The following is a 144,179-nucleotide window of genomic DNA, read 5'->3' on the forward strand; positions in this document are numbered from 1 at the left end:
GTAAAGAATCTAGAATCTCATACCACTTCACAGTCTAGAAGGGGATTTAGGAATCAGCTACATTTTATAAATGCAGACCCTCAGAGAAGTTACTTGATACCTAAAGTTATATGGTTAATCAATAGCAAATCCACAGCTTAAACCCAGGTCTTTAGACCAACTCCTTTACACTCTCCCCATGATCTCCCCAGGGAATACATCTCTTTGCTGCTATTTCCAGCATGTTTCAAGGTCCCAAAATGTATCACATTTTTTCCCTTGTGTCTGATAATTAACTGTCTCTGTGTAATTATGGCAATGTTAAGGAACCAATGGGTGGAGTCCCCAGCATCCTCCAGTCACATATTCTCTTATCTCATTAGCACTATATGTCAACTATACCCATCACCATGCAAGTTTCTTTCATTAGCTCCTTGCAAAAATATATCTATCACTAATGCTATTAGCATATTCTCTGTTCCATTATTCTATCTCTGCTCTTGCTAGCCTCTTCTGATGACACTGACATTTTCCCCAGGGATCCTCATGCATTTCCTTATTAATACTCTAATGTCTCTCAGAACACTGAAGGATAAATAAAGGTTGTTGGGCTTGCTTTTTTTTCCCTCAGAGTCAGCAATACTATCTAAAGTGATTTGACGGTATATAATTTTCTTCTTGTGAGTGCTAAAAGTATGTAATGTAGTGGATAGAGTACTAAGCCTGGAATCATGTACCCTAAATTCAAATCTGTCTTCGGACACTTAGTAATTGGGATAAATCTTTAACTATTGCCTCTGTAAAAAATGGAGATAATAGTAAATAGTAATAGTAAATAGTAAATAGTAAAACCTACCTCCAAAGGCTATTTCATATTTATATATATACACATGTGTGTATATATTTTAAGTCATTATATATTTATATCAAATGATATAATTTATATAAAATACTCTGTAAATGCTAATTGCTTATTATTATTCTAATTTCTCACCTTCTAATAATTATCTAGTATGTGGCCTAGGAAAGGCAAAGCGTGGCTGGGGTCATGGATTATAGAATCACAATCTTGGAGATGAAAGGGAACTTTGAGATTATTCTATCCAAAATCCTCTCTTTTCTTTCATTTAACAGATGAATGATTGAAGTCCAGAGAATATTGGATCCTATGAGGCATTAGAAAAACAGTCGGAATGAGACTCTACATGAGTGGAAGGCCAGGACAAGTCAGATGGATATCTTAAGCAACTCAATTTAACAGGCATTTGTTAAGTGCCTATAATATGCCAGGTTGGGCAGTTAGGTAGTGCAGTGGGTAGAGTGCTGGGCCTGAAGTCAGAACCATTGCTCTTTCTGAATTCAAACCCTGTCTCAGACACTGCTTAGAGCTGTGAGATTCTGGGCTAGTCACTTAGCCTGGGTTTCCTCACCTGTAAAATTAGTTGGAGAAAGAAATGGCAAACTACTCCTATATCTTTGCCAAGGAAATCTCCAAATGGGATCACGAGGAGTTAGAAATGACTGAAAATGACTGAACAACATCAGGCCTTGTGCTAGGTGCTGGGGACATGAAAAACAAAAATAAGGTCCTCAAAGATCTTATATTCAACTTGGGGAATAGGATTTAAATTATCAATTAAGTGTTGTGATCAATAGGAAATTCATATAAAATATACAAACCAATTTTAAGATGGAGAGAAGTCTGATATTTGGGGGGATTGTAAACTGAACACTGTGTCCCAACTCTATTACTGTACATTGGAGTCCCTGAATTCCAGCTCTGCTAATTACTGAGTGACTTTGGATCCCGCTCTGTAAAATGAGAGGGTTGGACTGAAAACCTCCAAGGTCTACTCCAGTTCTAAATCTGAGATCCCACAGCAGTTATCTTCTTTAAGGGGGATGCAGATTCTGTCCCCATCCTATGGAGAGAAGTTGCTGATTTCCTATTTCCTGTTTGTGTGGTACAGTAATGAAAGCAGTGAGTCTCTTCCTCAGTAGAATATCAATGATATCTGTGTCTCTCTGCCTAGTGAATACTCTAGACCACTGCTTCATGAAAGTGTTTGATTTCTCTTTTTGAAAACTGAATTTCTCTATTCCGCCACCCACTCTCCACAACTCCCCTATCTCACCCATGTGGTTCTGATATGCCAGACCTCTCTCTGATTCTTCTGGGGCCAGATCTCTGCCCATTCTCAGACAGGACCTTCAGCATTTTCCCCTTCTCTTCTCTGACATTTTTTCATAGATGAGAACAAAGGTAATGACATCATATCTCTGGGCACAGTTGAGGCTATTATTGTTCAGAGTTTTCTGTTTTCTGAATCTTCTTCCTCAGAGGAGTTTCATTATTGGGAACCTACCAAGCCACAGTGATCTGACCATCTGAACATTTAATATACATTCCCCTTTTTGAATCAACAATTTTATGTTAAATAAACATAAAAATAATAGATTTGTAAGGTCATTTTGTGTCCTTGCTGACCCTTGGCCATAAAGGAAGAGTACAATGGAACAAATTATCTTCAAAAAGAACAAAAACCTAAAAAATCAGAAGACATGTATTATCTTTTTGTGCCAGGAGAAAGGCTCAGCTAGTCACATAGCAACAGAAGCAATTAATAAAGACTGGCACCTAGTCTCCTCTGAGGATAGAGATGGGGATATGGGACACAGCCACAGAAGCAACTTGGACACAGCTCATGCATTTCTAGGTAAGTTTAATCAAAAGCAATTATTCTGTCTCTGTCTCTCTTGTCTATCTCTTTTTTTTTTTCTGTCTTTGTTTCTTGGTTTTATAGAAGTCATTTCTTTCACTGAGGTTGTATAAAAGGAAATAGATATATTCCAGGTAAAAATCTAAAATGGCCACCATCAAAATTAGCTAATGATTTTTATGTTAGCCAGGGAGGCCTTATAAGTTAAAGTAAATTGGAATCTGCGGTACTCATCCCTAAATTACTACCATTAAGAATCAATGACTTTTTATGCTTCATGTATAAAGTATATTTCTATATCCAGAGCCTAATGGTGGAGGAGGGAGCACCAGAAGGGAGGAAAGAGAGAGAGAGAGAGAGAGAGAGAGAGAGAGAGAGAGAGAGAGAGAGAGAGAGAGAGAGAGAGAGAGAGAGAGAGAGAGAGAGAGACAATGAGTGTTCTCTAAACATAGGGTTAGGAAGAACAGATTGTATACAACTAGCATCTAGGAGTCCAAGAAATCAAGAGAGAGAAGTGCAGGTGCAAAGATACTGATTAATTTTCTCTTAACAATTCTGATCAGGGCTGGCTCTGCTCCTACTAATTTGACTTTCCAACCTAAGTCTTTGCACACACACCACTCCCCGCTCCACATTTCTTTGTTTAAAAAGTTCCTAGCACAGTGTCATGAATTCATGAGGTGTTCAACAAATATTTGCTGAGTTGGAATAAGAGAGAAGGATGTCCTCTTTATCTCTTTTGTTCAGACTTAACCCCTTATACTCAAACACTAAAAAACTAAGGCAATGTCTCCTTTAGGTGAATAGTGCTGGCAGGCCTCTACACTTGTATAAAGCTGCCCAAGGTCAGTATTATTGAACCTCCCCCTCCTTCCATCATTAGCTACTCTTGAATTCTACATAGGTGACTCTCAAACCTAATGACCGCAGCCTGTCTCCTGAGCTCCAAGTGTGCCCATCCATCTGTCTGCCATGAAATCACAGAATCACAGGGTCTCAAAATGAGAAGGAATCTCCAAATCTCCTCTAAATCAAGCCAAACCAGTAGGAACCTAGTTATTATGTGAAAATATCAAATGCAGGAAGGCCCCACATCTCCCTTTCCTCTAGGATTACCTCCTCTTTATGCTATACGTACACCGACATTTGCATGTGGTCTCCCTCATTAGACTATGAGCTCCTTGTAAAGGCAGGAGATAGTTTTGCCTTTCTCAATTAGGTAGCACAGAGGATAGGCTGACAAGCTTGGAATTCATCTTCCTGAGTTCAAATCCAGCTTTGCGACCTTGAGCAAGTCACTTAATCCTGTTTGCCTCAGTTTCCTCATCTGTAAAATGAAACAAAGAAGTAAATAGTGAACCACTCCAGTATCTTTCCCAAGAAAACCCCAAATGGGCTCACAAAGAGTCAGACAGAGCTGAACAACAATATAATATCAGCACTTAGCATAGACCCTAGTACAAAGTAGAAACTTAATAAATGTGGACTGTTAAGTTGGATTTGTTAGGAAGTTTTTCTTTAATTCATGCTAGAAAATGCTTTTCTTGTAGCTTCCCAGTCTCCTACTTCTGCCCTCAGAGATTAAATAGAACAAATCTAATCCATTTTCTACTGGATAGCTTGTAAAATATTTGAAGACAGCTATTGGGTCCTCCTTAAGTCTTCTTTTCTCCAGGCTAAATATCCTCCATTCATTTGGTAGATCCATGGATGGCATGATCCCAAACCCCTTTATCAATATGATTACCCACCCCTCCAGTTTATCAGTGTCATGTGGCATCCAGATTGGCACTCAATATTTGATAACTAGTCTGAGCAGGGAAGAGAATAACAGAACAATCATTTCTCCATTTTGGGATATTGTGTCATTTTTAAAATTGAGCCTAAGACTATTTTGGGGGCTTTTTTTGGCTCGCTGCCAGGCTCAAATCCCTACCTATTGACTACTCTAGCTATGTCACGATGTTGCTGTGAGGATTGTGCTGGTGAGGTTTGCTGGGAGCTCTTATTAGGGAGAGACTGGGCCTTTGAATTCATTGATCCATTGGTTCTTCCAGTAATTTCATAAGTAATAGTCACATGAGGAAGCTTCTGCTACTAATTCAGGTTGGCACCTAGTCTGCCACTCTTAGAAAGTTGTCCAGAGTGCAGAGAGGTTAAAAGCTTGATGAGTCACATTGAACCCAGGTCATTCTGGGTTTGAGGTTGGTTCTGTATTTATTAAATCATTCTGAAGCTTAATTTTTTGTTGTGACTTTAAAAAGATATAAATTCCTTATTCTGCTATTCAAAGTCCTCCACAATCTGACTCTAACCTACATTTTCAACTTGAGCTCACTGTATTAATCTATTTATCTTCTATGTTCTAGTCAAAATGAATAACTTTCTAAGCCCTAATTTAGTCATGGCCTCTCCAGAAGAATTTGGCCCTCACTCATACCATTCTTCCTAGGGAAAACTCTATACTTCCAACAAGCAACATCTTTCAAATCCTTCCTTTTTTAAAAGCCCAATTCAGGTGCTCTGGGTGCCCTTTCTTGTCTTCCCACCCGTTAAGGATTTCTATAGATTCTGTAGAATTTTCTTAGGACTTCTCTTTTGTATTTCTCATATTCTGCTTTATAATAGATATTTTTCATGCATATACAATGTTGCCAATCTTCTAAGGTACTGAAAATGAACATTCCCAATGGAAAGTTGCATTATATTGAGGCAATGGTGTTCATTGGAAAGAATCAGATTTGGAGTCATGGGACTTGGGTGTGAATCCTGAATCTTCCACTTACTATCTGAAATAACTTATCTTCCAGAGAACTATGGAGATTGAATGTGGATCAAAGCACAATATTTTCACTTTTTATTATTTGTTAGCTTGGGTTTTTTTTCTTGTAGTTTTTTCCCTTTTGATCTGATTTTTCTTGCACAGAATGACAAATAGGGGAATGTGTTTAAAAGAATTGCACATTTTTAACCTATTTTAGATTGCTTGCTGACTTGGGGAGGAAGGAAGTAAAGGAGGGAGGGAGAAAAATCTGGAATGCAAAGTTTTACAAAAATGAATTTCAAAAACTATTTTTGCATATATTGGGGAAAATAAAATGCTATTAAAAATAACATCCTCTCTCAACTTTAGTTTCTTCATCTATAAATAAAGTGAGAGGATTAAATTAAATGACTCCCCCCCCCCCTCCTGATTTAAAAGTGGTGACTTTTTACAAAAGAAAAGCAAACAACAGAAGTCCTCAAAGAAAAAAATGAGTGAAAAAAAGAAAATGTACAGGTCATACAGAGAAAGCAAGAAATAACTAGTGGAGAGCTGATGTGTGAGAAAGGCTGTCGTGTTTTTGGATAATTGATAGAGGGACAAGGACAAGAATAGCAGCACAGGATAAGCAGGAATGGAGGATTGAGTTCTGCATTGTTAGAGGGAAGTTCTGAATTAGTGCAATCAGAGATCTCTAATCCATTATTAGAATGTAAGCTTTTCAAAGCCAGGTACTGTGTCTCATTTCATCTCAGTGACTCACCCCAAGTAGATGCAAATATTTATTTTAATTTTTTAAGACTAAATTTTCTTGTCTCACCTAGGCTAGAAATGCAGTAGCCACTCATGGGCCTAATCTCATTCTGATCATTTCTGATTTATGCCTTACCCATGCAGATTCCTGTTTAGCTTAGCCCACTGAACTTCAGAATTTCTTGAATTCACGACAACTTCCAGGCTCATTCTCCCTGAAACTGGTATTGCAAATGTGTACTCAACAAATATTTATTGTTGAATTGAATTGCATTTGAGAGCAGTTGAGCTGGCCTATGCTATAGTCAGTTCTATGACAAAGCCATCCCACTGCTGATACAACAGTCCTCAAAAGCCATTTCCAGATTCCTCCTCCCTGAGGTGAACAAATGGAATCCTTTAAAGAAAATTCATTCTCCAAAGAAATAAACTAGACCAATAGATCCTTTCAAAGTTTAGAATAAATAGCTTTACCAGTACAGTGAGGAGCCATGCAATAGAGTGTAATGTGAAAGAATGCAGAGCCTATAAGATGACAGGAAAAAATAATGATAAATGTTGAAAGGGATGTGGAAAAACTAGGACACTAATGTATTGTTGGTGGAATTATAAAATGATCCAACTATACCCAAAGGGCTATGGAACTGGGCATACCCTTTGACCTAGCAGTATCTCCGTTGGGTCTATATCCCAAACATATCATAAAAAAGAAGAAAGGACCCACATGTGCAAAAATGTTCATAGCAACTCTTTTTGGGCAAGGAATTGAAAACTAAGTAGAAGCCCATCAGCTGGGGAATGGCTGAATAAGTTATGGTATATGAATGTAATGAAATGTTATTATTCCATAAAAAATGATAAACAGACTGATTTCAGAAAAGCCTAGAAAAACTTACATGAACTGATAGTGATGTGAGCAGAAAAAGAAAGTGTTGTATAAAATAACAACAAGATTATGTGATAATCAACTGTGATGGACTTGGCTCTTCTCAGCAATGCAACGATCCAAGACAACTCCAAAAGATTTGGGATAAAAATGCCATCTACATTCAGAGCGAATTATGGAGACTGAATGTGGATCAAAACATAGTATTTTTACCTTCTTTTTTTTGTTGTTGTTGTTTGTTTGCTTTTTTTCTCCCGTGTTTTTTCCCCTTTTGGTCTGATTTTTCTTGTACAACATGACTAATATAGAAATATATTTTAAGAGATTACACATATTTAACCTATGTCAAATTGCTTGCTGTCTTAGGGAGGCAAGAGGTAATAAGAGGAAGGGAGAAAATTTGGAACAGAAGGTGTTACAAAAAAGAATGTTGAAAACTTATCTTTATATGCATTTAGAAAAAGAAAATACAGGGCAGCTAGCTGGTGTAGTGGATAGAGCATCAGTCCTGAAGTCAGGAGGACCTATGTTCAAATCTGGCTTTCAATCACTTAATACTTCCTGGCTGTGTGACCCTGGGCAAGTCACTTAATCCTAATTGCCTCAGGGGAAAAAAAAAGAAAAAATACTATTGGGGGGGAAAGAGTACATGGCCTAGAACATTGTAGGCACTCAATAAACACTTACTGGAGTGATTTTGGAGTTAGAAGGAACTGGATTTGAATCTCCCATTTATTATTTGCTCTCTGTGGGAATGCTCCTCTCCTAGGTCTCCGTTTCCTCAACCAACAAATAAGTGCTTTGTATGACATTACAGAATCAGATAAATAAAACTGGGAGGGACCTCAGAGACCATTTAGTCCGATTCTCTAACTTTACAGGTGAGAAAATTGATTCCACAAGAGGCCGTCATGCAGGTAGTAAGTGGTGGAATCAGGATTTGAATTCAGCTCGTCTAACTGTACCTCCACCTTCCTTTCCCATGAGCTGCACTGCCCCTTCCAGTTCTAAATCCTGTGATTCTAAGAGCTCTAAGAATAGTAAAAAAGCCGACTATCAGCAAAGAGGAACCAGTCTTTGCCTGGACTACAATTCTTTTGAATTCCTACTCATCCCGGACTAGAAACAACACTAATAACTAGTGCTGCTAAAACCTTCCCAGCACCTAGGAGATTAACCAGTGCAAAAGACCCTGTGCATCCCTGGAAGGCAAAGCGGCAGATGTGGCTAATTGGCACAGCTGACATCCTGAGGTCTATGGGTCTTTATAGTTCATGATCACCTTCATCTTCCCACACCTGAGCCTCAGCTCTCCAGCCACAGACTGCTCTCTCTGCTGTCACAAGGGATTAAAGGAAAGAATCCAAATTCAGAGCCACGAAGAACCTAAAAATAGGGGGAAATGTCAAATAGAAATACCCTCATGACCAATTAGCAAGTTGGGAATGGAAAGAGCAGCATCTAGCCAAAAGCTACTCTGGTCCTGACTAATAAATAATGAAATAAGGTTTTTTTAGAGACCTTTCCCCAAGTGCTACTGAGAAAACATGAATCTGCTTGGAAATCCAAGGCAACAGCGACTAAATACAATTAGGAGCTGATGGCTGAGTTTCACAGGGCCATCGCTCCATTGCCTGCGGCCCCCAGCCCTTCTATGTCAGTTGTGGGGGAGGGGGGAAATGGTTCTGTTTCCCGATTACTGCTCTGACACTGGTTTGTTGCGTGATGAGACTCTATTGTCAAGAAGACAGCTAGACTGAGAATTTTTAGCTTCTACTGAATAAGTGGAATGAATTGACTTTACTGACAGGTTTCAATTCAAATGAATCCTCTGCCTGAGGACTGAACTCCTTCTGAAAACACCACACTTGCAGGCAACTCAATCTATGCAGGTAAAGCACAATCTTTAAATATCACATTTAAACCGTTGTGGATATGAGACATCATGGTGCTTTAAAGTATACGGAAAAGTCAAATAGTCTCCACTGTCATTACCCCAAATTCCCTCATTTTCAGATGAGGAAGGGCAGGTGGATGGTACAGTGGATAGAATTCCAGGCTTGGAATTAGGAAGATCCATCTGTCTCTGCTTCCAGCTTCCTTCCTACGCTGCCCCTTCCAGTTCTAAGTTCTATGAGTTAGAAACTCCTTCTCTAAACTGTAAATGACAGAAGAATAGCTGGTCCATCTCTGTGGAAAGAATTTCCATGTCAATATTTCCCCACACCAATCAAATCCCATAACCAAATGAAAAAGAAAATAATTTTGCTGTTCCGTGTTTCCCGATTGGTAGTAATGACTCACATTTAATAGTGCTTTGAGGTTTATAGAGGTCTTTCTCACAACAATTCTGCAATGAGAATGCCAGTGTTATTATCCCAATTTCACTCTGAGGCTCTGAGAGTCTGGGACTTGCCCAGAGTCACACAGTAAATGGTCAAATGAAGACGCAAACTCATCCCTCCAGATACCAAGTCCAGCACGTCACAAAGTAAGACTCAGTAGTCGAATAATCTCCTGTATTTGCATAATGACTCATATTTCTCAGAAACTTTGATTGGTCTTGGTCCCATCCTCTGGTCCTACACTAAACCAATCCAATTCCTCTTCCATCTGATAAGCCGCAGCTATCTGAAGGCATCTATACTCTCCTTATAATCTCAGGTAAGTTTAAATATCTCCAGTTACTTGTGTTTCCGGACTTCTGAAGATCTTGGTCGCCTCCTTTTAAAAATCTCCTAGCTTATTCACATCCTTCCAAAATGTTCCAAAGTTAAACACAAGCATTCGTCCCATTCTTTCCATTCTCACGGATCCAGGACTGATCCCCTTTTTCCCTCAAGCCCCCATCTCTTCCTAATTTCCTTATTGTTGAACGTAGCACCGTCTTCCCAGTCACCGAACGTCACCACCTAAGTACCACCCCTGACCCCTCACTCTCTCTCACAAGCCGTCCTATCTAATCAATCCACAAATCCTGGAGTTTCTCCCTCCTGGGCCGCTGAAATCTCCTCTAGAGTAGGCCGTACACCTCACAGCTGCACCGCTGGGGCAGCCTCTGACTCTCCAGTCCAGTCCGTCCTTTATTCAGTCGGCAGTATCTTCCTATAGCGCAGCTCTGGATGTGTCAGCGGTGGCTCCCTATCCTTCCGGGAACAACTGTAAAAATCTGTTTGCTTTGTGAAGTCCTTCGTCGTTCGGCCTCCTTCTCTAACGTTCTTGTCTCGTTTGACTCTTCGTTACCCATTGGGGTTTTCTTGGCAGAGATCCTGGAGTGGTTTGCCACTTCCTTCTTCAGGCCACTTTACAGATGAGGAAACTGAGGCAGACAGCATTAAGGACGTGCTCAGGGTCACAGCTTCCTAAGTGTCTGAGGTTAGTCCGGGGCGCCATCTTCCTAAAGTAAGGACCCAAATAATAATAAGAAATAATAACCCAAGGGTTGTTATTAGTGTCCTTACTGGTCTAGTTTACTAGGGGGAAAATAAAAACCAAGGCTCCTCAGATTCTCAACAACAACAAAGACTCGTTTACTTGTCATGACGTCCCTGAGAAATTTCTATTAACTTAAACAAGTTTAACAAAATTCACATGCCAGGAGCCTCCAGGTCCAACACTCTCAATCCGCACAGAAATATTAATTATGCTCTATTTTGTTTTCGTGTTAACAATATTTATTGTATTTGTCAAAGACGGCGTTCTCACTCTGACTGAGGCCGGACAATCCCCACCCCCACCCCGCCCGACGAGGATTCCGACCGTGCGCTTTCTCCGATTCACCAGTCGCCGCAGAACGGAGGCCGAAGTGATGCAGTCTCAATCTATGCAGCGGGAGAGCGTGCCCGCGAAGGCCCGGGCACTCTGAGGAACTTTCCCTGGCAGAAACAACCCAGGCCTCCTGAGGCGGCGCTCTCTGGCAGGGCTGGGGGGAGCGATGTCTAGTCCTGCGTGTCGGAGGAGGGAAGGGGGGTTGCGGTCTGCGGGCGGAGAACGGCCCGCGGGACTGCCGCTTTCTAAGGTGAAGAAGGGGGTACGCGCGAATGGTCACAAGAAAGCTGAGGGTGTAGGGGGTATACGGGACTTTATAGATCCGTCCTTGATGTCCCCTCGCGACGTCGCGCTCTTGGAAGGTAGCGGGAGCACAGTGACACCTGACCCGCCATCACTTTCCTTTTGTACAGTGTAATTACAGGAATGTTTCAGACAGAGGGAGGAGGTTACTCCGGCAGAACAGCTCGCAGCTAGCGCCCACACTGCGCCTGCCGGTACTTCCAATTCTGGGCAGGTGGGTCCGCGGAGGTTATGTCCGAACCTCTCACTAAAAAAGGAAAATGAGAAGAAAAGGGGAAAAACTCAAACGTGAACTGAAACAGAGGCGTTAAGGGTGAGACTGTAACAACTGAGGAGGGAAACTTTAACTATGAGAGAGAGAGAGTCTCGAGACCTTCAGGAGGAAGTTAGCGAGCCAGTCTGAGGCCATGGATGACAAGCCCGCGGGGCTAAAAATAGGCTTAGGCCCGAAGAGCGATACTAACGAGATAGGGGAACAAGTGAAGGAGGCAAGACCACTAGCCGCCTAGAGCTCCCTGAGACAAAGACGTCTGGTGAGTTTTTAGGAAGGGACAGGGAGACATCTAGTGGCCGACATTCAGCAGAGCAGAGGAAAGGGAGACATCTGGTGGTCGGCTCAGAAAGGAGCAGAATGAATTCGTAGGAGGCAGGAAGCGCCACCTAGTGGGAAAACTCAGCAGAGCAGTTGCGGTTGCGCTTGCGCTTGCGCTTGCCCTTAACCTTACCCAATAATGGCCCTCATGCTCAAAGATGCTGTGATCGATTATGTGGGACTGGAGATCACTCCGGGGATGCTCGACAATTAAGTTTTGCTATAAAAACTTACGGAAGGCTAGCTTCTGAGGGGGCTTATGATAAACTTACAGCAAAAGGACAAGGAAGACAAACATTGACTTCTGTGAAACAAAAGAATGACAAGCCTTTCCTAGATTTTTGTGCTAGGAGACAGTAACTAGGATTATGGGGAATGTGGAAGGTGATAAAAAACATCCTCAGAACTAGTTGTAATACAGATTGTAGGAGGCTGTGGCAGGGTTGGAAACGGAGGCAGAGCTGTGCAGAGGCGGGGAAAGCAGCAGCCCATGGGAAGGCTGGGGGCAATAGGGATGCTACGGACAAAGGTGCGTTAGTTGTGGGAAATTAGGTCACTTAAAAGGGACTGGAGAGTGAAGGGTTCGCCTACAAAGGCAGAACAAGTAGGGAGTCGCCAGAGAGCGGTGTTAGGCCGGACGCGATGTCCCAAATGTAAGACTCTGGGCCTCGGAGTGTCAGTCAGAAACCGTAAACAAGATGGCGGGCGGCCCTCCAGCCCTGGGAGAAAGAGCGGGATGGAATTTCCCCAGACATCCCCCAAAGTTGGGAGGCTCATCGCAGAGAAGCAGCAGCGAGTCTGAGGCGGCAGTACCAGAACTCTCAGCTCTCAGACCCGCTTCAGAACTGTAGAGCTGCGGAGTGCAGCGTGTTTTTGTGTTTCAGTTTTGACCACTACTGTGGGGCCTTTAGGATATAAACTTCATGTACCTGATGGCAGCACAGGGTTAGTGGTTACCGCTCCTGAGAATGAACACTCAGATCTGATTCCCTTTACACGTTTATTTCCTTCTAAACAAGAAGTTTTGTTCATACCCGTGGGTAATACACTAGTGGGGATATTCATATAGAAAAAGGCCAAAAGGGGGCCGTTATGCTCATATTGAGGCAGAAAGGGATTAATTTAGGTAAAGAAGGAGAGGTCCAACATGTATATTGGTCTCAATAAGTTAGGGGGAGCCGTTTGCATCTTACAGTCATGATGGAAGGGAAGCCACACACAGGACTAGTGGATACCTACAGTGTTTCCATGAGCCTTTGGGCAAGATTCTTGGCCTTTGGGTGAGCCTGTACATGTTTATGGAACACAGTGGGAGCAACTGAATCTATAAGGCCGCTGAGGTATCTTTTGAAGGAAATACTGGTGAGATGAGGCCTCATGTGGTGAGGGATTTACCTATAATCTCATGGGGGAGGGGCACAGATCTTTTGTCACAACTTAACATGACACTCACCAAGGCCGCAAATTTGTAGTGGGGCCGCCTGATGAGGGCGTTACAGACACTCCACAAATACAGTGGGTCTCCTCAAATCCCATGCAGATTGACCAATGGGCCCTTACACAAGAAAAATTGACCGCTTTACATGACATAGTGCAGGAACAACTACTGTTGGGACATACTGAAGAATCATTTCATCCTTGGAATAAAGAAAACATCAGAAAAATGGGAATGCTTACAGATTTAAGAGCAGTAAATGCATCTATGGCCACTATAGGTGCTCTTCAACCAGGCCTTCTCTCACTTAATATGATACCAAAAGATTGTAAATTATGGGTACTGACTTCAAATTCCCATTAATGTAAAAGCTAGACGTAGATTTGCATTTTCTGTGCCCTCCATCAATTTGATGGAACCTTCACACAGATATCAGTGGAAAATATTACTACTTCAAGGGATGAAAAATAGTCCCACCGTATGTCAGTGGTGTGTAGATAAAGTTATTCAACCAGTCGGGTACAGATGTCCAGAAGCAAACCTCATACATTACATGGATGGCATATTAGCTGCACATTTGAGTCCTGATATATTGGAAAATATGTTGGAAGTAACAGTTATAGAGCTTAGGAAAAGTGGATTAGTTATTGCAGAGGACAAGATACAAAGGAATATTTGGGTTATCAGATATATGGCACATGAATAAATGTGAAAGCACCAAAATTTGATTTGAAAAAAAGTGACTAAATGATTTTCAAAAATCAATAGGGGAAATTCAATGGATCAGGTCGAGATTGGCTATTACCACCAATCAGATTGCACCTCTTTATGATATTCTGAGAAGTTCATTTGAATTGCATTCCCTAGGGCAGGGGTTCTCAAACTACGGCCTGGGGGCCAGATACCGCTGCTGAGGACATTTATGCTCTGCTGGCTTATGGCAAATGGGCTGAGGGGCGGAGACAGAGTGTGAGCTTTTGTTTTTACTACAGTCCGGCCCTCCCACAGTCTGAGGGACAGTGAACTGGCCCCTATTTAAAAAGTATGAGGACCACTAATCTAGGGAATGGACTCCAGATGCAGTGTAATGTATTCAATTAGTTGAAAGTTTATTACAAAATCAAATGACAGAAAGGATTCAGGAACGGAATGATATTGAGGTCTCTACACTTTTTACTATAGGATAACCAACAGGTGTTATAGATCAAAAGGAAGTTATGTTAGAGTGGGTGCATTTACCACAAGTTTAAGAATAGAGCTTATCAAGCTTATACGGTATTGGCAGCCAATACTATTTATAAGGCTATTGGTAGGGTTTGTGCTTTAATAGGAAGAGATCCTGATACCATTTATATACAATATACCTCACAACAAGTAGAACAATGTATGCATACTTAGTTGAACGGCAATCTATTATAAATCAAAATTTCAAACATGGCACTACGCTTCCATTCTCAATTCTATATAACACGTGTCCATAGGCATGGGCAGAAAAAGCCTCTGCTACCCCTTTATTGGGAATTAACATTTTTACGATGCCACTAAGGATAGGAAAGCTGCTTTATACATCCCTGTATAATGCAACAATTAGATAAATATCAAACAGGGTTTACATCCACTCAGCAAAATGAGATTTTTGCAGTGATCAAAGTCTTATGTTTTGATCAGCCTTGTAATATTATTACTGATAGTTCATACACAGCAGGATTGATCTCATGATTAGAAACATCATATGTCCCCAACAGAGGGGATGCCATAACTCAATTGACCCTTGAAGCACAATTAGTCATTAGGAATAGAAGGTCTCAATTTCACATTATGCATGAGATTGCACAGCAATTTACCTGGTCCCCTTACTGAAGGCAATGATGTTGTTGATAAATCTCTTATAATTCTTTTTTGATACTTCGCCTCGAAATGCTCGTGATAAATTCCATTTATCCACTAGGTCTTTAAGACACATTTATGGTATTGATAGACAGGAAGCTGGGAGTATAGTGAAAAGATGTTGCCAATGTATACCTTTTATGCCTTTTCTGTCATATAAGGCAAAGAATCCAAAAGGTGACAGTCCTAATGATATCTGGCAAGTGGATGTCACCCATTTTCCTACTTTTGGGAGTCATAAGTATGTTCATGTATGTATTGATACTTTTCCAGGATTTATTATTGGAACAGCTAGTCATGGAGAGGCTTTAAAGGATGTTAGAGCACATTTGTTATATTGCTTCGCTAACCATGGTGTTCCCAGGATTTTGAAAACAGATAACAGCCCTTCCTGTACTTCAAAAGGGTTTCAAGAATTTTGTTTTGAATTTGATATCAATCATATTATAGGAATTCCACACAACCCTATGGGTCAAGCTATTATGGAAAGAACTAATTGGTCTTTGAAAACTTACTTGAAAAAACAAAAAGAGGAGTTTCATATATGGCTTCTCCTGGTAATAAATTACAAAGAGCAATTTATACTCTGAATTTATTTGAAATTTGATGATAAAGGGCTGTCTTCAGCCATGAAATTTAAAGAGAAACAAAAGACCAAAAATATAAGATCATGAAACAAGTTATTTATTAATCATGATGATAAATTAGAAACTATAATGACCCTCAAAAGGTCATGTGGCAGAACAAAAATAAAGAATGGCATGGTCCAGACACTGTACTAACCTGGGAAAAGGGTTATGTGTGTGTATCCACAGATATGGAGGAGCGTTGGATTCCAATAAGGAAAATCAGGATCGTGGATACTGGTGAAGTTTCACAGGGCCCTCAACAGAGAAGATCATTCCTCAAAAAAGCTGCAGCTCTTCAATTAAACCATGGCAACAAAGATAGTTTTCAATGTGCATAGACAAGAGGTTTTTTTCATTTTTGGACTAGGAGACTTGACAGGATAAATGTCCCTCTTAACTATACTGGCTGAATGTGACACAGTTCATTATGTTTGATAGGTATAAAACACAATCTAATTGTTTATCATAAGTATCCAGGGTTTTTTTTTTTGTTTTTTTTTTTTTTTTTTTTGACGTTTCAGGATTGTGAATCAATGTCATCAAAGTGCTTAAAGATAAGGATTACACTAAAACAGTTGTATCATGTCATCATACCATGCTTTATCCACCTGATTTTCATATAAGTGCTTTTTCACGACAATTATGTCACCAATAAGGGTGTAGTAATAAAGGATTTGGATAAATTAATTTTAGCTGTAGGGGGACAGACAGTGCAGCTGATTCCTATGAATGTAAAAAATGGTGATTATATAATAGCATCTCTCTTACAGCACAGATATGTTCAGGAAAAGATCATGTGTTTTTAGTGGATCACATTGGGAACCAATCACAATTGTGTATAAAAGACTGGAATATTTAATTTTACTTGTTAAATTGTAAAGTTTGGCAATGTAAAGGGTGTGAGATTACTGGAAAGCTTTTATATTAACAAGGCCAAAATATTACTATGACTGTGGTAAAAGTGAGGGGATGGTTTCAGACTCCTGGGAATGAGATATTGGGTAGATTGGAAGAACATGGATCAGTTAGCGGTTAGAATAAAAAGATGTATATCATGTGTGATATTGGGAATTACATTGCTCATTGAAGCAATTCTGTCATCCACAGCATTAACTGTGGCTGTGTCTAACACATAAAACTCAGGCAAGCGCATGAAGTACATGACCTTGTGAAAAATGTGTCTGAAAGGCTCAGAATACAGTAGAAAGTGGATAGGGAGATTTATGGTTCTATTCATACTTTACAGAAGGCCACACAATTGTTGGATGAAGATGTGGCATATTTGGAATTACTACAAAAATTATAATGTGACTATCGTTATAATACCTTTTGTCTTACGCCAAGGAAATATAATGAAACTCAAATAGAATGGGAACTGATAAGAGCTCAGTTACATGGGCTCATAACTAGATAATGTTACTTTGGAATTATCTAGATTGGTGCAATTGATGTCTGATATTAATTTAGAGGCTGATGCTCAAATGCGGCCTAATGTGATAGCCGACAAGATCTTGGATTTCTTTCAGAGAGCTGACCCTTGGGGTACTGTGAAAAGTTTACTCACTCCAATAGGAACTAGTCTTGTTGGATGTTTAGTTATTATGACTGATTTTATATTAACTCTGAAATGTACTCTGAATACTCTTAGTGATTCTGTCACATTTGCCACATTGAAGCTCAAAGACATAGCCTTCAAAAACAAAAAGGGGGATTTGTAAAGGGTTGCCAACCCTCAGTATCTTTGGACAACCATACGGAACACGATTCAGGGCATTGCTGTAGGGGTTGAACAAGATGGGGCTGAGAGGAAGGAGCCCTACCCCTGTGGACAAGTTGGAGTTGAGTGGAAGGAGCCTCTCCCCTGTTGACTACATGGCATGTCTGAGATGGGCGTGAGGTGGGCATGACAGTCCCTGGTAGTTTTAGTATGATTGGCTTAGAGAGCTCTTGCTATGCTGATGTAATTAAGGCTTTAAGACTGCTGGTAGAAGCTACAATAAATGGAGTTTGCACCATCTCTGCTCCCTATCTCTTCATTATTCACGTTCTCTGCATTATCAGGCCTAGAGTTTCTGCTGGTCAGAATAGGGCTTATCAGTAATCAAGGGGCCCTAGCAGGCCCTAACATGCTGATTGTCTACTAAGCAAGGCACCATACTGAGTGATGGAGATACAAAAATAAGACAATAATATATTCCCTGACGTCAGGGAGTCAGGTGAAGCCAAATGGGTTCCCCAGTAAGAGTCAGATACTACTGAAAAAATTTGGGATTTTCTTAGCGAAGACACTGAAGTGATTTGCCATTTCCTTCCTCAACTCATTTTACAGATTAAGTATAAATTAAGTGATTTTCTCAAAATCACACCACTTGTACGTTTCTGAGATCAGAATTAAACTCAGGAAGAGACCTGGAACTCAATCCAGTGGTCACCTAGCTGCCTTCCATGCATATTTATGGCAAATAAATAAATACAGTAAATATGCAAAGCAGTATGGAGAGGGTGCTAACAAGGGGATGTGGGGAGAGGTTCAGAAAAAGCCTCAGGGAGGAGGGGGCCTTTTAGATGTACCGTCAAGGAAGAAATTCTCATCTCCAGGTAGAAATGAGGGAGTAGGGTCACAACCTATGTGAGAGGTGGAAGAGAGGACAACTGTGCACAGGTAAAGTAATGGGATAAGCTCGACTGCAACAGAAAGTGTTGGCAGAAAAGTAGTTGAAAGAAGTTTTGAAAGTTAGCAGAGATAGTCTGCAGACAGCTTGAAGACAGGATGAAGAGTGTGTATTTTATATTGGAAGTAATAGGGACCCACTGAAGATTCTGAATAAAGAGATAGTCAGGTGACACATCTTAACAATATGAGGTTGGCTGCTGTGCAGAGACTAGACTGGAGGAAAGAGAGAATAATGGAGGCTGGGAAACCAATTAGGAAGTTATTTCAAGTACGATACTTATATGATTTCTTCTAAATGCTGGCTAACAAATTCCCTTTTCTACAAAGCAACACAAAATAAGTGTGCTATAAATGAAGAAAATACTAATTAGGCCATGAAGGGAAATTTAGAAAAGGTTACTTTTTATTTTTGTTTTGAATAAAACATTCACAGGAGCAGAGCTGAGAGAGAACATCTGCTCATTTGCTCTTTCCAGCTTTGTCTCCCTGTTCCTCGTTTTAAATAACCATGTGCAGAAAAAACTGGATACCAAAAAAAATGGAGGCCATTCAACAGCTTTGAGTCTAACTGTTGATTTTTCTGGGTTGAATATTATTTGACTTGCATAGCTATTTGGCAGCTGCTGAAGCTCCAGTAAGAGCTCTGACACAGACCTAAGTCCTGGTGTTCCCCCCTTGTGGGGTAAAATTTTAAGTCAACCTCCTGTGCATTCAGAGGCTCACAGATTATAAGCAGGAAGGAACTCATTATTGTATATTTACGAATTTCAAGACATCTACTGACATTGCACTACCTGAATGTAAGATTTAGGGACAAAAAGGACATTAAAGGACATTAGATCTTTGGAAATGTTTTACATATGCATAACCTGTATGTAATTGCTTACTGTCTCAGGGAAGAAGAATGGCAGGAAAATAAGGAAGGACAGAATTTGGAAGTCAAAACTTAAACAAAAACAAAAACAAACAAAAAAACCCAAGAGTTTATAAATTGTTTTAACACATAATTGGGGAGGAAAGTATTATTTATTAGAAAATAATAACTAGATAGATAACAGAAAAAATCTGGGGGAAAAAGGTCATTAGGCCAAAGGTTTTTAATCTTTATATCATGGAATGTAGTGCAGTCTGATGAAACCTTGGATGCCTTCTTAGAATAATATTTGTTTTTGCTTTTTTTGCTGAGGCAATTGGGGTTAATTCACTTACCCAGAACAGCTAGGAAGTGTTAAGTGTCTGAGACTAGATTTGAACTCATGTCCTCCTGACTGGTGCTCTATCCAGCTGTGCTACCTAGCTGCCCCTCAATAATATTTTTAATAATAACAATAACTAACATTTATTTAGTGCTTACTACATGCCAGGCACTGTGCTAAATGCTTTACAATTATTACTTCATTTGATTATCACAACCATTCAGGGAGGTGTAGGTATTATTATTATTCCCATTTTACAGATAAGGAAACTGAGGGAAACAGAAGTAAAATAATTTGCCCAGAGTCACCCAGCTGGTCAGTGTCTAAGGCCAAATTTGAATTCAGGTCTTTCTGACTCTACATCCAGTACTCTATTCCCTGTGCCATTCAACTGAACAAAATTAAATTAAATACATATAATTACAAAGGAAATCAATTATAATGAAATAGTTACCAAAATATTTAAAAAAAACCCACAAAACTTTATGGACTCCAGGTTAAGTCCAACATCCTCATTTCATGCTTGAGGAAATTCAAAGCCAAATAGAGAAAAGGAGACTTGTCAAAGACCACCCAGGTTGCAATTAGTAGAGCTAAGATCTACACCTAGATCCCCCATGAATCCAAATTTACTGCACAACATGGGTCTTAAATGACGACGACCTCAATCATTCTTATACTTCCAAAGCAGTAACACAAGTTTACTTTTCAGTTTGCTTTTGAATTTGATAATCACAAACATGCCCTTTTACAACTTGTCCCTCCTCCCCCCAGCACTCCGTACTACCCTGTCCAGATCAATAAGATAAATGTAATCTTCCTTTCATGTGATAAGTTTTTCAAATACTTGAAGATGGCTATCAAGTCACTCTAATCTTTTCTCAAATTTAAATATTACCAATTTCTTTAATTCATTTTTATATATCATGAACTTAATACCCTATGCATATATTCTGGTAGCCCTCCTATGGAAGTCCTTAATCCTTAATCCTTCTTAAAATGTAGTGCCCAGAATTAGACACAACAGTCCAGGTATGTTCTGATTAGGAAAGTATATGGCAGGACTGTCCCATCCCCAGTCTCTCTTAATTCAGGCTAATGCTCGCTTTCATGTGTCTTGTATCCCATATCTCATTCTACACACTAAACTTGCACTCTGCCATAACCACCCCCCCTTGCCCAGTTCTCTTTCTACTCTCTGACTACAGGTCCCTCATAGTGAAGCTGTATTTTGAACTCAAATGTAAGATCCATACAGAGAGGTTTGCAGAGACGTGCATCAACTGATGCTGAATGAAACGAGCAGAACTAGGAGATCATTATACACTTCAACAATGATACTGTATGAGGATGTATTCTGATGGAAGTGGATATCTTCAACATAGAGAAGAGCTAATCCAATTCCAACTGATCAATGATGGACAGAAACAACTACACCCAGAGAAGGAACACTGGGAATTGAATGTAAAATATTAGCACTACTGTCTTTCTACCCAGGTTATTTATACCTTCGGAATCTAATACTTAATGTGCAACAAGAAAATGGTATTTACACACATATATTGTATCTAGGTTATATTGTAACACATGTAAAATGTATGGGATTGCCTGTTATGTAGGGGAGGGAGTAGAGGGAGGGAGGGGAAAATTTGGAAAAATGAATACAAGGGATAATATTATTTTAAAAAATACTCATGCATATATACTGTCAAAAATTATAAATAAATAAAATTTTAAAAAAAGAAATTCATCTGAGCCAAGTGACTGTCATTGGAAAGGTTCTAATGAACTCATGAATAAGAGCTCTATAGAGCATTTCCAAATTCACAAAGTAGTTTCACATACATTGTGACTTCATAATAATCTAAGAGATAAAAAGTGCTGGTGCTATTATTCCCTTTTTATTGATGAAATGGACCTGGGAAGGCCACAAACAGAAGAAAAATGGAAAAGATTTGTAAAATGTTTTATAACAGATGCTTTTCATGCTTGAGGACATCCACCCTATTTAGACTCAGCACCAGAGACTCAGACATGCTGTCTGAGGAAGCAGAAAACTGAAAATGGGAAAAGTAGTCAGGCTAGATCAAACATACACAGAAAAGATCCAACTTGGAATCACCATAATTTTGAAGGCATTGAAGGATCAATTTTGTTACTGTTGTTGGTTTTTTGTTTTGCTGTTTTGATAGGGGAGGCAATCTGGATTAAGTGACTTGCCCAGACTCACAGTGTCTGAGACCAGATTTTCACCCAGCTCATCTGACTCCAGAGCCAATGCTTTATCCATCACACCATTTAGCTGCTTTACATCAATTTTATTTTATTTCATTTTTAAACTTCAATAGTATTTTATATTTCCAATTACATGTAAAGATAGTTTTCAACATTCATTCTAGTAAGATTTTGAGTTCTAATTTTTTTTTTCCTCTCTTCCTTATCTCTCCCTTCCTTAAGACAGTAAACGATCTGATATAGGTTATAAATATATGATCATTTTAAACATTTCCACATTAGTCATGTTGTGAAAGAAAAATCAGAACAAAAGGAAAAAACCAAGAGAAAAAAATAGACAAAGATGCAAATAAAATATTTCAATCCACATTCAGTTTCCATAGTTCTGTCTCTGGATGTAGATAGCATTTTCTAACCCAAGACTATTAGAATTGCCCTGGCTCACTGTACTATTGAGAAGAGCTAAATCTATCAATAGCTGATCATCACATAGTCTTGCTGTTACTGTGAACAATGTTCTACTTCTCACTTCATTCACCATCAGTTCATGTAAATCTTTGAAGGATCAATTTGAAATTAAAGGTTTCCATACCAAACATGGAAGTGAACAAGAAACTATTAGTTATCTGTTGATACATATGCTTACTTTTTATGAGAATAATATCCATATGCATTGAGGGCATCCTCAATGAATATGGGTGAAGTTAATAAGTTTCCACAAATGAAATTTTACAATAGAACACATTTAATGTCATTCAGCTAACTGAACTGGAATATAAAATATTGCTGTATTTATTGTTCATTGACTATTTTTAAAGTATATTTAATTTAGTAGAACAAAATAGGTAACAGCCTCTGATCGTTAAAAAAGCAAGGCATAAAATAGGAAAACATATGCTCTTGAAAGTTGTTTGCCACTGTTATAAAAGAATTATAGTACAGCTTCTTTTTAAATGGAAGAGAGAATCCCTCGAGATCAGATTTTAACCTCTAGTCCAAGAGAATCCCTAAAGGATCCTTGAACTTGTATGGGAAAAAATTACATCTATAGTTTTATTAACTCCTAAACTAAATTTAGCATTTTCTTTAATTGTTTAAAAAATTATTCCAAGACTATGCTTAAAAAATTATCAAACTGTGCATACCCTTTGACCCAGCAGTGTTGCTACTGGGTTTGTTTCCCAAAGAAATACTAAAGAAGGGAAAGGGACCTGTTTGTGCAAGAATGTTTGTGGCAGCCTTCTTTGTGGTGGCCAGAAACTGGAAGTTGAATGGATGCCCCTCAATTGGAGAATGGCTGAATAAATTGTGGTATATGAATGTTATGGAATATTATTGTTCTGTAAGAAATGACCAACAGGATGATTTCAGAAAGGCCTGGAGAGACTTACATCAACTGATGTTGAGTGAAATGAGCAAAACCAGGAGATCATTGTATACTTCAACATCAATTCTGATGGATGTGGCCATCTCCAACAATGAGATGAACCAAATCAATTCCAATAGAGCAGTAATGAACTGAACTAGCTACACCCAGCGAAAGAACTCTGGGAGATGACTATGAACCACTACATAGAATTTCCAATCTCTCTAATTTTGTCTGCTGGCATTTTGGATTTCCTTCACAGGCTAAATGTACACTGTTTCAAAGTCCGATTCTTTTTGTTCAGCAAAACAACTGTTTGGTCGTGTATACATATATTGTATTTAATTTATACTCTAACATATTTAACATGTATTGCTCGACCTGCCATCTGGGGGGGGGGGAAGGAGGGGAAAAATTGGAAAAAAAAGTTTTGGCAATTGTCAACATTGTAAAATTAAAAAAGAAAAAAGAAATGTATTATAATTAAACAAAATTCCATGTAAAGGGTTAAAAAAAATTATTCCAAGAAAAGATCCATAAACTTCACCAGACTGCCAAGGGTGTCCAGGACAGACAAAAAAAGATGCACAATTCCTACTATATGATTCAAGGCAATTATAATAGACTTCTGACAGAAAGTGCCATCTGCATTAAGAGAATTACAGTGACTGAATGTGGATTGGAGGATAGTATTTTTACCTTTTTGTTTGTTTGGTTTGACAATGACAAATATGAAATATGCTTAAAAGAATTGCACATATTTAACATATCAGATTGCTTAATGTCTTTTTTTTCCCTGAAGTAATTGGGGTCAAGTGACTTGCCCAGGGTCATGAAGCTAGGAAATGTTACTTGTCTGAGGTCATATTTGAACTCAGGTCCTCCTGACTTCAGGGCTGGTGCTCTATCCATTGCATCACCCAACTGCCCCTTGTTTAATGTCTTAGAAAGAGGGAGGTGAGAGAGGGAGAAAAATTTGGAATAGAAAATCTTTCAAAAATTAATGTTGATAAATATCTTTACATGAATTTGGAAAAATAAAATATTATTGAAATTTTAAAAATTAAATTTTAAAATGTTAAAAAATCCTACTAAAAATAATGGCATTTTCCCATATTTCTGTTTGTGGATGAAATTATGATAATTGTATTAATCTGGAATGCTATTTAGCATCTCAAACGAAATCTACAGTCACTCAAAAGAATTCAACCTAACTCCACCAAAAAAAAAAATCCAAAATGGCTAAAGCCTATTTTGCACATGCTACAATATTCAGTTCAATGAACAAATCCGTAGACAAAGACTAACCATTATAGTAATATCATATATTTAGGAGAATAAGATTGGGGCAAATCAAATTAATAATGAGTCGAGTTCAGGAATTTAAAAGGCAGGTTTATAGATGAGGAAACTGATGCTGAAAAATATTGAGTCGTCCATTGTTGTGAGACAATTCACACAGCTAGAATTCAGTTCTTGACCCTAGCACTCTATGAATACCTTGGTCCTCCTGAGGTAACATGGCAAGATCTCTAGAACTAGGAGTTTTTCAGAATCAAACAAATCAAATCATATAATAGGCAGTCACTCGTGCTACCTCAATATTAAGCTGGCCCTGAGTATTATTAATAAATTCTACAGACTAGGGAATAAGATAGAATTGTTATTTCAATTATAGCAATTTACTAATAATTACATTACTTGATAACAATGTGATTAATATCTTATACAACATAAGAGTAATGACTTAATTGCATATGGTTCTCTATAGTTAAAAAAGGCTTTCTCATTCATTATGTCACCTGATCCCCATGAAATTCCTGAGGTAGAAACTGCAAGTAGTTGCCCCATTTGACATATAGGAAAACCAATAAGTTAAATGACTTGCCCAGAGCAACAAGACTAGTTAGTGGGAGTTCCTGGACTCAGACTTGGGTCTTTTGACTTTAATTTTATTGCTTTCATTAATTTGAAGTCTATAAGTTTATAATGGGACAGAGTGTTTATAATGGGATCTGGGAATCAGGTCCGAGTTAAAATTCTGCCTCTGACAGGCTGGCCATGTGACCATAGGCAAGTATTTTAATCTTTCAATTCTCCAGGTTTTCAAAGACTCTAAGTTGCAGATGAGTCACCAATCTGCATAGGTAGAGGGAGTTTCCACATCAAGAATTGCCTGTCTTGGGGGAAAAAAAAAAATCACTGGTTCATACCAGTTCTCCTTGCACCTCAACAAAACCCCAAACTGTCATCAAATTATTAACTTCTTAAAAGCAAGGTCTATTTTGTGTCCCTGGTGCCCAATCTAGCCCTCTGCACACAGCAGGAACATAGGAACGTTCACTAAATTGAATTACCTCCTTGAGGCTGATCATCCAACTCCCATGATGAGATCATTTAATAAACATATGATAAGTAACTTTATAGATGGACCTAAAGGCAGTCATTTAAAAATAGGTTCTTTTATTTGTCCATGTTAATATTTTGTGTGTTGAAAATACACTGATTTTTTTTTTTTTTGCTTTTGCTCAATATAAAATAAGTTTAATTGCCTGTTTTCCTCTGTGACTACCTGGGTAGATCTGTATCGCCTTATCAAAAATCAGACCCTGCTTCAGTGCTAGTAAGGACATGATTTTAAAGTATTGATCTGGATGGACTTATAATAGTTGATATATACAGAGTGCTTTAACATCTGCAAAGTGCTTTATTTACATGATCTCATTTGAGTCTCAAGTCCTGAGGCCGATGGTATTCCTCCCTTTTTGGATGAGGAAATAGTCTCTAAATATTTATGTCCCAGGGCATAGCTGCAGCAAGATTCAGACTCAGGACTTTGTGATTCCAATACTGGCACTCCATCTATCCTGGCACATTTTATATAAATGTGTTTTTTACATACAAAATTGCACAAAATCAACACCATCAGCTGAATACATTTTGATCTGGCCATGCAGATAGAAAGCCAAGAATGAACTGCTTAAACCCATGGTTCAAAAAAAGTTACCTCTTTCTTTCTTCTTTGTGAGAGAGAAGATTTTGACAGTTTTATAGGCAATGAGAGGGAAGAAACTTGGCAAACAGGGAGTCAAGAATAAAACACTTAAAATATGGGAATGATATAGTTAACTACTAACCTCTTTCCCTATAATGTAAGTTATTTAAAATAAAGGAATATCTCATTTTTGTATTTCTATTCCCAGGACCTAGATGATGCCTGTATGTAGTAGGCGCTTAATATATTTGTAGTGTAAATGAATGAATGAGACAACAAACCAACCCACAAAGCCATTTAATTAAGCTTGGAAAATTTGAGTAAGTGAATCAACTGAAGAGAAGCAAAATGAATTGGAAGAAAAGAGAAAAGAAGTGAAGGAAGCCTAGGTAAATATCTGGAATTGAAGGAAAGAATCTTGGTTCTGAACTGGAAAGAAAAACTGTGCTATATGATTATGATGAAATACTACTGTGCTATAAGAAATTATGAGTTCAATGATTTTAGAAAAACATGGAAAGACTTGCACAAAATAATGAAGAGAGAAATGAGCAGAAACAAGAGAATACTGTATATAATAATATTGCTTTAAGGACAACTTTGAGCAAATCAGTTATTTTGACTATTATAAATACCCGAATTAACTATAAAGAGCATATGAAAAAAATGCTATCTGATTCAGAGAAAGAAGTGATAAACGGAAGTATGTATAGAACAATTTTACACACACATACACACACATATCCTGGGGGGTGGGGGAAAGAGGGAGATTGAGAAAAAAAGAAAAGAAAGAAATTTACATGATAATTTTGTTCTGTGTTTGACAGGAATAATAAGTTGTGCATAGTAGATGTGCAAGCAAGCATCTTTTTTATTGTATTATGTTACAGATGTTTGTTTTATTCAATAAGTTTTTTAAAAATGAAAAAAAAATGAAAGATTGTAAGGAATAAATGATAGTCTCAGGACAGAGGAAGAAGCAAAGTCTTAGCTAATTGGTTTTTTGGGGGAGAGGTATTGTATGGGAAGTTTCTGGTCAACCAAAATTAAAAAAAAATAAGAAAGAATAAATGCTTGCAATATCTTTTATTTTCTAGAAATTATTTTAACCAAAACTGAGAAAAAGAGAGTATGAAAAAGAACCCCTCTTTAAATGTTGAACAGGAACTAACGCCCATAGATTTTGCCCATAAACTTCCGTAAACACAGACTCAAAGCCCCACCCCCATGCTGAAATGTTAAAACATTGTGCAGCATCCATGACAGGTAATGGGAAGCATGAACTACTCTTTACCACAATGAAGTTTTTAAACATTAATTTTAAAAAAAAAGACACTTTCTATGGCAGCTTTCTGCACTAGAATTCTCTTCAGAAATTAAACAGAACTTGTCTTATCACTTTGATGGAATGGGGTGATGAGATCCACACAAAGAATCACAACAGAAACTGTTCTTCCAGTGGGGCTATGTAGTTTTTTTCATCACAGGTAGAAAAGAGAGTCAGCTAACTCCATCCTGGGTTCTCTGTGGATACTTTGTCCTACCAAAAAGGTCAGTTTATGAGCATACTGACATGGTGCTGGGATCTTAATTAAGCCCTGGAAAGAGAAGGAAAAAAACAAACAAAAAAGCATTCACAGAAATTAATGAAGTATCATTTTATGAGCTGCACTCTATCTAAAAAATTCCTAACAACTAATTGCACATATAATTCAATTTTCTTGTGGCATTTTTCCTTGCAATAATTAGCATGACCTGCCTGATTTAAACAATAACTAAACTCAGCCAAGAGAGACCTGTGTATCATACTGAAAAACAAGGTAACGTATAGAATGCATCATAAATGGAGATGGACTTTGTGCTGGGCTAGACTTGCTTGACAATCACCTAAGTGAGCAAAGCTGAGCAAACATAAGATGTAAAGAGACCTAGGAAGGGAGTACAGGGCATCTCTTGCACGCACATGCACATATACGAGCACACACACACTTAGCTCTTCTGTTCCCACAACCTCCTACTCCACATCGTCATCACCACTAGCAGTTTCATGCCTATTATGTGCCAATGTTTTATGGGCTTATTACCTCTCCCAACAACCTAGCAAGGTAGGTACTTTTATTATACCCATTTACAGCTGAGAAAACTGAGGCAGACCGAGGCCAAGTGGCTTGTCAGGGACACATAACTAGAGGTGCCTGAAACAAGATGAGAAGGTCGGTCTTCTGGACCCAAGGTCCAGCCCTGCACAACCTGGCTGCCTTATACAGGACCTCGTCTCGCTGCTCCTGCCATTCCACTGTTCCCTTATTTGTCCCACAACACTCTGGCATGTTCTCCTGAGGTAAGCAGCCGCCTTGGAGACCTCATGGGCAGAGACAGGCAATTTTCACATTCTCCAGCCCTGGCTTTACTCCTCCAAGGAGTCACAGAATGAGAAAACATCCTGGTGCAAGGGGATGGCAAATACCAACAAATCCAACCACAGCTGAACAAAATATCCCCACTATCACAAATCTCTAATAAGTAATCTATCATGTCTTAAAAAACGCCAAGTGAAAAACAGCCAACTCATTCCACTTCTGGATAGCTGGTTAAGAAGTTGGGGGTTATTTGGGGGGAAGGAAAGGATTAGCTTTGTTAACGAAGCAAAAATCTGCCTATTTACAACTTCTATGCACTGCTCCTAATTCTTTCCCTCAGTCACCTCGTGCCCAGGCTACTACAATGTATGCTGGTTGGTTTGACTTGGCTGTCCCCACCCAAAGCCACTCCTTTTGTTTTCAATGTTTGCCAATATCAGGGTCTCTTCCAATGAGTATTATCTTGTCATCATACGGCCAAAGTTTTTAAGCTTCAGCTTCAGTATTGGCCTTCCAGTGAGAAGCCTGAATTAATTTCTCTAAATACTGACTGAATCAATCTCCTTGGTGTCCAAGGACCCTCAAGTCTTCTCCAGCACAAAAGTGCCAATTCTGTGGCACTCAGCTTTCCTTACCACCCAACTCTCACAGCCATACACGACTATGGGGGGAAACCACAGGTTTGACTACGCAGACCTTTGCTGGCAAGCTCTGCTTTTTTTTTTTTTTTTTTTAAAGTATGGTGTCCATATTTGCCATGGCTTTTCTTCAAAGGAGTAAGTGTCTTTTTTTTTTTTTTTTTTTTTTTGAGGCTGGGGTTAAGTGACTTGCCCAGGGTCACACAGCTAGGAAGTGTTAAGTGTCTGAGGCCACATTTGAACTCAGGTCCTCCTGAATTCAAGGCTGGTGCTCTATCCACTGCGCCACCTAGCTGCCCCTTGGGAGTAAGTGTCTTAATTTCATGGCTGCAACTGCCATGTGCAATGATCTTTGAGCCTAAGAATATAAAACCTGACACTTCTTTCATTTCTTCTCCATTTGCCAGGAAGTGATGAAATCATTTGCCAAGATCTTAGTTTTTGTTATTAAGTTCAAGTCAGCTTTTTCCCTCTCCTTTTCACCCTCATCAAGGGGCTTCTTAGTTTTTCTTCATTTTCAATTGAAATTGTCAATATTTCTCCAAGCAACCTTAATTCCAGCTCTTAATTTGTCCATCCAGGCATTTAGCATGATGTACTTTACATATAAATTAAAGAATGTAATAACATAGCTTTGTCATACTCCTTTTCCGATCTTAAATCAACCAGCAGTCCCCTGTTCAGTTCTTGGCCAATATACAAGTTCCTTAGGAGATGATATTCCCATCTCTTTGAGGACTCTCCCCATTTGTATGTGATTCATACAAATAAAAGATTTTAGTATAGTTGATGATACAAAAATAGATGTTTTTTCAGAAATTCTCTTGCTTTCTTCATAATCCAACATATGTTGGCAATTTGGTCTCTAATTCCTTTGCCTTTTTGGAAACCAGCCTGTTCTCCTGATAATTCTTGTAGTGTTCTCTCTAAAAGGTAATGTTTTCTGTTGAGGTTTTCTTGGGGTCTCTGGAGGCAGCCTTCATTTTAGTTCAGTAATCACCACACGGGTACAGCCAGAGGTCAAAGTCCAAATCCTTTATTATTTCTTTCAGAATCTTATCTCCTTCACTTGGGCCTCAGCTAGTTTTCTGGGGGACCTTCTGGAGTTTTAGTTTCAGTGGTAAGCAAGGAGGAGAGCCTGCCACCAAGATGGTGTGAGATGGGATGAATCTGTCTGAGTCCAAGGGCTTGTGCTCCAGCCTTCTGTCCACTTGTCTCTGAATCTCTCTGGCTGAGGCTTCTAGCTTATAAGCTCCACACTGAGTACAAACCAATCATTATATCACTAGGAAACTATTATTTGTTGAAGGATTAAATCAATGCTAAACTAGATTTAATCACTGTCTCCTCAATTCCACTTAGTACCTTGCTTCAAGTTCTGGCCCATAACATCTCCTTGTAAGATTAAATCAATCATACTGAACCATGATAAATTAGATAACTATTGTCTCTCTCAGTTCTACTGACTTAGTATCTTGTAAGAATCCTTTGTTTCAAGTTCAGAGTTCTGGCCCATAATATCTCTGACTTTCTTTTGTTTTTAGAACATAGGTGAGCATGACCTCTGACTTCTCAAAGAGGTGAGAACCCCAAAAAAGCATGTAATCACACCTTCCCTGACTACTCAAAAAAGGGGTAAAAACACCATAAAAGGAGGTGATCATGCCCTCCCTGACTGCTCAGGAAGGGAGATGAAACCACCAAAGGAAATGGGAAATCACATCAGATTAGTGGGTTTCTGAAGGGGCTCACTTGAAACAGGTGTACATAAATCCATCAAAATGGGAGGTATTACACATAATTACATAAGCACATAGTAACATAACAGGCTAATAGTGAAGTAACAAATAACATGAATCAAAATGAGGAATTTATACATGTCCATAAGTCCTAGAAATAGTCCAAAAGGAATCTGTTGTCCATTACTTCATGTGCCAGGAATCCAATGATTCCTGCAAGTTTTGAAGTCCTGCAATAGTCTTATCAACAATTTTTCATCTCAGAGAATCCAATGATTCCTGCAGGTTTTAAAGTTCTTTAACAGCCTCATTATCAGGCATACTCTTTCAATGTCTGATGTTTTTTAGGTCTTTTCCTTTGTTTTGAGGTTTTTCTCTTTTTTCTGTCTCTCTCCAATGGACAAGGTGAATATGGCTCATTGGCACCCATCTGATTTCTTCTCCATCTGTAGAAATGCAAGCAAACCTTCTCCCCCAAGCAGTTAACTTATCTGGTCTCTTCCATTCACCACTTTTGGGATTTCTCCTCATCACCCAGCAATTATATTGAAGCTGCTTGCACTGGACACTGCCCTTCTGTTGGGTTAAAAAAGCCTATATTCTCTCCTGCTGTAATCCCTTTCTGCCATCTGATTGCTTTTTGGCTAATAGATCATATAATCCCTTTTTTCCATCTGATTGCTTTTTTGATGATTGATCACATCAGAGTTCTGAAGTTCTAAAGTTGTAACCTCGGCTGCCATCAAATTCTCATTTTACATATTGCTGAAGCCCGACTTGCAGAAGCTTTGCTGATGTGAAGAATGAAAATAAGTATTTGATAATAAATGTTGTAGCTTTACCTTGCTTTATGATTGAGACACAAGCAGATCTTCTTCAATCCACTGAGCACGGCTGAGCTTTCTGAATTAGCTGGCAGAATGAATGCAGCAGCATCTTTTAGGGCTTTAATAGCTCAGCTGGAATTCCGCCATCTCCACTAGCCTCACATTTCTAAGGCCCACGTGACTTCACGAGCCAGGATAACTGGCTCTAGATCAGTAATCACACCATCGTGGTTCTCTGTGTATATGGTTCTTCTATGTATTCTTGCCAGCTCTCAATTCTTTCTTACTTGTTAGGCCCCTACCATTTTTTGTCTTTTAGCATGCCCTTTTGCATGAAATGGTCCCTTAATATCTCTAATTTTCTTGAAGAAATTTATCTTTTTACCTTATCATTTTATTGCTTTCTTCTATTTTTTTGCATTGATCATTTGGGAATACCTTCTTATCTTTCCTTGCTATTCTCTGGAACTCTGTCTTCAGCTGGGCAGATCTATCCCTTTCTCTTTTCCCTCTTTCCTTAGCTACCCCCAAAGCCTCATCAGACAGCCATTTTGACATATATATATATTCCCCACAGAATGAGGGCTTGGGCAGGTCTTAAACGGGAAAGCTGAGGACTAGTGCTCAAATCCTAACAAAGCTTATCCACTTACAGGCCAGTTGTAATAGAGGTGACATAACTTGTAGGTCAGGCGCTGCATATGGTCTGGTTTTAATCCATTATCATCATAGATCACATTATAATATGTTGGAGTAACAGTTCCCTGATGAGTACTCTGGCTGATCAAATAAAAGTCATACCTGCAGGAAAGAAAAGAATGAAGGGCAGATGAAGAGAGCAAATGATGGGGAGGAGAGAGAACATTAATAAATGGCAATAAAGAGTTGCTATTCATAATATTTATGGAAATATGTTAGAAATATAGATGCACATGTTTAACATATTGGATTACTTGCCATCTAGGGGAGGGGTTGGAGGAAGGGAGGGAAAAAACTTGAAACACAAGGTTTTACAAGAGTGAATGTTGAAAATTATACAAGCATATATTTTGAAAATAAAAAGCTTTAATTAAAAAGAAAAAATTTGCTATTGTAAAGCATTTTAAGATTTGCAAAACACTTTGTTTTGTTTAATGTGAAACCTTTCAGATGATTTTAACGCCTGAATGATATAATTTATATCAATGACCCATGGAATGGAAAGGTATAGATAAACAACCAGAATTAATATGGAAGAAAGGAAAAGGGAAATAAGTATTTGTGGGATAAAATAGTACTGCTAATAAAAACAATAAACTAGCATTTATATAAATATAGTGGTGCAATAGACAGAGCTGGGCCTGAAGTCAGGAGGCACAAGTTCAAATTTGCCCTCAGACAACTCTTGGTTTGTAATCCTGGACAAATCTCTTAACTTCTATCTGCCTCAGTTATGTCATCTGTAAAATGAGGATAATACAACTACCTCCTAGGATTTTTGTGAAAACCAAATGAGATAATAATTGTCAGTTGCTTAGCATGGTTCTGGTACACAGTAAGTGCTATATGAGTGTTAGTTATTGTTATGATGATGATGATGATACCTCATTTGATTCCAATATCTGAATGATTCCAAGACTGACTAATAAGTAGCTGTATGAGCAGACATGAATAGGCTGCAATCTGTTATCACTGCAACAGAATATCTGTATCAAGGAACTCAAAGATGTATTGAACAAGACACTATTTTCAAAAGCATAATATCTGAAAAGTTTGTCTGATATATACTTGCCATTCAGGACGTGTAGCCTCTGAATCGATTACAGTGCCCAGTGGTGGGTTTTGCAGGGTTCTGTTCATTTCAGTGAAGAATCTGGGGATGCATGTCTTCCTCACCACAATCACTGACACTTTGGGACTTGGAATGATGGGAAAAAATGAGAAGAATGAGATTTTTAAAATGGCTCCATGTTTCACATTCTGTGGTTAAAAGTGACAATGCTTTTTGGAATAGAGACTGGACCAATGATTTTTTTTTTTCTCCACAGGAAACTTTCTCTGCAACATATGCTCTTAAAAAGTTACCTACCTCTTTTCAACAATGAGATGATCCAAGACAATTCCAATAAATTTGTGATGGAAAGTAACATCCACATCTAGAGAGAGAACTATGGAGACTAAATGTGCTATAAAGCAAAGTATCTTCACCTTTTTGTTGTTTGTTTTCTTCTTGTTTTTTTCCTTTTGTTCTGATTTTTCTTGTGCAGCATGATGAATGTGGAAATATATTTAGAAAAATTGCACATGTTTAACCTATACTGAATTGCTTGCTGTCTTGGAGAAAGGGAGGAAGGGAGAGAGAGGGAGAAAAACTTGGAACATAAGGTTTTGCAAAGGTGAATATTGAAAACTATCTTTGCATGTTTTTGGAAAAATAAAATGTTATTTGAAAAAAATGTTGCTTAGAATACTTAAAGCGCTTACCCAGGGTCATATAGCCCTGTATACATCAAAGGTAACACATGAATTCAAGTCTTTCTGGTTCCCCCACTATCTACTATGCCATGGCTCCTTCTGTAGTTTTAAAATAGTGAAACATTCTATATAAAGCAAAAGTGATATTATTGGACATTTGCCCAATTCAAGGGTTCTCTGCGGGAGTTGGATAGATAACAATCTTTCTAAAGTGCTTTAAATTATCTGACAGAAAAACACTGTATACCTATTTTGTGAATGAAATAAGTTCCTTTCCCACAGACAAGAGCCAGCATAAAAGTAAGCTCTCTCTTTCACCTTTATGACTAAAAGCTGTGGGTATTTTTTTTAACTTTAATATGTGTTTTTAAAAAATATTTCCCCTAATTATGAAAAAATATGATTTTAACATTTTTTGAAGTTTTGAGTTCCAATTCTATCTTCTCCCTCCCCTTCTCCTTTGCTGAGACATAAACAATGTTAAATTACACATGTGCAATCATGTAAAATATTTCCATGTTAGTCATTTTGTGAAAGAAAACTCAAAAAAAAAAAAAAAGAAAGTGAAAAGTAGTGTTTCAGTCTGAATCCAGAGGCTATCAGTTCTTTTTCTGGAGAGGGTACAGCATTTTTCATTATGAGTCCTTTACAATTATCTTGGATCATTGAATTGCTGAGAAAAACTAAGTCATTCTCACTTATACAACATTGCTGTTTCTGCGTACAATGTTCTCCTGGTATTGGTCACTTCACTTTGCATCAGTTTATGTCTTTCCAGATTTTTCTTGAAATCTACTTGCTTCATCATTTCTTACAGTACAATATATATTGTACAACACATTATATATCATAACTTGTTCAGCCATTTTGCTACTGAGAGACATCCCCTCAACTTCTAATTCTTAACTACAATAAAAAAAGAGCTGCCATAAATATTTTATATAAGTAAGTTCTTTTCCCTTTTTAACTCTTTGGGATCTAGATCTAGTAGTAGTATTACTAGATCAAAGGATATGCGCAGTTTTATAGCCCTTGGGCCATAGTTCCAAATTGTTCTCCAGAATAGTTGGACTGGTTCACTGTGGGCATTTTTAAACAGCAAAGAAAGAGATTTATGATTACCCTGTATGTATGTATATGTACATACACATATATCTTTAATTCCACATACCTGAATCTACCAAAGAACCAAAACAAAGCAATGGAATCTAATCAAAATATGACCTGCCATGGAATGGGCACAATGACACAGTTTCCATATGTAGTTTTTTTCATACCAAACATCAAAAAATGTTACCCTTTAATGTGACACTAAATTTCTAAAGTTCTGGGTGAGGTAAAGGAGAGAAGACAGTTAATTACCTGTAATTAGAATTGGGATCTCTAAGACTGCTCAGCAGCTGCGGAACCTCATAATCCACAATTGTCTGGAGCATACCATCCCCAACACCATCACGATACACAATGATGCGTGTTGGAAAGCAATGATTATATCTGTACCACTTGTTAAGTGCTCCTGTGAAAAACAAGATCAATCCAAGAAGTATATAAGTTACCAAATTTTCATTCTTATAAGGTGATGAAGAAAATACTCCCATTTTTTCCTAATTTTTCAGGTAAATAGTAATAATGACAGCTAACATTTATAAGCACTCCACAATTATCCAATTTGATGCTCATAACAATACTAAAAGGAAGGTGCCATTATTATCACCTACCTTTACAGAATATCATATAAAACAATGCATCTGACTATTGAAATATCTCCTACCAGAATAAAAAAATGGGAAAACTCTTACAAAATTACTTTGAGGAACATTCTTTACTTTTTTTGGTACTTAATGTTTACTTATTGACTTTTACATTAATTTGTTTTTTCCTTTTTTTCTTCAAATTTATGTATTAGTTTTTGACATTTACTTTTATAAGGTTTTGATGTCCATTTTTCTCTTTTCTTAAGATGTCAATTTATCTGTAACTTTTACTTGCAATAATTTATGGGTTTTGTGGTTTATTTTTTACAACACTTCTATTTGTCATCACTGTTAAATAAAAATTCTTAGTAAGATAAATGCAATATATGCAAGAAATCTAGGTTTGCCTAATAACTCAATTTCTTTGAATTCTTAAACCTACCTAACAGATGTAGCCTAAATCTTTTGTTGCAATACTTTGCTCTTCAAAGAAATGATGTGAGTGTTCCTCTATTTGGCCCCTGTTTTCACTGGTAAAAGATATTCTGGAAATATTGCCACCCACTATTATCTAAGTTATTCCAATAAAAAAGTAACAAAGAGCCAACAGAAAAAATTGATAGAAACTCTTAAAATACAAGCTGGAAGAGTGCTGTGCCATGCAATGCTCCCTAATAGATATTTCATTATTTTGATGGATCCATCATATTTAAATCGACCCAGGATCACATCCATGAGAGTTCCCCTTGCTTTTGTACACATTTCAACCAAACATATTTCTTTATTTTGTATCGGTTTTGCCTGTGTTTGGAAGTATTTTTAATACTCCCATGAATCTTCAATAGATCTGTTCACCATGCTGGAGTCCTGTCTCTGGATCTTTTAGTATTTCATGGATAGGAAAACAACTATTCATCTGTTATCCTTATTTGTAACATATTTGTCAATTCCACTTGCTTTTCTGTCCCTAAACATTCCTCATAATATTTTAGTGATTACTGTAAGATATGCTTATAAATTATGCCAATTACAAATCCAACTATTAAGTTTAAAAAACAAGGAAACTCTATATTAGTCCAGATACTGACTATCCCCTATATGTGGACTAAAATCCTATAATGAGATTTCTTGGAAAGGAAAAAATATACAGATACAAACTGAAAAGTAACACTGATTATAGGACACTTTCAGGTTTTATAGAAAACAGCTGGGAGAAAATGCTTAGCTCATATTGGACTAGTATAGTAGCTTCACGCATAAACAAAAATATTCTCTCTTGCTAATCAATTTTACAGGGACACCATTTAGGTTTTCTTGTCCTTTGAAAATAGAAAAAGAGCACCTGCAGGACATATGTACTGCTCTTGGTAGACACAAATATATACAGGTGTGGCACTAACTTCTACTTGCTCTTAGTTTTATTTCCAGTAATGATAAAGAATCTTATTAATAAGTTCATCTCCCTCCCCTAATCAACCTGGGATCGATAGCATCCTTCTCTGAGCCAGCTTTCAGGATTCAGGTGTAGCTGTAGAACAGGATTTCTTGATACAAAACTGACCATACATTAGGAATCCCCAATATTGCCACCATTCTCACTGTTGTCTAAGTAAATGTGCTCAGCAGCCCTGGAAGGTGGGAGATCATGAGGCAGACAGGCAGGCTAGTAACTTTATTAAGAATAACTACATTTACCTAGCATTCATCTGCTCCTGCTCACCCACAGTCTTTACTCAGAAGGGAGAAACTCCAAGGTTAACCGTGCATGCAGCCATTTACTTATAGGTGATCTTTTCCATTAGAATGTAAGCTCCTTGAAGTTAGGGATGGTGCTCTGACTCTTTTCCTACCATTTGGGCTTAGCACATAACAATTTATAAATGCTTGTTGGTTGTTGATATAATGTGCCACGAGACCCTTTGTTTTAAACTTCTGCAATCCTCTATATTATCAATGAGCTTTCTCTCCTAGCCACCTAACAACTCCTAAATGCACTGCCCATCTGACCGCCCTATTCCTTTTGGGTGGATCCATGCTTTTCTGTACTGTTCCTCCAAATTCCACTTTATGCCAAATTTTCACCTTTACCCCAGAAATCCCCAAACCCTCATAACTACTAGTCCTGATTCCCAAAGTCTGTCTAGTTTCATGCCAGTAAAGTGCTAGTCTTGAACAATTCTGGAGCATCCCTCCAAGTTAGCTACTTTGGAGGGCTGGTAGTGGCTGCTCCTCAGCTTTCATCAGATTTACCTATTGTCACTAAAAGTTATTACCTCTCTCACATGATGGGACAAATGAAGAGATCAGCTTGAGTGACCTGACCATGGTAACCTGGATACCTGCTTCCTTGCTATCTCTCATACAGACAATGAGTGATTCAAAGTTCTCAACTTTAAAATGGGGATACCTACCTCACAAGGGTGTTTATGAGAATCAAAAAGATAATATTTGTAAACTGTTTAACACAGTACCTGACACATAGTAAGTGCTATATAAATGCTTATTCTCTTTCTCCTCCCCACACTTAAGAGAAGCTTAATAAATGTTTACTGACAACTATTTGCTTTCTTCTTCTAGAAACATATTTAAATTATCTATTTTCATTTCTATTAATGTATATATTTAATATTTCAGTAGCTATTTATGCATTTCTTATAAAAGTTCAAACTGACTAGTAATGAAGCTATGTGTGTCAGTCTAGATTATTCGCTTTATGTCTTTTACATTCATTTTCTCATTCCTAACATTGGCCATTCAAGTTTCCTATTCCTTTTAAAAATTAAATTTCCCAATTATTTATCAAATGATTAGTTTTCCTTTTTAAAAATCAACTTTTGGCTTTATTGAGTGCTTAAAAAGTCATCTTGTTTTCTATTCATCTAATTTCTATACTCTGATAATTTGCATCCTCATACTTTCTTCAGTTTTTTTGTCCTGTCTCTTAAGTTTTATAAATGCAGATGGCTACTGAATGTCTCTGTGCAAACCACAGTACCTTTCATGCAAACTTTCAAGCAATCTGCAATATCTGTCTTTGTGTTCTGAAGAATACAACGGGAAAACCATCTTTAAAAAAAAGAGAGAGAGAAAAAACAAAGTTCAAAAAATCAATCTACAACATTTAACATTTTCTCAAAACTGGTAATTGCTTCTACTTTAAAATTCATGCTTCCCTTTTAAAAGTTTTATCCAGATTTAGCCTAAAATCATGAAATAATCACTGATCACTAATAGCAAAGGCTAACTTTGGTTCTAAAAGAGAGCTGGAACATGTATTTCCTTTCCTTCTTTGCAGAAGGAGAAATTGAATGTGAAACTCTGCATATACTTCCAGCCTCAGTTTATGTTAGTTTTTCTGAACTTTTCTTCTTCTTTCTTTTTCAGAAAATTTTTTAGTCTTGGGTCAGAACACCTTAAACATACTGGTTGAGAGAATGTAGGCAAATCACTTAACCTCTTAGTGCTCTAAAGTAGATCTTCAATTCTTTTCATTCATCACCTCTTTTCACCTGAAAACTTTTTGACTCTGTACATATAAAACAGATATACAAATGAAACATTTACTAACAATAAATTATAATTTGATATAGATATCAAAATGTTCCTTATAGCGGGTTTTGTAACATGTTTTGTAACAAGAGAAAAAAAAATCACTGTAACCTACTGAAACTACAGAAATAGTCTTAAGGTCAGAATACCTGAATTTCAGAAGAAAAAATGGCTTTCCAGGTAAAGAGGGAGAAACACATTGAGAAATAAGGATGCTATAAGAGCAAGTGTTATCAATAACATTTTTAAAAATCAAATAGCATATTGGAATGGTTGCCCCTCAGCTGGGAAGCGGCTGAATAAGTTATAGTAGATGAATGTTATGTAATATTATTGTTCTATAAGAAATGACCAACAGGATGATTTCAGAGAGGCCGGGAGAGACCTATATGAACTGATGCTGAGTGAAATGAGCAGAACAAAGAGAACCTTGCACAGCCTTCCTTCGTATAAATCCAATTCGCTTGCATCATCCCTGAAGTCATGGTCCCCTTCAAAAATGAAGGACATACAACAAAGTATGACCTGGTATAAATTCCTTAAGAGCAGTGACTCCCAGAGTAGAACAGCATGGGGGTACAGTGAATACTGTTAGGTTCTTTTTTTTTTAGTTTTTTTATTAATTTTTATAATTATAACATTTTCTTTGACAGTACATATTCATAGGTAATTTTTTTTTTAACAACATTATCGGTTGTACTCCCTTCTGTTCCAAATTTTTCCCCTCCTTCCCTCTACCCCCTCCCCTAGGTGGCACGCATTCCCATACATATTAAATATCTTATAGTATATCCTAGGTACAATATATATGTGCAGAACTGAATTTTGTTGTTGTTGTTGTTGAAAAGGAAGAATTGTATTCGGAAGCTAAAAATAATCTGGGAAGAAAAACAAAACAAAACAAAACAAAACAAAATAAAACAGTGCTCACAGTTTATACTCATTTCCCAGTGTTCCTTTTCTGGGTGTAGCTGATTCTGTCCATCATTGATCAATTGGAATTGGATTAGCTCTTCTCTATGTTGAAGATATCCACTTCCATCAGAAAACATCCTCATACAGTATCATTGTTGAAGTGTATAATGGTCTCCTAGTTCTGCTCGTTTCACTTAGCATCAGTTGATGTAAGTCTCTCCAAGCCTCTCTGTATTCCTCCTGTTGGTCATTTCTTACAGAACAATATATCCATAACATTCATATACCATAATTTACCCAACCATTCTCCAACTGATGGACATCCATTCATTTTCCAGTTTATGACCACTACAAAAAGGGCTGCCACAAACATTTTGGCACATACAGGTCCCTTTCCCTTCTTTAGTATTTCTTTGGGATATAAGCCCAGTAGTAGCATGGCTAGATCAAAGGGTATGCACAGTTTGATAACTTTGGGGGCATAATTCCAGATTGCTCTCCAGAATGGCTGGATTCTTTCACAACTCCACCAACAATGTATTAGTGTCCCAGTTTTCCCACATCCCCTTCAACATTCATCATTATTTGTTCCTGTCATCTTAGCCAATCTGACAGGTGTGTGGTGGTATCTCAGAGTTGTCTTAATATGCATTTCTCTGATCAATAGTGATTTGGAACACTCTTTCATGTGAGTGGAAATAGTTTTAATTTCATCATCTGAAAATTGTCTGTTCATATCCTTTGACCATTTATCAATTGGAGAATGGCTTGATTTCTTATAAATTAAAGTCAATTCTCTGTATATTTTGGAAATGAGGCCTTTATCAGAACCTTTAACTATAAAATTTTTTTCCCAATTTGTTACTTCCCTTCTGTTAGGATTACTAGGTGAGAACTCAGGTTGTCTGGACAGTGACAAAGTGAGAATTCAGGTTGTCTGGACAATTACAAGGTGAGAACTCAGGTTGACTTGATAGAAGGAGCAAGCTCATTGGCTGAAGTGGTTCTTCCCAGAAGCCCTTGCATTATCCCACGCCCATTCTCTGGGAGGATAAAAGAGAGGACACCCAGAGATAGAAGAAGACTCTGCATTGCATCAGGCTTGACGGGGCTCTCTGCAGGAAGGGAAGTCACTTCTCTGGACAAGAGTTAACAGCAACTGCCTGGAGACAACGGTTCGCTACAGGAAGAAGAATCTGTCGGAGAGATTTTGAGTAGAAGACACAGCAGATCTCTTCCCAGAGAGTGATCCGGCAGCTTCTAGAGACGACAGCGCGCTACATTTGGCGCCCAACGTGGGGCAAGGACTTTTGCTTATCCTGACAAGAGGAGCTAGACCAGACCTTCGCAATTTGGTGCCTGAACTGGGACAGACACGGTCCTGATTCCAGTGGAAAAGCCTCCCATCCAGATCTCAGTCTCTCTGACCCAGAACCGTGAGTAACGAGGAAACTTTGTTAAAGATTAAGCGAGCGTGCTAATAGATAAATAAGGAACTTAACTTGTTAAGGGCTAAACCAGGAATCTCTTATAGCTGAAATGGGGCAGATGTTAGCTATATTTAATCCCTGGACCTCAGCCGACTCAACCCCAGCCCCAGAAGCAACCTCAGCTCCACCCCCATTCAGGAGTGGTACTATAGAGAGTATAATCAAGATAATTGAGGAGCAGAGTTTACTTGTAACCTGGGTACAGATTGCCAAATTCTTGGCTGCATTAAGACGCACATCCCCTTGGTTCTTAGAGGAAGAAAAGATAGATGTAGATAAATGGAAGCTAGTGGGATATGAAATGAAAGAATTTCATGCAAAAAATGGGCCTTGTTCAATTTCTGCAGAAGTATTTTATATCTACAACATAGTTCAATTAGCCTTAAACTATCAAGCAAGTTGTAGGAGAAGGAAAAGTTCTAAAAATGAACAGAGGAGGAAGTGTAAGGAAAAAAGGAAAGATCAAGATCTTTCCCTAGAGCAAGAGGATTTAAATGAGGAATTATGGTATGATTCTCTTGAAGAAGCTTCAACCCTGCCTAGAGAACAGATTATTGACAGGCCACATCAACCCCACCTTCAGAGATGGAGGAAGAAAGAGGGGAAGAGGCAGAAACACAAACAGAATTGCTTGTGAAGAAGCCTAAGCCTATGACAAGATTAGAAAAAGCATTGGTTAAAGCTAAGAGAGAAGGACAGGATATAAGTGATTTTATACATGCATATCCTGTGATTGAAGAGATTGACTCTGTAGGTAAAAAAAGGAGAAGATATGCACCTTTAGATTTGAATAAAATTAAGGATTCGAAAAAAGGTTGTACCCTTTATGGGGCTACATCAGCTTATGTCAAAATGTTACTAGATGGTTTGTCTTATGAAGTCCTAACCCCGAATGATTGGAAATCCATAGCAAGGACATGTCTGGAACCTGGAGAAAATTTATTATGGCTTTCGGAATTTCATGAATTATGTAAAATTCAAGTCAGATGCAATTTGGAAATAGGAGTTAACACACAATTCACTTTTGAGCACTTAGCTGGTGAAGGTCAGTATGGAGAGAATTCAGAACAGATTAATTATACCATGACAATATATGAACAAATTGCTAAGGCTGCAATAAAAGCTTGGGGTGTCCTTCCTGGACAGAAAGATCGTGGAGAGGCTTTCACTAAAATACAGCAAGGTCCCAATGAACCTTTTGCAGATTTTGTGGGACGTTTGCAAACTGCTGTCAAAAGAACTATTGGAGAAAATTCAGCTACAGAAATAATGACCAGACATCTGGCTAAGGAAAATGCCAATGAGATTTGCAAAAGAATTATATGGGGATTAGACAAAGATGCTCCTTTAGAGGAGATCATAAGACGCTGTGCTACAGTGGGAACAAATGCTTTTTACACCCGGACTATGATGAACGTGGAGAGACAGGGACCCTCCTGTCAAGGGACTTCTAGAGAAACTCGGCAATATTTTCAATGTGGAAAAATTGGGCATCTAAGAGCTCAGTGTAAGTATGGAGACACAGTGAGAAGACAGGGTGAAAGAAGACCTAAAACCCCATGTCCAAAATGCAACAGAGGACTCCATTGGGCATCAGAGTGTAGAATAATTCAGGGAAATGGGATGAGGGGCCCAGGTCCAGGGCCCCAGGCACAAAAGACTTGGGGCATGATGGCAGCTGATGTTACACCCAAAGAGCCTTTAGAAGGTCAGGACTCTGATTTGATCAACCAGCAGAAAAGCAATCACATGGCAGAAAGGGATTACCTGATAAGTCAACCAAAAGGCAATCAGATTGCAAAAATGGATTACACTTGGGGAGAATACAGGCCTTTTAAACCAACAGGGCTGTGTCCAGTGCAAACAATTCCAATGTAATTGCCAGATGATGAGAAGAGATTTAGAAAGTGGTAAATAGAAGGTAATTAGATAGGTTAACTGCCTGGGGGAGAGGGTTTGCTTGTATTTCTTCAGATGGAGAAGGAATCAGATGGGTGCCAACAAGTCGTATTCGCCTTGTCCATCAGAGAGAGACAGAAAAAGAGAAAGACCTCAAAATAAAGGAGAAGATCTAAGAAACATCTTACACCGAAAGAGCATGGCTAATAAAAAGACTGTTAAAGAACTTTAAAACCAGCAGGAATCATTGGACTTCCTCACACAAGATGAGACTAATGGACAATGGACTTATGAACATTTATAAATTTTTAATTTATGATTATTTGATTATGTTATTTGTTATATACTTCTAGCATGTGTTATGTTACTATGTTACTATGTGCTTATGTAATTTATGTAATTATGTGTAATACTTCCCATATTGATGGATTTATGTTTCAAGGTCATGACTGTCCTATGTTCTAAATCAAAAGAAAGGGGGAGATGTTAGGATTACTAGGTGAGAACTCAGGTTGTCTGGACAGTGACAAGGTGAGAATTCAGGTTGTCTGGACAATTACAAGGTGAGAACTCAGGTTGACTTGATAGAAGGAGCAAGCTCATTGGCTGAAGTGGTTCTTCCCAGAAGCCCTTGCATTATCCCACGCCCATTCTCTGGGAGGATAAAAGAGAGGACACCCAGAGATAGAAGAAGACTCTGCATTGCATCAGGCTTGACGGGGCTCTCTGCAGGAAGGGAAGTCACTTCTCTGGACAAGAGTTAACAGCAACTGCCTGGAGACAACGGTTCGCTACAGGAAGAAGAATCTGTCGGAGAGATTTGAGTAGAAGACACAGCAGATCTCTTCCCAGAGAGTGATCCGGCAGCTTCTAGAGACGACAGCTCGCTACACCCTTCTAATCTTGTTTGCATTAGTTTTGTTTGTGCAGAAACTTTTTAATTTGGTGTAATCAAAATGTTCTATTTTGTGATCAATAATGGTCTCTAGTTCTCCCTTGGACACAAATTCCTTCCTCCTCCACAAGTCTGAGAGGTAAACCATCCCATGTTCCTCCAATTTATTTATGATTTCGTTCTTTATGCCTAAATCTTGGACCCATTTTGATCTTATCTTAGTATGTGGTGTTAAATGTGGGTCCATGCCTAGTTTCTGCCATACTAATTTCCAGTTTTCCCAACAATTTTTGTCAGATAATGAATTCTTATCCCAAAATTTGGGATCTTTGGGTTTGTCAAACACTAGATTGCTATTTTTATTCACTATCTTGCCCTGTGAACCTAACCTATGCCACTGATCAACTAGTCTATTTCTTAGCCAATACCAAATGGTTTTGGTGACTGTTGCTTTATAATATAGTTCTAGATCAGGTACAGCTAGAACACCTTCACTTATTTTTTTTTTCATTACTTCCCTTGAAATTCTCTACCTTTTGTTGTTCCATATGAATTCTGTTGTTATTTTTTCTAGGTCATTAAAATAGTTTCTTGGGAGTCTGATTGGTATAGCACGAAATAAATAGATTAGTTTAGGGAGTACTGTCATCTTAATTATATTCTCTCGGCCTATCCAAGAGCACTTGATGTCTTTCCAATTATTTAAATCTGACTTTATTTTTGTGGTAGTTTTTGTAGTTTTGCTCATATAATTTCTGACTCTCCTTTGGTAGATATATTCCCAAATATTTTATACTATCGACCGTTATTTTGAATGGAATTTCTCTTTGTATCTCTTGCTGTTGGATTGTGTTGGTAATGTATAAAAATGCTGAGGATTTATGTGGATTTATTTTGTATTCTGCAACTTTGCTAAAATTCTGAATTATTTCTAATAGCTTTTTAGCAGAGTCTGTGGGGTTCTCTAAGTATGCCATCATGTCATCTGCAAAGAGTGATAGTTTGATTTCCTCATTTCCTAGTCTAATTCCTTGAATCTCTTTCTTGGCTCTTATTGCCGAAGCTAGCATTTCTTGTACTATATTGAATAGTAATGGTGATAGCGGGCAAACTGTTAGGTTCTTACTAAGTGCTAATGAGATAATGAGATATTAGGTTCTTACTAAGTGCTAAGTCAGTATCTGACAATTCTCTAGTTCCGGCCTTTACTGAGAGTTTTATATCTGTGAACTCCTGGGGAGGAGCTTGCATGCTTAGGAGGAGCAAGCTCTTTGGTTGAAGTAATTCTTCCCAGAAGCCCTTGCATTATCCCATGCCCATTCTCTGGGAGGATAAAGAGGGCACCACTCCAGAGATAGTCAGTCTCTGCTTTAGACCAGACTTGAGGCAGCTCTCTGCAGGAAGGGAAGTCACTTCTCTGGACGAGAGTTAATGGCAACTGTCTGGAGACAAGGGTTCTCTACAGGAAGAAGAATCTATCCAAGAGATCTGAGTTGACACAGCAGATCTCCTCCCAGAGAGCAATCAGCAGTCTCTGGAGACAACAGCACTTTACAATTGGCGTCCACACATGGGGCCAGGACTTTTCCTTATCCTGACAAGGACTTATTCTGAGCCCTTCAGAGGAGCTAGACTGGACCTTAGCAATTTGGCGCCGGAACAGGGACAGACACAATCCTGATTCCAGTGGAAAAGCCTCCGATCCAGATCTCAGTCTCTCTGACCCAGAACCGTGAGTAACAAGGAAACTTTGTTAAAGATTAAGTGAGTGTGCTAATAGATAAATAAGGAACTTAATTTGTTAAGGGCTAAACCAGCAATCTCTTATAGCTGAAATGGGGCAGATGTTAGCTAAAGGCAATCCCTCGAGCTCAGCCGACTCAGCCCCAGCCCCAGCTCCAGCCTCAGCTCCACCCCCATTCAGGAGTGGTACTATAGAGAGTATAATCAAGATAATTGAGGAGCATAGTTTACTTGTAACCTGGGTACAGATTGCTAAACTCTTGGCTGCATTAAGACGCACATCCCCTTGGTTCTTAGAGGAAGAAAAGACAGATGTAGATAAATGGAAGCTAGTGGGATTTGAAATAAAAGAATTTCACACAAAAAAATGGGCCTCGTTCAATTTCTGCAGAGGTATTTTATATCTACAACATAGTTCAATTAGCCTTAAACTATCAAGCAAGTTGTAGGAGAAGGAAAAGTTTTAAAAATGAACAGAGGAGGAAGTGTGAGGAAAAAAGGAAAGATAAAGATCTTGCCCTAGAGCAAAGGGATTTAAATGAGGAATTAGGGTGTGATGACTCTGATTCTTTTGAAGAAGCTTCAACCCCACCTAGAGAGCAGATTATTGACAGGCCACATCAACTCCACATTCAGGGGTGGAGAAAGAAGGAGGAGGGGAAGAGGCAGAAACACAAACAGAATTGCCTGTGAAGCAGCCTAAGCCTATGACAAGATTAGAAAAAGCATTGGTTAAAGCTAAGAGAGAAGGACAGGATATAAGTGATTTTATACATGCATATCCTGTGATTGAAGAGATTGACTCTGTAGGTCATAAAAGGAGAAGATATGCACCTTTAGATTTGAATAAAATTGAAGATTTGAAAAAAGGTTGTACCCTTTATGGGGCTACATCAGCTTATGTCAAAATGTTACTAGATGGTTTGTCTTATGAAGTCCTAACCCCAAATGATTGGAAATCCATAGCAAGGACATGTCTAGAACCTGGAGAAAATTTATTATGGCTTTCGGAATTTCATGAATTATGTAAAATTCAAGTCAGATGCAATTTGGAAATAGGAGTTAACACACAATTCACTTTTGAGCACTTGGCTGGTGAAGATCGGTATGGAGAGAATTCAGAACAGATTAATTATACCATGACAATATATGAGCAAATTGCTAAGGCTGCAATAAAAGCTTGGGGTGTCTTCCCTGGACAGAAAGATCGTGGAGAGGTTTTCACTAAAATAGAGCAAGGTCCCAATGAACCTTTTGCAGATTTTGTGGGACGTTTGCAAACTGCTGTCAAAAGAACTATTGGAGAAAAAGCAGCTACAGAAAAAATGACCAGACATCTGGTAAGGAAAATGCCAATGAGATTTGCAAAAGAATTATATGGGGATTAGACAAAGATGCTCCTTTAGAGGAGATCATAAGACGCTGTGCTACAGTGGGAACAAATGCTTTTTATACCCGGACAATGATGAATGTGGAACGGCAGGGTCCCTCCTGGCAAGGGACTTCTAGAGAAACTCGGCGATGTTTTCAATGTGAAAAAATTGGGCATCTAAGAGCTCAGTGTAGGTATGGAGACACAGTGAGAAGACAGGGTGAGAGAAGACCTAAAACCCCATGTCCAAAATGTCACAAGGGTCTCCACTGGGCCTCTGAATGTAGATTGACCCAGGGAAATGAGAGGTGGGGCCCAGCTTCAGCCCCTAAAGTGGGGCATGATGGCAGCCGAGGTTACATCCAGAGAATTTTAAGACATTATCAATCAGCCAAAAGGTAATCAGATGGAAGAAAGGGATTGAAATTAGGAAAAATAGAGTTGTGTGCAATAGAGACCACTGAGATACTCCCTGGAGAAGTGAAATCTGTTCCTGTTGAGCCTATGGATCCTTTGCCTCCAGGCACAGTAGGCTTGACCATTTCGCCTTCTGAGAGTGCCTACAAAACAGTGTCCATCCATACACTGATGTGGGAGACTGGAGAACGTGTATCTAATATCCCAGTCACTAACACAGGCAGACAACGTGTGATTTATCAACCAGGAGAAGTAGTAGCATCAGGCTTATTGTTACGGACCCCTAATAAGCAACCTGGTGATAGTCGCCTAGATTCTGACTCCAAGGAACAAAATCCAGGAATATATTGGACAGCAGCTGTGACAGCTGACCGACCTATGCTTACTATTTATATAAATGGAATACCATTTGAAGCATTGGTAGACATGGGTGCAGATCCTATAGTTATTAGAGGTGCCAATTGGCCCAGTCACTGGCCAAAGATTGAGGCAGACACCTACATGTCTGGGGTGGGAAGATCAATAGCAGCAGAAGTTAGTGCTAGGCCTTTGAGATGGACATTTGAAGGTGAAACAGGATTCTTTACTCCTTTTGTGGTTGAAAAAATCCCCATCAATCTGTGGGGAAGAGACATTTTACAGCAGATAGGATTACAAATAAGCACTTCGGCTTTTTAGGCAGGGCTGCTGTTGAAGGCCTACCTGCACTTTCACCAGTTCCTATTCAGTGGAAGACTGATTCACCAGTGTGGGTAGAACAGCGGCCCTTAAGAAGTGATAAAATCCAGGCCTTATTAGACATAGTGCAAGAACAACTTGACCAAGGACACTTGCGGCCTTCTCTAAGTCCTTGGAATTCCCCAGTATTTGTGGTGAAAAAGAAATCTGGAAAATGGAGGATGTAAACTGATCTAAGAAGAATAAGTGAACAGATGGAAACTATGGGAACTCTTCAGCCTGGACTTCCATCTCCTACTCAGTTGCCAAGAGAATGGCCTCTATGGGTTATAGACATTAAGGATTGTTTCTATTCTATCCCTCTAGATAAGGAGGATATGAAAAGATTTGCTTTTTCAGTGCCTAGTGTTAATTTGGCTAAGCCTTATAAAAGATATGAATGGACAGTTTTGCCACAGGGAATGAAAAATAGCCCTATTATGTGCCAAATATATGTTGCTGCTGCTCTTGCTCCAGTAAGAAAAGCATTTCCAAAAGTAATACTGTTACATTATATGGATGATATTTTGGGATGTGCACCTGAGGAACAAATGTTAGAAGCATGTCTACAAAAGACCATGGAAACACTAAAGTACTACAAACTGCATATAGCTACAGAAAAAATTCAAAGACATGCTCCTTTTCAATATTTAGGTTATGAAGTATATCCTAAGACACTCACAGTACAAAAGCATTCTTTAAGAACAGAGAAGTTGAACACCTTAAATGATTTCCAGAAATTAATAGGAGATATCCAATGGATGCGTCCAGTGTTAGGCTTAACTATCAATCAACTACAACCTCTATATGACATTTTAAGGGGAGACAGTGCTTTAAATTCACCACACCAGCTTACAAAAGAAGCACAAGAGGCTTTGAGGGAAGTTGAACTGGCTTTATCCAATGTGGTTGAAAGAGTCACTCAAAAACCCTTGGAAATATCAGTTTTTGCTACAAAAGAGGCACCCACAACAGTCCTTCATCAAGGAGACAGTGTGATTGAGTGGGTGAACCTCCCAGCACAACCAGAACAAAGCCTTACTCCTTACCCAGTGCTTGTGGCTAGGATTTTATTAAAGGCTATTAAGAGGGTAATACAATTATCTGGGATAAGTCCTGAAAAAATATACACATTCTATACTAACTCACACATTAATGTATGCTGTGAGACCATCCCAGAATGGCAAATTTTATCAGCCACAGCTCCAAATTTTGCACATGGATCTCCATTAAAGATTACCCGGCTACTACATAATTGGCGATGGATTTTTGAAGAAAAGGTTTCTAAGGTTCCTCTTAAAGGACCAACAATCTTTACAGACGCCTCCAAAGAAAATATTTGTGCTGTATACTCTCATGATTTAACCATAAAGAGAGTAGTCAGGACTCCTTTTCAGTCCACTCAACAGAATGAATTATTTGCTATCATGCTAGCTCTTACTTATTACCCAGGAGATGTAAATATAATTACTGATTCAGCCTATTCAGTAGGTGTAGTACAAAGAATTCCTACAACCCAAATAAAATTTGCAGCTTCTAATATTTATCAGCTCTTTAAGGAACTTCAAGAGCAAGTGAGAAAACATCCAGGCAAGCTTTATATCTTGCATGTCCACTTCCAGGTCCTATTTTTGATGGAAATTCAAAGGCAGATAGCCTTCTAACCATGTTAGCCAGTAGTCCTTTATTTCAAGAAGCACAAGAATCTCATTCTAAATATCATCAGGCTGCTTGAGCTTTACGTTTACAATTTGGAATCACAAGAGAGGAAGCTAGGAGCATAGTAAAAAGCTGTACAGCTTCTCTTCCTTTCCACAATCCTACACTCCCTCCAGGGAAGAATCCTCGTGGTTTGAGACCCAATGAAATCTGGCAAATGGATGTGACCCACTATAAATCTTTTGGTCGTCTGTCTTTTATCCATGTGGTATTAGATACCTTTTTAGGATTCACTTTTGCAGTGCCAACAGCAAAAGAGACAGCCCAAGTGGTCACTAAATTCCTGATCCAAGCATTTGCAATTATGGGTTTGCCACAAGAAATAAAAACAGATAATGGACCTGCATATAGTTCTAAACATTTTGCGCACTTCTGTGCACAGCATAAGATATTACACATTACTGGAATACCTTTTAATCCGCAAGGTCAGGCAATAGTAGAGAGAAGAAACAGAGACATTAAGACACTCCTCCAAAAACAAAAGAAAGGGGGAGCCACAGGTAGCTCTAGGGAACTTCTAAATTTAGTTCTCTATACCATTAATTTTCTAATTTTTGACAAAGATGCACTGGCTCCGGCAGACAGGTTTTATAACCCACCATAAGGGCAGTGTCCGGTGCGAGCAGCTCCACTGTCCTTAGATAATCGCCAGGTGATGTAGAGAGACCCAGAAAGTGGTGAATGGAAGGGACCAGATAGGTTAACTGCCTGGGGGAGAGGGTTTGCTTGTATTTCTTCAGATGGAGAAGGAATCAGATGGGTGCCAACGAGTCGTATTCGCCTTCTCCATCAGAGAGAGACAGAAAAAGAGAAAGACCTCAAAACAAAGGAGAAAATCTAAGAAATATCTGACACTGAAAGAGCATGGCTAATAAGAAGACTGTTAAAGAACTTTAAAAACCAGCAGGAATCAATGGATTTCCTAACACAAGATGAGACTAATGGACAATGGACTTCTGGACATGTATAAATTCTCAATTTATGATTATTTGATCATGTTATTTGTTACATACTTCTAGCATGTGTTATGTTACTATGTTACTATGTTACTATGTTTTTATGTAATCTATGTAATTATGGGTAATGCCTTCCCTATTGATGGATTTATGTTTCAAGGTCATGACCACCCCATGTTCTAAATCAAAAGAAAGGGGGAGATGTTAGGTTCTTACTAAGTGCTAATGAGATAATGAGATATTAGGTTTTTACTAAGTGCTAAGTTGGTACTTGACAATTCTCTAGTTCTGGCCTTTCCTGGGGAAGAGTTTGCATGCTTAGGAGGAGCAAGCTCATTGGTTGAAGTAATTCTTCCCAGAAGCCCTTGCATTATCCCACGCCCATTCTCTGGGAGGATAAAGAGGGCAGCACTCCAGAGATAGTCAGTTTCTGCTCTAGGCCAGGCTTGACATGGCTCTATGCAGGAAGGGAAGTCACTTCTCTGGACGAGAGTTAACGGCAACTGTCTGGAGACAACTGTTCTTAACAGGAAGAAGAATCTGTCCGAGAGATTTTAATTGAGTTGACACAGCAGATCTCCTCCCAGAGAGCGATTGGCAGCGTCTGGAGACAACAGCACGTTACAAATACAGTGCCAGACCTGAAGTCAGGAAGAGTCATCTTCCTAAGTTCAAATCTGGCCTCAAATACCTATTATCTGTATAACGCTGGGCAAGAACTTAACCTTTTTTTGCCAAAGTTTTTAAATCTGTAAAATGTGAAGACAATAGCAAACCACTCCAATATCTTTGGCAATAAAACTCCCAAAGAGACCACAGAGTTGGACACTACTGAAACAACTGTACAAGTGCTTAATAAATGCTTGTTGATTGACTAGCTGATTGATTGACTGAAGGAAGGGAACTAATATATGGGCAAACTTAAATCCTGATCCCAAAATTGTTCAAAGTACAAACTGATGCTTCCATGGATCAGTATGGAGGAAATATTTTCTTTATACTATGTATTCTTTTTGTGTTCCTTACTGTGAATCTGATAAATTCACTCAGATTTCAGAGACAAGCTCACTTTCTACTATAATCGATAAGCTGATACCTAGGAAAGCATTTTGAATATGAACATTATGATGGATTACTAAATCAAAACAAACACTATCATTATGTTTGGACAACTACTTACAACAAAGAGAGTCATCAATTGTCAAAAAGCATCTCAGAAGCTTGAGACATAAGATTTATTAACAATGAAGGAGGTAAATTATTCAGAGGAGTCTTCAAGAAGGCCTTTCAAGAGTTTCATGTCTGGAGAAGTGATTTATTTAATTGAGCAACATAGCCCAGAGTTCTTACTGACAGAAGAACTTTCTCCAGAGCTGGTTCAGGACCACACTTATAAACCATCCCTCTTCTATAGGACATGTATTGAGTACCTATAGTGTGGCAGGCACTATGCTAGACACAGGAAATCCAGTGGGATGACTGGCTCCATGCTCAAGAGAATTAAAGGGGGAAAAGATGAGTACAAAAATAGCAGGTTAAAATTAACATTGAATTTTTATTCAGTTACAAGTTGAGTCAAATAGTCTCCTAAGGTTCCTTCCAACTCCAACTTAGTAACTTTCAGAACAAACATGAAGGAAGAAGAATAGAGGATGCAGGATGAAGTAGTGGGTTGTATAAGCAATGAAAAAAAGCATCAATGAAGGAACAGAGAAGAACATAATCATTTTCATCTGTTTTATGAGTCACTACAGACAGAGTTCATCACTTAGCGTCTAAACTGCCAGTGATAAGCCTCTGGGTACTGAGCTCAGCTGATCCTTGCAGTTCTACTACTACAAAGCTACTAGTAGTGTTTGGAGCAAAAAAGATGCATCAGAGAGGAGATGTTATGAAGGAATAATAAAAGGGATTTATATCAATCTAATGTTTTACACTCACAAATTATACTTCTCACAAAAACTATGAGGACAAAGACAAGTATTATTAATTCCATTTTCCAGATAAGAAAAGTGAAACTGAGAGAGCTTGAGTGACTTAGCCCATGAGTGACTAGTAACAGGGCTAGTGAATGACAAAAGGTAAGCCTTCAGCCAAGTTCTTCTGACTCTAAATGCAATCTTCTCTCCTGTCAAGAAGTACCATGCTGCAAAATTAGGAAGCTGAGCCAGCCTCTTTTTGTTTTTTATGTTCCTTTTAAAATATTTTTGTTTCCTTGATTATGCTAATCTTTCATTTATAAAATATTTCAAACTAATACAAGGGACCTAGCCTGGCTCTACCATGTTGAGGAGCTATAGGAGGGTTTTAGTGGAGAGAGACATGTTCCTTTTTAATCATGGTTATGAATGGTAGACACTGTGTACTTGTTCATTAGCACTTTGAAAAGAAAGTGTACAAAAAAGAAAGCCAATAGAAAACTGGCTTTCTAATCATAAAAGACTAGATTGATGATATGATATGAATATGATGTGATATGAATTATGATCAATGATACGAATTAAAAATTGTGCTTCAAATACAGCATCAAGGCTAGAAGATATCTTAGTGATCATTAAATCCAAAAGCTCCATAGTAAAGCAGTGAGGCACAGTCAATCAGTAAACATTTATTTACTACCTAGTATGTGCCTAGGCAGCTAGGTGACAAAGCAGATAAAAGTGCCAGGCCTTGAGTAAAGATTCATTTTCCTATGATCAAATCCAACTTAAAACACTTAAATAGTTCTGTGAACCTGAGAAAGTCACTTGACTCTATTTGCCTCAGTTTACTCATCTGAAAAATGAGGTGTAGAGGGAAATGCAAACCACTCCAGTACCTTTGTCAAGAAAACTCCAAATGAAGTCATGAAGAGTCAGACACGATTAAAATGACTAAACAACTATGTGCCAAGCACTATGCTAAGTGCAGCGAACACAAAAGAGAATCCCTGCCCTCAAGGAATTCACAATATAACAATATAAGTAAACAAAGAAATGCAAACATATCTATATAGGATAAATAGGAAATAATTAAGAAAAGGGAGGCATTAGAATTATGAGGGATTGGGAAAGTTTCCTGCAGAAGAGGGAAAGCTAGGGAAGTCAGTAAGTGGAGAAGAGAAGGGAGATTATTCCAGTCACAGAGGACTGCCCAAGAAAATACCCAGAACCGAGCATCTTGTGTGCAGACTGCCAAGCACCCATGGTCACAAGATCAAAAGCTACCTGTCAGAGAATGAGGAATAAGAAACGTAGAGGGCAGCTGGGAGGACAGAACACTGGCCGTGGAGTCAGGAGGACCTGAGTTTAAATGCGGCCTCAGACACATACTAGCTGTGTGACTCTAGGCAAGTCATCTCCAATAAAGGAGAAATAAAAGGAAGACTAGAAAGAGAATATTAAAGGGAGAAGGCTGATCATAGAGTCAAAGGCTATAACAAGGCTGATGGAGGATGAATACTGAGAAAAGGCCACTGGATTTAGCATGGTGAATAAAGAGCTGGACTTAAAGCAGGATTCAAACAATGTGGATCCACAGTTAGCCTCTGATACTAGGTGTGTGACCACAGATGCATATGTGATCTGTCTGCCTCAGAATCCTCATCTGAAATGACATTTATTATCTACCTTAGAAAATTCTTGGAAGGCTCAATTGACACTGTATTTGTAAAGTACTAGGCAAACCTCAAAGCCTGCTAAAAATGGCAGGTATTCTTGTTAATCTGAGGAAATCCCTACCTAACAAATGATATTTAAGTTAAGCTTTAAAGGAAAGGAAGAGGCAAAGGTAATAAAGGAAGGTAAGAGCACATAGGAGAGATGGCCTTTGTGAAGGCAAAGAGATAAAAAATGAATATAAACAATGAGAAGCATGGTTTTTTCCTTTTGTTCTGATTTTTCTTTCCCAACATAATTAAAGAAATGTGTATTTAAAAATTTAATACATATGTATATAACCAGAAAAAATAAAACAATAAAAAGATTTTTTAAAAATGTGTATTAAAAATGAAAGAATATGTATATATAACCAGAAAAATAATTTTTGAAAAATTTAATGGTCAAAAAAATCCCAAAAAGACAATGAGAAGGCCACTCTGGGTGAACTACAGAGCATCAACATACAATGTACAATCAGCCTCATTTTACAGATGATAAAACTAAGTACAAGGACAATTTATCAGCATTTTGACTCAAGTCCTCTCTCTCTAAGTCTAGCACCCCTTCTAATTTTTCCTAATAAATTTGCGTTAAACATAGTTTGGGATTTTCATCAAGGTTACAGAGACTCAACTAAAAGCACAGGAATTCAACATAAAAGTACTGTCTGTGCCATTGATGTAACTTACTCTATCGCCTCAAGAAGACGCCCAAATGAATTCCCAAATCCTGTTCTACAAATAATGTGCAGTCACGGTCTATTGTTAATTCATCCATCCTGTCTCCAATCCAGTTAGCAACTTTAAAGATGGTCACAACAACCTCTGAGACAACCTTGATGGGAACTTAGCTTTCCCAGACTTTTTGGATTACCCTAAGTTAAGAAGCTAGCTTTCCCAGACTATCTTGATTGGTATGTCTTTAAGCAAGTCCACCTGATCCCTCCCTCTAACTTCTTACCTTTTCTTCTCTGGTCTCCCGGAGAAACCTCGCAGGCTATTTTCCCCCATCTGCTTACCATGAAGATCTTTGCTGAGTTCTCTTTAGGACTAAGCCCACTATGTGGTACTCTCTCCCCCATAGAACCTTCCCTTTAATGCACCTTTCTCCTTCCTACAGCTAATTCTGGCTAGTTTGCTAATTTCTCTATGGATCTAACCTGCCTGTCAATAGCAGGCTTAGGTCCTAAGACATATTCTTTCAACAGATTCTTCCAAATTCCTTTCTCTTCTAACTATATGCTCTACCAACTCTATTTCATATTTACCATTCCCAGTGTCTATTGTATCCCTTCATTTTGTCTGTAGCCCCATTCTCCTAAATAAATCTACCTTGGGTCAAAGAGAATGACGATTATGAATTTGTCACTTTTATTTTGAACTGGATACTACGATCCCGGCCACATTAATGTGGGCGATGTAGATACTAGATGATGGTAGACACCAGAAGCTGGGGTTTGGTCATGTGACAAATTCACAATGGCCATTTTCTTTAACAAAAGGTAGATTTATTTAGGGGATGAGGCTACAGACAAAATGAAGGGATAGATAGACACTGGGAATGATAATTATGAAAGAGTGGAAGACCAGTGCCTCAGTGGAACTCACAATTTCTCCATAGAAAGGGAGCACCCCATGAGGCTGGGGCATGTCCTTAGCTGGCAGGCTAAATCCTGAAGGGGACTTAGGCTCCTAAAAGAGTTAGCTATAAGGAGGAGAAGGGGGCTAGGAGAGACTCCACAAGACATGGTAGGGTTAGAAGACACCATGTGGCATGGGGGAGAGGTAAAGAGAAAGACACCACAGGGCACCAGCCCAAAAGAAGGTAGCAGCCATGGGACAGCCCACAGATGCTTTTATAGGGAAAATTTAACCTCAGGGACATGGCTGGGATTTCTGACAGAGCACAGAAAGGTGAGCCTGCCCAAGACCCCTAAAGCGAGCAGACCTCGGGGATTTAATATAACTTGGATTTCTGACGGAACTACCTCCCCAGAGAGTGGGACCAAGGAACTAAACTAATCAGCGCCTTTTTCCTGCTTGCCTCAGGAATCAATTCTTTACTTTCTCTCTGTCCAACACACCATTCAGGATCTCATCAACATCAGCTGATTATACCAATCAACTTTAAACAAGAAACATTCTGACAAACATTTCTTAAGCATCTACTACATGTAGAATTCTGGGGATACAAAAATGAAAAACAATACAGCCCCTGCCATCAAGGAATTTGCAATCTAGTGGGAGAAGAAAAGATATTAATGCAAATAATCCTTATTTTATCAGTTTACCTTTTGGTCTAGATCTGTAATTTTCATTGTTTTCAGAAACTTTCTGCATAGAAATTCCTTCTATTGATGCAAACTGAAAAATTCTCTATACCTTACAGAGCTACCTGAGGGCACTAAGAGGTTATTTTGTGACTTACCTAGGGTCACCAAACCAGTATGTTGTACTTCAATATGAGTCTTGTGGACTCCAAGGCTGGCTAGTCCTTTATCTATTATGTTACCCTGTCATTAATTAGATAATAAATATAAAGTGAAAGTATACATCAAGTTAGGAAAAAAAAATCTGAGAGCAATCTTTTAATTGAGAGGCAGGTGGGTTTCAACAAAGAGGGGGAATGTGGAAAGAGAAGGAAAAGGGAAAATTTTCAACATGTAGACAAAGGGACTCAAAATTATATCTTAACAGTCAGGCTTCTAGTTAACTTCAAAACACTGCTTTAAAAGTATGTATTTTTCCACAAATAAAAGCTTGACATTAATTGAATTACTACTCAGAAGGTTATAATTTAAAATGTACCTGGTAATTCTAGAATTGCTGCTGGCTACAAATCCAACTGCCGAGTATCCTTTGGTGCATGTTTGTTTGCTGACATCAATTCCAACAACCATAAGCGACTTGAGCTGTGAAATTTCATTTTTCACAAATCAATAATGTAGCAAAGCAGTATATGAGAGCAATTCTCTCTCAAACAGTATTTAGTTTAAGGAAAATAATTTTTTCAACTAATAAGTGACAGGAGGAAATAAAGGTGTTAGGAGTATCAGGTTAAATATATATGTTCAATAAGAAACAAAAACATTAAGCAAAAAACAACAACAATGTGCCTAAAGGGTAATAAAGAAGAGATCTATCAACCAACTAATAAATAGCATTAAACACTAGGGATTGTACTGGATACTAGAGATACAAAGACAAAATTTTAAAATCCCTGTCTTCAAGGAGCCTCCATTCAGTCAGAGGACACAATGTAGATATTAGAATGTAAGCTCCATCAAAGTAGGAGTGATTTTGTTCTTTATACTTGTATCCCTAGTTTAGTATTTAACTATACTATGTATACAATATAAATAGGTATTTAGTATTTAACAAGTGTTTGTGGACTGATATAAGTACTTTGAAATAAATTAAAGGAAATACAAACTAATTTAGAGATGGAGGGCACCAGTAGATGGAGGACTGAGGAACATTGCACATAGGTGGTGGTGCTTGCGCTCACTCTTGAATTAAGTAAAGTATTCAATGAGGTAGAAATCAGGAAAGAGAGTATTCCAGGCATGGAAGGATGGCCAGAACAGAGGCACAGAGAATGAAGACAGGATGCAATGTATAACAGCAGCAAGGCAAGCTGACTAGATGAAATGATGAGAGAAGAGAAGCCACTGAAACAATCCAGGTGATGCCTGATGACAGTAAGATAAGAGAGCAGAAGTCCCAAGTAAAAGATGTTGTGAAGGTAGACAGGTGATTGGATATGAGGAGGTAAGTCAAAGCTGCATGACTGGGAGAATGCTGGTGCCCTCTACAGAAATAAGGAAATCTGCAAAAGGGATAGGTTTGGGAAAAGGTAATGAGTCCAGGATTGGGATGCTTAGATGTTCAATAGATATAAGTTCGAAATGTATTAATGTGGAATGGTGCTCAGGAGAGAGGCTAGAACTGTATCTTCTGTTCTGGGAGTCACACTGGCCTACAGATAAAGAAGAAGGAGCTGAAGAAGTCAGAAAGAGAAAAGAGGGAAGGGGGTAAGGAAGAGGAGAGAGGCAGAGAGAGAGCGAGAACACCTAGAATATATTTTTTTGAGTGGCACTGCACACATACTGGAAGAATATGGAACTCCCCACAGCAAATAACCACTTTTCTAAAGCTCAGTAGATAAATCCTGAAGACAACTGACTTGTTCAGGGTTATCTAGCTAGCTGGTGTCAGAAGTGGGAGCCAAACCTAGGCCCAATGCCAAGCTGGGCACACCATCCACTCTGCCACACTATTTGAAAATAAGACTGATCAGTTGCTAAATATTTTTTGCCAACAGTCCCCACCATAATCCTTTGCCCCTGAACTAAAGTCCTGTCCTACCAATTTTCATGGACTCCTCATATTGTTCCTTTACCTCCTGTGGGAGACCTATCTTCAAAATCAGGAAAGGCTGGGGCCCCATCCTCCCTCTGGCATAGTTGCTGTATGAGCCTGGACAAATAACTCCATCTCTTAATGCCTGAGGCAACTCACTAAGACCAGTAAGATGCATTTTGGACAATGTTGGACATCTCACAGATCCATCTGACTGACTTTCTGACTGATCTGGATGAAAGAGCCAGATAATTTCTAGGATGAGGGAGGATTTTCTTCCACTAAGCCTTAAAAGTCACAAAGTCTCATATCAGATCCCTCACCGGTATCTCTACTGCCCACAACTCTCCTCCAAGCTTGCAGACCACTTGCATGGCAATCTTTGTGGCAATGCTCATCATCATTCCATGGCGGTTCAGGGTTCGAGCTAGAACACACTGGCTTGGGATTGGACGATCCAGGCTCAAAAACTTTTTAATTGAATCATAGCAGTCCTTTTGATTTGAAGGAAGGACACACATCACCTAAACAAAAGCAACAGAAAACGATTGAAATGATTATTGATGCTTCAAAGTGTCATTTTTTCTAGCTACTGGAGTCTTATTCCCACAAATATAACACATTCTTAATATTTTACAAAAGAGATTCTTGATCATTTTCGGGGGATCACCGCACAGCAGTCTGGTGAAGTCTATAAACCTCTTCTCAGAAAATGTTTGTAAGTACATAATATACAAAGGAAATCAATTTAATTGAAATAATTATCTATTTTTTAAACAATTCGCAAACTCCAGATTAAGAATTCTTGTTTTATATGTATAGAAGAATTGCACATGTTTAACATATATTCAATTACTTGCCATTTAGGGGAAAGGAGAAAGCAAAGGAAGGGAAAAATTTTGGAATACAAGGTTTTGCAAGGGTGAAATGTTAAAAATTATCCATGCATATTTTAAAAATAAAAAGATTTAATAAAAAAGGAATTCCTGCTCTAAATAAGGACAGAACCATCACCTTATAGTCATCTTGAGAATAAAATATTTGTAACATCAAATTTTAAAGCTCTATATAAATGCCAGCTATTACAATAATAATCTTTTTATGTCATGGACCCCTTGAGCAATCTAGTATAGCCTATGGGCTCCTCAGAATAATGTTTTTAAATTCTAAAACACATAGGACTATAAAGGAAATGAAGTATTTGAAATGCAATTATCAAACTTTTTTTTTTTTTTTAAGTTCATAAACTCCAGATTAGGAATTCCTATGATATGCTTCAAATGTTTTGCCCTCATTCCCTGGAATCAAATCTTAACAGACATCTGTAAATTCTTAGCCCTTCTGCATGTAGATTAATGATAACTGAAATACTCTTTTATCAGTCATCTATTCTCCAACTCCCTTCTCTAATACAGAATCTCAGTGTTCTAGAGACCTCAGCATCTTAATCCAAGCCAAACTTAAAGAAAGCAGTCATCTCTCCTTTATTTGGCAGTCTTCAATAAAGGAGAAGTCATTGGCTCTTCAGGTAACCCATTCCATGTTTCTTAGCTTTAAGTACTTGGAATTTCAATATCAAATTGACCTCTTTTGTAAGTACCCATTGCTTCTAATACCTTGGAGGCAAATGAGAGAAGCAGGTAGAAAGTTAGAAGAATGATATTTCAGTATGCTTGGTGTTTTTAATGCTCCTTCCCTACTTTGGAACAAGCTTATACCCTGTAGAAGAAGCACACCTTCCTAGTTCTTCCACCATCCGATTAATTTTCTTTAATCTTCTCCCCCATCCACCCCCAGCCTTGTGCAATGAAATGACTGCACTGCCTCCCTCCTCCTTTGTACCCCCAAATCTACTTACTTCAATCAAATTGTAATGCTTTTAGAAGGCAAAATATGGAACATTCTGTATCCAAATGCCAACCTAAACATTATTTCATTTATTTACTTACTTGTTTGTTTATTTGTTTATTTATTTGTTTGCTGAGGCAATTGGGGTTAAGTGACTTGCCCAGGGTCACACAGCTAAGAAGTGTTAAGTGTCTTTAGTCACATTTGAACTCAGATCCTCCTGACTTCAGGGCTGGTACCCTATCGACTGTGCCACCTAGTTGCCCCCTAAACATTAGGTTTCAAAAAAAAACCCAAAAAAAACCCCAAAATGAACAATTAAAAGTATGGCTGGAAAATCCCACTGGCATTGATATTTCAGGAAGTTAGCAATGTTTTGACTATAGCCTAAGCTTCCAGCTTGTCTACTGTGCTGTGCAGAGGAACTATAGCTATGGGGTTCCCAGTGATAACAGGCACAAATATGGGTAGGAATATGTGTGTTAAAATTCTCTCTTTCAGACAAGATAGAGATAGTAAGAAAATATTAAAAATAATAATTTTTAAAATCAGCTTTTACATACCAATTGTGTATCAGGATTTACATGCTGTTGTATAGCCCGTATAAATGCTGCTGTGTTTTCTTGTACTTTTATGCTACATTAAAAAAATGAATATTTAAAATCTATAACTTTTTATACTTTACAGTGATTCATCATATAGCATTAGAAATACCACTTGTAGATTTTCCTAAAAAGTAAAAATGTTTAGTGAAAAAAAAATTTTTACCTGAAACAAATTAAAACCTACAAAGTATAACATATGGGTACATTCATTACTAGATTAACATAAAATATCGTGTTTTCAAATAAATTGTATTTTAAATTCAGTGACTTGTCAGGAAAGTGTCCAGGAGTCTGGCTTGCCTGGAAGGCTTCAGAAGCCCCAGCCAACTTGGTGATTCTGTCTCTATGGAAACAGAAAATGTCTTTAGTTCAAGGACTTTTACTATTGTTATTTGGCCTTTGCTATTATTTGGTGTCAATCAAATAGGATTAAGTGACTTGTCCAGGTTCACACAATTAGTGGAATCTAAGGCCAAATTTGAACTCAAGAAGATATCCATCACACCATCTAGTTGTTCATTGTTATTATTATTTAGTGATTTTAAAATTAACTTGGGGCAGAACTTTTTGAATTACAGGCATTATAACAACAAAAGTCTGAAGCAAAGTCTCTGGCAGAACTGGAATTTGGGGGAAAAAAATCTGGAAAATGTTTCCTTCTCTGGTATCTATTATAGACAAATTTCTAAGAAGTTAACTAAAACCTAACTTATAACCTCCACTTCATTTAATACCAATTAAAGGATCTCTTCTTTTACCATGAGAGATTTTTTAAAAATAAAATAAAGTAACTCTTTTTTCTGGGGAGTTGTCTCAAATCTCTCTGGCAGCTTAATAATATCAATCAATTGGCTAACAAGTATTTACTGACTATGTGTTTAGCACTAGGCTCAGTACCACGGGGCACTAATCCATAAACATGATTCCTGCACACAAAAAGCTTGGAAAGAAGTCAAAAGGTCCAGGAGAAAAAAAAAAGTCCAGGACTCTAGATTCTAGAGTCAAGGATCTTGATCTGAATTCTGCTCTGCCAGTTAATACTTGTGTGATTGCAATCAAGTCACTTATATCTCTTTGGGACTTGGTTTCTTATCTATAAAATGAGGCAATTGGGCTACATGAGCAGTCACGTCTCCTTTAGCTCAAAAAAAAAAAAAAAAAAAAGGTCCTAAGTTAGTTTTTTGCAGAAGCTGTTCATACCTATTTGCTACTGAGTCATTTTAAATCCAAGAAGTCTTTTAGGAATAGGCCACCAGGTGGCAGGACTATTACGTCCTAACTTCTTAGGGCAGGTCAGTTTGGTTTGTGGCAAATGTAAAAATCTTAATTTGTCATGTCCTTGCATGTCATGACTTGCATGTAGACTTAGCCCCTATTTAAAATTCATAACCCTAATCCCTTTTAAAGGAGATAATATATAACAATCAAAAAAGAAATAACTTCCCAGGAGGAGAAGCCAGTCACTAACTAGAAAAGTAAGCCTGTCAGTAAAATCTATAAGCAAGAAAAGGCTTCCATATCTAGTCCCCTTAATTTTTCATGGACTTATTATCCAATCTGTATGAATTCTGTTCTCTATGCTTGACTCTGCTCCTTTTGTTATTCTATTTCTATACAGAATTGGGAAAGGGACATAAGAGAAAATGAAACTCAAGCCAGGCAATTTGTCAACATCTCAGACAGAAACTCTATAATGAAAAAGGTTTTAAAAAATTACCTAAAATGAGGCTTTGGGATCATCTGAATTTATTAAGAAGCCTTGCTCCATTATGTCAATATTCATTATTAACTAAGTTTAATCGAGTTCTGAGTATGGTTTACTCCACTAAATTAGCTCTATAGTACATTAGCTAGATTGAAAAATGGGAGAGTTATGGCCAGCACACTAGGAGATGTAGTTTCTGTTCCCAATTCCTCCAACAATAGTTACCTTTCCCCCTACAGGTCCTTCTAATCATCTCCAAAATAGAAAGGTTACAACAGATAATCTCTAAAGTTCCTTTCAATTCTGCTTTGTTTTTTTGATTATAAAGATATAACTACCACACGGTGGTAGTTCCAGAGTGCTCTGCCCTGGTGAAATCATATGGGGCTTATTTCTCAGTTCGGATTTGACATCTTAGGAAAGACACTGACAAAACTAAATATGAGATAAGTGGAGCTTCAGATCATGCTAGAAGAAGGCCCTCTGGAAAAATCAGAAATGATTAACCAGTGAAGAAAAGATTTAGCTCAGACAAGGTATTTTGTCTACACATATCTGAGGAGCTATCACAATAAAAAAAATTCAACTTGTCCTGTTCAGAGCAATGAGCAGAAGTAACACAAAAGCGGATTTTAGCTAGCTAAGGGGAAACTTCATAACAATGAGAGGAGCCCCCAAATGAGATGAGCTACCTTGGGAAGGTAGTGATCTCCCAATGACTGCCAGTACTCAAGCAGAATCTAGATGGCCACTTGTCAAGAATGTTTTAGGAGAAATTCCCATTTAGTTGCAGGTTGAACAAAATGGTTTTTCTAGGGTCCCTTCCAGCTCTAATTCTTAAAATATTTGAGTACCCTTCTTAGGCCTAAGATCCAGAATCTTATATTCACTCAATTCTGCCTCTGGAAAAAAAATATTTTCACTGGACGGGCTAAGGAAAGGGTAAGGGAAAGGTAGAGTAAGACTATTAAATAAAGAATCTTACAATGCCTGCTTCTCTTCATGAGCACATCAAATGATTAATGAAGTACAAAGCACATATGTACTTTTACAAAGAAAAAAACCAATTCTAGTGAGCATTAGTAAACTACGTCTATACTAAAAAGGAGAATTATTGGTTCAGATTTAAAGCTGGAAGAAATGTTAGAAACCACTGAGTTTAAAACCTTTATTTCATATATGAAAAAACAGAAGTCCAGCTAGGGTAGTGACTTGTCCAGGATTATGCAACAATAAAGTAGCAGAGCCAGGATTCAAAACCAAGTCTCCTGACCTTGGTATCCTTTCTATTAAGTAAAGGTTTGGGTCAGAAATTCCCTTTTCGTTTTAAATTAAGTTTAAACTCAGTCTGATAAGTCCCAAGAAGTCTCCAGTTTAATTATTCTTTTGTTATTGTTAAATTTCTTTCTTTTTTTGTGTATGTAAGGTAATTGGGATTAAGTGATCTACTCAAGGTCACACAGCTAGTGTCAAGTATCTAAGGCTGTATTTGAACTCAGATCCTCCTGATTCCAAAGCCGATGCTCTATCTACTGTACTACCTTACTACTGTTGAGTTTGAAAAATAACTAATTTTCTAAGTTTATGAAAATATATAAATTGCTTCAAACACTTTTTAAAGCAATATGTAAAAGCAAAGCTTTTTAGAAATATCAAACCTGGAATATATCATAAGAGAAACTTTTTTAAAATGCTACTTGTTACAAAATTCGCCTCTTGATATTACATAATATCTCCCAACAAAAAAGCCTTTTCTTCATGCATCAGAGGGCACTAAGTTTCCCATTTAAACCAGAGTGAAAGTTATATCTTTTAGAAAAAAAAAAAGAAAGAAAGAAAAGACCATTGCTAATTCTCTAAATAGTCTCACATTTTGGGCTTCTCCATGTGAAATCCCATAGGGCTGCTCACTCTTCTCAAGCAGCTCAAAAGGCACTGGGCTGCATCTTCATTTCTGTGGCTACACACAATTATCCAGTCATTCAAAGGGCGGGCTTCTAATAGCTTGCAGTTGCGCATGTCCCGTGACCAATCAGCAGCAGACATGGGCTGACACTGAGAAAAAAAGAAAACATAATGACTAAATCAATCTATTCAGATGGCAGCCATAAAACTCACAGTGTCATCCAATGAGATTCTGGTCTTAGCAGAAACATTTAGTAGAGTTCAATTGTGGCTAATAATGGCCACCAAAGAAAGCCAGAGAATGGCTAATATAGAAGAGATCTTGGAAACCATTTATTCTAACATCTTTGTTTTTACAATAGGGAAACCCAGGTCTAGGAGAAGTGACTAAATGGAATTATGGGATTGGTTAATTCATGGCCAATGTGGAAGGGACTTTGGAGAATATACTTTGGAGATTATTCTAACCCCTTTGTTTTGTTTTACTTATACAGAAATTCAGACCTAGTGGAGTGACAAGATTTCATGGAATTAGGGTTGGAAAGGGCTTCAAAGGTCATCTAGTCCAACTCACTGATGAACAAGAATCTCTTTCATGAAAATGCCAACAAGCTGTCATTCTGCCTCCACTCAAAGACCTTTAGCACACAAATTTCCACCTTCTGAGGCATCCCCAACAACTTCTGTAAAACTCAAGCTATTAATAAGTTTTTCCTTATATCAAATCTAAATCCCTTTGTAGCTTCTATCCACCATCACTTTCCTCTAATTTCTAAACCAGGAAGAACAAGTCTTCTACCATAATAGTTTTTCCAGTACTTAAAAAATAGGCTATCATGTTCCCTACAATTCTTGTCTTTTCCAGGCTAAATAGATATAGTGTCAGGGAACTGGAACTGAAATAGACCTTGGAAGTCCCTATCTTCTTCATTTTACAATCAGCCAGTAGAAGAACCAGGATTTGAACCTAGCTCCTCTGACATCAAATTCAGATTTCTCTCTAATACACTATGCTGCCTCCTCAATTCCTTCAAGTACTACAGAATCCCGTTCTCTTCATTCTTGTTGTTGTCTTCCTCTGAACTGACCTTTTTATTTCAGGCATACAGACAAGATTATATTCTCAGACAGAAAATGCTAAAAGTCATTTTCCAGGTTACTTCAACAATATGAAGAACAGTACAAAATGACAAAGAGGTTAGGATTCTTTTATTATGTAGTTTAAAAGGGAGCCGAGGTGAGATCCTTTTCAAAAGTCCGAAGGATTAGAAAGCTATAAAAACAAGAACTATGCAAAACCATCAACACGAAATGCTCCTGGAACACACCAACAAAGCTGAGATTAGTCCAACAGCCCTTCCACATAAGTCCACTCACTGGAAAACAGATAAAAAAAGGGACCTTGCTGAACAGACTTTTGTGTGCCATTTGTAGAATTTTTATCAGCCAAGCTGCATTTTTCTTTAGAAGCTTAAAAATAAAAAAAGAAATGATCAAAACTATTGGATCACTGCTGTGTGACCTTCATCTTTATAATGTATTATCAATCCATCAACTATGAAAGACTTAGCTACTGTGATCAACACAATGATTTGAGTCAACTTCAAAGGCCCCATGATATTGAAAAATGCTAATACTAAATAAAAGAATGCTATATGCCACCAGAGAGAGAACTGATAACTCTGAATGCAAACTAAAGCATAGTTTTTTACTTTATTTTTCTTCCCTTTTTTTAAAATAGCATGGTCATAATAGGAATGTTTTACATGACTTCACATGTATAATCAGTATCATATTATTTATTTTCTCAAAGGATTGAGACTGGAGGAAGAAAAAATTTGGAATTCAAATTTTTTAAGATGAATATTAAGAATAAATAATTTAAAACAATAATTTATTGTTATTAAGTATAGTGCCACATATATAATATGCAAATGCTCCAAGGATCTGGGATTATGTGAGCATGGGAAAATTTTCATTGTGAGAACTCCATCCACCACCCCAGATCATAGCCAATCTCTAAGATGAAAAGAAGCAATGTGGTAGAGTGGAAAGAGCAATGAAATAGGATTCCAGGGAAGCTGAATTCAAATCCTAACTCCCACTTACCACCTATGTGACCTTGCACAAGTATCATAACCTCTCTGGACCTCAGTTTTCTCATCTGTAAAATGAGTGAGTTGGCCAAGACAGTGTTTAAGGTCCTTTCCAATATGAGATTTATGATCCTAAGAAGCTCCTTGAAGTATCCAGAGTTTCAGTGACTTGCCCGGGGTCATTCAACTACTTAGAAGTGCAATTTTAACCCAGAGCTTCTTTACCCCAACCCCAGCATTCTAAACACTAGGCCCTGCTGTATCTCATACTAATAGCCCCTTATAGGCAATTATAGGAATGACTATCTCTATTTAATATCTGAGAAAACTGAGATCAGAAATAAATAGTTTACCTATAATCCCTCAGTTTATAAGTGGTAAAGATGGGATTTGAATCTATTGTCTGACTATGTTTTGTACATTCTAGCACACTAATCATATTATTTAGGGTTGTTTGTTTTAATTTTTAAAATATGGAATGGTCTTATAAGTTCCCAATAATATCAAATGTTATCTACTTTAATTATAATGAACAAGGAATAATAAGGTTTCACTTCTAATTCCATCTTTAACACTAATGACGTATTTTATTTTTTGCAAATAATTTCATCTTTCTAGGCATTAGTTTTTTCACCTATAACATAAAAGCATTGGATGAGATGACCTTTAAGATCTTCCTTTAAAATCCCTCTAGTTTCTTAGGAAAACACATAGATAAAAGCCTGGCAGGCAAATCCAAGCCTTTCTTTTTACAAATGAGGCCTAAATCCGAAGCCAATTGATAGGAGGCCAGGGTCTTTCTATAAGCTTACATTTAAATAATGGCTAGAAATAACATTCCCTAACAAATCTTGGAGTACCTCACTGTAACACAATGGCATCTATAGTTTCCTACTGCATATGAGGAATTAAATAGTCATTTCAAGGCAAATAGGTGGAAAAGTGGATAAGAGTATAGGATCTGGAGAAAAAAAGGTTTGAGCTCAAATATGGTTTCAGACTCTTAACTAGCTGCCTGTCCCTAAGGAAATCACTTAACATGTTTCCCTCAGTTTCTTCAACTATAAAATGAGAATAATAGCATCTACATCCCAGGATTGTTGTGGGGCTCAATTGAGATTAATAGTCACTTATTGCAATGCCTGGAACACAGTAAGAGTTTAATAAATGCTTGTTTCTGTTAAATCAATTAGCATTTCTTAAATACTTACCATGTTCCAGTCACTGTGCTAAGTATTGGGGATACAAAGAAAGGCAAAAAAAAATTTCCCCTTCTCTCAAAGAGCTCATAGTTTAATGGAGGAGAAAACATGCAAATAAATCAGAGACAATCTTATAGAGAAAGCATAACATTACAGAGATTCAAGAAAGGCTTCTTTATAGTAGGTGAAATTTTGGAGAGGACTCTGAAGAAAATCAGGGTAAATGAGGAAACAGAGAATAAAGGATGCTCTAACAGAAGGGAGACAGAGGAAGACTTTGGTATTGTAGAGTTAAGAAAGCAGGATAATTAAATGGGATGGTTATATACATGAAAATATCTCTTTTTGAATGAAAATAAAATGACACTCACTGTAGTGTCCTGCATTAGTAATTTTTCTGAAGGAACTACCCGACCTGTCAGAGACATCTGACATCCAAACTGAAGTCCCCAAGTCTCTAGTTCAAAACGAGCCTCTGTGTTTCTGTGGAGAAGAGAATTTGGCATGAAATTATGAATACATTCATCTTCAGAGGAAGAAAATCAGTAAATAAAAACAGTGACAATAAATCCTTATTTTTATTGGATTTCTCAGACTGCTGCTTTTTTAAAAAATTAATTTCATTGTTCCCTTTTATACCCACTACACCAATTCCAAACCGTTCTACTGAGAGTAGAGCAAATAAACAAAACTTCAAATATAGGCAGCTATGTCGCACAACAGATAGAGCACAGAACCTAAAATCAGGAATATCCAAGTCCAAATCTGGCTTCAAATATTTGCTTTGTAATACTGGCAGATCACTTGTCTCTGTCAGTTTCCTTATCTATAAAATGAACATAAGAAAAGCACCCTCCTCCCATAACTGTTGTAAAGATAATGTGTGATAATATTAGTAAAACACCTGGCAAACTTTAAAACCCTATATAAGTGCTACATTATTATTATTATGCAGTATATTGTATATTTATATAGTAGGTACTATTGGTATTTTGCAATAGCATCTTCAGTGGACAGGGGCAAGTTTTGGTGGGTTTATCTGATCTTGCTGATTTAGAGTGAAATCTAGTTAAATATCTGTAATCAGAAAGTAATTGAATAAAATAAAGCTGGATCCAGTGAGGGTTTTCCTTTGGGAAGGCAAATGTGCACAGAAATCTCTGGGAGAGCTAGTGAAATGGTCACTAGGACCCAAAACTGGTTCTGAAAGGAGAAGAAATAAGGAGGAGAAGAATAATAAGAAGAGACCAGACTTAGCATCAACAACTGGCTCTCCAGAGACACTGTTCTGTTCCCTTTGAGTCTTTCAGTGATATCATACTGGTCTTTCTACGTTATCCAGTAATATACAGTTAATAAAACATTTTATTCCATATACCAAGTATCCAAGGCATTATGAATGTTCATGAAACTAACTGAAACAAGTGATATAAAAAAGCACCATGGAAATTAGTCATGAAAATCAGTCAGGAGAATCGACCTCCAAAACGCTGAGAGTAAAGAGAGCCCAAGTTAATGACCACAGAGATAGATGGACAAGAAGCAAAGCACACGTCCCCAATGGACAGAAAGTTCACAGGATCACAGTTCAGCTGAAGGGAACTCAGACATCGCAAAGACCGCTCCCCTAGTGTTACAGAGGAGGAGGCTAAGTCCCAGGAAGGTTAAATGCTCTGCCAAGTGCACAGATGGAGTAAGTACCACAGGCAGGATGTGAACTCAGGATGAAAAGCCATCCCAGGGAGAGAGGCCATGGATGCTTTTCAGAGCATCGGGGGTTGGTTGATACAGAGGAACAAAAGCCACTCTCCTTCTAAGCTAAAAGTTTTTATACTTTAAGGGAAGACTGGCAGCCCAGGTGAAGGGTCAATGGTGAGTTGCTAGTTTGGATTTACATCATAACCAACTATCACTAACGATTCAGCAGTGAGGGAATCAAGGGGATTAGGACATGAGGAGCTAACTGTGGGAACTGACTCCATCTTGTGACTCGATTCTGGAGCTAGGTAAATTTCTATTCATTTATGAATCTAGTCCAAATTTTGAGTTGTGAGAGAACCTTAATCAACGGTGGGAATTTGAAAAAAATCTTATTGCACTGTCTGAAACTAATCCTGCATGGCTGGGAAACTAACCCTTAACCAAGGACTCAAGTTACGCTGATGAGAAACCCAGTCAGATCCAAAGACTGATGCACAGAATTTTCTTATAATTGTATATTTCAAGCTTCTCTGAAAGCTGGCCCCATACTGATCAATCAGTCATTGTTTCCATGTATATACTCAGGGAATAGGATACCTTTTTTTCTGAAGTCAGGAAACTGTACCTATTCACTCTTCCCCTCCCAACTTGGAAAGTCTCTAATCTTTCCTCCAATTAAGAATCAGATTATCTAATGTATTGTTTCCTTTTGATTAATTGGCCTTGTTTTATTAATTGTTTTTAAAGTATAAAAGTCAATCTCCTCCCTATATTGTCTGGACCTAAAGTGAGGAAAGGGCCTGTTCCCACTATGTGGGGCAACTGCCATGCATTGCTTATTAAATCAATACGTTCAGAAGACTGAACCTTTGTTCTCTTCAATCATTTCATCTTTCCCTAACACATACGAAACTTTGGCTCAGGCATTTGTGTCCATGCTTACAAGTACCCAAGTTCGACAAGAATGAGACCTCTCTATTTTTCTACAGAAAAGGTTAAACAGGAAGTGTGCAAGAGTGTACCCAACCCTCCTGTAAAATGTGAGATATAGAATTTGGATTGAAGAAGAGAAAGAAAACAATATATTCCAAGCAAGGTTTTGTATCACAGCAAATTACCTCTGAATGTTATCAGCAAGTCTAGACAGTCTCTGTTGCCTGCGAGTAGGATTTAGATGAGTTTCTGTAGCCAAGTCTTTCATTAAGCGGAAATCTGAAGTCACTTTTTTGCTCAAACCTATTCAATTTGAAAGAACACAAAAATTACCACACACTTTACCACTCCAAGCCCTTACCTCAGTCACAATTTTTGCAATTTATTGGAATATAAGGTTGGCTTCACAAACGAGATAAAACTCTACAAGAATTCAATATATAATTGCATAATTACAAGTTCTTCAAACTTTCAAAATCTGATGATTTTGAAATTCATTCAACAAATATTTATTAAGGCTATATTGTGGAAATATTTGAAGAACTGAATAATGAAAAGGAGATTAGACTTATTTAAAATCTCAGTTCCAGAAAGCAGAACAAGGCCCAGTGGATGAAAAGTTATAAGATGAAGATTTTGGTTCAATATAAAAATTTTATTATTAGTACTATTCAAAAATAGAATAGTGAATTCACCAAGAGGATATTGGGTTGGCCAAGTAACAGGAAAAAATGTATCCCAGTACCTATAACAAAACCCTTAAACCTCACAAAGATTCATAAAATATACTGGATTAAGTCCTGCCATAAAATTTTAGGGGGGAAAAATCACAAGTCATTTTTCCCATTCAAGTCAAAACAGGAAAAAGGCTCAAAGAAGTCTTTGAATACTGGCTAAGGGTATTCCAAACAGAGTATTCCAATACACATGACCTGAAAGAAAGCCAAGGCTATTCCCAAGGATGACAAGAGGTCCCAGGGAACTCTGAGATTGTGCAGAATGCAGGAACAGATGCAAAATGATAAACTTTGTAGCAACTCATTTCCATATAGCAGATAAAGGGCAGACTTAGAAAGGAACCCATAGCCAGAGGTGACAGGCAAGTAGTAGTCACAGAACCTAGGTTTTATACTAAATCAGGAGCAAGTTCAAAAGCAATCAGTAAGAACAGAGCATGGACTCAGTTCTAGCCTCCAGCCTGGAAAGAGAGCTGAAAATCAAGAGATAATCCCAGACTAAAGGGGAGTCTGCAATTCTGTCAATTCTAAACCTAAAGAGCTTTTCAACTTATTGATGGTGCTTGGTCCAACAGCATCTAATCAGAACTTCCAACCAGGGACAAATCCATAGGCATATAAGCTTAAACCCAAACTTGGATCATGAATTTGCAGAGTTCAGGCCAGGATTTCAGTATACAAACTTTAGGCCTAAATCACAACATTTTAGGAACAATAAAAACTTGTAGATCTTCAGCCTGAGTTGTACCTGAAATCCTAGAATTAGATAATACACTAATACAAAGCAAAAGGATATAAGAACACAGTTCCTCAGTTCAGATATTCCCCCCAGAAATGTGAGGAGATTGGCCCTAAAATAAATCTCAGATCAAGTATAGATAATATACTAGTAAAATAGAGGAATGAGCAAACAAAAAAGTATTCTACCATAAAGAGCTTTTATGGAGATAGAAATGTTCAAGACACAAATCCAAAAAAAAAAAAAATACAGAGAGAGAGAGAGAGAGAGAGAGAGAGAAAGAGAGATCAACATCTGCAAGCAAATTCTCAAAGAAAAACATAACTTGGACACAAGTCCAACCAGAATTCCTTTAAGATGGGAAGCAAGAATTTTAAAGAGCTAAAAAATGATTCTAAAAATGAAATGAGAGAGCTAGAGGATAAAATAAGGAAAATTTGAAAAATGTGGAAAGAGAATTAATATCTTAGAATAAGTGATACACAATCTTACCCAAGAAAAAAGCTCCATGAAAATTAGAATTGACCAAAATGAAGCTAATAACCTTATGAGACATGTATTATTGAACCAAAGTCAAAATCTCATTAAAAATAATCTCATAGGAATCTCATAGGAAAAACAAACTCATTTATAAACCATATGTAGGAGAGAAAACTTAAGAATCATTAGACTACCTGAAATTCATGACCAAAAGAAAAAAATACTAAATATAATATTCCAAGAAATCTTAAAGGAAACTACTCAGATCTCTTAAAACCAGAGGAAAAAAGTATAAACTGAGAGAATCCACAGATCACCCTTTCAAAGAGATTCCCAAAATGAAAACTCCCAGTATCTTTCCAAAATCCAGTTTCTGGGACAAAAATAATAGATAGATAGATAGATAGTTAAATAAATAAATAATGTTAGGCAATCAGAAAGTGAGAATTCAAGTACTGAAGATCTAATTAGGCTCACACATAATTTAACAATCACCTCATAAAAGTGAGAAGACATTAAAATATGATATTCCAAAATATTTAGACTTATAGCCAATAACAACTTATCCAGCAAAACTGAGTGTAATTCTATAAAGAACAAAATGGATTTTAATTAAAATAACTCCAAGCATTCTTAATAAAAAGACCAGAATCACAAAGAAACTTGAAATACAAACATAGGAGTCAAGGGAAGCATAAAAAGGAAAATATGAGCAAACAGTCAAAAAAGACTAAACAAGGATAAACCATTTATATCCTAAAAGGGTTAGATGATATGTCTATCTTCTCAGAACTCTATCATCAGGGATCACAGAAGAAATCTAGCATAGTTCTGGCTGTTTTTGATGATTTAAAAAGAAGAATGAAAAAAAAAAGGGAATAACACACCAGGGTGAGGATATGGACTGGAATAATGTAAAAAATTATGTAACATAATTGGTATGTACAAGAAAAAGCTAATACAAAAAGAAGAATGGGTAGGTGGGGCAGATGAGATTTGAATCTCATTCTTCTATACTGCTCAACAGAGAGAAAAATACACATCAAGTAGAATACACTCAATAGGAAAACAAGAGGTAAAGGATCCATGGGAAAGGGGGGTAACAAAAGAAAGCAAACAAAGCAAATTCTTTAAAAAAAAGTGCCAAGGGGAAAAAAAAGGGAATGAAAGTTAAAATAGAATGGAGGGAATTATACAATTAATAATCATAAATGTGACTGTAAATAGAATGAATTCATCCATAAAAAAAGGAAGAAGAGAATAGATTGAATGAAAAATTAGAATCCAGCAATATATTGTTTAAAAGAAACACATTTGAATGGATACAACCATTCTGGAGAGCAATTTGGAACTATGCCCAAAGAGTTATGAAACTGTGCATATCCTTTGATCCAGCATTGCTGCTACTGGGCTTGTGTCCCCAAGAGATCTTAAAGGAGGAAAAGAGACCCACATGTGCAGAAATGTTTGTGGCAGCTTTTTGTAGTGCCAGGTGTAGAGAGCCAGAATTCTAGAGAAATCTACTTGAAACAAGAATTCTTACAACCAAGTGTTAACTCAACGGAATTGATAAGACAATGGTTATCTGGTATAGAAGGGTGATTAAGAGTTCTCGAGTTCAATATGATTGAATTAATCTTACAACAAATAATGGTTCCCTAGTGATATAATGACTGACTTATACTCAGTATGATGAATGGATTTAATTGTAATAGAGTATTTAAGAGGCCAGAGTCAGACCTAGAAACAAACTCAGAGACAGACTCAGAGAAGACAGAGGACTGCAGGCTGGAGCTCAAGCTCTCTAACTCAGAGAGACATTACATCTTCATCAGCCTCGTGGTGGCTGGCCTGTCCTCCTGCTTCTCCCAGAGACCAAGGCCTGTCTGAAGACCTCCAGAAAGCTAGGCCGGGCCCAGACAAGGAGACAGACTGTGAAGGAGACAATAAAGACATCTGGATTTTATCCCTGGCTATTCTCGAATGATATTAAAAGTGAAAAATTTAAATTTATAATCAAAAACAAAAGTAAAAAAAAGTTAAATCCATAACTAACAAACAAGAAATTTAAAATGCACACATTATTGGTGGAATAGTTTACTGGTTCAGCCATTCTAAAAAATAATTTGGAACTATTAAAAAAAAAACCCAAATCTATTAAACTCTGTATTCCCTTTGACCCAAGCTGTACCTCAAAAGAGACACAAGAAAAAGGTGCATTTGCAGTAACTCTTTTTGTGGTAGCAAAGAGTTGGAAACTGGGGGTGATGCCTAACAATTGGGGAATGGCTAAAAATAACTTACAGTATATGAATGTAATAGAATATTATTGTATTATAAGAAATAACCAGAGAAACTAAGATAACTTGAATGAATTAATACAGAATGAAAAATACTGCTAAATGAAAAAAAAAAAAAAAAAGAAAAAAAAAGATTACCTGTGAGAAAGCAGAGCTCAGGAACCAGGTGAGCAATCCGGACTTCACCACTGTCTATTTGCTTATTTTTTAACCGACTAACAAGCATTGGCTGGTTTAGGTCAGTTAAAGTGATATCATATTGCTATAAAATACAAGGTTAAAAAAGGAAAGTTTTGAATTATAGAATATAAGACCCTCATCTTGTTATTCTTCATCCTCCTCTAACTCTAACCATATGTACTCAAACACCATGTGTACTCTACCACATACCCATCAACACTGACACTTGAATTTCATTAACTCTTTGTAGAAAGACCCTTAATCTCACTAGATGACTATATAGGAGACTCAGTAAAATTAAAAGTCAACAAAGCATATGACAATCTTTCACGCAATACTTATGGATAAAATGGAGAGTTAAGAACTTGAATACTGGAGATAAAGATGGTGCAGTGGATTAAACACTAGCCATGAAGTTGGGGAGACCTGAGTTTATATACAGTCTCAGATCCTTCTTAGCTATATGATTCTGGGCAAATCACTTCTCACTCAAACTCAATTTCTTCATCTATAAAATGGGGATAATTCTCTGAGGACTGCTTTAAAGTACGAGATAAAGTACTATCAGAGGTATCAAACTCAGCTGGAAACAGATTGAAATGAAATGTTAACAAAATAAATGAAAATATAATATACTATAGATTACATTAACTTATGGTTTTCTGAGTCAATATGCAACCTGTAAGCATCCATTTCTGTCAGTTTGGTATCATTTTACTAGATGATAACACAGTTGAATGTATTGGTATTAATTGAATAAATGGACCCGAAGTTAAGTCACTAATGATTTGATCTCAACTTAGAAGACACTCTTTAGTGAAGTATTCCAAGTATCCATTTTAGCCCTGTGGCGCTCAATCAAAACTTTTAATTAATGATGTGAAGACATGGAATGCAATATAGGCCTTTCAAATATCAACAAGTGACACAAAATTGAGTGGGACAAATAACCTATCAGGTAACAGAGTCTACATATAAAAAAGCTCTCATCAACCGTACTTGCGGATGAAATATAATAAAGTAGATTTTAATATGGAATTATTTAAAGTTCCATATGACTTTGAAAAATCAACTTCTTAATACCAGGATGGGGGAAGATATCTCTGGAGATCATTTCTTGTGAGAAAGATCTGAAGGTTTTATTGGACTGCAAGTTCAAGATAAATTAGCAGTATGATGACCATCAAAAAAAGCTAATACTATTCCATTCTCATAAAGGAAGGTAAGTAAGGTTTCTATTGTACTTGGCTCTGATCAAACCATCTGGAATACCATCTGGGCACCACATTTCAGGTAAGACCCAAGACAATGTGGAACAGAGAAGGAAACAACCAAGATGGTGAGAAGACTAGAAAACGTGCCACCAGCTGAAGAACTTAGAGAAAGAAAGAATTTGAAGAAAACATGATCAATACCTTCAAGTAAAATTTTTATGGGGAAAAGGGATTAAATTTATTCTCAAAAGTCAAAGAGGCAATGGATTGCTGTGGCCAAGAGGCAGAATATGAGGAGAAACTTCCTGATATTTAGAGTTATCCAAAAGCAGAATGATTGCTTTGGGTAATGGAGTGTTCCTGTCCCTGCAGGTCCTCCAGCAAAGGTCCAATGACCTTTAGAAATATCATAGAAGGGATTCTTATTCAGATAAGATAGCCTCTGGAGTCCTTTCCAACTTTTACATCTTGTGATTCTTTGAGTCTATGATACTCCACTCTACAATTCTTATGCCACCCTCTTATTAGCCAAAATAAGCTAGATATAAATTGGACTTACTGTGGACTGGTCCAACCAATTATTCCAACAATTTTTAATGATTAATGAAGATATCGTAAGATTAATTGACCAATAACAACAGGTATTCATTGTAGTAAAGGAAGAGAGTTGGGTTTTTTGGTTTTGTTTTTTAAGAGAGCTATGTGAGGCTAAACAAGTCACTTCTCTAGTCCTCAGGGTTTGTTTTTTTTTTTTTTTTCATACAAAAATAGAAAAGGTTAAACAAGATGTCCTCTGGAGCCCTTTTAAATTCTAAATCTATAATCCTCTCCTAAATAAGACTAAATCCTTTAATGTCTCAAGCTCTCAATTTCCTCATTTGTAAAATGAGGGGTTGAATTCAATAGTCTTTAAGGTAACTTCTTAGGGCTCTAAGTCTTTGATCTTATGATCTATTATAAATAACAAAATAATTTGTTATTTCTCACAATAAACCTGGGAGATTGATAACATTGCAAAGCAAGACAAGGAAGGGGGAAGATAACAGATATTTATCTAAAACCTACTACATGCTAGGCATTGTGCTAAGCCCTTAACAAATTATTATCTTATTTAGCTATCATAATACCATTTACAGCAAATGGATTTGTCCTAAGTCACAAAGTTAGTAAGTATCTGAGATTGAACTAAGGTCTTTCAGACTTCTGACCCAGTGCTCTATGCCCTGAACCACCTAGCTGGAGTTACACCCTCCAATGAGGAAATGGAGACTCAGATTGCTTAAGGATTATGTACATAGTACACCCCTAAAGTTTGGGAGGCACTGTCCCTGTCTCTTAGGATTTATGACTTCTTTCATAGCCCACTTCAGATGATACCTTTGACCTAAGTTTTTCTTGAGCCCATAGTTAGAAACTTGATCTTTTCTTAAAAATTTTTCCTACAACTGTCAAAAAATGTTATAATTATAAAATTAAATAAAAAAAAAATTTTTTTCCTACAAAGTCAGCTCAAATACTCCTTCCTACACAAATCCTTTCCTAATGACTGTACCCTCTCCTTCAAAATCCATCATTTTTTTTGCATATATTTCATACATGTTTCTACATGTACATGTTATTTCTCCAAAAGAATATCAACTCCTGAAGGACAAGGACTATTTAATTTTTGTCTTTGTATTCCCAGCAACAAATCATGTGTGTGTGTGTGTGTGTGAGTGTGGAGAGAGAGAGAGTAAGTATTCAATAAATATATATGTATATTGAGTAAATACTCAATCTATCTTGAATTTAGTTGATTCCTAGTCCAGAGTATTTTCTACCACACCATCCCCACCACTATATATGTTATGCCACAGTTTCCTTGAATTGTTCTGCCTCAGTTTACCTGAATTGTTCTACCTCAGTTTCTCTAAATTATTATACTTCAGTTTCCCTGAATTGTTCTACCTCAATTCCCCTGATTGCAATCCTGCTCCCTGACTATTATAATTGATATAAATTAGGAAAGAGATAACTAGCCCTGACCATTAGCATTCCATAAAGCCATAAATTGTAGTTAAATTATTTTGAGATAGGTAAACATATCTTCTATTTCAGACATCCTAGGTACTCCTAAGTTATCAAGAATTTATGGTTCTCACACCCAACCTGTCAGAACCGAATTTATGGTCAGCTCACCAGTGCTTTACTCTCCCCCCTCCCCTGTCCTGCCTTTGTCTCTTCTGATTGCTAGAGCCCTATAAAGAATCCCTGAAATTCTTCACACATTGCTGGATACTTTGAGATTTATTTAGCTCTGAGGGCAACATAGATCCTGTTTTGTTCCCAGCACATTTCTCCCTCTCAAATAAAATATTAAAAACTGTCTAATCTCTATCTTGCCTCAGTTTTTCTGGCATTACAGATACTGTCTCATTTCTCACTAATGCCCCAAACCTGAATTTTACTTTGTTTTTCTCTGAAAAACAAAACAACAGTTTAAAAAAATTGTCTTCCAAAGGTTCTGCTTACTATGGGAATTCTTTATGTAATTTATTTGATCCTATTCATAGAGAAGTTATAATTAAAATTTGTGAGATATCTAGACACTATGTTATACTAATAATAACTCTAATTAAGAAAATAAGGAGCAATTTCAATAAAAAAAAACTTTTTTAAAAAACCTTTTAATAATCAGAAACAATCCAGTAAGTTCATTTGGGGTTAATGATTAAACCTAATGTCAAGAATAATCAGTGGTATTTTTTTTATATAAGGACTCTTACACGATGAACTCATTTTCTCTTGTATAACATATCCTGACGCAGAAATGTAAATGCAAAACTACTTCATAGTCAGCATCTGCAGCTCTTCTAAACATTAAATTTAAAAAACATAAATACAAAGGAAAATCAGCCTCAAGATTTTTGATAGCTTGAGGACTAAGTGCAAAATAATCAGTGTGGTATTGGGGAAGGTGCCTGGACTTAGGGTAAGGAGATCTGAGTCCAAGTCATTGACCTTTCCATTCTTAACTGTACATAGAGGACTAGCTAAGTGTAAAGATGAAGAAGCTCTGGATTCCAGTAATGTCTTTGACACACTCCAGCTATATGATTTCAGGCAGGTCACTAAAGATAATGTATTTAAATACAGTTGGATGAGACCTTAGAGAACATCTAGTTCAATTTTTTTGATTTCCATATGAGGAAATGAGGTCAGAAGAGTGGTTATGATCATACTGGTAGTAAGTATCCAAAGCAGGATTTGAAATTCAAGACTAGTATTCCACCCACTCTACCCTATTTGCCTCAGTGTCCCAGGGGAAACTCTCCAAAAACTGTAAGTCACCAGTCTGCATCAACAGAAATTGCCATACCATGAGTTCCCTAAACCAATGCAATCACAAGCCCAGACATAAAAAACAAACAAATAAATCACTTCACTTTTATAATCATAATCATAAGAGCAGTTAGCATTTGTAGAACACCTACTATGCCAAGCACTGGGTAAAAATCTTACAATATTTTTCATTTGATCCTCACAGGAGAATTGAGAGGTAGGAAATAATGACAGAAATTTTCAACAATACTTAAAAGATTTCCTAGACAATTTCCTCACAATATAATCCTAAAGCAACTATTACTATCCCCAGTTTACAGATCAGAAAGCAACATGCTTAATGCTTTTACAAATATGATCTGATTTGATCCTCCCAAAAACCCTGGCCCATTTTATATTGACAAAGCTGAGGCAAATGGAGTTTAAGTAACTGGACCATGGTCAAAGAGCTACAGTATATCTGAGGATGGATTTGAATTCAGGTTTTCCTGACAAGGCCAGAGCTCTAGGTCCACAGTCTGCTCTTCTGACATGAGGGAGATGGACCAGAATTTCAATAATGTCAAGCTCAAATAAAACAGATCCCTACAGGCTGCATTTTGACCTAAAAAAAAATTAACATTTTCTATGCTGTACTGTATTTATATATTTATATATTTTATTAAACATTTTTCAAAAACATTTTAGTCTGGTTCCTCTGAGTTTGACAGTTCTGGATTAGACAATGCAACTAATATTCTATGTTCCAAATAGTACTCTCACTGGAGAGAACAGAGTAGTAATTATAGCCTATGCATAATGAACTACATATCCTTATCAATACTCTCTATTTTATAGATAAGGAAATTGAGACCCCAAGACATGGAAAGATTTTCCCAAGGCCCTGGAATCAGACCCCATTATGAAGGGGTTGTCCCTGCTGTTTTTCAGTTATATGTTGATTTAAAACATATCAATTTTAAGGGAAAAAAAAAGATTTAATCAAGTCATCAAGGGACAGAAACCTTTCAACATACTTTTAACATTGCTCCCCCTTTGGGGTTTTCTTGGCAAAGATATTAGAGTGGTTTCCCATTTCTTATTCCAGTTCATTTTATAGATAAGGAAACACACCTATAAGCAGGTTAAGTGATTTGCCCAGGGTCCCACAGCTGGTGTCTGAGGCCAGATTTGAACTCAGTCTTCCTGACTCCAGACCCAGTATTCTAGCCACTCAGCAGATTTAAGGCAAAGGAATTCTCTTTCAATTCAGTTGTAGAATAAATGGTTACCTGGCCATCATTTTTACATACCTGCTTATAATAATCAGAATAGGTGATTTTGGTGCCATCACGTTTCTGAAAAGTATCAGTCGGCTTCACAGTCCAATCAATATCATCAATCCGGTAAGTTCTGTTATTGTACCTGGGGCAAGATCAGAATCTTTTTTTAAAAAAAATTAGTTTTCCAAGAGAACAAGAAACAGCAATGATTTAACTAAATAAAGATATAGGATTCAGAGTTTTTGCCTCTGACATACACTTCAAATGACCCTAGACAATTCAATGCACCACCAAAATAACTCTCCAGACTAGCAGGCTCCAAAATGGGGCCCAGAGGACTGTAGCATGACCCTAAAAAATTTGTAATTAGCTAAGGTGTGAGAATATGGATCAAACCCCACCATTCGTGCATCATCTCTGTGTACACCATGGGATGTACACAAGCACTAGCAACCACACTCACCTCATCCTCAATTGATCATCTTATGGCAGAGGGCAGATTCTTCATTCTAGAGCAGTAACAATTAAGTAAAATCCCTACAATTCCTTCTTCCCATTTTTGTTTTGGGTTGGACAAAGTGAGTTATACAGTAACATCTAGATAAAGTTTATAAATTAGTAAATATACATATGGGGTAGTACATACTCATAGATTTTTTTATTAATGGGATGCACAGTCAATGGCAGAGTAGATCTCATCAACAAAAAATTCTTAAGCAAGCACCCCAGTATTTATATATTTATACATAATATGCATAAACTTCTATATAAAACATACATTGTAAAATCTGAGCAAAAAAATAGAAATTTTTAAGAAAGGGAAAATTTGGAACACAAGGTTTTGCAAGGGTCAATGTTGAAAAATTATCCATGCATATTTTGAAAATAAAAAGTTTTAATAAAAAAATACAAACTTTAAAAACATGAGATAAAAATGAAATAATATTTGATCACAGAGTCAATGGGAGCCACATACACTTTACTTATTTTTTGGAACCCAGGTGTCCTTATCTCACGCAGTCTGGATGTATAGCAGTCAAAGTAGTAGTATACAAAGTCATTTCGCTATTGGTCGGCACAAGATCCATGACCTGCTCTGTTTCTGATTGGTGGCTTCCCAGCTTTGAGAACTCATCTCACTGAGGCCAAAGTGTATCTACACTCAATCTAGTGCATTATTACTCAAGACTCCTGAGCTTGAACAAGCCTCTGACATCCCAGTAGCAGGGGATATAAGAGTGTAATATTAATATGCAAAAGTGTAATACCACGTCCAGGAACAGCAAGGTGGTGCAAAGGAGTGTGCACAGGACTCGAGTTCAAATACAGCCTCAGACATTAGCTAGCTGTATGACCTGGGTAAGTTGCTGAAGCCTCAGTTTCCTCATTTGTAAAATGAACTGGAGAAGGAAATGGCAAACGATCCCAGTATCTTCACCAAGAAAACCCCAAATGGGGCCATGAAGAAGTGACTGAAAAACAACTGAATAACGATAACATACCATGCCCAACCTTGTAGGCTCTCCAGTATATGTACATAGAAAAGTTATCAGATTGATGAACTGTCACCTTAGAAGAAACAATGAATCTGGACCTAAAGGAGCACTCTGACTCCTTTCATTATCATTCATCTCTACTACTAATCACTGGGAGTATGGGCCAAATGAACCAAGTAAAGAAGGCAGTGTCCTTACCTTGTGAGAATAATACATCCCAGCAACTCCTTTTCACAGGTTTCTAAGAAGTGCGACTTGTCCTTTCTGTTATAGAGACCACTCATGAAATCAAGAACTGTCTCATTACGTAAGACTTTATGAGTCACATTGGCAGTAAACATGAGCTTATTTTCAAACTGTGCGACAGAAATGGCAAATCCAGGCCACAGGGACAGTCTTATGGAAAAAAAAAGAAATTAAAATGTTTAAAAATCATTCATGAATACCAGATTTCTATTAAAAATCCAGGTAGCTCAGTGGATAGAGTGCTGGGCCTGGAGCCTGGAAGACTCATCTTTACATTCAAATCTGATTTCAGATACTTACTAATGTGTGACCCTGGGCAAGTCACTTAACTCTGTTTGCCTCACCTTCCTCATCTGTAAAATGAGAAGGAAATGGAAAACTAACCATTTTAGCTGCCAAGAAAAAATCACAAATGGGATCACAGAGTGGGACTGAAAATGACTGAACAACAAGACTTCTATACCACATGATGTCATAGTATCCAGTGTTCAGCATGGTGCCTGGTACTTAGTGGTGATTTAATAAAAGTTTGCTGATTGACCATTGACTGGTATGAGTATTTCTTCTGACAAAGTAGTAATAAATCAAAAATCATAGGTACTAGCATTTATATAGTTATCCCTTACATACTGTAAAGAGTAAAGGGTCCCACATTCATACCAGAAAAGAAGTCTGAATTTTTTTCTTTTTCTTTTATGGGGTGTTTATTGTACTTTATTGGGGTTGTTATTGTACAATATTATACATATATTTTATGCATTTCTGAGTTTCTAAACTTTTTCTGTATTGTCTGTTAGCCATCATAGGTCATCTGTGGCTTTTGCAGAACTGCAGAAAAATTCCCATTTAATTTAATACCAACTCACAATACATCGAAACCACAATAGGTAAAGTTACAATGTGGAAGGGATAACTCTAGTGCTCTCAGGTTTGCAAAGAGCTTTACATATGTTAAATCATTTAATTCATACAAAATTTGGAAGAGAGGATTATGAATACTCCCATTTTGCAGATGAGTAAACTGAGGGGGACAGAGGTGAATTTGCCCATGGTCAAAGAAGAAGTAATTATATCATGCAGGTTTTAAACTCAGGTCTTCCTGTCTCTAAATACAGCACCCTATCTAGTAGCTGAGAAGAAACTTTGAAATACAAACACAAAAATCAGGAGGAACTTAGAAAGGTAAATTTTTTTTAATAATAAGGAAGAGCTGTATGATGATGGAGTGGTAACTTTCTTATAGTGGAAGAAGAAATAAAAGTTACTTTAGAATATTTATGACTTCAAAGAGTACCAAGGTTGTTGGTAAGAAAAAAGAACAGCTGAAACCTAGACATGGTTTGAGTCTTTTCTGAGGCTTTGATGAAGAAAGAAAAGGAAAGATACAGAAAGAAGAAAGAGTGGGATTTGCAATTTCTCATAAATCAGATGTGTGAAGTAAAAAATATATAAATGGGAGGAAGTGATGAGTAACAGCCTCACTCAATGTTACCTGAAATAAAGGCAATTTGAACATACAGGAGCATTCACACATACACACACACACACATAAACACAAACACATGGATGGACAAATGTAGAAATATATTGAATTAAACAGGAAATAAATGGAGAAGGTGATGAGACTATTAAAAGTAAGAGTGATACTGAGGCAGGAGGTACCACAAATTTTCTGATTCTGAAGAGAGGTTGAAAAGAGAGGGGAGAAGGGGGAGAGGAGAGGAAAGGGAAAAGGATAGAAAAGGAGAAAAGAAAAGAAAGAGGAAAGAAGAGAAAAGTAGACATCGCCTAACAATATATCCCTTTCTTCTCAGTCAAAGCCACAACTCTAATTCAAGTTGAATTGGGAGGGGAGGATGCAGAATAAGGGGCAAAGTAGGAAGAAGAGAAGGCAGATGAAAAAATAAGATCTAGTTGTTTTTTAAAAAAATAAAAGGAATTTAAGTTTCTTGAGTACAGGAATGACAGATAAATAGATGAATTGATAGACATAGATAGAATTTATGTACACATATATGTATATATGTGTGTGTGTATACCTAAGCCTTGGCATAGTGTCGGGCATAAAGAGTTTAATAAAAGCTAACTGACTGATATACCCAGGGATATCAGAGATCCTACTTTTTTAACTTTGAAGAATTAAAGTATCACCAGGTTTATCATCTAAAACTCCTTTGGTATCTTGAAATAATTCATTGATTTAACTGGCTATGTAAATTTTCCTACTTTAGGATCTATTTAAGAAATGAATTCACCTTGACTTCCATGGATTCCTCAACTTTATTTTATTTATTGGAAGATTAAATATAATAAGAAATAAAAGATAATTTTGTCTCAGTTCATCTTACATCTTCATCTTACAAATAAAATTCATTTTCTTTATTCCTTCTGGAACACATGCTAATGTAACAAAGACTTTGTATTGTTCAAAAAAATTTGCCAGGGTAAAGAACCAACAAATTTTTTAATCCATTTTTATCTCATTCCAGATAGGGTATTTCTAATCTCAGGGGATATACTGTACTTATCAAGCTGCTCAAATAACAGTTTTAAATTAATAAGAAATTCAAATAACATACTTGTGTTGAGGAATTTCCACTGGATCTGAAGGACTATAGAAGTTCCGTCCAATTTGGTACATAGACAGCTTCCGTAAGATCCTATAAGGAAACATCTATATTTGATATACATTCCACAATTATGTCAGAGACTGCTGCTTTTGTTCAGTCTTGTCCAACTCTTTCTGATCTTATCTGGATAAGTTTTGGTTTTTTTGGGAGGAGGTTGCAAAGATACTAGAGTAATTTGCCATTTCCTTCTTCATCTCACTTTACAGTCAAAGAAACTGAGGCAAATAGGATTGAATGACTTCCCCAGGGTCATACAGCTAGTAAATGAGACTGTATTTTGAATTCAAGTCTTCCTGACTCCAGGATTAAGGCTCTCTCCACTGCACCACCTAATCGCTCAGAATTCTTGGTGATTATTTCTATTATTAGCAATCAGAGATAGGCTGAGAAGTGTTTTAACAACCAACTGCATGACACATTTTCATGTTTAATCTGATTATTATCATTTTTCCATCATTTTCTTAAGAATGGACAACTAAAAAAATAATAAATCTAGACCTGATTTGTAGTTTGTGGACTTCTGAGATATAAATAAGTGAAATTTTAACAATAGGTTTTGAGGAACAGGTAGTAACTATAATAATATGAACCTAAAATATTATTTGAACTTTACTTGTCTTAGGACTCAAAATACTTACGCGCATAAATTAAAGTACGTATATTAATGTAGTTCTTTATACTTAAAACAGCACAGAAAAAATTCATTTCTCTGTGTAAATGTGGCTCAAAAGATCATTGCATTATCAATCAATAAGCATTTATTAAATATTATCTATTAAATACAATACTAGTTATTAAATATTGATTAAATAAATATTATTTAAATAATATACTAAGCTTTGGGGACACAAAGACATTAGATAAAACAATTTCTACCCTCAAGGAGCTTATATTCTATAAAGGGAAATAACAGGCAAAAATACATCAAAAAATGCAAGGTAATAAGAGGGAGAAAACTAGCATGGTGGGGGGGTGGGGAGGGTGAAATTAAGAAATGTTTTACTAATGAGGCAGCTAGGTGGCCCAGTGGATAGAGCACCAGCCCTGAAGTGAGGAGGACCTGAGTTCAAATATGGCCTCAGACACTTAATATTTCCGACCTTTGTGACTCTGGGCAAGTCATTTAACTCCAATTGCGGGGGAGGGAGGGAGGGAAGGAAGGGGAAGGAAGAGGGAGGGGAAGGAAGGAAGGAAGGAAGGAAGGAAGGAAGGAAGGAAGGAAGGAAGGAAGGAAGGAAGGAAGGAAGGAAGGAAGGAAGGAAGGAAGGAAGGAAGGAAGGAAGGAAGGAAGGAAGGGAAAGAGAGAGAGAGAAAGAGAGAGAGAGAAAGAGAGAGAAAGAAAGAGAAAGAGAGAGAAAGAGAGAGAGAGAGAAAGAGAGAGAGAGAGAGAAAGAGAGAAAGAAAGAAAGAAAGAAAGAAAGAAAGAAAGAAAGAAAGAAAGAAAGAAAGAAAGAAAGAAAGAAAGAAAGAAAGAAAGAAAGAAAGAAAGAAAGAAAGAAAGAAAGAAAGAAAGAAAGAAAGAAAGAAAGAAAGAAAGAAAGAAAGAAAGGCTTCATTAAGACCCACTCAACCTGAAAGTAGCACCATTCTGTTAAGCTGCTTTGGACAGTGGCAGGTAATGTTAGGAGATATTCTTGCTTTTTTTCATCTGGGCATAAGATTTTTTTTTTTTAATATGAGTTTTAGACTGATAGGGAGCTAATGAGCAACTCTAAATAATCCAATCGTGGAAGAACTCTAAATAAATCCTTACAGTAAAGCATGTGAAAGTTTCCCATTTCTTGGCCAATCCTTTCTCTGATCACCAGCAAATATTTCAAGACACAAGTTTTCTGTGTGCTTGTCCAATAATAGGTATTTATTATTTAACACATGCACTAACAAACTACTGTGATAGAAAACAAGACACAGTAACACATAAGATTTCACTAGTTTCATATCAGCACCATGTGGAAGAACACTTCTAAACAATACTACTCAGAATATTATCTATAAATTATTTTCTAATTTTAGGAACCCAGGATCAGGAATCATTAACCTAAAAGAAATTTCTATTTAAAATAGCTTACTTTTTGAAGATAATATTGAAAAACTGAATGCACACAGGAGAACTTGATGGGAGTTCACTTATTAATGTAACAGTGATTGCTACATAAGTGCCTTTTTGAGTTTCACTTGACAATTTTGTGACCTAAGGAAAGAAAAAAATATATTAATAGATATTGTATGTTTAATACTCTACATTTTATCCTAAGAAAGATAGAGAATCAAGATATAGTCACATTTAATATAAAACAACTTGAAAGGAGATTTAGGAGCTTTAAAACTTCAAGAGCTGGCATATAATTAATAACCATCACTATTTGCTGCAATCAGTAAAAAATTTTTTTTGATGTTTATTGTTGTTCAAATTAACTCCCTTTTTCTAGAAAACAACTTGAAAGAAAATAGTCCAATTTTTTCTACTCTCTAAAAGAATATAGAATTTATGATGTGAGAATCACGGTCTGGCCCATAGAGAAAACAATTCTCCAAAAATTATCTAAGAAGAACGCCAAACTAAGTAATGATACAGAAATCAAACTATTTTGCCAAGATCACAAATCTGAGCCACAGGCAAATAACCACAGCAGGAACCATGGAAAGGAGGTGACAGACTCTGTGGAGCCAGAACACCCAGAGTTAATTACTAACTCAACAGGAAGCTCATAGAGTAGATTAGGGGACTCAGCCCCACACCTGACCTCGGCTAATACCTCCAGCAATGGAAAGCTCTAATTCAGAACTTAGAACTCAGAGATGGGTCAGCAATGGGAAGACTGTCAGAGATATTCGAGTACCCAGGTCCCAGACTAGGCCAAGCAGCTTGATTTTCAGTACAGAATCAGAATCTCAAAACCTAAGCACAGCATCACCTAGAACAGAGAATAGACTCAGTCTCTCACTCTGGAAAGCAGCATAGGGGGATCTATCCAAAGGGCAGGAATCACAAATTGAGACCTCAAAGCTCTAACCTACTAGGTCAGAAAACTAGGTTCTCTGGAGTACATGGGCAAAAGAATGACTAGGCCAAAAAAAAAAAAAAAAAAAAAAAAACAATTTTGGGGAAAACTCAAGACATAGTCAGAAAAATAAAATAGCTCTAAAACAACCTATAAGCAAAACTTAAAACAGCACCCAGCTTCCTCACAGGATCAGTTAGAATTCCTAGAATACATAGTATTTTTAGTTTAAAATTATTTAGTTTAAAAATTATATTACAAATGAGTATAAGTATTTTAAAAATTATAAGTGAGAGTAATGGAGAAAAGAACTAGAAAAGAAATGAAAACTAAGAAGATTTAGAGAATTAATAGTTTAGCAAAAGAGGTACAAAATCTTACCTAAATAACAAACTCCTTAAAAATTAAACTGTACCAAAGAGAAGCTAATAACTTCATAAGACAAAAAAAAATTAAAACTATGTGAAAAATGGGGGAAAAATAAAATTGTAGGGTGTTATAGTAAAAATTACTGACCCAGAAAACAGATTAAGGAGAATTAATTTAAGAATCATTGGACTATCAGGAATCCAGGACCAAAAGCCAGGGCCTGAATAGCATTAAAGAAAGCTGTCCTGCTGTCTCTTTTTAACAGTGAAGTGATTCAGGCCAATTCCAATAGACTTGTGATGGAGAGAGCCATCCATCCAGAAAGAGGACTATGGAGACTCAAAATGGATTACAACATATTATGTTCATCTTTTTTTGTTGTTGTTGGCTTGCTTTTTGTTTTCTCATTTTTTCCCTTTTTGATTTTTCTTGTGTAGCATGATAATTGTAGAAATATGTATAAAAGAATTTTGTTTAACATGCTGTCTAGAGGAGGGTGTGGGGAAAAGGGAAGGAGAAAAATTTGGAACACAAGGTTTAGCAAGAAATGTTGAAAACTATTTGCATATACTTTGAAAATAAAAAGCTATCATTAAAAAAAAGGAAAGCTGTCCAAATCTCATAGAATTAGAAGGCAAAATGAAACTACAAATAATCTATTATTCATCTCCAGAAAGAAGCCCTAACATGAAAACTCCTAGAAACATTATAGTCAAAATTTAAAACTAAATTTGGGGAGAAAAAAATTCAAAGGGTATGGTGACCAACTAAGTTACAGGCTCAACTTTTACAAAGGATAAAAGGGGATTAAAAAAAAAACTCTAAATAATTAAACTCTAAAGACCCAGAGAGAAAATTCCAATGGTAAAAAATTGTCTAAAAAGATTGTGAAAGTACAGGGAGTTTGATCAACTTAGTTTCTTTTTAACTTTGATTAATGCTTTTCATTTTTCGTTTTTGTTCTATCAGTAACTGCCCAATACAGTTGTTCCAGGTTGGGCTCAATTTGGCTTCTGGGAATTTGGATTCAATACTAGAACAAAATGAGACATTCAACAATTTACAAAATGAGATTTACTGAGTCACAGAAGCAACAGGACACTGACCCAAGTATGCACTGAGGAGACAGATTAGATGAATGAAATTCCTTTCCCTAATTGTGAATGCCTGTTACAATTCACAAAACAAATATCAGAAAACATCCCTGTGTTAGTCTCAGGTTAAGAAGAAAGTAATATGAAGAGACAGTGTGACTGACAACTTTGTGCAATTCTGTTTCACTTGAATCCAATTTACATGGAAGTCAAGACATCATCCCATGATGTTATTGATCCTCTTTGAAAAATGAAGGACAAAGGACTGCTAGATGGCATAGAACACCAGCCCTGAAGTCAGGAGTTCCTGAGTTCAAATCCAGCCTCAGACACTTAATACTTCCTGGCTGTGTGATCCTGGGCAAGTCACTTAACCCCAATTGCTTTGGGGGGGGGGGGAAATGAAGGATGAATAATAACAACAGCCTGGACCAACCAAGTCTTGAGGAATGTCTCAATACCTTTAAGGAAAATCTAGCCTAACTCGAATGAAAGAGAGGGCTAGATATTACTCCTACCACATTATCCTATGTGAACTCCACCTTAAACCCTGAAAAAAAAAGCTAAGTAAAATTAACCAATCCAACATTGTGCACCCATAATCCCTCTCTACCAAAAGGAACTACCAAAATTATATTTCAAAAAGAAATGTGCTAAAGATGAACACAACAGTAAGTAATGAACAATGACAGCATAGTAAAGTCCTATAAAAAAGAAAATCAAAAATACAAAGTTCTGTGTTTCATATTTGGAGACAGAGCTCTAAAACATAAAGATCTCAAAAGTATAGAAGTTTACTGTCTGGAGAAGGAGAGATGACAATTTCAAATAATAAACATTTTGTCAGGAATGTTATAAGTGCTAAGGTCTTTGAATCTAATAATATAGATGAGTTTTTTGTTAACAACTATGGTTTCAAAAGACAATACTTGGGAGAATTTGCTTCTACACTATGTACAGATAAAAAACTAAAGAAAGAAAGAAAAGAAAAGGCATCTATTAGGTATTTGCTCTGGATGAGCCATAATCTTAAAAAATTATTAGTTTACCTTCAAATTATGGTGACAAAAATTCTTATGTTAGGCAACCTCTCAATAATTCTTGTAAATCAGCTAACTGACTAGAAATGTGTGGTAAACAACTGGCATAAAATATAAATGACATACAAATTAGATTTGTACAGAATAAGGAACAGTTTATTAAGCTAATTCTTTCCTCCGGACAAAAATCACATGACATTAATTTTCATTTGTGCCACAAAACAGCTATCTGCAAGATTATAGAGACACCAGGAAAAATCATAGCAGACAAAAAAGGCAGTAGGCACAGTCCTTGTGGTACTAACAGTGTCTTATAACAGGGAAACTACCACAAGTCAGTATGCTTGGCCAAAACAATAAATTAGTGTATAGGTCTTTGAAATAAATACACTCAAAAACTATTGAGCAAAATGAGAAACGGTACATCAGAAAATAAGTTCAAAAAAGGTTTTTAATTATTAATAGCACAATAATTACAGTTGGGTGAGCAATCTAAATACATAAGGTCACACTTTTTTTAAACAGTGCAAGAGGAATCTTATAAATCCATGTCTTGGAAGAAGTTGTAAACAAAGGATAAAAATGATCACAAAAAAGATCATTTTAATAAATAAAATTTAATAATCTAATCAATTAATCATAACTAATATAATTTAATGTCATATGTAATTTAATATACAATTAATTATATAAAATTTAAGTGCTCTTGCATGAAGAAAAGTAATGCAACAAGAACAAATATTTGGAGGTTGAAGAGATATCACAGGTCATCTTCTTTAACATTTCTATTTTATAGATTAGGAAAATGAGACCCAGGAGATGAAATGACTTACTCAAAGTCATAATGAAAATGGCATTGTATACACACTGCACTAAGTCTGCTTAAATATTACTATCAATTATTAACTAAATTTGTTCATTCATTTCAGTTGCGTCTGTGACCCTACTTGGGCTTTTCTTGGCAAAGATACTGGCAGGGTTTGCCATTTCCTTCTCCAGCTCATTTTACAGATGAAGAATTGAAGCAAATAGAATTAAGTGACTTGCCTTACACAACACTAAGGCCAGATTTAAATTCACAAAAATGAATACTGCTGACTCCAGGCCCCGCACACTATCCACTGTGCCCCCCTAATTAATCTTAATTAATAAATATATTAAAACATTTAAAAGCACCTACTATATGCCAATCACTGAATTCTTGTTAAATCTTTACAAAGTAGGTGCTATTACCTCCATTTTACACTTGAGAAAACTGAGGCAAAAGAGGTCCAAAGTCATATTGTGTTTGAGACTGGATTTAAACTGAAGTCTTTCTGATTCTGTTAAATAACTGTATCCACTGAAATAGTTCTGATGGGATATTAAAAAACTGGATAAAGAGGCCAGCTAAGAACTGACTGAAGTGAGTAGAACCAGGAGAAAACTGCATAGAGCAGTAAGATTATGTGATCAATTATGATAGATTCAGCTCTTCTCGGCAACAGCGATCAAAGAAAATTCCAATAGACAGGATGAAAAATACCATCCATCTCCAAAGAGAGAACTAAGGAGACTGAATGAGGTTCAAAGCATACTATTTTTACCTTTTTTTGTTTGCTTTTTCTTTCTCGAGATTTTCCCTTTTATTTTGTTTTTCTTTCACAACATGATAAATATGAAAATATCTTTAAAATGATTGTACATGGATAACCTATATCATATTATTTGCTGTCTTAGGAAGGAGAGAAGTATGGGAAGAAGGGAGAAAAAATTTGAAACTCAAAATCTTATAAAAATATATATCAAGATTGAAATCAACTCTAGTGATCTTGTGATGAAGAGAGGCATCTACATCCAAAGAGAAGACTGAGAACTGAGTGTGGATCATAATATTAAATTTTCACTTTTTGTTTGCTTGAATTTTGTTTTTTCTCATTGTTTTCTTTTGATCTGATTTTTCTTGTGCAGCAAGATAATTGTATAAATATGTTTAAATATATTAGATTTAAGATATATTTTAACATATTTAACATATATTGGATTACCTGCCATCTACAGGAGGGGAGGGGGGAAAGGAGGGGAAAATCTGGAACACAATGAGAGCCAGGTTGTGAAATTTCAACTGATATCATCAACCTTTTAAAAAGATGACATGAAATTCAATACTGGCAGGATTGTGAGGGGAAAAACATAATATATTTAATATATATAACATATATAATAAAAATTAAAAAATAATATATGATTTCTGGGATTGTAGACTAGTGGTATTTTGGACTACATGGCAAATATGATAAAGAGGTACAAAACTCATCATTTTAAAATATGTAACACATACTCTTAATAATAACCAAAAAATTACTAATTTACTAATTTAAAAAATACTAATAGTAGGGAACAGGGTTTGTCTAAATCCTAAGTAAACTATGAGAGATTAACAGTATACAACAGGGTTACCAAAAGCAATCAAACATTAAAGAAAATTTTCAAAGAAATATGGAAAGATCCATGTAAAAGTTGAACAGAACCAGAATTGTATATACATTAACAAGAAAGGAAGAAGGAAGAAACTTCAGAAGGGCCTGTTAGGGGAAACTGAAAAGCAGCATTCTGAGAGGATTTGTTTCATTTGGTTTTCCTTGTTAAATGCTAAGGATTTGTGTAAGATTCTACTGCTATATTTTCTGTATTTATTTGATTATTTGGTTTTGTGGATGGTTATTCAGTTTATAACAAAAAGTTTTAATGAGTATAAGGATTAGTGGTTACAAGAGTGAATAATTATAATAATAAAAGCATTTAAAAAGCACTTCAAGGTTTGCAAAGCACTTTACAAATACTTTCTCATTTAATCCTCACAACAACCCTGTGAAGTAGAGGCTATTAGTTGAATTAAATGAGTCTGAGTCAGGCTAACTGATTTGCCTAGGAACACACAGCTAATAAATAAATGATGGAAAACAGATTTGATTCCAGGACTAGTGCTCTGTCTACTGTGCCACAAATCTGAATATAATATCCTTGCTTTAGTTTTTTCTCTAGAAATAGTCTCTCTTTTTATAAAGGATATACTGTAACTGTAATGAAAATAAATGTGATTCACACCACCCTTTTCAGTTACAAAGCATTTTCAAATACACTTTCTCATTTGAACCTCATTACAATTCAGTGAGTTGAGTAACAAGAGTAATACTTTATGTATGAAGGTGAAATTTAAATAGTAGCTCCTGGCTAGCAAGTGACAAATCCAAAACTGCTACCTAAACATCAATTCCAGTATGCTTGCTTATTTCAAAAACAAAAGATAAGAAGTAACAAGTTACATTTGCAATGTAATCACATTTGAGGCACTGAAATTTCATAATAAATACCTCAGAAAAGTTACCAATTCCTCTTTTAAAAACCAGAGAGAAGTCTTGGGGAGAGGACGATAGTAAAGATCTGAGACCGTTATAATTAAACAAAAGCTCAATTACTAATTTACGAATCTATTAGAAATAAGAATTAAGCAACAGCATGTATTAAGGGTATTAAACTTGATGCTTATTTCAGAAAAAATATGGTTCTTTTCTCAAAAAAATATCTTGTGCAAACAAAAACTGAAGCAAATAAATACAAAAAGATAAGACTAATGGTTTTTAGCCTGCAGGCACACAGCAAGTACTGAAGAGAAAGAGAGTATGATGAAGAGACATCTGGCTTCTTCTCTCCACTACAAATCCCCCACAGATGGGAAAAAGAGGAGGCTATTTGTGTTTCTCATACACAAGTCTAAAACTATTTACAATTTTCTTTTTTTTTTAACTCAAACTAGATGCTTCCAACTAACAAGTGAATAACAATAAACAGTGGTGAGAAAAAAGGGAATTATACTATACCTTTTCTTCTAGCTTTTCTGAGAGAAAAAGCATGGCACCATCAAAGACTTTGGCCTTTTTCAGAAATTTATTGTGATTGTAAAGCAAAGCAATTCTCAGTCGCTTGGATGCTAACTCTGGATTGAATGTCACATGATACTGGAAGAGTTGCCATCCTCTAGGCAAACCTACATTAAAGAGGTTAGTGACCAGTTTCACTGGTGCACCACTGGAACCTGAGAAAAAGGAAACATATGTGTGTGTGGGTTTGTTTAAACAAAAATTAAGCCATCTTGCCCTTAACAGAATTACTAACACCCAAGGAATTATAGAACTCCCACAGCTGAAAAGCACCAGGGAGATCTGAGTTAATATCATAAATGAGGAAAAAGCATTCCCCAAGAGTTATGTTCCATGCACCAGAATAAAACAAGTGAGAGCTGAAGATAAATATATCATATATAAAAGGAGAATACAATAACTAAGTGTAGAATCACAGAATTCTGAAAAAAGAAATGCTACAGATCATTTCAGGTATCAGGAAATTAAAGCCCAGTAAAAAGAAATGATGTGTCCACAGTTATTCGAGTAGACATTTCCAACATGGGATCTGTGGATTTCTTTAAATAATGTGATAATTACATTTCAACATAATTAGTTTCCTTTGTAATCTTACATATGTATTTAAAGACTATGCTGAGAAGGAAGTTATTAACTTCATTAGATTGTTAAATGAGTCTATGACATGCAAAAAATATGAATTCCTTCTGTAACGCAAGTTTTAGCTAACAATAATTAAGCCAATTTTACAGCAAAGAAAATTACCCAAAAGGTCTGTGATTCCAGTGAAATTTCCAATGTGGGCACTCGCTCCACCCTGCTCTGACTCAGTACATAAATTCTGGGCACACAGAGGAGAGATGACTACTAGGGTCACATACCTAATATATGTCAGAGAAGCAACTTGGACTCAAAACCTTCCTGGGTCCGAGCCCCACACTCTATTAATAATAACATAATGACAAATAGAAATGACATTGCATTTTAAGGTAATTGACCTTCTCCTAGAGGAGAGGTGCTATTATCAATCCCATTTACAGAGGAGGAAACTAAAGCTAAGTCATTAAGTAACTTGTCCAAAGTCTAGTAAGAGTCTGGGACAGTAACTAACAGGGTCTTCTGAGGAAGAGCCAGGCGCTCCACTCCAGCACCACCTGGAGGCATTATCCAGACTCTATAAATAAGAAAATTAAGATGCACAAAATGCAAACATCTTTTGTGTTTTAGACTCAAAAATTCTTCCCTTGTATTAAATGAATAACCAATGAGAACAGGGCATTACATGAAGACTTTATACCTGTTTTACAGTCTTTGACATGGGCCAACTTCTCCCTGGTGTGGATTCCCAGTTCCAGAAAATTATTCCAGGTTTTCCCTCCTCTCTGGGTAAGAGTACATGCATTCCAATCTCCAGCAGATATACCTTCTTTAACTGAAATGGGAATCAAATATTCTCATTTCAAAGTGCTAAAATACCAATTCTCACTCTAATCACGTTATTTGAAAAATGGAAAAAAAAATCCCTTACCAAGAAAATTCATGATTTAAGCAATGTGGTGGATAAAGTTTGCCTAAATAATAATGAGCTAAGAATTCACCAAAGTCTTTGTTGGGAATTGTCACCTCCCTTTCCAGTGTTTTTACACCTTACTCCTCACCAGGCCCACTTCGAGCCAATGACACGGGCCTCCTGGCTACTCCACAAAGGAGACATTCCATCTCTTGGCTCTGAGCATTTTCTCTGACTGCCCCCTCCTCATCTCTTCATCTCAGCCTATTGCCCTCCCTGGCTTCCTAGAAATGCCATTTAAAACTTTATCTCCTATAGAAAACCTTTTCCAACCTTCTTAATTCTGATATCTTCCATCTTCTAATTATTTCCAATTTATCCTGTAAATAACTTTTTCATGAATTTTTTGTCTCCTCTATTAGCTTGTAGAGCTTCAGTCTGGTATACTAATAAACCTGTCACTGTTATATGTCCATTCACGAAAGGCCAGTAAATTTTATCCCCCACATCTCCTCACTCATGAGAGCAAGTGAGATTAGCAACAATATTCTCATATTAACAGCCAATAGGCATTTATTAAGCATTTATTAGGAGCTGGTACAAAGCCAAATATTTACCATGTCCCTCAAGAACTTTACATTCTATCAGGAAGACTGACATGCACGCATAAATAAATATAAAATAACTGACTTGGATTGGTGACAATCTATATTCAAATACACAATAAAAGGGTATGTCTACTGTCCCAGATATGATCATTCATAGGAATTTATGCAGATCCCAAAATACAAGCTAGATTTGGTAGCAAATATTGTTAGGTAAGTCAAACAGGTAAAGTGTTCTTTTATTCTAGTCTACCTTATCTTGAAAAACACAGGGAAATGAAAGAAAAGACCCCATTAAGTACAAAAAATATCTACAGCAGCTCTTTTCATGGTGGCAAAGAAGTAAAAACTGAGGAAATACCCATCAATCAGAGGACAAACAAGCTGTGATATATGATTATCATGGAACATACTATTGTGCTAAAAAAAAATGATGAAAGGCATAGATTCAGAAAAACCTGGGAAGTCAAAATGAACTCATGTGAAATGAGGAGATCCAGGAGAGTATTGTAGACAATAATGGCAATAATATAATGATGGTCAAAAGACTTAGTTACTAATCAATAAAATGATCAGCTGATCAAAGCAATGATCCACCATAATTTCAAATGACTCATGAAGTAAAATACTATCTACTTCTACTTAGAAAATGAAGCCTATTTTTTCCTTTCTTTAATTCCTAGTACATGGCTAATGCAGAAAAATGCTTTTGTATGACTTTATACATATAATGAGAATCATATTTCTTGTCATTTCAATGATGACTTTAACTTGTTAGTTAAAGGAAGAGAATTTAGAACTGAAATAAAAATAAAATTTAAAATTTACATAACAAAAAATAAAACAGGAGGACTTTCAATAAAGACCCAAGGAATTTGCATTTAGAACCAAAGTCATATTGATTTGCTAGATGTTAGATTATTTAAAATAACAAGCAGCTTACAAAGGGCTCGGACCTATTCTAAGCCATGTCAGCATTACTGGACTATTTGTCCGGTCCTCCACTGTAATAGAACAGATGTATTCAAATGGATAAGTACTAGTATATTCTTTGAAAAAACACTTGCGGTATATATAGTCACATGCCATACAAGAACATCTAACTTATTCAAACCCAAAAATTTGAAAAATTTAAGAATTCTCCACAACTGTTCCATGATTACATAGATATATAATACTACTTTATAAGGTCAGTCCACCTTTGCCAAGAAGGCAAAGCTGGGTTTATGGGATGCCAGAAGTACGCCTAAACTCCTAAAAGTTTTAGCCTACCACAGGAAAATCCTATAGAAAAGATTAAATGTATATTCTAGAGAGGGCCTTCTTGCCTGGAGAATGGTCTGCTCTCACTTCCTCACAGATTTAGGGTAGGGGTACTGCTTCAAAATAGTGTCTCAAGGGCTTAGCTAACCCCATTTAACATTTCTGTGAATCCTACCAGTTTCCAGGAGATTGGTGCTGACTGAAGCTTCATTTTCTCTCATAGTAGGATGATTCTGAAATAGACAATAAAGTATTTCTTTAAGAAATTGAAGCAGACGTTCCCATGGTCTTATGATGGAGAGAGCCATCTGCCCCCAGAGAGAGGACCATGGGGACTGAGTGTGGGTCACAACATAGTATTTTTACTTTTTTTGTTGTTGTTTGCTTGCATTTTGTTTTCCTTCTCATTTTTTCCCCTTTTTGATCTGATTTTTCTTGTGCAACATGATAAATGTAGAAATATGTATGGAAGAATTTCAAGTGTTTAACATATATTGGACTGCTTGCCATCTAGAGGAGAGAGAAAAAATTGGAACAGGGTTTTGCAAGGATGAATGTTTAAAAGTATCTATGCTTATGTTTTGAAAATAAAAAGCTTTTTAAAAAATTAATTTGAGGCAGAATTTGACAAAACAGAAATTTTGTCACTTTGTCCACAAAGCACAATGTCCTTGTAGTAACAATTAAATATTAACAGTTAATTCATCCACTACTTATTAAAGCCAAAGCATCATTCTGGAAGAGATAGAAAGCTAAACACACAATCCCTTGCCCACAAAAAGCTTTCTAGTAGAAAGGCCATAACCTAAATAAAAATAATATAAAGTGTTAAATGGAAAAGAGAGACAAGAACACCTTGCTCTCTGTTTTACCCCAAGCATCTAATCAGTTGGTGACTCTTGCTATTTTTACCTCCACAATAGCTCTTATATTCTTTCACTTATCTCCACCCACAGCTACCACCTTGGTCCAGACCCCCATCGCCTATCAACTGCTTCCTAACGGGTCCTGTCCCTTCTCTGGACCACCCCACCCACCACCATCTGTATTTTCCTTAAGCCTTGCTCTGACCATGTAATTCCAGAGATACCTCTAACTTTTAAAGCTCTACACAATCTGGCCCCAACCCATCTTTTCAGCACCAGTGTTTAGTTATTGCTACTCCAAAGCCTGCCAACCTGCCAAACTGTCTCTTTCTGTTCCCTATATATAACACTTATCTCTCTGCCTTTGCCCTGGTCTTCTTGCATGCCTGAAGTAGGAGAAGACTTCCCCACACAGAATGTGCTGATAAGAACAATTAGTTTCAGCGCCCACAAAGACAGCCAAAGCAGGGCCTAGGGGAGCTCAGAGTCTGACTCGGGAAAATGGGGATTACTGTGCAACTCAGCCTTGCTTCAGTGCAATTCACAAGCAAGTCAAGCCACCACTCCAAGATGTCAGTGGTCCTCTTCAAAAAGGAAGGACAAATCTAGGGAAGAGGATGTGGGGGGAAGAAGGGGGAATTCTGGTAAGGTTTTGTAAGAGTCAGTGTTGAAAAATTATCTATGCATTTGTTTTGAAAATAAAAAAAATTTAATTAAAAATAAAAGGAAGGACAAATGGCCTCAAGAACAGGACACTGCTTATTTCCAACTCTCAAAGCCATTTTCTTCCTTTAAGATGCAGCCCAAAAACTATCTTGTTAATGCATCTTTCCTGAACCTAAATGTTCCAGATCTCCCTCCTAACCTTGTATTTAACTAATATTTGTGTGTTTGTGTGTAGTATAGTTTTCAGCATTCACTCTTGAAAAACCTTGTGTTCCAAATTTTTCTCCCTCCCTTCTCCCACCTCTCCCCTCGACAGCAAGTAATCCAATACATATATAACATTCTTGCTGCTTTATCTCTCAGTAGAATGTGAGCTCCTTACTATAAGGACTATTTTATTCTTGGTATTTGTATTCCCAGAAACTAGCACAGTGCTTAACAAATAGCAGGTTCTTAGTATTTGTTAAATGATTGGGGAAAGAAAAAAAAGATGAGGAAAGATGATCCCAGGCTTGTCCAAATGGGAAGAAATAGAAGAAAAGGATACAGGAAACATAACCAACCCCCATGATGGAAGATGACATTGCTGACCTTAACCAATAGGACAAGGAAAAGTTATCATGAAGACTAAACATGTCCTCAATGAACCTAAGATAACATTCACATTTCAGCAGACATGATTTTAGAGTTCATATAGGACTTGGTGAAAACACAATCATATGTAAAGGACAAGATAAAAACTAAATTTGTGAATTCACTGGAACAGGGAACTCCCTCTAAGTTATTACCAATCTTCTATCAATCATCCTGCCAATGTAGGTTGGTACTTTCTCTCTGCAACTCAGTAAAAATAATAATAATTATAATAATTTCCTAAAGTACTAAGATTTGCTAAGGATCACACAATAATATGTGTCAGAGGCCCAAGAGGCACAATTTGTGTTAGTACTTGAACTAAACCTTTTTGAAATTCCAAGATTGACATTCACCACTCTACCTCATGCTGATTCTCTGCTAACAGATAGAAAGGTAGAAAAAAGAATAAGAAGGGGGAACCCATTTAACATGTATTAGTCAACCTGCCATCTGGGGAGGCAAAGGAGGGGAAAAATTAGAACAAAAGGTTTGGCAATTGTTAATGTTGTAAAATAACTCATGCATATATCTAGTAAATAAAAACTATTTAAAAAAAAGAAGAAGAAGGGGGAGCCCAAAGATATTTGATGAAGAACTGAATAGGAAGGTACACTGGAGTCAAGAAGCATGAGCTAAGAGACCTGTGGGACCATAGGCAAATTTCTGAAAGCATTTCAACTCAGACTAGCTGTTAGATATGTTGTAGAAAATTATTACTGAATTTGGGTTAGACTAAATGGGCTATTGTAGTGGAGAAAGCAGAACATTTGATTTAAAAGAGGCTAAAATCTCAAATCCATTTCTTACTGCTTACAGCAATAAGTAAATCTCTTCTGCATCCAGAGAGGGGAGGATTAGGAAGAAAGGGAAGAAGCGCTATTCACCTGTATTCTTCATCTGTAAAATGAAGGGTTTGAACTCTATGATCATTGAAGTCTCCTCTAGCTCTGAAATTATTATTCTATAACCTCTAACATGCCTTCTGGCTATATGAAAAAAAAAAACATAGACCTCTGGCCCATCTCAAGGTCTCAAGGTGGGGATAATTATATTTGTGTTATATGTCTAACAAACTGCAAGGAAAATTGCTTTGTACACATTAAGTTGCTGTATGAGTCACTGTAAAAGTGACACTCGATAAGGTTTATGGAGACAAAGGTTATGTCTTTTCTGAATTTTCTATTTCCCCTGCAGGTCCTAACAGACGAATCGTTTTATGCTATTTCAGTCCTGTACAATTCTTCATGACCCCATTTAGGGTTTTCTTGACAATGAGACTGGAATGGCTTGACATTTCTTTCTCCATCTCATTTTACAGATGAGGAAACTGAGCTAAATGGGAATATGGATTTGCCCAGATTCACAAAACTGGGGAATGTTTGGAGCCAGATTTGCCAGAACTCCAGGGCTGGCACTCGCTCCAATTCACCACCTAGCTGCTCTGAAATTCTAAGTACCCATAATTATAGTTCTTATATTCCATAACTGAAACTTTAAATATAACATTAAAACTCTGTGAGACACAAACTAAAGATCCAAGCCTCACTGTCAGGGGTTCTCAAACTACGGCCTGCTGAAGACGTTTATGTGGCCCCCAGGTTATGGCAAATGGGCTGAGGGGCAGAGACAGAGTGTGAGCTTTTGTTTTCACTATAGTCCGGTCCTCCCACAGTCTGAGGGACAGTGAACCAGCCCCCTATTTAAAAGTGTGAGGACCACTGGTCTAGTCTTAGTGACTCCTTAAAATAAACATTTATGCAGTCCTTCATTCGGATAATAAAAATTAATCAATCCATGCACATGTTTAACTTATATTGGAATCAGAGGGGAGAGGGTGGAAGAAAGAAGGGAGAAAATTTTGGAACTCAGGGTTTTGCAAGAGCGAAAACTTTCTTTGAATGTATTTTGAAAATAAAAAGCTATTAATTAAAAAATATGTTCATCACAAGGTTTTGCTTTATATATAAAATATGTTCACAAATGTTTCAATAGTACTGTTATCCTCTGCATTCATATATGTTATTTTAAGCATTTAAAGGCCTTTGTCTGAGAAGGGCTCTTGGAGTTTCAATGGTTAAAAACTCCTGCTCAGAGACAAAAGGCAGATACTGGCTCAGGAATGACAGCCGGTTGGGAGAGGTATTGAGTGCCAGGCCTGTAACGGGAGAAGTTAGTGCCCCCATTCTAAACAGCGGTTCTGCCGCTCACTAACTGGATGATCCTAATCAGTCCCTGGGCCGCTCAGTTCCTCTGCGGTAAAATGATCCTGGACAGGATGACTTGTAAGGTCCCTTGCTAGTCCTCACCGTGGGACTGCTGTGAGGGCCCTGAGCACTATTTTTTTTTTTAAATTTATTTAACGTGACCAGTATAATCCATCAGTAAAAAGAAAGGGGAGGATAGAATCAAAAAGAATATTTTCTGAAGAGAGATCTGAGCGGAGAGTCAGAAAGCAAACCCGTCTCCGATAACGCGATACCGACCCCGGAGGCGGCCAGCGGTGGATCCAGCGGGCTGGGCTCCTGACTTCGGCACAGCCCCCGGGCTTTGACTCTGGCTCTTCCCGCCATGGCTCTCTGGAAGACAATTTAATTATGAGTCAAATCCGCCTCTGGCACCCTGATTTTTTTCCTAAGAGCTGATCACCCCCAATGAATAAAAGCGCCCAGTGCTGAAGCCTCCGGCTCTGTTTTGGACAAGAAGGGGAGGGGGCACGGGGGAGAGAGTTTAAAAGTGTGAGCGGCCGAGGGAATCTGGAGGCCTCCTGCGCGCGCTCATTTCTCTAGGCCTTTGTTTCCTCGTCCGGAAAATGGGAATCTGTAACATACAAAGTTAGAAAAGGGCAACTTATCAAACTGAATTGGTGTAGTCACTGACCCCAGATGCAGGATGATGGCCTAACAAGGAAGGTGCTTGGGTGGAGGGGGACGAGAAAGAGGCCGAGCGCAACCGCGACGGGGAAGGGGTATCCCAGGAGATAGGGAGCAGTCTCCCCAGGGAACGGGCCGGGGCGCACGGGGCGCAGTGGGCGGCCTGCCAGCGCCTTGATGGCAGCTTGGCCACAGAATCCCGAAGGGCGCACCGAGGAGTGGCAAAGGCGGGAAAGCGCCTCGTAGGGAGCAGGCGAGGGCGGCGTGCGCCCCCAAGGACCTGGCGCCCAGAGCCCCCAGGAGCTCCTCCAAATGTCTCAGGAAGCTTGCTGCCCCCTTTTATCCAAGCTGTGGGCAGACCCTACCAGTGGAGAAAAGCTGCCAACTCAAGTGTCCTCCTCCAAGCGCCGCTCAGCCGTCCAGTGTCCGGGAGCAGGTTTTCTCCCCCTCACGTGGAGACCCACCTCCTCCTCGATTCCCCGCCTGGACCCCCCAGCCCCGCCCCTTCGGAGCCCGGTCCCGGCCCCACCCAGCTCAGCACGTGGTAGGGAAGCCTTTCCCTGATTCTGGGCAAGAGCAGCTAGGGTACCTACTCGAGTCTTCAGACTTTTTTTTTTTTTTTTTTTTAAATTAAAGCTTTTTATTTACAAAACATGCATGGTAATTTTTCAACTCTGACCCTTGCAAAACCTTCTGTTCCAACTTTTTCCCTCCTTCCCCCCACCCCATCACCTAGATGGCAGGGAGTCCAATACATGTTAAATATGTTAAAGTATATGAGTATATGTTAAATACAATATATGTATACATAGTTATACAACTATCTTGCTGCTCAAGAAAAATTGGATCAAGAAGGGGAAAAATGGGAAAGAAAACAAAATGCAAGCAAACAACAACAGAAAGAGTGAGGATGCTCTGCTCTGCTCCACACTCAGTTCCCACAGTCCTCTCTGTGGGTATAAATGGCTCTCTTCATCACTGAACAAGTGGAACTGGCCTCAATCATCTTGAAGACAGCCACGCTCAGACTGTATATTCAGTACAGTCTTTCTTTCTCTTTTTCTCTTTCTTTCTTTCTTTCTCTCTCTCTCTCTCTTTCTTTCTTTCTTTCTTTCTTTCTTTCTTTCTTTCTTTCTCTCTCTCTTTCTTTCTTTCTTTCTTTTCTGAAAATGCTTCCATTTTTTTTAAAGCACATGTAAAAATTTTTTTTAGCATTTTTGACTTCCAAATTCTCTCCTTCCTGCTTTCCTCTCCTTTATCCTTGAAAAGGCAAGCAATATAATCTAGATTATACATATGCAGTCATGAAAAACATGTTTCCATATTGCAGAAGAAATTGTACATGTTTAATCTATATAACATTGCTTGTTGTCTTGGGGAGGCGGAAGGTTAGGGAGAGAGGGAGAAAAAATTGGAATACAACATGTCACCAAAATCCAATTATTCCATCACATTCAGCCATTCCCCAATTGATAGGGAATTTCTAATTTTTTGCCACCACAAGAAGAGCTGCAATAAATAATTTTTCAACATATAAGTAATTTTTTTTCCTTTTTTAAAAATCACTTTGGGACGCATATCTAACTAGTATTGCTGGATCAAAGCATATTTACAGTTTCATTGCCTTTTGGGTATAATTGCAATTGTTCCACAGAAAGGGATCTTAATTCTTCCATAACCCCTTCAACATTTGTCATTTCCTTATGTTGTCATGTTAGCCAGTCTGATAGGTGTGAGGTGGTACTTCAGAATTGTTTTAATTTACATTTTTCTAATAATAGTGTTTTAGAGGATATTTACATGACTATAGATAGTTTTCATTTCTTTTTCTGAAAACTGATAACATCCTTTGACCATTTACCAACTGGGGAATGATTCCTATTCTTCTAAATTTGACTCAGTACTGTATGTTTGAAAAATTAGGCCTTTGTCAGAGAAACTTGCTATAAAGAATTTTCCAATTTTCTACTTTCCTTCTAATCTTGCTGCATTGCTTTTGTTTATGCAAAAGCTTCAATTTCATTTTGTCAAAATTATCAATTTTACTTCCTGTAATAATTTCTATCTCTTATTTGTTCATAAATTCTTCCTTTATCCACTATTCTGGCATATTTCATGTTTCTCTAATTTGCTTATAATATTCTTTTTGTCTAAATCATGTATACATTTTGACCTTTTCTTAGTAAATGATATGAGGTATTCCTCTATATCTAGTTTCTGTCAAACTGCTTGACAATTTCCCAGCATGTTTTGTCATATAGTGAGCACTTGTCAATTGGGCAGGGGGACAGTCTATCGAGCCCAGACCTCAGCACAGGGAGCCCTAGGGAAGGATGTGATGGAAAGCCAGAGCCTTGTGGAGTCCCTGCACTGGGGAAATCTATTGTGAGGCTCTTAGCTATCATGTTCTGGTTGCAAGTGGTGTTTTAGCAGAATTGTTGAAGATACCCAAAAGGCAAACTGCAAGTCATTGAGCCCTGGAAGAACAGGGACCTGGTCATGATTCTCAGCGCCTGAAGTCAATCAATAGAACTGCCCCAGAGCAAATTAGAGGCTGTTAGCCATTGCCTTAAGAGCAGGCTTCAAATCTTTTTAAAAAATGAGCAAAAAAGCAAAAAGAATTCTGACCATAGACAACTTTTATGGAGAAAGAGAAGAACAGACCTCAAATTCTGATGTTCCTACAGGCAAATCAGCTATATTTGGAGCCCCAAAGGAAGATATGAGCTGGTCCCCCATTTCAGAAGGCTCTCTTGGAAGAATTCAAAAAGGATCTTAAAAGAATTAGAAGAAAAATGGGGAAAGGAAATAAGATCTTTGCAAGAAAGTATGAGAAAGGAAAAACAGAAATTATCTCAAGAAAACTCTTTACAAAATAGATTTAGTGAAATTGAAAAAGCATATAATTCCATACAAAATAGATTTGATGAAATGGGAAAAGCATATAACTCCTTATAAAATAGATATGAAAAAGAAACCAATTCATTGAAAAACAGAATTTGTGAAAGGGAAAAAATGCAGTGAACAAAACAACTCATTTAAAAACTCAATTGGCCAAATATGAAAGGAGCTAAAAAAGGTAACTGAAGAAAAAATACACTAAAAATTAGAATTGAACAAATGGACGTGAATGACAGAATTAGACTTTAAGAATTAATCAAACAAAACCAAAAAAATTAAAAATAGAAGAAAATGTGAAATACCTCACTCGAAAAACAATTGACCTAGAAAATAGATTTAGGAGAGACAATCTAAAGATTATTAGACTTTCTGAAAGAACTCACTATTTGACAAAAACTGCTGAGAAAATTGAAAACTACTATGGAAGAAACTAGGCATTGACGCACACTTAATAGCATATACCAAAATAAAGTTGAAATGGGTTTATGATTTAGACATAAAAAGTGATATTATAAGCAAATTAGAAGAACAAATAGTTTACCTCCCAGATCTGTGGAGGAGGAAGGAATTTGTGATCAAAGAAGAACTAGAGATCATTATTGAACACAAAATAGATAATTTTGATTAAATTAATGTAAAAGGGTTTTTTTGAGGCAATTGAGGTTAAGTGACTTGCCCAGGGTCACACAGCCAGGAAGTGTTAAGTGTCTGAGAACAGATTTGAATGTGGGTCGTCCTGACTTCAGGGCTGGTGCTCTATCCAGTGCTCGACCTGGCTGCCCCCAATTTAAAAGTTTTTGTACAGACGAAACTAATGCAGACAATATTAGAAGAGAAGCAATAAATTGGGAAGACATTCAAGGATTCTGATAAAGGCCTCATTTCTAAAATATAGAGAGAATTGACTCAAATTTATAAGAATTTAAGCCATTCTCCAATTGATAAATGATCAAAGGATATGAATAGACAGTTTTCAGGTGAAGAAATTGAAGCCATTTCTAGTCATATGAAAAGGTGTTCTAAATCAGAGAAATGCAAATTATGACAACTTTAAGATATCACTACACACCTGTCAGATTGGCTAAGATGGCTAAGAGGACAGGAAAAGATAATGACAAATGTTGGAGGGGATGTGCGAAATGAACAGAAACAGGAGAACACTGTACATCGCAATAAGAAGACTAAACGAAGATCAAGTCTGATGGACGTGGCTCTCTTTAACAATGAGATGATTCAGGTCGATTCCTGTTAGGATTATTAGGTGAGAACTCAGGTTGTCTGGACAGTGACAAGGTGAGAATTCAGGTTGTCTGGACAATTACAAGGTGAGAACTCAGGTTGACTTGACAGTTCTCTGGCTCAGACCTGTAAAGGGAGTTTACACCTTAGGAATCCTAGAAGGAGCAAGCTCATTGGTTGAAGTGGTTCTTCCCAGAAGCCCTTGCATTATCCCATGCCCATTCTCTGGGAGGATAAAAGAGGCAACATTGGGCCTGGAGAGCAGTCTGCCTGGGGAAGGACAAGGGCTGGAGGATAGCACTCCAGGAAGAGGAGAAGTCTCTGCATTACATCAGGCTTGACGGGGCTCTTTGCAGGAAGGGAAGTCACTTCTCTGGACAAGAGTTAACAGCAACTGCCTGGAGACAACGGTTCACTACAGGAAGAAGAATCTGTCTGAGAGATTTGAGTAGACATAGCAGATCTCTTCCCAGAGAGCGATCCAGCGGCTTCTGGAGGCAACAGCTCTCTACAGATTCCAATGATCTTGTGATGAAGAGAGCCATCTACCCTTAGAGAGAGAACTGTGGGAACTGAGTGTGGTTTGGTAACCGTATCCCTTTTTTGGGATGTGCATATATTCACCAAGCAGATGAATCTTTCCATCTAAAGGCCTATCTCCAAGGTAGAAAGCTGTGGGGGTTGGTATGATGAGGCTTCCCTTAGCTACCATGATGCTTTCCAATTGGCATATGAATAAACCTAAGAGGAAGAACAAAAAAACAGCTAAACGATGTTCAAAGTGCTTTATTCTTTTGTTCTGGAAAATCATGATCTCAAAAAATTCAGTCAAACAACAAGCATTTATTTAATAATTACTGTGTGCTATACTATAGCTATACTTGACTATAGCATAGGAATACAAAGATGAAAACAAAAAATTCCTGCCCTCCGGGAGTTTATTTTATATAAAAGATGTAAGAAACAAGCATCTTACAAGAACTCCACTGATTCACTGATGAATCCAAGGAAGATTTTCTTTTATGTTCTTGCAAGAGCGGATATCTAAACTAGTAGCTACACCCTTGAAATGCAAAAGCATGGCCTTTTATTCGCTGTTCCCCATCTCCATGCAATTCAAATTCTTTCCCTTATTCCTCCATTAGCTGGATACTACAGAGGTTACAGGTATCCAAAGCACCTAATTCCCTTACCTAAGCATAAGTCCCCACCCACCCCCATTACATCTCCCATGGATGTTCACCTTGTCCTGTCCCTCCCCTAATTACAATTCCCATTCCCCACATTTCAGCAACTATATCCCTTATTTTGGGATGTGCATATATCCCTTCTGCATCTACCAACAATGTATATTTTATCCTAAATACAAGTTATTTTAAAGGAATTCTAGTTCATGCCATTACTATGTATATCTGCCAGCAGCAAAATCCTTGACCTTAACCTCACTGATTTCCCTACATAACTAGATGATGGTCTTCCTATCCATTCAAGTCTTTTAAGTTCTTAGACCAGTCAGTTAATCTCTCTGAACTTAGTTCCCACATCTGTAAAAGTTTCCTCATCTGTACTATCTACTACAAAAGGGTGTTGTAAAGCTCAAATATAAAAGAAAACAATTTGTGAATTTTAAAGAATTTTATAAATCCTTACTTAATTTCTGGAGAGAAAGCATAATAGAAAATCAACTGCTAAACTTGGAATCAGGAAGATTTGTCCCTAGTACTTACTATATGGTTGAGGTAAAGCATTTTAAAAAGTGCTCTTTGATACCTGTAAAATAGGTATATTACTTATTATACCTACTTCATAGAGTTGTCTCAAGGCTTAAATGAAATAATACCTATAAAGGGCTTCAAATATTAAATGCTTATATATAAATACCAGTTAAAATTTGGTTATAATACCAAAATACCATTCAAGCTATATATCAATTTATTATATTTCATTCCTAATTCACCACTGGCCCTTTTGCAGTGGCTCTTCCAGTTAGTCATGTTCTCAGTGATGTAAATTTAAGCTACTTCTTGCACTTCAATTGTTACTGACATGATATAATCTACTTAGAACCACTTTACATCTTTCCATTGTGTTTTGTATTCTTTTTAGTTTTCATTCTTTCTTTCATTAATGTCTTTATGTCCCTAGAACCTAATATAGTATCTAGCACATAAGGATAAAATAGATGCTCATTGATTGACTCATTTATTGAATAAATGAGTTCTTATGGAATCTTTGTGTTCCAGGATTCTCACCATGGTTAAGATTTGGACTAAAGAGATGGACTTTTGTAGTGACAAACAGTCCTGAATCCAAAAAAACTGTATGCTCTTTCCCAAATCCAGTAGAAATAAAACCTGTTGGTGATGATGATACCAAGTGATCTTAAAAGGGAAAAAAGAAGAGTAGGAAGTATCAAAAGAAAGGCAGCAATCAGAAATCACTTCACAGACCAGCAAGTCCAGGTATATGGTTCAGCAACAGGTAGCTGGGCTGCTTCCTAAAAGATCACATGTTCTTCCTGTAATCAAAATATATCTTTATCAATCTTTACCAAATCTTTATCAATCTTTATCAAAACATAAACTCTTATTAGAACATGGGGCTTAGAGGCAGGTAGGTAGTGCAGTGGATAGAGCCCTGAAGTCAGGAGGACCTGAGTTCAAATCTGATCTGAGACACTTAACACTTCCTAGTTGTGTGATCCTAGGCAAATCACTTAACCCCAATTGTCTCAGAAAAAAAAAAAAAAACATGGAACTTAGAGTCACAAGACCTGGATTCAAATTCCGCTAGTAGATAAGACACTAGTTCTTGGATGTCAAGCAAGTAACTTACCCCTGTAAAGTCTAAATTTCCTCATCTATAAAATGGAAATAGTAATACTTGCACTACTTGTTCCACAGGTTTGTAGAAAGACAATTAAATCATAGCATGGGGCCTGGCATGGAGTTAATATTTAATACATGATTTTTTCATTCATTCATTTAGATGGAAAGGACTCAAAGTTATCAACTTATATGTAAATAGACTATAGATTATAGGTCTTGATTGCAGATCTGGAGCTAGAATGTACCTTGGAGGCCATCCAACCCAATACCCTCATTTGACAAATGAGAAAACTAAGACTCATAAAAGTTAAATGATTTGCCAGGAGACCTAAGACTAATAAGTATCATGAGATTTTAAATTAAAGCTTCTGGCCTTCCGGCCCACCACCCTATCCCCTATGCAAAATGCAACCCCCTCATTCTACAGATGAGGAAATGGAAGTATTGAGAATTTAGTTGATTTGCTAAAAGTCACATGATAAAATTCTTTATAGTGGTTCAGGGTGGAAACATGACCATTCTGAAATTTTGTTCAGTAGCCATTAATAAATACATTTCATTCAAAAGGAGCTATGCAGAACCATGGTTAAACCTATGCCAAATTGAAGAGCAAAGGGAAGATAAAAGCTGGTCTGTTATCAAAGAGAATTGCCCACTCTGATTTTTGTTCAGTGCCATCCATTTTTCCATTTTTCCTTTCACATTGTCTCCCTCCATAAGTCCTATAGTTAGAAATTCTTGATAAAGTGTTTGTCTTTGGTCTAAAAGAGATAGCCTTGATAATAATAAACTATTTGGCCTTGTTAATAAAATTATTAAATTGTCCCCCTCAAAAAAAGATAAAAATTGGTCAAGATACTTCATTCTTTTTTTCCTTGTATCAAACTTACATATCACTCAGGAATGTAAGGGTGTGCTTATATCTCCAACTCATCAAATTTGTCTTCTCCATGCTTTAAATTCCTTTCAACCTGACTTGTCATTTCAGTGTGACCATAAAGGCTTAACACATGCTTAAGTGTGTCTCTGCAGTAGGGTTTCATTGCCAATCTATCCGACTCTGGTGTAGAAAATGTATCCCACAAGACAAAAATAGAAATAATGACTATTTGCAATCATGACTTTTCTTTCTCCTCTCTGTGGTACATGATGACTATAGAATGTGCAGGCAAAACAGAAGAGTTCAGGATGGGAGCCGACTAAGCAGACAGCTGCCTAGTACTCAAGATGCAATAGGACACAATGAAAAATAGATATTAATATAATTTTTAAATAAATACACATATTTTTAATAAATACACATATTTTGCATGCCAGAAAAATGCCAGTCCCTACTAGGTCTAAATATATAATCCTGGAGAAAAAAATTCAGTTGCTGAAATGGGAAAGTTGCAGATAAAAGTCTTTTAACTGCTCCCTTATCTTTGCTTATACTGCTTGCAAAATGCAAAGTCCAAAGGTTTCAAGAATATATAGTGTTTTAAAACAGAGCTTAGCTTCTAAGGAAACATTCCAAAATAAGAGTTTTTTTTTTCCTTAATTAAATTATCTTTGATGTTTTCTTAAGGCAAATGACTTTTAAGTGGTGTAATGTGAATGGGGGAGGTCTGGCTTATGATTGTACTACTGTAGCCTAAGTTTTGTACAGTAAACACAAAGTTTTAAAGTTGAAATGAGCCTTGGAAGCAATCTATTTAAAAAAGAATCCTTATGAATGAGATGAGGTGAGATCTTTCAAGACAGTTGTGAAAATCGAGTAAAGCTTCATCTACTTCAGTTTTTGAGTAGGCCTGAAGGACTATGAACATCGAGTCAAGGACATAATTTCGTTCCCCTCTCATGATATCATCTCCTCCCTATTTCAGCCAAATATGGGCAACTGTACTTATTGGTCAAGTTCAATTTCATGGGCAGATCTTGTGTTTAGAATGTAAGACTCTCAGCCAATGAGGATGAGGGTCAGTGGTGGGAGGGGGTGTTTTGCTTTAAGGTGCTGTCCTGCCCACAGGAGGAGCTTCCTCTCTTCAATTGTCTGCTCAAAGGGTGGGACGCCTTTCTCCAGAGAATGTACAATAAACTTTGCTTTTCTCTAGAGATATCTCCAGGTTTTTTTATTAAATGGTGACCCCTCACCATTTCCGTACCACACAGTTTTGGGGGCTTGTCCGGAATCCTTTACTCGGTGAGTAAATGAACTCCTGGGTGCTAGCGGAGAGGCACCCTGCCCTGGTTTAGGCAGCCCGCCAGCATCCAGGAACTTCTCCTTGCTCCCCAATGTAAAATGGGTCCGAAGTGGAGAAACTCAGAGAAAATCAAAGTGAGAAACTCCGCGGTGAAAATCCCAACCGGTTGGTGGAGGACAGATCAGTCAAGTAATTTGCTGCGCAGCAACCCAGAGGTAAGCGTCTTGTGAACCCTTGAGTCTAGTTATAGGTTCTGGAGGAGTGCTCTAGACAGGAAGAGAGCTAGGCCTTCTGGGTGACTGTAGTTAACAGGTGACCGTTAGCGTGTTTGGGCGTTTGGGAGTTTATTAAACTCCTTCCAAATTCAATGGGTGTGGCCTAGTCCCAGCCAGCCCTCGCGGAGAGAAATGAGAAAAATATCAGAAAATACCGGTAGATAGTCCCTTGGGAGATAAATTAAGTAATTGGAACAAACTGCCAAAATATGAGAAAAAAAAAAAAAAAAAAGCAAGAAAAAGATGATAAGGTATTGTTGTTTTGTTGCAGACTGGGTGTGCCAAAAGGATTAAATGGTGTACCTGAAGGGAAGGACCCAAGAGGATTTAATTCCATTAGCCCTTCTAGGGAACTTCAGGCGGGGAGGAGAAATATGTCTTTTGAAGCAGGGGCTGTTTCAGCTGACCAGAAATACCTGTTAGTAGATCCCATTTGGGATCAATAACTCTGTACATCTGGAAGTATGTGGGATTGAGCGAGGGAAGATGGTGGCTTCCTTTCTTTTCCTTGCACGTGTCCTGACTGCAGCAAGGCCACGTGGGCCAGGGGAAAGAAACCGCTATTTAGTGAAATTCACTGTTTTAAATATGATAGCAAAGTAGTTTTATATTATTGGGAATTTAAAGCTGTGTCTGGGATTTTAAGTTAAAATATAGGTTATTAAAACAAAATGCCGGTAGTTTACTTAGGGGAGGTTGTGGTTGTATCTCCCTACTTAGATGTATGTTTGCTAGAGGTATTGGGTAATTTGTAATGAGCTATGCCTTAAATATTTGTCAGCTCTGTTGGACACGTATTAAGTTTTATGAAGTTTGGGTCACTTACTTGCGAACATTGAAATGTAAAGTTTAAAAATATATACACATATATTTCCTTAAAGACGGGACAAGAAAGATTGACTTGCAAAAGTAATTAATAGTTTAAATGGAGCTATGATATAATGGGTCGGGAAGCATGGTAGTGTGGGGGAAGGGTGACCACGTGGAGAGGGACCTGGTCAGGTGTTCTATTCCCTCCTCCCATTAAGTATAGTGTTGTATTTTTTTTTTAATAACTGCACCTCCTTGCTGATTTAGATATTAATTATTTCTACCGTTTAAAGGAACAGCCTACATTTATATGGTGTTAATAACTGAATGTTTTATTTTTATTTTTCAAGTCTATAGCTGTTCTAAGGAGTTGGAACTGTAAGTTTTCTGAAAGCAATTAATTTCTACTAAGATCTCATCTGACTAAAGCAAATTATTTAATGTTTATTTACGTGCATGATAGTCTCCTTGTTTAAAGATTATTGTAATCTGATCTGATAATTTGATAGGGCTATTTGCAAAAATTTTAATCCTTTTCAGAATGAAGAGAGTATTAATGTTAAATTTGAAAGATCTGAAAGTTTCTTTTCTGTGGAAACGGGATGGACAACATGAGATTTAGAATTTTTCTTTGTATTGAGTATTTTGAAGGCAAAATAATCTGTAATGTTAAACCTAGAACCATCTACTTTATGAAAGAGACTGTATAATCTGTGAACTTTCTAGGATGAATCTTTACTGTGATTCTTGAGAACTACATTCACCTGAAGCCTTGATTAATGATAATTGTTGTAGGAGATAAAATCTTTTGGGACTGTAGCTAAAACTGCCTTAAATAAATCATGCCCCTGGTTTTTCCTCTTATGTTTGTAATCAGAGCAAGTGGTCAGTGAGATATACAGTACTAGGACCGCTCCCATTTTGCCTTTTTGAGACAAAGCTAGCAATCTCTGGAACCCCAATCCTAGACTCCTGACTATAGATCTATATTCAGATGCGTTTTTCATGTTTTGTATGATCATGGTGGGGAAAGAACTTTTGGACACTCAAACAATCCCCTATTAAATATGCAGAGAAAATGAAATGAAGGGGTATTCAAGTTAGAACAATATTAAATCAAGAGGGCTGGGAGATGGCTCACAGATTCCAGAATGTTGAAACATGAGGCAATACTATTAGAAAAGAATGATCTATAATCCAAGATCATAATCTTAATCCTGCTTCCTTTTTGTCCTCTGGAGAACAGAACTATTGCTGTATAAAACTGTCTGACTACTGCTATTTTGGGAAAGTTACTAGTCTGTTATGTATAATCTGATAATTTCTGTAAACGGGGTGGGGGGGGGAAGGAAACTGAGATTTCAACTGGTCAGAAAATTGGGAAAAATTGATGTCTTATTTCAGTTCAGGCCAAATTGGAAACTATTTACTCTTTGCTTACCTCATCATTTGGTTCCCTGATGAAGGTTTGAAATTTAGAACTTGAAATGGGTTTGCTAGAACTTCCACTGTTACCAAGGGCAGTCTACCTGCCCATTGGTCGGCTCAAACTTGTGAAATGTATGCTTTAAATCAAGCGTTGAAATTATTGTGGGACCAGGATGGTACTGTATATATACACACTGATTTGAGATATGCCTGGGGTGTGATGCATGGATTTGGAAGGATTTGGGAGAAAAGAGGTACTGGAAAACATTCTGGAATGTAGCAATAATACATGTAAAGGGACATGAGATGGGAAGTTGTTTTGAGGTAAGGGGAAATAGATTAGAAGATGAGGAGGCCAAAGGAGCTGGAGACCAGGAGATTTCTCATATAATGGCCTTGATACCTGTACTTCCCCCTAGTCTACCCTCTCCCAGTTTTACTCAGAAGGAAAAGGGAAGGCCTCAACTCTCGGAGCAGTTGAGAACTCGGAAGGATGATGGCTCTTACCTGACGGCAGAGAGGTACTGACCAAAGCAAGTATGGGGCAAGTCCTTCAGCAACTGCACCAGGGCAGTCATCGGGATGTCCAAAACCTGTGTGATGCTATACTGACAAGGTATGTTTCCCCCAGCCCATATACTATGGCCCGACACCTGGTGGACTTGTTTGTCGAAGGACTGACAAGGCTGCTCAACACCAGCTTCCAAAAGGGGGACGACCTCCTGGAATCAGACCATTCCAAAGCATCCAGGTGGACTTTATTTACTGAGCTGTCACCAGGGTCTCCTCAAATACTTGCTGGTCATAGTGGACCATCTGACCTCATGGGTGGAGGCATTCCCCTCAGGCCGAGCAACTGCCTCGACAGTAAGTAAGGTCTTATTAGAACAAATTATTCCCAGATATGGAATGGTGGAGAGGATAATCTCGGATCAGGGAACACATTTTTTTGCTCAGGTATTGCAGAATCTGATTGGGGCCTTAGAAATCACTTGGGATCTCCATAGCCCTTGGCATCCTCCCTCTTCTGGGAAAGTAGAAAGGATGAACCAAGAAATAAAACAGCAGCTGACTAAATTATCTTTAGAGACCCAACTATCTGGGACTAAATGCCTTCCCCTCGCTCTGGTCAGAATCTGAACCAAGCCATGTAGAGATAGTGGGCTTTCATTTTATGAATTATTGTATAGTCATCCTTTCCAGGCTTATCATGAGGGAGACTGGGAGCCTATTTTAGAGATAAAGGATTTATTTGTTAAGAGATATGTTAAATCATTGCTTAAAACATTTGAAAGAACTTCAACAAAAAGGGTTAATAGCTCAGACTCCTCCTCTAGGTTTCCCTGTTTATAGAATTCAGGTTGGAGATTGGGTGTTGATCCGTTCCTGGAAGGACAGAAGCTGGGACAGACCCTATCAGGTGGCACTGACCTCAGACACTGCGATTCGCACCCAGGAGCGAGGCTGGACACACTACACCAGGACAAAAGGACCTGTGGCTCCCCCTTTATCGGAGTGGACAGTTGAAGACAGGGGAGACCTCAAATTACATAAGAGGAGGGGACCTTCACTGAATGGGAACACTGATTCTGAATCCAGTGCATTGTAACTGTATGACTTCTCTTACTTTGGGTCTCTTTGCCTGTTTGGAAGCTGATATATTTTCACTTGGCAATTTCACCTTAACTTCACAGTGTTATAATACTTGAACCTCAGGGGGCTTTCCTTGAGCTTTGGGTTTACCTATTTCCTCATGATAGCCATAGAAACCAGACTTACTTTCCAGAGATGAGAACTAGCTCCTCCTGCTCATGCAGAATATAGGGAGAACTTTTAACTTATCAAATTGTTGGATCTGTGATGGATCCCAACAATCAAACCAATGGCCATGGCTACCTGTCCCCTTAAGCCCAGCCTGGGTCCTTAGTAACCGATCCCAAAGGTAACATATACATTGGGTGCAGTTATCAATGGGGTTGGTACAATGTCACTCCGGGGACACACGGAAACATGGGACTCTGTATCCCACATTTTGGAGTACCTTTACCCTAATAGATCAGTGGCCAGCTGCCAATTGTAGTTGGAGGAAGGAGCAAGGTTTATGGAAATGTCATTATGTCATCTTTGTGGAGGGGACGCTCCCTAGGGATGAGAGACCCTTTTACATATTTTCAAGGGAACAACCTGTGCTAAAGGGTCATTATTGGATCTGTGGTTTAACTGCCTATACTCACCTACCTCTTAATTGGACAGGGATTTGTTATATTGGACCAGGGCCAAATGACATGGAAATCTAGTAAGAGAAATCACTAAGAACATTAGGAAACTTGCTCGTGTTTCCTGTACAGATGTGGACCTCACTATTCAATACTTCTCGGCGGTCCTGGTTTGGGAAGCTGGTGGACGCAGCTCCTTTGGCTTGGCCTTATAGCCATTAGTGGTGTTATATTATTCCCTATCTGCATCCCTTGTTTTATCAGATTAATAACCAGAATTGTCCAAAATCATTACTTGGAATGATCAGGTTGGAAGAGAAAGCTGAAGGGTCTGTTAGATGGATGTTGTTAAAAGGCCAAGGATGGCCCAAGGCCAACAGGAGCCAGAAGGAAGTGAGGAATTCATAGGGAATGTGAAATTATGTTACAAAAATTTGAAGAGATCTCAGTGTACAAAATAAGAGGAGGGACTGAATGAGATGAGGTGAGATCTTTCAAGACAGTTGTGAAAATCGAGTAAAGCTTTACTTCAGTGTTTGAGTAGGCCTGAAGGACTCTGAACATTGAGTCAAGGGCATAATTGCTTCCCCTCTCATGATATCTCCTCCCTATTTCAACTAAATATGAGCAACTATGTACTTATTGGTCAAGTTCAATTTCGTGGGTAGATCTCGAGTTTAGAATGTAAGACTCTCAGCCAATGAGGATGAGGGTCAGTGGTGGGAGGGGGCGTTTTGTGTTAGGGATTAAAGGTGCTGTCCTGCCCACTGGAGGCCCTTATTCCTTCAAGTCCTTATAGTCTAGAGGCATCTGTGAAGTGCCAACTATTTGTCAGCAACTGAATCTTTCTGACATGGGCTCGAAGCTTTTCAATATCCCAGGTGACAAGCCTTTTCACCAAGAACTCATACTGGAAAGACAGCTTAGTGTAGTGGAAGGAACTCTAGGTTAACCATTAGAACCCATCTGAATCCTGACTTCAGAATTGTAGCCACAATGCCACAAACTGAGAATTTGATCTCTCTAAAGTTTTCTTATTTGCAAAATGGAACTAACAGTACTAACAGTCCTCGCCTCCTTCTTTTATTATGAGATGATAATGAGGTGGTAATTGTAAAAAAAAAAAAAAAAAATTTAAAGGTCACATCAATGTAAGCTATTGTAAAATTATAATTATTAATAGAGATATGGGCCAATGACTTAGCCCTTTTAAAGAGGTCAAAAGAGATAGCCCAAAACACAAATGATTAACAGAGAAACTCCTGTCTTAGAAAAGGTCAAAGGAGATAACCTGAGACACAAATGATTAATAGAATTTTACATCCTTAAGAGGAATTCCTGTTTTATTTACAAGTCTCTCAGGAACTTCTTTGATATACAAACATCTCTATTATCAGAAGGAAGAGAAAAGTCTTTTTCAAATACAAACTTTGTTTTATGTTTCATGTATAAAATGAATCTCCAAAATTCTATTCTTTGCACTAAGCTTTTCTCTGCCTGGTGCCCACTGGCTTTGCTGCAGCGTCCCCTTTCAGGCAGTTTGGCTTTTCTCCCTGGAGGACAATTGCCTGCCTATCTCTTTACTAATCAATAAAGACTTTGTTTTAACACAGCATTGAGTAGTGAATTCATTCGCTAAACTGGCCTTGATACTTTGGGAAGGAGGAGGGAGAAAGGTAATCAGACATCCAGGAAGGACTGACCCATCTCTGCCTTAGAGCATCATTTTTGCCCTCATCACTTTCATCTGTTTCTCATTTGTGGCACCTGTACTACCAGGAAAATTACAAAATGCTACATAAATGTGGCATTATTATGACTCTATTTTAGTGACAGTTCTGCCACTTAGAAGCTACATGGCCATGAGTGAGTTACTTAAGTTTAGCCTGAGACTTCTCAATTGGAATAACAATAATATAGCTTATCTCCTTGGGTCATTAGGAGAAAATTACTTTATCAATTGTAAAGTTCTATATTAAAATGAGCTGTTGTTTTTATTTATATGATGTTGCTAGTCCAAAAAAAAAAAAAAAAAGACTTTTCATTGTTATTTTTACATGGACTTTAATCTGGTGCAGTTAGACAATTCAGTGAATAGAGTACAAAACTGATAGTCCAGGTAAGGTCCAATCCTTTGAGACTCTAGGCAAGTCACTTAACCCCATGTGCCTCAATTTCTTCATCATTGCCAGTTAGTTAGTAAACATTTATTAAATACCTACTTTGTGCCAGGTACTAACCTAAATATTGAAAATATGAAAAGATTCAAAGCAATCCCAATGAGCTTTGGATAGAAAATGCCATCTATATCCAGAGAAAGAACTATAGAGATTGAATATAAATCAACACATGCTATGTCCCCTTCTTTTTTTCTTTTTTCTTTCCCGTGGTTTTTCCTCTTATTCTGATTTTTCTCTCTCAACATATTTCATAAAGAAATGTGTATATTAAAAAGTTAATATACATGTATAACCAGAAAAAATAAAACATTTAATTAAAAAAAGGAAATATAAAAAGAGACAAAAAATAGTCCGTACCTTCCACTAGCTCATAATTGAATGAGGGAGACAACAAACAAATAATTATGAGCTTTATACAGAATATATAAGAAATAATTAAAAGAAGGAAGGCCTTAAAATTAACAGAGGCCAGGAAATGCTTCCTGTAAAAGATGAGATTTTAGTTAAGACTTAAAGGAATCCAGAGTAGACAGCATCCAGAGAAGAAGAGGAAGACCATTTCAGGGATTGGAAATAGCCAGAAGATTTGTCATTAAAGAAAACAATGAAGGGAAAAGAAGCTGAATTGAACCAAGTGTTTTTTAAGGAAATCAGTGATGGTGATAATGCAATTATGAAGACTTTGAGGAATAATAATAACAATAATAATAATAATAATAGTGATAATGATGATGATAATAGCAGCTAACACTTACACATTAAGTGCTATATATGATTATTATTAATAATAACAAAGTATATACGTACAATTATATGTATTGCTTTAAGGTTTACAAAGCACTTTACAAATATCATTTTACTTTATCCTCACAATAACCCTGGGAGATAAATTCTATTACTATTCTCTTTTACAAATGAGAAAAGTAAGAAGTTAAGTGATTTGCCAGGGCCCTACCCCTAGAAAGAGTCTAAGGTCAAATTTAAACTCAAGATTTTGTGTCTAGCACTCTAATCTCTATACCACATAGCTGTCTCTGGGAAAACTAAAGATGATAAATGTGTAAATTGACCAAATAGCCAATGCAAAGCCCAAGTTGAAAATCAATTCCCTTTTAAATGATGCAACTTTCTCTCTCCTTCTCTTTGGAGATGATATTGTGCTGTTTATATCAAGCTCTGAAACCTTGTAGATTCTTCAAGAGGCTGTGGTTTCTACAAACCCTGAAAAACAAAGTTTGGACTAACCATCCACATATGAAATAGCAGCTGGATGAAAAATATCTATTGCTCAGAATGTGACATGAAGATGATGTGCAACTATAGAATTTGTTCATCACTATATGAATAGTATATTTGGGACCAAAAGTACAAATGGAAGAGTTGGGTCCAAAATCTTCATCACAAGTTAGCTCTCATTACCTCTCCTAACAGGCATCTAATAGCATGCTAATTGTTGTCTATTTTCTAATTGTTTTCTTTTCCAGGCTTTTAACACGGACTTGCCAGAGTCAATGAGAGATCCTATAGTAAAAACTTCAGTGTGAATGTTTGTACCTTAGAACCATTAGGACTTTTTATTGATTGTCTAGACTTAAGTAAAGGAGAAAAATGCTAAAATCCTAATAATAATTCAGGTTAGATTTTAAAGTATGTTTGGTTTCCCCTTCTTTTTAAATATTTACCAGCTCTATAGTGTCTCTAACCCATTTTCCACATAGTGGCTAAAATCATCTTCTTTATGCACAGATCTAACTACGTAACTCTTGCTCAAAAACTTTCTGTGGCTCCCCATTGCCTAATGGATGAAGTACTAAATCTTTAATCTGGAGTTAAAATAAATCTGATTTAGTTTAAAAAGGCTAAGGTCTCCCATTACATCCAGGACCATCTGTAGTCGTCTTGATCTATATCTTGCTAGTAGACCCAGATGGTTCTGGATGAGAAAGTGAGAAAGGTGACCTTGCACAGCCCTCCCTCACTTAAATCCTATTCACTTGCATATCATGATATCACTTCCCTAACATCATGGTCTTCTTCATGAACGAAAGTCAAACAACAAAATAATAACAACTACCATTCCAGGTTTATTCCATATCACTTGTCGTCTAAAAACTGAACTCTAAATTCCTGCTATTTGAAATCCGAGTTTCTCAAAGAGAAATTTGATAACTCATTTCTCATCCCAATGTATTTGCATAAGTTGTTCTTGCTACTTGTTCTTGTATACTCTGTCCTCATCTGATTTTCAGAATCCTTGTCTTCTATCAAAACTCAGTTCAGGTGCTGCCTTCTCCTTCAAGCCTTCCCTGATCCCCTCACCTGGTCCCAACACAAATTATCAATCCTTTCCTTCCTCCTAAATTTTCTTTTTATGAAACATATTTGTGTATACTTGTATTCAATCCTCCCCCTTCAAAGTATAATGCAAACTCCTTGAAAGGAGAAGCTATTTTCCATTTTTATCCATCTCCAGAGTTTAGAATAGGACCGTTACACAGAGTAGTTTTTTAATAAATATCTGTTGAACTGAATTAAATCAAGGTTGCCACACCCCAAATCTAGGACCCTTTCCACAGAAACAAGATCATTATTCCTGTGGTTAACAGCTTCATGGTTGGCTTGTCCCCCAGAGGTTTTTAATTCTTTTTTTTTTTTTTTTAGAATCACAACTCTTCCTACTAAGGTGCAAATTGATGGAGATCTGCAAGTACAGACATGTCCCTTTAGGTAACTTGTTTTGTTTGTTGTCTATGGTACTGGCTGACATAAAATTAATTCCCTAGATACATATAAGAACGGATGAAACATCTGTGAACTCTACATCAATCATAGTTATATCTTTGGGGCTTACATCAATGCAGACTTTCTTCCTTGAGTTTGGCCCTCTCCATTTCAAATTGTGAATGAATGAAATGTTGGAGAAAGAGGTAAAAAAATTTCAAATTATCCATCACATTCAAAGACAACTAAAGTCGACCTTTAGTGATATTTCTGACTCCTGTGTTCAATGTATAAATATGCAGTTACCCAAATGGAGTGTCAAATTGTCAGGATCATCTCAGATATAGGATGTTAATACTTTTGTCTTTTTTTAAAAGCAAGATTTTAATTTTGAAATGTGAAATTTTTCTCATAGAAAATGTTACCTCTAAAAAGGACTTTAAAAATGTTCTCCTGTGCATACCCTTTGATCCAGCAGTGTTTCTTCTAGGCTTATATCCCAAAGAAATCTTAAAGGAGGGAAAGGGACACATGTGCAATAATGTTTGTGGCAGCCCTCTTTGTGGTGGCCAGAAACTGGAAACTGAGTGGATGCCTATCAGTGGGAGAATGGCTGAATAAGTAATAGTATGTGAATGTTATGGAATATTATTATTCTATAAGAAATGATCAGCAGGAGGATTTCAGAGAGGCCTGGAGAGACTTTCATGAACTGATGCTGAGCAAAATGAGCAGAATCAGGAGATCATTGTACAGGGCAACTAGAAGAGTATACTCTAAAGGAGCATCTTTGTCTAATCCCCATATAATTCTTTTGAAATCTCATTGGCATTTTCCTTGCCAGATGTCTGGTCATTATTCTGTAGCTGAATTTTCTCCAATAGTTCTTTTGACAGCAGTTTGCAAACGTCCCACAAAATCTGCAAAAGGTTCATTGGGACCTTGCTGTATTTTAGTGAAAGCCTCTCCGCGATCTTTCTGTCCAGGAAGGACACCCCAAGCTTTTATTGCAGCCTTAGCAATTTGCTCATATATTGCATGGTATAATTAATCTGTTCCGAATTCTCTCCATACTGACCTTCACCAGCTAAGTGCTCAAAAGTGAATTGTGTGTTAACTCCTATTTCCAAATTGCATCTGACTTGAATTTTACAGTATACAATGACCAATTCTGATGGACTTGGCTTTTTTCAACAGTGAAGTGATTCAAGTCAATTTCAACAGACCTGTGATGCAGAGAATTATCTGCATTCAGAAAAAGAACTATGAAGACTAAATGTGGATCACAATATAGTATTTTCACTTTTGTTGTTGTTGTTATTGGCTTGTTTTTTTTTTCTTTTTAATTTTTTCCTCTCTTGATCTATTTTTTCTTGTGCAGCATGATAAATGTAGAAATGTTTTTTAGAAGAACTGCATATGTTTAACCTATATTGGATTACTTGCTATCTAGGGGAAATGGGGAAGGAAGGAGAAAAATTTGGAATAAAAGGTTTTATAAGGGTGAATGTTGAAAATTATCTTTGCATGTATTTTGAAAAATAAAAAAATGTATTATTTAAAAAAATAAATTCTCCCTTTAAGAAAGAGGAAGCTGAGCACAATAGAAGTTTAGTGATCTGTTCAATATCACACAGCTAATTTGTGGCAAATCTAGAACCAAACCAGACCTCAGGCTTCTAATGCTCTTTCAATGCTCTTTCTATCAGTTGCTGAGGATCATGGGAATAAATATGAATAGCACAAAGACATTAGCTTACCAGTGAGGAAATCTGGACCCAAGTAAATGACTCTGCTCGTTCTATGACCCTGGGTCTGTTACTTTTTACTAAGATTAATCTGATTAATCGTGTTATTAAGAACTCAAGTTTTCTCATCCATAAAAATGAGGAGATTAAATTAAAACATAGGGTGGCTAGGTGGCTCAGTGAACCAGGAAGACTATTTAAATGTGACTTCAGACACTTAGCTGTGTAATGCTTGCTTGCCTCAGTTTCCTCATCTGTAAAATGAGTTGGAGAATGAAATAGCAAACCCCTCCAGTATCCTTGCCAAGAAAATTCCAAATAAGATCATGAAGCATTGAAATGATTGAACAACATTAAAGATTCGAAGATCTGTGTCATTCCTTCCTCATGAGAATCTATGAATCTGTGACTTCTAAGGGAATGAAGAGGAGCAAAGCTGAGTTGTGGAATTCCTAAACTCATTCATTCCACTTCATCCCTGTTTGCCATGACTTAGGGGCACTTGGCTTTGTAAGGCTGCAGACAGATATTGAATAAAAGGGATCCTTGAATGTTGATGTACATTAATGAGGGAAGCAAGGAAAAAGGATTATTTTGAGGATCAAATGAGATATTTGTAAAGTGTTTATTTAGTACAAAGTGCCTGACACATAGTAGGCACAATATAAAAGCTAGTTATGTTATTATGAATAATCTAAAATATTAAGAAGATGGGAAGAGAAACTATCAAATTATTTTTTTTAATTAAAAACCTCCATGGTAGTAATACTGTCATTTGTACAGTGTTTTAAGATACCCAAGGCAATTTACACACATTTTCTGACAAATAAGGAAAATCTGAGAGATTACATGATTTGCCTAGATCACATAACTAGGACAGTCTGAGGTGGGATTTGAACCAGGCTAACACTTCACTCACTCTACCACATCTGGATTCTTGACCTGGTTCTTCTTCTAACTGGCTTTGTGACCTAGAGCCATGACACTATTTGGAAATTTTATATTAGCTACATGGCTCAGTGGATATAGCACGGGACTTCTATGTATTAATTATAATCTCTATGGTGATGATTCTTAGCTCTATCTATTCTATCCCATCCTTTCTGCTGACCTCCAGTCTTTCATCTCCAACTGCCTTTAGTACATCTGAAAATGGAGGTCAATTATGCATCTTAAGCTCAGTATGTCCAAAACAGAACCAATTATCTTTCCCCCTAAGTCCTACCTTGCCACCTCCTACCTTTTCTGTTACTGTTGAGGGCAACACCATTCTCCCAGTTCTTCAGGAGTCATCCTAGATTCCTCACTGTCTCTCAGCCCTCATGTCCAATCTATGGTCAAGGCCTACCAATTTCACCATTGCAATATCACTCCAGTGTGCTCCTTCTCTCCTCTGACATTGCCCTCATACTTGGATTATTGCAATAATCCACTGGTAGGTCTGCCCAACCCAAGCCTTTTCCTCCTCCAATTCATCCTTCAGTCACTAAACAGTACAGCTCTCTCTGGTGGTGTTAGCCCCCTAACCAATAGTCTCTGGTGATCAAATAGGAAATACTGTCATTCAAAGTCTTTTTTTTTTTTTTAATTTAAACCTCTCCTAGTGTTTCCAGTCTTCTTACTTCCACATGTACTCTTTCCTGTATTAGCACTGGACTAATTGTTCCACAAACAAGACATTCCATTTCTTAGTAGCATTTGGGTATTTTCTCTGTCTTTCCCCTATGCCTTGAATGCTCTCCCTCCTATGCTCCACTTAGTGACATCCAAGCTTCCTTTTCTTCAACCCTTCTTAATTCCTTCTACTATCTTCCCCCTGTTAATTAGCTGTTTTTCCTGTTTATAGCTTGTTTTGCATATATTTGTCTTCAAGTTGTTTCCTTAGGTTGTAAGTTCTTTGAGCGCAGGGGCTGTCTTTTGCCTATTTTCGTATCCCCAGCTTTAAGCATAGTGTTTGGCTCAAAACAGGCATTTTAAATGATTATTGATTGTTTGATTGATTGGCATATGCAAAAATATATATGTAATTTTCTTGTGTTCAAGATACTAGAAGCACAAAGGGCAGGTCCTCTTTGGTACAGTAATAAAAATGTCATGTATAAGATTGCAACTTACTTTTAAAACAATATCTGCTTCTAGCAAAGATATATTAACAATTATTGAGGTTATCACCTATTCATAATTCAACTTATAAATCTGTAACAGAATTTTTAAAAGTTATATGAAGTTTAGAAATATGCCTTTGGTCACACAACTAGGTGTTACAATGGGAGAAATGTTAGAGTTGGAATCTGGATTCTACTATTGATCCAGATCTATCACTCTAGGCAAGTCATATACCTTCTCTCAATCTCAATCACTTTATCTGTAAGATGGAAATAATAATAGTGAGTATATCACAGGGTCTCTGGAAGAATAAAATGAGATAATTGATGTGAAGCACTTTCTAAATCTTAAAGCATTATGTAATTGCTAGCTATTATTATTACTATTAGTTAGTTTCAAAGGCAGATATTGAAGCTATCTTCCTGTCTCAGAATCCAGCATCATCCATTTTAATCAGTGAGTTAATAAGTATTCATTTAACTGAGGGAATTGTTGGGATTAGGACAGGAAACAGTTAATTACAGGAATTGAATGAATCTCACTGACTCTACCAGCTGACTTAGCTTTGGAGTTAGTTCAGTTCCCTTTCTATTTAATTATGGATCTAGTCCAACTTGTGTCTTGGAAGAAAACTTTTATTCATTTATGGGAATAAGAAAACGTTATTGTATTGTACCTTGACCTACTGCTTAACCAGTTCTAACCAGAAACCCAGTCATAGCCAAAGGCTAAGTAAGTTTTTTTACAATTGTACACCTCAAGCAACCCATAAGTCTTATCTGAAAAATGGCCTTGTACTGATCAATTAGTTATAGTTTCCCCTCTAGCCCCATGCCTGAAATATTCTCTCTCTTTCACTCTCACTGCTGACCTCTCTGGCTCCCTTTAAGCCCCCACATACAGGAAGCCTCAGCCAATCCGTTTTAATTTAAGTGCCTTCTGTTAATTATTTCCTAGTTATCCTGTACATAGCTTGCTTTCTATATATTTATTTGTATGTTATCCCCTTCACTAGATTTTTAATAAACTTTTTGAGAGTTTGTTGTTCAGTCGTTTCAGAAACATCTGACTCTTCATGACCCTATTAGGGATTTTTTTTTTTTTTTTGACAAAAACACTGGAGTGATTTTTCGATTTCCTTTTCTAGTTCATTTCACAGATGAGAAAACTGAGGCAAACACAGGGTTAAGTGATTTGCCCAAGATCACACAGCTAGTAAGTATCTGATTTCAATTTTAACTCAGATCTTCTTAACTTCCTCCTTAAAAGTGATTGTCTTTTGCCTCCTTTTATATCCCCAGTGCTTAGTACAATGCCTGGTACTTGGTAGGCACTTAATAAATGTTTACTGATTGCTTGAATGAATTTTGAATGATTTACTAATAATTGATTGAATAATGTTGTATGGTGAAATATAGTCCCTCACACTTTTCAAAGCCCTTTCCTTATCTCATTTCATCTTCCCACAAACCATGGGAAGGGAGCGGGTCAGGTATTCTTTTTTTTTTTTTTTTCAATAGTATTTTAATTTTTCTAAATATGTGAAAAGATAGTTTTCAACATTCATCTCTGCAAAACCTTATGTTCCAAATTTCCCTCCTTTCCTTCTTCCCTGTCTCCAAGACAACAAGCAACTCAATATAGGTTAAATATATGCAATTCTACTAAACATTTCCAGATTTATCATGCTGCACAAGAAAAATCAGATCAAAAGGGGAAAAAATACAAGAAAGAAAAAAATCAAGCAAATGAACAACAATAAAAGGTAAAAATTCTATGCTTTTGTTGAGGTTGGGAAAGGGGACCCCACAAGTTTGGGGTCATGTTAGGCTTTTTACAGATGTTATGGGCCAGAACTTGAGACAAGGTTATGCACTTATTTCATACCTTTAAAGGAGTTTGCACCTTTAAAGGAGTTCCACCTTTAAAGGAGTTCACACATTAGACTTCACACTTTTAAGAGAGAATACTTTTAAGGAGCTCCCATAAGCCCAGGGAGTACCCACAAGCCCATTCTCTGGGAGGATATAAAAACCCATTCTCTGGGAGTCTGGAGGGAGTCAAGGGGAGAACTTTGGGGAAGCTTGAGGAGATTCAGAGCCAAGATTCAGTAGATTTGCAAGTCCAGGAGATTCACAAGTCTAAAAGAAAAGCCTGCTCATGGACTTCCGGGAGATTCACAACTAGGATTGAATTCTGGGAAACCCACAATCCCACACTCTCAGAGGCAGAGTCAAGATTTCATTCCCACTTCAACACTTGTGCTGGCTGGTGACATTCTGACTAGAGCTCTTAAGAGCTAAGAAGAGAGATAGCTCTCTACTAAAGCCAACTGGGCCCCAGGAAAAGATTCAGGATTTTGAAGGACATAATATAGGATCTGGACTTTAACTCCTGGCTGCATTTTGGGATTACTGAACTGAAAGGAAAGCTGTCTCCAGAAGCTCCCCAAGAAACCTTCTCCCAGAGAACGATCACAATCTAGAGAAATAGAACATCACATTTTGGAGCCCAACGTGGGGCCTAGTAAACCCCTCCTAGCTCAGCTGCTGCAAGCGCTAAAAACAGCACAAGAAGATGGCACTGACCAGCTTTTTACCTACTCCAACTCAGCTTTCTCAGGACTAGCTTGAGACTAAGGAAAGGGCAAGATCACAAAAATCAAGGCAGACTGCCTTGGTCTCATCAAGAAGAGAACCTCCCCCATATGGGTATCGGAAAAGTTGAATACCTCGTTTGTTAGAGGATTTTGGAGATGGAGGTGCCTTTCCAGAAATACATGTGGCCCAGTACCCACTGGATATGGGAAGAAAGAAGAAAATGTCCAATGCATTGGCCATTCTGGTGGATGCAGAGGGAAAAATTAAATATGATGCAATTGCTCGATAGGGACAATCAAAGGACAAGGTCATTTATAGCAAATACACTGACCTGATACCCAAAGAAGTTATGAATGCAGATGACCCAGACCTGCAAAGACCTGATGAAGAAGCCATCAAAGAGATAACAGAAAAGACAAGGGTAACCCTAGAGAAATCTGAATCTCAGAAGGTTGCTGCTGCTATGCCAGTTGGAGCTGCAGATAAACTACCTCCAGCTCAGCATATCCAGTATACACCATCTCAGCAAGGAGTAGCTTTCAATTTTGGAGCTAAGCAAAGAGTTATTCGGATGGTGGAAATGCAGAAAGATCCAATGGAGCCTCCAAGATTCAAAATTAATAAGAAAATTCCTCATGCCTCCTTTTCCTCCTGCACCTGTTATGCATTCTCTTAGTCAAAAGATGACTGTGAAAGAGCAGCAAGAATGGAAAATTCTGCCTTGTATTTCAAACTGGAAAAATACAAAGGGCTACACTGTTCCATTAGACAAATGTCTGGCTGCTGATGGGAGAGGACTGCAGACAGTGCACATAAATGAAAACTTCGCCAAACTAGCTGAAGCTCTTTACATTGCTGATAGAAAGGCTTGTGAGGCAGTAGAGATGCGAGCTCAAATAGAGAGAAAGATGGACTAAAAGGAAAAGGAGAAACATGAAGAGAAGCTTAGAGAAATGGCCCAGAAAGCTCGGGAGAGAAGAGCTGGAATCAAGACTCATGTAAAAAAAGAGGATGGTAAGGCTCAAAAACGAGATGAAATAAGACATGATAGACGCAAAGAGAGACAACATGACAGAAATCTTTCCAGAGCACCTCCTGATAAGAGGGCAAAATTACAGAGAAATGAGAATCGAGATATTAGTGAAGTCATTGCTCTTGGTGTGCCCAATCCCCGACTTCCAATGAAGTTCAGTATGACCAGAGGCTATTCAACCAAACTAAGGGCATGGACAGTGGTTTTGCTGGTGGAGAAGATGAAATTTATAATGTTTACGATCAAGCATGGAGAAGTGGCAAAGGCATGGCCCAAAACATCTACAGACCCAGCAAAAATCTGGACAAAGACATGTATGGTGATGACTTAGAGGCCTGAATAAAGACCAACAGATTTGTTCCTGATAAGGAATTCTCTGGCTCAGATTATAGACGAGGCTGTGAAGGACCAGTTCAATTTGAAGAAGATCCCTTTGGTCTGAACAAATTTTTGGAAGAAGCTAAACAGCATGGAGGGTCTAAAAGATCCTCAGACAGAAGCCGCCCTAAGGAACATGAACATGAAGGCAAGAAGAGGAGGAAGGAGTGAGTAGGGTAGCCTCTCAGAAGAGAATGAACTATTATCTTTACTCTGATGACAGTGGTCATTGGGGAATTCTATTTAAATGGTCAGGATGAAAACCAAATCTGAGATTGTAGATCCCACTACTTTTTATTACTGGGGCTTGGGAAAAGGGAAGTATACTTTAAACTAGTCTGTTTATTCATGTATCGGTCAACCTGCCATCTGGGGGGGGGGGGGTGGAGGAGGGGAAAAATTAGAACAAAAAGTTTGGCAATTGTCAATGTTGTAAAATTACCCATGCATATATCTGATAAATAAACACTATTAAAATTAAAATAAATAAATAAATAAACTAATCTGTTTATTTTTAAGGGGGTGGGCCATATTCTCAGTGTAAGGTTTTTGTTTCCCCCTCTCAGTCAAGCCACCTTTCCCAACTCCATTAACATTGACAGAAGCTCCACACTACTCAACCATACCAAATTAAGACTGTTGTGGTAGACACCTTTTCAGGATTGACTTTTGCAATGCCAACAGCAAAAGAAACAGACAATGGACTTGTGTATACTTCTAAACATTTTGCATACTTTTGTGCACAGTATAAGATTTTACATACCACTGGCATACTTTTTAATCCTCAAGGTCAGGCAATAGTAGAGAGAAGAAACAGAGACATTAAGACACTCCTCCAAAAACAAAAGAAAGGGGGATCTCCACCCCAAGCACAAACAGTTTCATCCTTATCTGGCTCAATCCCAAAACCCATTGAATTCTATTCAAATTCTAATCCTGGCTGAAACTCAAGCCCAAAAACAACCTGGGACTCCATCCACGAGCCCCTTATGATTGTCCAAAGCCCCCTATTATAAAAAGAGCCAAACTGGAGTCTACTTTTTGCAGAGGCCCCAAACATGGCATCCTTATGGCTGCCATGTCAAGGATTTCTGCCCAGTAGAACTACCCTGGCTCTGGTGTCCTTCCTCTCTTTACCTAACACCTTTTAACCTTTCTTCCAAATCCTATAATAAACCTCTTTTATCAATCTAGGTTTTCAGGTCTGTAAATTCCTTTACAGGGGGCTCTTGCGCTGCTACTAGGCCTCATTTAACTCTGTATCCTTGAGCTGAATCCAAAAGGGTTGCAGGAGAACTCTATTTGACTCCCTATACCCCTAACGTGCCACTAGATCTCAATTAAACCTAATTTCATTTATCTAATTCTCATCAGTCTCTGGAATTTGGCTCTCACTGACCAGATTATCAGTCAGTAAGGAATTGAGGAATGATCTATTCAGAATCAGACAGATTATTGTTCTTAGATTGGGAGTGTGGGAAGTCCCTGAGGATTACTGACTTATTGTTAGAACAGAAGGCCCCCCTAAAATGAAATTCTCCAAAATGAAATCTAACAGTGGATAGGAATATGAGTTTGAGAGTTGTAAAAGGGAACTCCTCTCTGCCTTCAACTCTTGTGCTGGAATTCTTACCCAGTCCTCCATTCAAGTTTCCATGTAGACATGACTTTTGCCTTAATCATCAGTCTCCTTCTGCCACTGAAGGATTTAGGGTAAAGGAACAGAATGAAGCTCTTTAACCTGCTGCTCTGTAACTTGGTTAATGTAAAACCCAAGAGTTCTTCAGACTCACTGATGAAGCAAGGAAAAAATTTTTATTCATGAACTTACAAGACTGGATGTCTGGGAGGTACATTTTAAAATTGCCAAAGCATGATTTTTTTTTTATACCTAGTCTATCTCCCTTCCAAACAATTCCTTCCCCTGATTTCGCCATTGGCTGGGTACTACAAAGGTTAAGCTTATCTGAGTTCTTAATTCCCCTACATGTGTGAGTCCCCACCCTTGATTATATCTAATAGCATGTTTCTTATTCTAATTTATGACTTCTATAAATATTGTTTTCCTTGTTCTATGGCAGCCTAACCTTTAGGTTTCATTTCTTAGATTTCAGTCTCATTTCTCTGCATTTGCCTAACTTAAGTTTCATAACTTTGTGGAAACTAAATCCCCATCTAATGCGGGAAGATACCTGAGGGAAATTGATCTGAAGCCTTTGATGCAGATGCTTTTCTATTCTTTTTTTTGTTTGTTTGTAGCTATCTAAATGCATTTCTATTTATTCAGGATGGGCTGTTTTATTTTATCCTAGTATTTTATTTTATAAATATATATTTAATATATTAATGTATTATGTATTATTAATATAATGTAGTATATTGTGTAAATAATATAATTTAAACATACATCCTAGTAGTTTTATTTTATTCTAGTATTTAAGATTTTTGAAATATTTTATATATATTATACAATTTGATCCTTATAATGACCTTATTTGATAAATGGCACTGTCATGCTTGATGAAGAAACTAAGCCTGAGGGAAATGAAGTGGTGAAATAGTACTGTGTGTTTTAAAGAATTTTTTATCTGGTGTCACAGATTTAGGTTTCAATGTCAGCCTTGCTGCTTACAATGTGTTTGACTTTGAAAAAAATAATTTAATCTATTTCTTCATTTTTAAAATGAGGGAGTTGAAGACAATCTCAGAGAGCCTTTTTAAGATATTAAAGTAATAAGAATTATAAAATAAAAATCAGGAGGCTCTATAGGCTATTGTGAGAGAGTTTGCAACAAAGCCCTTTTTAATTTCCTTATGAGCTCTAAGTTATGCATGGAATGATGAGAGCTGTCAAAAGTCTGGCCTCCCAACTAAGTGAGACAATTCAGAAATTGTGGATATAAAGAGGGGCATTGAGAAATTACAGAATCTTAAAAATTGTGAAATACAAAGAAAACATCTGATCCAGTGTATCCCAAGGACAGACTCACTACTTGTCCAAAGTCACCCAGCCAGTAAGTGTGTGATTTGAACTGGGATTTCCCTGGCTCTAGGTCCAGCACTCTGTCCACTTTGCAACCTAGGATGAAAGAGAAGAAAACTCACCAAAAAGTCACAAAAAGGTCATCTTAGAGATGTCTATGCGCTTTCCCAACTATCTGGTTAGTTACAGCAAATATAAAAGAGCTCTAGAAGTTGTCCTTTGGGAGTATCAAGCTAACTCTCCCCCCCCCCCCCCATCCTTCTTTTGGCAGAAGGGGAAATGTAATCATTAAAGACCAGCAGATGGTAGCAGAGGAGTAGTAATAATGAAATGCCCAGCAGACCACAGCAGCATCAACAGCAGAAGCAGAGTACTCCATCTACTAAGGAAAGCTACTCTGAAATGTCAGAAGTATGAGTTACTTCGGAGAAAAAATGTGCCATGGACACTTATGTTCCCTAAATGTGTGTATTCCTTGGTCAAAAGTATTCTTCATATGTATTCCTTTCCTTCCACTGGATTATCACTGCTGCATGGCAATCCATTAATTTGACTGCCTCTCTCATTGACTGTCCATCACACTTCCTTCAGTTGTATTCCAAATCCTCTTTTTTATAACCCAACTTAATTCCCAGATCTTTCTTTTCTCAGCAGATGACCTCACTTTCTGCTTTACTGAAAAGATTGAGACTATCAAATTACTTTATTTCTCATTTAAGATTCACCTTAAAACCTCTCAACATCTTCCTCTATCCTCTCCCTCTTTGCTCCAATTTTAGTGGATGAAATTATTCTTTTTACTGCCAAGGCTAACCTCTCAACTTCCAGAGCTTTTCCCATCCATTCCTTTCTCTCTCTTGATCTCTCTACCTTATATCCTTCCTTTTCCAGTTAGTAATTCAATGTCTATCTGCTGGCTCTTTCTCCCCTGGTTCTAAATATATTTAGGTTTCCCCTAATCTTAAAAAATATTCTTGATTCTATAAATCCCTCTAATTCTAAGCCCTATATCTCTCTTTTAATTCACTGCCAGACTCCTGGGGAAAAAAATTATCTTTACTTATCTCCTTAATCTTTTTACTGGAAATGAATTACCTCATCTCTTTTCTCTTAGAATACTTGCCTTTCTTTAAGACTGAGGTCAGTAGCTGTCCCATCCAAGAAGCTTTCACTAATCTCCACTAATTGCAAGTATCTTTCCCTCTCCTTGAATTTAAGTTTCTTAGAGTATTTTTTTTAGATTTCAACTTTGCCCTCATCATTAATTACACACACACACACACACACACAAGTGTGTGTGATACTGTCCTACATAGAACATAATCTTCCGGAGGACATGTACAATACATATGTTATCTTGTAACAATAAAAAAAAAAAAAATAGATCAAAGTAGGTACTCATCAATTGGAAAATGACTAAACAAACTGTGGTACATGAAGTGATAGAATCCTACTGTGTGTAAGAAATGATAAATATAACAAATGCAAAGAAAAATATGGAAAGACTTACAGGGACTGGGGTTAAGTAAAGTAACCAGGATAAGGAAAAAAACATACACAATAACTCCACGATATAAATTGAAAAAATAGTGAAATTACCAAAATAGGATACTGAGAAATTATGATCACCTCAAAAAAAAAAAGAGATGTAAGAGTACACAGTTTCCTGATTTGAAAAGATTGGGGACTATTGATGAAAAACACTGCCTCTAATCATAATGTCTAACATTTATATATAGCTTTTAAGATTTAAAAAAACAGTTTATTTATATTATTTCATTTGATCCTCACAATTCTATAGAGTAGGTGCTATCAATATCACCATTTTGCAAATGAGGAAACTAGTATTTAGAGGTTAAATGATGGAATGTTGCAGTAGACAGAGGTCTGGTCCTGGAATCAGGAAGACTTGAGTTAAAATCAAGAGTCAAACACTTTCTAGCTATGTGATCCTGGCTAAGTTTGTTTGTCTTAAGATTCCTTATCTATAAAATTAGGACAATAATAGCATTTAACTCACAAGATTTTTGTGGAGATCAAATGAGACAATATTTATAAAGTACTCAGCATAGTTTCTGGAACGTTTTAGACAATATTTAAATGTTAGCTATTATTATTATTGATATTGAACTTTGTGGACATGCAGTTTAGGTTCAATCTAAGTAGAGTTCTTTTTTCTTTCCTTTTACTTTTATTGTAAGGGGTGGCTCTATAGTAGAAGAGAGAGTATGTTGAGAAATGTAGATGGATGTAAAAACCAAAAATATTAAAAATGGAATCAAAAGAAAGGTAAAAAAATGATGAATTAATTTTTGGCAGAACACCAAATATATGTTTTTTACTTGTTAAATTACTTCATAATGTTTGAAGATACTTTATAATATTTAATGTATAATGTTAATATATATGTTATAACGTATAATGTTTTTAATTGTTAAATTGCTTTATAATTTTTGAAGATCTTTATAATGTTTGAGGATCTTGGACCTTGAGCTTTCCCTGTGAGACTCATTATCCAATTTTATCATTATTTTGACAAATGATTCAATGAATAAATATTTTAATAATAACTTTAAATTTTCAAAATATATACTAATATAATTTTAAACATTCACCCATGCAAAACCTTCCCTTTTTTTCCCTCCCTCAACCCCCCCTAGATAGCAAGTAATACAATATAGGTTAAACATGTACAATCTTCTAAACATATTTCTACATTTATCATGCTGCACAAGAAAAATCAGATCAAATTTTTTTTTTTTAAAAAGAGAAAAAAAAAAAAAAAGCAAGCAAACAACAACAATAAAGGTGAAAATACGATGTTGTGATCTATATTCAGTCCCCAAAGTCCTCTTTCTGAATGCAAATAGTTCTCTCCAACATAAATTTATTGGAATTGACCTGAATCACCTCACAATGAATAAATTTTGAAAAAAAATGGAAGTTAAAATAGTTATATGCTGTTAAGGACCATGCCTAAGGGAAGGGGCAGGTCAATTCTCCGAGAGCCTCCATAGTTGTAAATCACAACATCTGAAGGAGTTGTAAAGCAGCCTTTACTGACACAGGTGTTACTTGTAGACTGGGAATGAAGTAAATTGGAGGCAGAGGAAAGAAGAGAGAGGTGAGACAATGCAACGGCCTCTCTGTGGGGAGGTTAGAGAACAGCAACTGCCTCTTAGTCTCCTTGTATCATCATCATCATCATCCATCATCATCCATCAATTATCATCATCATCATCCTCTTACATGAAGGGATCCATTCTCCAGGTCTGAGTTAGACCTCCAGCAGCCACTGGCAGGTGGCTCCTGTATCACAACAATATATGTTAAAGTATCTGTGATTTTCATGTGAATTTTCCTCCCACCAATGCAAATAGAAACATCTTTATGATTTAATCTATGGTTATCCTTGTGAGAAATAATTAATTTGGACCCCTACTCTATTCTAATAAGTATTCATCAGTTTGATATTCTACATAAATCATATGGGGATAGAAAGATTCTTATACTACTTGTTTACCAAGTTATGAGACTCACTTGTACAACCACAAGAACGCTGACAAAGATACCTCCACCCTGTTTTATTCAAATTCCATATCCAAACCCAGTCTGGATGGGATGCCTTGATGTTTTTGGAAAGTCCCTCAATTTTTCTTTATACTTCCAGACTATTCTTTCTTGTTCAATATGAGCAGGTGATCTTCTTATGATCACTTAGTCAGGGGAGATGCCACATCTTCTTCTCCTAACCTGGGAATCCCCTGCTAATATATCATTTTTAGTCTCAAAAACAAGGTCTATCAACCAATGAGATTGTTTGCCATGTCTCTTTTGCACATTTTGGTATCAAACCATACAAAAACAAGGTATTGGAAGAAGAACCATCCCAGATTGTGAGGAAGATCTGAGGTCCACTTCATTAGGGGGACCACAAACACTTTAATAAAGTACTATTGGTTCTGCCTCAATCTCTTTTATTATAGTTTGGACAGTTTTAATCCCCACACTACACTTCTTCCATACAAGTAACACAAAACTCCTTCAGCCCCAGAGTTGACAGCCATGCAAAGACAATGGCAAAACTTGGCTTTAAAGATGACAACAGCTAGGGACAACAATAGAGCACCAAGAATAACTAGACCCCAAGTTTTTGAACTCAGGTGTGGAAAATTTTAACCAGGAAATGGTAACCTGGGAGGGAGGTTTAAGGGAGTGGAAACAACCAGCCAAGTGTTAAAAGTTTCCTTGTTGTGAAAGAAATGAAAAGTATTTTTGAATCAAAGATAGAGTATGTGGTACCTGAGATAAAAACGTGTAGATTAGTTGTCATGACTTCCAAAAAATAAAAGCCACCAAAAAACATTATTCAAAAGGAGCAAATGGACAGTTTTTATCAGGAATGCTACATGGCATTTGAAGCACTAATGTCCTCCTGATTAATTATTTTTTGTGGTACAATAATGTGCCAAGTGACATATAAGCTTCTTAAAAATAACCCAGAATTCCTATTCCCAAGGAGTTATTATGTGGGATGGGTGCTAGACCCCCTCCCCAAATTAAGTAAACAGAGACATCTTCATGTACAAAGAGGAAGCATTTATTTAGTCCCTGCAGGGAGAGGCCCAGCACACCTGGGGAAGCATCTCAGCACCCAACATGTGCCTGACCTGACAGCCAGAAGCAGGAAAGCTGGTTATCTAACAAAAGACCCAACTCTTTTCATTGGATAGACTGAAAGGAAGTAACCACCACTGACCAATAGTCACCAATGTTGTCTATTTCCTATGGATCAGGTCAGTTGACCTTTAGAGACCTCTAGGCCTACAGACTATGTGATTTTCTGCAATCTGGAGTCCAATGTCTGATCTTCAGGCTCTGCTAATCTTTGGGAATAGGGATCATGTGACTTAGGCCTAGTCTCATATAATTTTTGAGAAAACTTTACTTGGTTTCACTCATTATACTGAACCCCAATAATTGTTTTTTATTATTATTATTATTATTGTTTCTACCCTTAATGCAATGTTTATGATTTACAAAGTGCTTTCAAAAAGATTAATGATTTGGGTTCAAATTTCACTTCTGCCATTTGCTACTTGAAGACTTTGAGCAAGTCATTTCATTTCTCTTAACCCCAGATTCCTCATCTGTAAAATAACAGGATTACACTGATTGTTCTCTAATATTTCTTTGAGCTCTAAATCTATGATTCATGGTCCTAGACTGGAGGTGGAAGGGCAGAGGCAAAAGTATACCTGGAAGTCAGTCAGTCAGTGACTAAACATTAATCTATCATAGTCAGCTACTGTGTTAAGAAACTAGGGATACAAAAAGAGGCAAAAAACAATCCAGCTTTGTGAAGCTCACAGTCTAATAGGGGTGAAAACAAGCAAACAGATATTTGTAAACAAGCATATGTATATGATAAATAGAAAATAAGAGAGTAAAGGAACTAGCATTCAGAGAGTTGAGGTTTAAAGGAAGCCAGTAGGGGATAGATGAAGAGAAAGAGAATTCCAAGGTGTGAGGGATAGCCAAAAAAAAAAAAAAAAAAAATTCCCAAAGCAGAGAAGATGGAGTGTCTTATTCATGGAACAACCAGGAAACCAAAGTCATTTGGATCAAAGAGTAGACTGCAGAGAATAAGTTGTAAGGGGCTTTAAGCACCAAACAGAACATTTTGTCTTTGCTCCTGGAGGCGATAGGAAGCCACTGAAATTTATTGAGTTGACATAAGCTGACAATTTATTGAATTGACATTATACCAAAAGGGGCAAAAAGAAACTCAAAACCTCTTGGTAAATAAACAGCTTTATTTCACACACCCAGCCCAGAGAGTAGCTTCAGTGTCTTACCTCAACACACTGGTGCTTGTACAAACTCTGGGTTAATGCCAGCTTCAGTTGGTGGTGCCTTGCTCATTTTGGGCTCCTGGTCAGAAGCATGAGGGAACTATTTCCAGATTAATAAACAAGAGGTAGATGCAGCATGAGAATTTCAGGTCTTTAAAAAAAGAGGAAAATCAGAGGAGATTTTTGTTTTTATAAAAGTTAACTATAGAATCTTCATTCCTTCTATTTATAAGTCTGAATGAAGAGAACTTGAATGGGTCAAAGTTACAATCATACTTTCCCAAAAAGTTTCTTAAAGAGAATTGACTTGAATTGTGAACTCAGAGGTTGAAAAGATGGGACAGTTACTCAATACTCATTATCAGAAATTTTAGGTATATAACTTTGTTATTCAGTACTCCATGTTAAAGAAAAAAGAAAAATATATACAGAGTCAAGAGAGAAAAGGATATCCTGAGGGATTGGTTTTTCATACTTTAAAGATCCTCATATAAATCTAAGCATATTTGAAGCCACTTCATTTTATGGTTAATGGATATGGGGCAGAGCTCCATTTCTCACTTCTCATGGTTCCTTTTCTTGTAGAAGCGGAATCATACTATAATGTGGATGAAGTGACTTACAGGGACAAATCTTTGGTTGGCTCAAAGCAGCTTTCAGCTCTGAAGTCAAAAACAAGAGAAAGATTCCAAAAGTTTGGGTCAAATCTTTGTGAGTACATGAAATTCTGGCCAGTTGAGAGTCAATTACTGAACTGTTGTCATCTCCTATTTTAAGCTCTTGATTCATTAATTCTTCCAGCTCAGCAAGCAAATTAGGATCATCATCCAGTACAAGCTTCTCAATCATGTGGCCTAAAATTGTCTCCTTCCCAACTTCTTTCAAACAGAAGTAGTCAAAGAATATCTGGGCTTGTTACAATGTGAATAGTACAGCTCCTACTCTATGTGAAGGACTACAAAAAGTTTTGATATCACACTCAAAAAAATTAGCAAAACCAGATGATTTTTAAATCAAGAGCTCTTCCAGCTCTAAATCATTTGCATTGATTATTATCCTATCCGATAGGATAGGGCTGGTTGATTCTAGTATTCATATCTTAGGAATTCAACTCCTTTTTAGGAATTCATAAGCATCTACCTAATAAGAGCCCAGTAACTTGCTGCAGATGATATTATAAAAGATTGCCCAGTAAAAAGATAGTAACATCCTTTGCATAACTCCTACCTTTACCTTTTGAAGTGAAGTAGAAAAAAAAAAAAGATTTTGCCCAGTCATTTTTTTTTTTTTTACTGCCGGTGGCAAAATATGAATTCAGTGGAATAGCAAGTCAATCTGACCTTTCAGAAAATCAGTGGAAGGGGAGCTAGAGAAATGAGATGATTCATATCCATTAAACATAAAGTAAAGTAGCATAAGAGTATGAAGAGCATAAATAGGCTTAAATATGCTCACATTTAAATGAGGCTCTTTAAAGTTGTATGAGAAACTAACCCAGCAGAATATCCTTTTCTCTTTGGGCTGTTCCATATTTTCCACTCATAAAGACACCACCCTAATTTAAGAGTTCATTACTCATGCCTAGACTATTGCAATAAATAGTATTGGGTATGGTTTTGTTTGTTTTTTACTTAATTTTTTTTAGATCAACAAAAACCTGTCTTCTCTCTTCCACTTCCTCATTTTTTACAGCATAAAATGTCACATTTGTATGCTGTAAATTATTCAGCCAGGAATTAACCAATTGAGAAGTGAAATATGTGAAATAGCTTTCCTTAAACTTACTCTTCTTTTCTTCTTCTAGTGTTTTTCTTTTCTTCTCCCTTTCCATTTTTCTTTTTAAATCATTAAGATATTACAGAACCATTCTCAGGTCTTCTAAATAAACTCCCTTCATGACCCCTAATGATAATAGAATTATGAGGGAACACATTATTAGAATGTAAGCACTTTATCTTTACTTTTGATTATTTATTCATATTTACTTTTTTATATTTCTCTTGATTCCTATGTTTGTACATCAAAGTTTCTATACTACTCTGACATTTTCTTCAGAAATGATTGGAAATCTACTCTTTTATTAAAAATCAATTTTCCTCAAAGAATTATACTCAGTTTTGCTAGGCAAATTGTTCTTGGTTGTAAATCTATATCCTTTGGCTTCTGGAATAGCTCCTTTATATCCTTTATAGTTTTGTTGTTTGATATTCTGTTATTTCAGACAGGTTCTTAATTCTTAATTAACCCATTTGGGGTCTTTGCAATGATCCTGGAATAGTTTGCCATTTCCTTCTCTAGTTCATTATACAAATGACAAATTTAGGCAGAGTTAAATGATTTTCCCAGAGTCACACAGCTAATAAGTGTCTGAAGCCAGATTTGAACTCAGGAAAATGAGTCTTCATGACTTCTTTATAATGGTAGTTCCTAAGTTATGTGTAATTCTGACTATGGCTCTTCTGGACTTAAATTCTTTTTTTCTGATTGCTCATATTAGATCCACAAGCAATATTCTTGGCTATAAAGTTCCTGGAAGTTTTTATTTTGTTTTTTATTTCAGAGAGCAACTGATAGATTCTTTCTATTTTCTCTTTGTCTTCTTGTTCTAAAAAATCTAGACAATTTTCTTTTAAGATTTCCTAAAATTGGGGCAGCTAGGTGGCACAGTGGATAGTGCACTAGTCTTGAAGTCAGGAGGACCTGAGTTCAAATTTGACTTCAGACACTTAAAACTTCCTAACTGTGTGACCATGTTACTTAACACTTAACTTTCAAAAGTAACGAAAGTTACTTAACCCCAATTGTCTCAGCAAAAATAAATAAATAAATACATAAATTTCCTAAAATGCAATGTCTAAGTTCTTTTTTGGTACATGGCTTTCAAGTGTTTAATAATTCTTAATTTGTTTTCTCCTCAACCTATTTTTTCAGGTCAGTCTTCTTTTTATGAGATATCTTACACTTTCTTCAATTTTTTAAAATATTGTTTCTAATATTTCCTATTATCTTATAAAACCATTGACTTCTATTTGACCCATTTTGTTTAAGCAAGAGTTTATAAATCTTGTGACAAGCTGTTTTTTCCTTTTCTAATTTTTTCTTCTATAGATCTCATTTCTTTTACAATTTTTTCCTTAAACACTCATTTTTGACTCTTTATTTTTAAACTCTTGTTTAATTGGAGCTCAAGCTATGTTTTGCTTTGAGATTTTACTTATAAATGTTTCGGTGTCATTCGGTGTCATAGATTTATATTTTGAATGTTCCTGTCACCATAATAGGTGTTTTTGGTTTTTTGTTGTTGTTGTTTGTGCATTCTTACAACCTTTTTCCCAACTTGGTATGCCCAAGCTCCACATGTTTCTGAAGAGAACTGATCTTGTTGCTTTTTAGGAAAACTAAGTGCTGTCCAGGTTTTCAAGGGACAATTCAATCTGGAGATCTGCAAGCTTTCAAGCACACCCAAAGTGGTGTGATCAATTAAAAATTGCTCAATATTACTAAGGCCTGAGGTCTGCAAATTCCTGTCTGGATTTGGGTATGAGCAATAGGCCTGTAGATTTGCTTAATTGATATTTCAATAGCCCAATGTTAGACTCAGTCACTATCAATCAGCTGGAATGCTCTGCTATTTCACAGTAACAGAACTACAGGCTTCTTGTTCTCTGGTTTGGTCTGGTTATTTTCTGATTATTCTATTATAGGCTTCAGACTGGGGTAGAAGATAGAATTGATACTTTACTCTGCTCCCAGAGTCAGTTTTATATAACTGCTGCTTACTTTTAAACTTGTTCCTTGAAAGGGACACAGCCTCAGCCCACTTAACACTCACTCATCACTGTTAGGTGCCTGGAAACTTCTCAGTCTGGATAGACTAGAACTGGGTAATGAGTTTCAGTATACTGCAACCTGCTACCTGCCCTACACTGAAAACAAATTTAGACCTTTTTTGTACTGGATCTAGAAGGTATACTCACCTGGGTGCACAGCCTCTTCCTTATTAGAATGCATTCCTGCCCAGCCCTTATTCCAGCTGACTACATCTCTAATAACCTCCTTTTGCTGACTTGAGCCAGAAAAATAACTTGGTCTGATTTTTTATTATGTTTACAACCAAGATGTAATTCTGGTTTGCTTTCTAGATCACTTTAAAGATTGAGTGTTGTTGGGTTTTGTTTGTTTGTTTGTTTGTTTTTGTTTGGTTTTTTTTAGTGAGGGGAAGTAGAAAGCTCACTGTACATCTTGCTATTCTGACATCTTTATACCATCTCCATAAATTGCTCTCCCTGCCTCCTGTCTTTTCCTTCTTCAATATATCCTCTGCACAGTTGTGAAACTGATATTCCTGACAGCTGGGTGATACGTAGGAATATATGTCTTTGATATTTACAATGTTGTTGCTGATGTTAGTGGTGACATGGTGATGATGGTGGTAATGGTATAGTGTCCAGTCTTTTTCAGTCATGTCTGACTCTTCATTACACCATTTGGGGTTTTCTTGGCAAACATATTGAAGTGATTTGCAATTTTTTTCTCCAGATCTTTCTCCATTTTATAGTTGAAGAAACTCAGGAAAACAGGATTAAATTATTTGAACAAGGTTACCCAGCCCATGTCTGAAGCTAGATTTGAATTCCAGAAGAGTAGTGACTTCAGGTCCACTACTCTATCCACCTGCTCTGACTGTGTGACCCTGGCAAATGACCTCTG

General features: G+C 37.2%; 1 protein-coding gene and 1 pseudogene across 2 annotated transcripts; one reads left to right on the top strand and one right to left on the bottom strand.

Annotated features, from left to right (window-relative positions):
• Nucleotides 1-27,344: 27,344 nt before the first annotated feature.
• PIWIL4 (piwi like RNA-mediated gene silencing 4) lies at nucleotides 27,345-104,414 on the bottom strand. Of its 2 annotated transcripts, XM_074297487.1 has the most exons (21): nucleotides 104,351-104,414; nucleotides 103,599-103,691; nucleotides 99,123-99,180; nucleotides 96,867-97,001; nucleotides 95,531-95,745; nucleotides 88,235-88,356; nucleotides 86,115-86,195; nucleotides 83,488-83,685; nucleotides 81,824-81,935; nucleotides 75,955-76,078; nucleotides 71,746-71,863; nucleotides 69,298-69,409; nucleotides 65,594-65,778; nucleotides 61,977-62,049; nucleotides 59,889-60,089; nucleotides 58,012-58,115; nucleotides 38,890-38,960; nucleotides 35,563-35,716; nucleotides 33,518-33,643; nucleotides 32,400-32,547; nucleotides 27,556-27,780 (listed from the first exon to the last, which is right to left on the bottom strand). In XM_074297487.1, exons 2-21 carry the CDS (start codon nucleotides 103,683-103,685, stop codon nucleotides 27,664-27,666), a joined length of 2,541 nt encoding a protein of 846 aa, XP_074153588.1. In that variant the 5' UTR covers nucleotides 103,686-103,691; nucleotides 104,351-104,414; the 3' UTR covers nucleotides 27,556-27,663. The 2 variants fall into 2 exon arrangements, with proteins under 2 accessions (XP_074153589.1, XP_074153588.1); XM_074297488.1 differs by lacking the exons at nucleotides 103,599-103,691; nucleotides 104,351-104,414 and adding an exon at nucleotides 102,000-102,058 and having other exon boundaries at nucleotides 27,345-27,780.
• Nucleotides 104,415-129,197: 24,783 nt separating this feature from the next.
• Nucleotides 129,198-130,899, top strand: LOC141559799 (SNW domain-containing protein 1 pseudogene; annotated as a pseudogene).
• Nucleotides 130,900-144,179: the final 13,280 nt, after the last annotated feature.

Source organism: Sminthopsis crassicaudata, chromosome 3, assembly GCF_048593235.1.
Source record: "Sminthopsis crassicaudata isolate SCR6 chromosome 3, ASM4859323v1, whole genome shotgun sequence".
Classification (NCBI taxonomy): Eukaryota; Metazoa; Chordata; class Mammalia; order Dasyuromorphia; family Dasyuridae; genus Sminthopsis; species Sminthopsis crassicaudata.

Excerpts from the sequence above, each read along its gene's own strand:
- PIWIL4 (XM_074297487.1), bottom strand. The coding sequence starts at position 103,685 with ATGGCGGGAAGAGCCAGAGTCAAAGCCCGGGGGCTGTGCCGAAGTCAG. Across the intron at positions 62,050-65,593 it reads CACATGGAGAAGCCCAAAAT|CATAAAAGTACAAGAAAACA; the intron begins GTGAGACTATTT and ends TTTTTAATGTAG. Across the intron at positions 33,644-35,562 it reads GATCCCAATTCTAATTACAG|TCCCAAAGTGTCAGTGATTG; the intron begins GTAATTAACTGT and ends CATCATTCCAAG.